General features: G+C 45.2%; 2 protein-coding genes across 3 annotated transcripts; one reads left to right on the forward strand and one right to left on the reverse strand.

Moving 5' to 3' along the window:
- The first annotated feature begins 16,806 nt into the window (after window positions 1-16,806).
- On the forward strand, window positions 16,807-58,292 carry PPP2R2D (protein phosphatase 2 regulatory subunit Bdelta). 2 transcript variants are annotated; one of them, XM_063101826.1, is made up of 9 exons: window positions 16,807-16,933; window positions 17,014-17,106; window positions 40,900-40,997; window positions 45,223-45,388; window positions 45,784-45,896; window positions 48,997-49,174; window positions 50,651-50,815; window positions 52,708-52,969; window positions 56,452-58,292. In XM_063101826.1, exons 1-9 carry the CDS (start codon window positions 16,927-16,929, stop codon window positions 56,729-56,731), a joined length of 1,362 nt encoding a protein of 453 aa, XP_062957896.1. In that variant the 5' UTR covers window positions 16,807-16,926; the 3' UTR covers window positions 56,732-58,292. The 2 variants fall into 2 exon arrangements, with proteins under 2 accessions (XP_062957896.1, XP_062957898.1); XM_063101828.1 differs by lacking the exons at window positions 16,807-16,933; window positions 17,014-17,106; window positions 40,900-40,997; window positions 45,223-45,388; window positions 45,784-45,896 and adding an exon at window positions 46,168-46,262.
- A 5,575-nt stretch (window positions 58,293-63,867) lies between these two features.
- Window positions 63,868-78,254, reverse strand: BNIP3 (BCL2 interacting protein 3). The gene is made up of 6 exons (XM_063102975.1): window positions 78,042-78,254; window positions 71,864-72,014; window positions 71,040-71,127; window positions 69,071-69,177; window positions 68,845-68,994; window positions 63,868-66,555 (listed from the first exon to the last, which is right to left on the reverse strand). Exons 1-6 carry the CDS (start codon window positions 78,085-78,087, stop codon window positions 66,510-66,512), a joined length of 588 nt encoding a protein of 195 aa, XP_062959045.1. The 5' UTR covers window positions 78,088-78,254; the 3' UTR covers window positions 63,868-66,509.
- Between the last annotated feature and the right edge of the window lie 65,925 nt (window positions 78,255-144,179).

Raw genomic sequence — 144,179 nt, forward strand, 5'->3', positions numbered from 1 at the left:
ACTCCCCCCCGCGTCGGTCCCCGCTCCCGCACACCGCCGCGTCGGTCCCCGCTCCCGCACACCCCCGCGTCGGACCCCGCTCCCGCACACCGCCGCGTCGGTCCCCGCTCCCGCACACCCCCCGCGTCGGACCCCGCTCCCGCACACCCCCGCGTCGGACCCCGCTCCCGCACACCCCCGCGTCGGACCCCGCTCCCGCACACCGCCGCGTCGGTCCCCGCTCCCGCACACCCCCGGGTCGGACCCCCGCTCCCGCACACCCCCCTGTCGGACCCCGCTCCCACACCGCCCCGTCGGACCCCGCTCCCGCACACCCCCGCGTCGGTCCCCGCTCCCGCACACCCCCCCCGTCGGACCCCGCTCCCGCACACCCCCGCGTCGGACCCGCTCCCGCACTCCCCCCCGCGTCGGTCCCCGCTCCCGCACTCCCCCCCGCGTCGGTCCCCGCTCCCGCACGCCCCCCCCCGTCGGACCCCGCTCCCGCACACCGCCGCGTCGGTCCCCGCTCCCGCACACCCCCCCCCCCGTCGGTCCCCGCTCCCGCACACCCCCGCGTCGGACCCCGCTCCCGCACACCCCCCCGTCGGACCCCGCTCCCGCGCACCCCCGCGTCGGACCCCCGCTCCCGCGCACCCCCGCGTCGGACCCGCTCCCGCACTCCCCCCCGCGTCGGTCCCCGCTCCCGCACGCCCCCCCCCGTCGGACCCCGCTCCCGCACACCGCCGCGTCGGTCCCCGCTCCCGCACACCCCCCCCCCCGTCGGTCCCCGCTCCCGCACACCCCCGCGTCGGACCCCGCTCCCGCGCACCCCCGCGTCGGACCCCCGCTCCCGCGCACCCCCGCGTCGGACCCCGCTCCCGCGCACCCCCGCGTCGGACCCCCGCTCCCGCACCCCCGCGTCGGACCCCGCTCCCGCGCACCCCCCCCGTCGGACCCCGCTCCCGCGCACCCCCCCGTCGGACCCCGCTCCCGCGCACCCCCGTCGGACCCCCGCTCCCGCACACCCCCCCGTCGGACCCCGCTCCCGCACACCCCCCCGTCGGACCCCGCTCCCACACCCCCCCGTCGGACCCCGCTCCCGCACACCCCCGCGTCGGACCCCGCTCCCGCGCACCCCCCCGTCGGACCCCGCTCCCGCGCACCCCCGCGTCGGACCCCGCTCCCGCGCACCCCCGCGTCGGACCCCCGCTCCCGCGCACCCCCCTGTCGGACCCCGCTCCCACACCGCCCCGTCGGACCCCGCTCCCGCACACCCCCGCGTCGGACCCCCGCTCCCGCGCACCCCCCCGTCGGACCCCGCTCCCGCACACACCCCCCCCGTCGGAGCCCCGCTCCCGCACTCCCCCCCCGTCGGACCCGCTCCCGCACACCCCCCCCGTCGGACCCCGCTCCCGCGCACCCCCGTCGGACCCCCGCTCCCGCACACCCCCCCGTCGGACCCCGCTCCCGCACACACACCCCCGTCGGAGCCCCGCTCCCGCACACACCCCCCCCGTCGGAGCCCCGCTCCCGCACTCCCCCCCCCGTCGGACCCGCTCCCGCACACCCCCCCCCGTCGGACCCCCGTTCCCGCGCACCCCCGCGTCGGACCCCGCTCCCGCACCCCCCCGTCGGACCCGCTCCCGCACCCCCGTGTCGGACCCCGCTCCCGCACACCCCCCCGTCGGACCCCGCTCCCGCACACCCCCCCGTCGGACCCCGCTCCCGCACACACCCCCGCGTCGGACCCCGCTCCCGCGCACCCCCCGTCGGACCCCGCTCCCGCACCCCATGTCGGACCCCCGCTGGGTCCTGGCGACGCGGAGGCTTCCCACGGCCCTCGCGGCCCGGTCCCCTTCCGACGGGCCAGCCCTCTGGGTCCAAGCGCACAGGCACGAGCGCGCAGGGACGCGGGCCGAGGGACCAGAGCCCGGCGACGCAGACACGCCCGCCCGTGGTGGCTGTCCTACCTCGGTGAGACGCAGCAGAGCCTCCCGGGAGCATTACAGGAAACAGATTCTCTCCGAAAAGAAAAAACCGAAAATACAAAGCACAGGCCCTGGAAGAAAAGAGCAGCGAGCCCTGCCTGGGGGGCTGCAGGACCACAGCAGCCTCCCGTCTGTCCTCGGGCGTCACCCCACAGGGGGGCCTGGCTCCCCGCCACCCGGGAGGGTGGGATCCGGGCAGCGACAGGAGCCGGGACCCCATATGCTCTCAGCAGGCTCTGCCCTAGGAGCCTGCCTGCAACTTGGGGTGAGTGGCTCCCGCAGGGAATTCAGTTCTCCCCCTAAATCAAGGGGCTCCTCCCAGCCACGTTGGAGGTCTGATACCTGCATCTTCTCACGAGGCACCGACCCTTCCTGGAGCCTCAGCATCCAGTCTGTGGGTCTCAGCTGAGCCTCACCACCCACGACGGCTCGCTCGGCAGGTGGAGAGAGGGCGCGGATTCCCTGGAGGGCACCTGTTGCCACAGGTTTCCGAAGTTTGGGGTTCGGGGTAGTCTGCATTATAAAAACAGCAGTGAAAAGAAGACAAGACCTATTGGCAGGAGAGCCCTTGCAGCCTGTTTTGTGTGGAGACATCAGCAGGGCCCTGTTCCTTAGGAGTGGCCCAGTTCCACACAACACAGGCATTAGTCACCCACTAAAGGTTACATTTCCATGTGATGGGAGGGTTACCTGAGTCACCCTGAGGCGGGAGGCATTTCTTTCCTTGTTCAGTTGTCAGTCGCTCTGAACCTCTGCCCATACATTTTATTTTGAGCATCTCAGAAGCGTGGACCTGTGCCCTTGTCTCCTTTCTATTTGAAACTGTCAGAGCCAGTCCAGCATTCGGTTCTATTCCCCAACGTGTCATGAACTGATAACATGTAGTGAGACTCACAACCGCCATGGGAACTGCATTATGACAGCCCATCTTAGAGATGAGAAAATCCAGGCTCTAAGAGGTGGAGCTCGCAGAGTTGGTGAGAATGGAGCCAGTGCCTGTCCGGCTGCTGAGTCTGTTCTCACAGTCACAGAGCTGTGTCTGAGCCAGGGCTCCATCCTGGGGAGGCTGTGCAGATGAACAAGGCCCCTGCTTTCGGCGTGCTTAGTGTCAGTGTCCTGGAGCCAGTGTGCACCTGCTCATGAGAACTGATTGCGGAAAGTGTCTCCCGTGTTTGGGACATCACATCAGTAGCTTGAACTTGGCCATGGTGTGAGTATTTATACTATGAGAATTGGTGAATACTAAAAATCTAGGTTTTTTGTTTCTCCTTGACTGTTGATTTTCCAGCATGTGTTGCTTATAATTAATTATTAAGGAAGCTGTTTACAAAATTATATCCATTCAATGTGTGTAGATAAAACCATATCATTGTGTACACACACACCCCCCTAGCAGTAGGAAGAAATCTTAATCACACCTCTCTAGCTAAATATTTAAAATATACTACTACCATTTAGCAGAAAGGAATACTGAGCAGCTCTGATGTTAGTCAGGATCCCTATGTCCCTCAGAGGTCTTGTTAAACTTGGCCTAGACCCCAGTTCTGCAGATGGTGACACCAATGTGGCCCCATAACTCCTTCCAAGGAGTTGGAACTCCCTCCTAAATTCTCCTGGCTGCCAATCCCCTGCACCTTCCCAAGCAGGCTGTTTCCCTGCCTCGGCCTCACAGGGTTTTTACAGGATGTTCATGAACTTTCCTGAAACCTTGAGGTATCATGGGGGGATCACCTGGCATGTTCTCCCACCTTTGCACGACCCGCCTCTCCCTCCCCCCATCTCATTCTATTCCAGAGGTCTACACATGCCTAGACCCCTGCAGCTCACCTACTGCCTTGTTATCTCCCCCAAAAACAAAGTTTCTTTCCTAAGAGGTGTCTGGTGTCGGCTGTTAGTGGAATGCATGTTCCCACCTTGTTTCAACTACATTGTTCCCCCTCTCAGTTTTCTCAATTCATAGTTTATAAAATAATTCACGGGGTGGGAGACCTCTTGGAGGAATGTACCTAAAGCTTATGTTCGGATCAAATCTGATATGCTCTGAGATTTTCCAAATCACGTTGGGGAGTTTTTGAAGGATCTCGGCCAGCGATGAAGACTGTGGCCACTGTGATGCCCGCCAGGCCCTGGGCAGCCGCTGTTTTGCAGACTGTTGGGTAGCTCACAGCACGGCTCTAACCCAGGAGACACCCAGCTGCCTGCGCCAAGCTGAGCAACGAGCTGAAATTAAACGTTCCTGATGCACAAGTGTGTTGCAGGAGCACGCTGACTCCAGGGTTTCTCCTCGAAGAGGGAGGTGCAGACAGAACTCAGGAGGGGCAGGAAGGATCCTGAGAAAGGAGAAGGGGTCAGGGAAGGTGGAAGGAAAAAGAAACAGCTGGAAAACTGCAAGTCATTGCCAAAAGGTGCAGGCAATGGAAACACTGGCAACACTAAAGAGAAGGGAAAACAGAGGGAGCTTCCAGTGGCTCCTACTCCTGGGAAAGCTGGTGAAAGGGAAGAATAAGTATCTGAAAATATTTTCATCATAGATGAGCCTGTAACGTTGAAATGCATTCATTCTTCTTTTAAAATGATGTGATAAAAACATGAATGACAATATAACTTTAAAATCTAAGAATTGCAAAGCCATGTGATGAGTTAGAAAATGTTTACCTTCCCAGAAGGACATGTCATTCTCCATTGTCACTGCATGTGGACCACCACACATACCCAACAGGATGCTGAGAAGCAGGGCTGGTCCCCAGGGAAGTCAGGCAGCTCACCCGAAAGCCCTCTAGCCAACGCGGAGGCCCCTCCCATCCTGTGTGTGTTTCATTCAGAGTTGGGTTTGTACAACCCACATGCTTCATTCCCAGCCTAGAAAGAAAGTTCAAGTTTACTGACCATGTGACATTAGCAACATGGTCAGGATGCAGGGTAAATATAATGGACTCAAAGTTCCTGCTTTTCTGGAACTTCAATCTATGTTCTTGACACATATTTGATAAAACACAGGTGCAGTTCTAATGTTCAGTCCACCCTCCCAAGCTCAGTGGGGGATCCATGGGAAAGACACATGTCAATGCAGGAGCTGATGCACCAGCATTCAAGGAAGACAAGGGAGGCCACTGCAGCCACACTGTGCCAATAAGGGTGCAGCTCCTGTGGGCCAGGGGTGACCACCAGGGCTAGGAAGTTCAACCCTCATGTGTTATCTGTGCTGAAATGCCTTGGTCAAGTCAGAGCCCCTGCCCTGCTCATAACCTAGTGTACATAACTTATGCAATCATGAAATAATAACCAGGGATGCATTGGGGGAGGGGGAGGGGCACATGCTCACAGACAAGTGAGAGCCGTTTGTGTGTGGTAAGAACACAGTAGTGGGTGGTGAGCAGGTGTGAGGTCTACGCTTCAGCACCAGTACCCAAGCAACACTTGATTTCCTTCCCACCTGTGAAATGGAGACAAAGCAAGGGAGTGAGTTAAGTGCATCCTGGCTGCCAATGGCCACAGGATTATATGGGGATCCTCCCTGAGCCAAGCTCAGCCATTCCCCACTCTCTCTTACTTGCCAGGTGGTGCTCATGGGAGGAACATCAGGATGGTGGGTGGGAATGGAGTTTGAATGGGCATGTCCATGACACCTATCATTTCAGTGATTCAAATTACAGAAAATGAAGCTCAACCAAATCTTGATATGTGAGAAAGAAATTAGGACATAGAAAATAATTACTTCAAACTTCTCTTCATGAACTATGCAAGCAAGATGAGAGTGGAGTGACATATTTAAAGGGTTAAAAGAAAAAAAAAACCAATCTATAATTTAGTATCTAGCAAAATTATGTTTCAAAAGTGAAGGATAAGTAATGACTTTCTGAGACAAACAAAACTAAGGGAATTCGTTACCAGCAGACCTCGCTTGCAAGAAATGTTAGAAGAAATTCTTCAGAGATAAGAAAAATGAAATAGGGCAAGAACTCGGATCTTAGAGAAAGGAATAGTATTAGAGAAGAACAAATGAATGCAAGATAAAATCCTTCATGTTTCTTATTCTTAAATTATCTAATGGAACTGTTTGTTCAAAGTAATAATATAAATAAGGTAATGGGAGATTATAATTTATGGAGAAGTGAAATGAATGACAAAAGTCATAAAGGATGGGAGGGAGAGATTGGGAATACTCTGTTATAAGACACTAGCACTGCCCAGGAAGTGCTATAGTGCTGTGCGAAAGAGGACTTTGGTTAATAGTAAGTGTATATGGAAAATTCTAGGGCAATCACTAAATAAAAAGTAGAAAAGAAGGATAATTGATATGCTAAGAAAGGAGAAAATAATGAAATAACGTAAAATGCTCAGTTAAAACCAGAGAGGCAGAAAAAGAGTGGGAGATGAAAAAGCAAAACCAAAAAACAAAGTCACAAATAGAAAACAGTAACAAATATGGTAGATATTAATCCAACTATATCAATAATCACTTTAAACATCAAGGGCTAAATAGACCAATTAAAAGACAGACTGACAGAGTGAATTAAAAAAAAAAAGACCTAACTATATGCTGCCTACAAGAAATCCACTTTAAATATAAAGACATAGATAAATTAATAGTAAAGAGATGGAGAAAAGTATACCATGCTAACACTAATCAAAAGAAAGTGACAGTAGCTATATTAATTTCAGGTGCAGCAGACTTCAAATCAAGGGAAATATTCAGGAATAAACAAGGTATTACATAATAATAAAGGGGTCAATTCTCCAAGAAGACATAGCAATCCTTTCTGTGTATGTGCCTAACAGAGCATCAAAATATGTGAGGCAAAAACTGAGAACTACAAGGAAAAATAGATAAATGCACTATTACAGTTGGAGACTTCTACCAGAAATGGACATATCTGGAAAGCAAAAAATCTGTAAAGATGTAGTAGAACTCAACAGCACTGTAGTGGATTGAATTATGTGCCCCCAAAACTTACTGAAACTTGAATCGTGTTCCCCAAGTTTTATGTATTAGAAACTTAGGCCCCACTGTAACTGTTAAGAAGGTGGGAAATCCTATTATGGTAATTGAAAGATGGAGCCTTGAACAAGCGATTACAATGTAGGACCATGCTGTAGTGAATGGATTAATAGTGGTGGTCGGGGCATGGTTCTGAGGGCTTTAAAAGAGAGTGAATGAGGAGGTTACACACCTCTCTCTCTCTCCCTCTCTCTCTCTCTCTCTCTCTCTCTCTCTCTCTCTCTCTCTCTCTCTCTCTCTGCTCTGCCACTTTCACAATGTGATACCCTGCCATTACTGAAGTCACCACCAAAGAAAGCCTTCACGCTTCACCAGATGTGTTCCCTGGACCTTGGACTTCCTAGTCTCTGAAACTGTAAGAAATAAATTTAACTTTCTTACAAAGTACCCAGTTCCATGTATTTTGTTATTAGGAACAGAAACAGACTAATAGAAGCACCATCCCTCAGTGAGATCTAATTGACATCTATAAAATAATTCATCCAATAAAATTAGAATGCACATTGTTTGCAACCTCACATGGAACTTTCGCCAAGACAGACCTCATTCTGGGCCATAAAACACACCTTAACAAATTTAAAAGTATGCACACTATGTATGCTCTTAGACCACAATGGAATTAATTAGAAATCAATAACAGAAAGATAACTGGAAAATTCCCAAATATTTAGAGATTGAACAACACACTTCTAAATAACCCATGAGTCAAAAAAGAAATCTCAAGATGAATTTCAAAGTATATTGAACCAAATTAAAATGAAAATACAACTTATCAAAATTTGTGAGATGCTGTGAAAGCAGTACTTAGAGGGAAATTTCTACCACTGAACGTACACATTAGAAAAGAAGAAAGATCTAAAACCAACAATCTACATGTTTGCTTCAGGAAACTAAAAAGAGAAGAGCCTAAAGCAAGCAGAATAAAAAAATAACAAAAATTAGAGCAGAAATTATGACATTGAAAATGAAAAAAACAATAGAAAAAATTCAACAAAACCAAAGGCTCATTGTTTTTTACAAGATCAATAAAATTGATAGTCAGTCTAACCAAGAAAACAAGAGAGAAGTCATAAATTACTAATATTAGAGATGGAAGAGGGACCTTATCACTGCTGATTACATGGACATTAAATGAATAATAAAGGAATATTACTGTATTAGTCAATCTCTGTTGCTTATAACAAAATACCTGAAATGTGGTAATTTGTAAAGAAACAATAGTCATTGCTTACAGATTTGGAGGCAGGGAAGTCCAAAGTCTAGGGAACACATTTGGTGAGGGCGCTGTTGGTGGGTGGTGACTCTACAGAGAGACACAGGGTTTCTCATGGTGAAAATGGCAAAAGGAAGAGAGACAACCTCTTCACTTGCTCTCCTTTTAAAGCAATCAGAACCACGCCCATTACCACCATTAAATCATCAATGGAGTAATCCATTCACCAGGGCATGGTCCTCACAACCTAATCACCTCTTCAAGGCCCCATCTTTGTAATAGAGTTTCCCACCCTCTTAACACTGTCACAGTGCAGATTAAGTTTCCAACATAAGCTCTGGGGGGTTAAATATATCCAAACTATATCAATTATGAACAACACTATGCCCACATATCTGATCATTTAGATGAAACAAATCAATTCTCTAAAAGGCACAATCTTCCAAAACTCACACAAGGAGAAATAGATAATGAAAACAGGCCCATATCGATTAAATAAATTAAATCCATAATTAATAGTCTTCTGAAACTGAAAGTATCAGGCCCGGATGTTTTCACTGGTAAATTCTACCAAACATTTAAGGAAGAAATGATACCAATTCTCTACAATCTGTTCCAGAAAACAGAAGCAGAGGGAACACTTCCTAAATCATTCTATAAGGCCAGCATTACCCTAATGCCAAAACCAAACAAAGAAATCACAAAAGACGAAAACTACAGACCAATATTTCTCATGAATATTGATGCAAAACTCCTCAATGAAATATTAGCAAATTGAATCCAACAATGCATAAAAAGAATTATACACCATAACCAAGTGAGATTTAGAAAAAACATACAAGTCTATTTCAACATTTGAAAATCAATCAATATAATCAATCATATAAACAGGTTGAAGAAGAAAAGTCATATGATCATATCAATAGATGCAGAAAAAAACATTTTACAAAATCCACACCCATTCATGACAAAAGCTCTCAGCAAACAAGTAATAGAGGAGAACTTCCTCAACTTGACAGAGAACATGTACAGAAAGCATACTTAATGATAACAATAGATGCTTTCCTCCCAAGATCAGGAACAAGGCAAAGATGTCACCTCTCACCACTCCTATTCAATATCATACCGGAAGTCCTAGCTAATGCAATAAGACAAGAAAAGGAAATAAAAGGTATACAGATTGGGAAGGAAGAAATAAAACTACCTTTGTTTGCAGATGACATGATTTTTTAACTTAGAAAATCTCAAAGAATGAACAAAAAACTTCCTGGAAGTCATAAGTAACTACAGTAAGGTTGCAGGATATAAGGTTAATATACAAAAGTCAATTGCTTTCCTATATACCAATAATGAAGAATTGGAATTTGAAATTAAAACACAATACCATTTACATTATCGCTAAAAAAAATCAAAGAGAGGTACTTAGGAATAAATGTAACAAAATATGTACCAGACCTCTATAAGAAAAACTACAAAACTCTAATGAAAGAAATCAAAGAACTAAATAAATGGAGAGCTATTTCATGTTTTTGGATAGAAAGACTCAATAATGTCAAGATGTCAGTTCTTCCTAACTTTGTCTATATATTCACTGCAGACTTGGTACTGAAAAAGGAGAGGGCTGACACTACCTAACTTCAAGTCTTACTATAAAGCTGCAGTAATCAAGACATTGTGGTACTGGTGAAAGAACAGACTAATAGATTGAAGGAGAAGAAGAGAGAGCCCAGAAATAATCTCACACAAACACTGTACAGTCAACTGATCTTCGACCAAGGAGCAAAGGAAACTCAACAGAGAAAGTCTTCTCAACAAATGGTGCTGGAATAAATGGATGCCCACATGCAAAAACCAAAAAATAAAATAAATAACCTAGACACTGGCTTTTCACAAAGATTAATTTAAAACAGATTATACAATTATATGTAAAATACAAAACTATAAAAGTCCTACAATACAACACAGAATATCTAGGTCACCTTGGGTTTGGAGATGAGTTTTTAATACAACACCAAAAGCATGATCCATAAGAGAAAAAACTGATAAGGTGGACATCATCAAAATTAAACACTTCTCTGTGAAAAGCACTGTTAAGAGAATGAAAAAGCTGGCCATACACTGGGAAGAAATATTTGCAAAATACATATTGATAAAGGACACGTATCTGAAATACACCAAAAAAAGGAAAAAAAACATAAAACTCAACAAGAAAACAAACAACCCAATTACAAAATTGGCAAAAGATCTGAACCTCACCAGAGAAAATACACAGATGGCAAAAACATGGAATGATGTTCAACATCATAAGTCATTAAGGCATCACACATTAAAAAATGAGATACTACTGCACGCCTAGTAGAATGGCCAAAATCCAAAAAATCTGACAGTTCCAAATGCTAGTAAAGATGAAGAGCAACAGGAATTTTCATTCATTACTGGTGGCAATGCAAAATGGTACAGCCATTCTGGAAGGCAGTTTGGCAATTTCTTACAAAGCTAAACATACTCTTACCATATGATCCAGCAATCGCAACTCAGGTATTTACCCAAATGAGTTGAAAACTTATGCTCATGCAAAAACCTGCACATGATTGTTTGTAGCAATTTTATCTATAATTGCCAAAATTGGAAGCAAAAATATGTCTTCCAAAAGGGTAATGGATAAACGTACTGTGGTACATCCACACAGTGGAACATGATTCAGCAATAAAGAGAAATGGGCTACAGGCCATGGAAAGACATGGAGGAACTTTAAATGCATATTGCTTAGTGAAAGCCAATGTGAAAAGGCTACATATTCCAACCACATGACATTCTGGAAAAGGAAAACAATGGAGACAGCAAAACGACCTGTGGTTGCCAGGGGATGGTGGGAGGGAAGGATGAATAGGTAAAGCACAGGGGACTTTTGGGGGCAGTGAAATGATTCTGTAGGATACTGTAATGGTGGACACATGACATTATGCATTTGTCAAAACCCATAAAACTATACAACACAAAGAGAGAACAAAACGTAACCTATGGACTTTAGTTCATAGTGACATATCAATATCGACTCATCAATTGTAATAAATGTTTCACACTAATACAAAATGCAAATAATAGCAGATTTTGTGTGTGTGAAGAGAGGGGGTATATGGGAACTCTCTGTACTATCAGCTCAATTTTCTGTCATTCTAAAGCTGCTCTAAAACATTAAGTCCATTAATTTAAACAATTAGGGAATAGTATCAGTTTAAAAAATTCACCAAACTCTACCCAAGATTCATACTACTGTATTCACAATTCCTCAAGCTCCATATGTGGTTTTCTCTGCCTACAGTAATTTGCCTCTGTCTACCTCGTAAAATCCCAGACATGATATAAGACTCCAGTCAACTCTTTCCTCTTGTGTAAAGCGTCATCTGTCCCAGAAGTGATCAGTCTTCTCCTCTGTTTGAAGCCAGATAAATACATCTCTAATGGTGGAATGATCATACTGCAGTGCTAACATATGCATGGAGGAATGCTGGTATATAGGTCTTCCCAATTCCTTCTGCCGGTCATCAGTGGTTATCACTGCACCCCTGCATCACTCCTGTGCTTCCCGTAAGGCACAGAACACTTGGAGAGGCCTTGGAGAGCAGACACTAAATGGCCTTTCCTACGGAACAAAGCAGGTGTTCATGTTACACATACCCAGTGGGTTTGCACTTCTGAATCTTCAAATATCAGGCAACAAAAACACTGCATTATCCTACAGCTCAATTCAGTGTTAATTTCAAGCCTGCACTCTCTACCAATTCTGCATAAACACACTTGGATCAGGATTTTCCCTGCCCCTATTTCTCTTGGGGTTGGCGTCTCATTGGAAAGGTGTCCTCACTGGCATCCCAGAGACACGCATCCTTCCTCCCAGCCCTCTGTCAACGCACCTCTTTGTCCCCTGCTGGTGGTCCCTCATGGTGTCCACAAGACATCTTCAGGACCCTCCACACTTACATACTGACATGTGCACACACAAAAAAACACACAGATACTGTTATGGTTTGAATGTGCTCCCCAAAGTTGATGTTTTGGAAACTTAATCCCCAATACAGTGTAAAGAAGTGAGACCTTTGAGAGGTGATGAGGTCCTGGACATCAATGTTGAGTGACTGAGCAAGTTACTCTATCTAAGCCTCATTTTGTCATCTGAACGATGGGAGGACATGTGGGATGATAGCTTAGTTGTTAGGGTTTCATGAGCATGAAACAACGTGCATGTGTGAAGTTCTCAGTGCTGTTCTGGACTCTCGGAGAGTGCTCACGGCTCTGAGAGCATGGGTCAACCCCTTTTTGTACCCATACCTGCTGGGTGCTTAGGAGGTGCACCAAACCTCTGCTGAATAAATACAGGTGAAACAAGTAGTCGACTGTTCACACACGGCTACAGCTTCAGCGTGTGCACGTCAATCAATGACTGAACAAAATGTCTAGACTGAGACACCAAAGAACAGCAAGACAAGTGAGTGCATGAAAGTCCATATATTTCTGCACATACACATCATGTTTTCTTTCACTGCTGTAACAAATTACCACAGTCTTAATGGCCTACCACAGCACCTATTTATTATCTCACAGTTCTGTAGGTCAGAATTCTGTGCACAGTTTGCTCAGCTGGTTCTCTGCTTAGCATTGCAGGATGAAATCAAGGCGTTGGCGAGGCTGCGCTCCTTTCTGGAGGCTCTCGGAATGAAGCTATTTTCAAGCTTTTTCAGGTTGTTGGCTAAATTCGGTGCCTTGTGGGGTAGGTCCCCATTTCATTTCTCACCCTCAGCTGGGGGCTGGTCTTTGCTCCTAGAAACTGCCCGCATTCTTTCCGTGCTTACATTTTGAATTCTCTTTGACTCCAGCTGAAGAAAGTTCTCTGCTTTTAAAGCTCATGTGATTAGATTGGGCCCACACGGATAATCCAGGATAATCTCCCTGTTAAATTCTGTAACCTTAATCCCATCTGCAGATATTCTTTTGCCATGTAAGGTGATATAGCCACAGGTCCTGGGGATTAGGGCATGGATGTTGGGGGGGGGGATTATTCTGCTGAGCACACCATAGATGTGTCTCTCTTATTCCCATAACTCTGATGCTCTCACCACCTCATTCAACTCAGCATGTAAAGACTTCTTTTAGGAATAGGGGTGGGGTGGGGGTGGGAGTGACAGGCAAATGTTCCAGGGTCAGAGGAAAAGGGCCCAGGAGACAGGAGCAGGACACCGTGGGGTTTTCCTTCTAAATTCAGCAAATCAGGTCTCATCACAGTCTTTCCCTCCCTACCTTCCTTCCACCCTTCCTTCCTTACTTCCCTCAGCATTTGAGAAATCTATTGGGAGCTAATCCTTTTTGGGAGGAGTAAAGAAAAATGATGAGATGAAGTTTAATGCCTTGCTGAGCTCCAGCAGGAGATAGCAGGGTGTAAAGTCAGGACGCAACACCACTATCTGCACTGTGTCCACCCAGCTGTGTGTGCCCATATCACACACGGCGGGGACGAATGGCCCGTGGGACGCAGGGCACTAGGGCTTCCTGTTGCTACTTCCTCCAGCCAGCCTGGCCAGCCCTACCAGCCCACAGGAAGAGTGGACCAGGAAGCCCCTTAGTCGAACAACTTTCTAAATCTGGTTTATTTTACATGGGAAGATTGCATGCTCTACCAATAGGGTACATTTCTGATCTCTCTGAGCTTGCTACTAAATCTGAACTTGAAAAATAACCCACATTTGATATTTGGGGGAAGAACCATTGATAGGGTCTGCCCTCTGTGATTTTGTTTTTTTTTTTTTTTTTTTAAACTTTTAAGATATAAAGTCCTTTTAGGCTTGGTGAAAAAATAGGTATATGGTAAGTTAGACCTTTTAAAATCCATTTTATTGAGGTATAATTCATGTGCAATAAAATGTACCCACTTTTAAGTGTCTGGTTCAATGACAACTGAATACACCTGTGGAACCACTGCTCCAGTCAGTGCACAGGGCATTTCCATCACCCCAGAAAGGCCTCTCCTGCTCTTTCCCAGTCAATGCCCTCCCCACCTCACACCATTTTTTTTATCACTATAGAGCAATTTAGCCTGTTTTAGAACTTCAGAGTTTTACAGAGAAACACAGCCAATAGGATATATGCATATATATTAAAAGATTTATTTGAAGGAATTCACTCACACGATTGTGAGGGCTAGCAAGTCCAAAATCAGTAGGGCAGGGCAGGACAGCAGCTTGGAAACTCAAGCAAGAGCTGACATTGCAGCCTCGAGGCAGAATTTCTTTTCCAGGAGCCCTTAGTACAGCATTTGTTCTCATGGCCTTCAACTGATCGGATAATGCCCACCCACACTATCGAGAGTGATCTCCTTTACCCAAAGGCAGCTGACTGTAGATGTTAACAACATCTACAAAATACCCTCACAGCAACAACTGGGTTACTGTTTGATTAAATAACTGGGTACTATACCCTCGTCAAGTTGACACGTAAGACTGATCATCATAAAATCAGTGGAATCATGCAGCGGGTACCCCTGTGTCTGGTTCCTTTCACTCAGCATACTACCTCTGAAATTCACTCGTGGTTTGTATCAGCAGTTCATTCCTTTCTACTGCCGAACAGTACTCCCCTGTCTGAATATATTAGGCTAGATTCTAATACACACCAGGCATCTCACAATTCAGCTAGGAGGTCTAAAAATTAATAGTAATAAAGAAAATTACTATGCAATACCCAGGGACTTGTAAACACCAATTAGAATCCAAACAGAGAACTCACTGAGATATTTAAACTTCTTTAGTATTATAAAATGAATAGTTACAAATCCCTTGCTGGTCAGCTGATGCACAGTGGGACACCAGGAAGGCAGGTCACTATTTGCAGCAATATGTTACTCTTCAGGGCTACTTCGAGTGGTTTTTGAACTTTAATATTAGCCCAGTTGGTAGAGCGTGGTGCTGACAACACCAGCGTCAAGAGTTCGGATCCCCATACTGGCCGGTCGCTCCCCGCAAAAAGAAAACAAAAATCAAAAAAATTATCTTGCCATTACTTCAAAAGACTTATCTTTAACACACATTAGAGTGATTTACATACAGGAGAGTCTGACAGTTAACTCAGGTTTTCCGCTGGATTCTTGGGCACACTGGTTAGGTCTACATTTTAGAAAGGAAGTTACAGCCCACTTCTCTGATCCTCTTCTCAGCCACTCTCCCTGGAACCCTCCCCAAGCTCGCTCGCGCCGTCCCCTCACCCACAGGTCGGTGGTGGCCACCTCAGCGCCGGTCGCGCAGCGTTGCGAGCCCACCAGCCCCTCGCTCCCTGCCTTCATTGGGCTCCGGCCGCCCCTCGCTCCTGGTTGTCCGAGAGGTCATCTCACAGGCTGCCCCTCCTCGGCCTCCTCACCCCTTCTGGGCTCTGTCCTTGGTCCTGTCCCCATCCGCCCTCCTGCCTGGGGTGATCTCACCCGTCTCCTGGCCTGAAACGGCGTCTAAGTGCCCCGGATGTTACACCTCTGTCCCCGACGTCCCTGTGTGCTCGGGACTTGCAGGTGCAACGGCTCCGCGAGCTGACGACCCACCTCTGCTCCGCCTGCGCCCGCGCCCACCCGGCTGTCCCTTCGGCTGCCGTCCTTCCGGGCGTTCGGACCGTTGGCGTGCAGGCGTCCCCAGGTCCCTCCCTTCTCTCATGCTGCACCTGCTCCACCGGCAGACTCTGCGAGCTCCGCCTCCGACCTCTGACTGCCCCGCGGGCCTCCGCACCGGCCCCTGACTGGTCCCCCGTCCCCCGCTGGACGGCCCCGCGGGCCTCCGCACCGGCCCCTCTCGCACCCCGGGACGCCCGCGGGCTCTCTCGGCACAGCGGCCACAGCGGCCCGCGGCACCCTCCCGGCTGGCCGCCTGCCCCGCGCTCCTGCCCGTCCCTCCCGCTGCAGGTGACGGGCGGGGCACGACCGTACAGAGCAGTGGGGCGACCGAGGTGTCCCTGAGAGCAGGTGCGGCTCCGGACACGTCAGAACGCTCAGTGAGGAAGCCCTCCGTGAGCCACAAAAGAAGCAGCGACCGGCCGCGGTCCCGAGGCTGCGCGCCGAGGGTTCAAAGAGCCGCCGCAGGAGCGCTCCGGCGGGCGACACCGACCTCCGGGCAGGGCCGCACGCTCCAGGCGGGGCGTGGCCGGACGCTCCGCCCGCCGGCCGCGGAGCGCGCCCTCATTGGCTGCCCCACGGACGGCCCGCGCTCCCATTGGCCGAGCGCGGGTTGGGGTCGGGATTGGCCCTGTGGCGCCCTCGGTGGAGGGTCCGGCGGGCCGCGGAGGCCGTCCTTGATCCCCCCGCGAGAAGCGGGCGGCCGGCGGCGGCTGGTCTTTAGGGGAGCGCCGGGCGCACATCCGGCCGCCAGTACAGGCCGAAAAGCCCGCCTTCGCCGCCGCCGCCCTGAGGAGCCCCTGACCGGACCCGTTGCGGTTCGCGCAGGCGCAGTCGGAGCACCCGGCCGCCCCGCCCCACCCGTGCGCGCGCGCGCGCAGCGCCCCCGGCAGCCCCCGCAGCCCGCCCACCCCCGCGGCTCGTCCGCGCAGGCGGAGGGGGATGACGTCATCGAGCGGGGCGACGGACATTGGGCGCCATTTTGAAAAGGGGAAGAAGTCCCTCCCCGGCGGCGGAGGCGGCCGGGGTAATCGCGGGGCGGCGGCAGCGCGGGGGCCGCCTCCTGGTCCGCCGCGGTCGGCGCGCCCGTCCCGCCGCCCGCGCCATGGCAGGTGAGCGGCGCGCCGGCCGGCGGGGGCGGCGGGAGTGGGCGGGGGCCGCGGCCGGCCTGACCGCCTCGTTGTGTTTGCAGGAGCTGGAGGCGGCGGCTGCCCCGCGGGCGGCAACGACTTCCAGTGGTGCTTCTCGCAGGTCAAGGGCGCCGTCGACGAGGACGTGGCCGAAGGTAGGCGGCCCCCGAGCGCGGCGTGGCGGGCGGGCCCTCGGCCTCGGTCCTCCGCTCTGAGGGGAGCCGGGCTCCGCGGTCCTAGGCCGCCTTCGGTGGCGCTGCATTCCTACCTGTGGTGTGAGTCCTTCCTGCCTTGTCACTGGTGCGTTTCCAGCCCCCACCGCAGACGGCCGTCCCGACCCTCGTGTGGCTCTACGCCGCTGCCTTCTCTGCTCACAGCCTCCAAGGGGCAGGGCGCGCGGCTTCAGGGCGGTGGGCGGGGAGCTGCGGGATCTGAAGCTTGGTGCTGAGTTAAAGTTAGAAGCCGGTGCGCGTGCACCTTCCCTCACGCACGGTTGACTCTGGCGCTGATGCCCAGAGACTGAGAAACTTCAGTAACGTTTCAGATTTGAGTCATAGTGACTTGGTTTGTTCATCCGCCTTACTGAACATTGTGCACCTTTAACCTTCTCTTCAATGTGAGTTGCCTTTGCACCAAATACGCCTTTCTTGTCCCAAGTCCCTAGCAGACTGTGGTCAGTTGTCAACTTCCTTCGCTTCGGCCCCTCCCGTGACCTTCTGCTCCCTCCTCCTTCACCCTGTACCGCTCCCTGGCAGTGTCTGGTTTGACGCATGACCCTCGAGGACATCTGGAGACCCTTGGCCCCATGGGACAGAAGGTGCCCAGGTTATTAAGCAAGCAAAACCGTGCTCTAAGAAATTTGTAAAGATGTCTATGGTTTGACATTGAAACTAGGTGATTTTTGTGGAACCTAAGTAGTTTCTTGATTCTGTTTCTTCTATATTGACTTACAATATATTCCTTTTTTTGTTTCATTTTGCATGTGCCGAGTGGGTCACGGTTCAGACTTACTCAAGTATGCGTTCTAGGAGTTAAGCAAAACTTGTTTGTTTGGGGGTAAGGAGGTCTTAATTAAATGTCTGTCTTAATTTGTTTTTTAACTTTTTTTGAGGTTTTTTTCTTTTTAGTTTAATGAATTAAAATTTAAATCTGAAGTATATTTTAACTGTGAATTTACACTTACGAAAATAACATTCTCTCCCTTAAAAACGTCTTGACAGAAATCCTTTGTCATCTGATAAACTTATTGGAACTTTGCAGTTTTAAACCCCTATTTTAAGTAAAATTTTGAATACATCTAAAAGTTTGGTTTTTCTAGTTGCCATTTTTTGGTAACATTGCTTTGGAGTAATCAGATATTTTTCAATTACTGTATTTATTCAGAGCTTTCTAGTTTAATCCACATACACTTTGGCAATAGAAATCCATCGGGACTAATTTATTTATAACTTCATCATTTTGTCAAATAGTTGTGATATTGTTAGTTTGAAGTGTATCACTCCACAGAGTCCATGATAAAAAGAGAAAATGTAATTGTTGGCAACTAGGGATTGTTAAGCAACAAGAATCAAGAAGCTGGTCGTGTCCAAACTAAACCTTGATGAAGAAATGTTGATGAGAGGTAATTAATAGGAGATCGGTAATTCAAGGAGGTTACTATTGTACACTGTTACTTGGACTGTAGAATTTAAGTCATGGTGAAATTTTGTCTGTTCAAATTTGTGGTTTATGAGGCATTTCGTTCTTGAAGGTATTGTTGTGGTCTAAGCTCTGCAGAGGTCCCCCATAACCTTGCATTTCAGACTGTCTTTCTGCCTTCCCTAAAATGGGTAGACAGAAAGTGTCTTAGAGATTGAAGCTGAGGTCCTCTGCTGACTTTGGTGGGGACAGTGCCTAGTGAGGAGGAGGTGTGCAGGGGGGAAGAGTAGGTATGCCTGACTTTGAATGTCATGGAATGAGTAAAATGGAAAACGGCTTTAGTTTTTATTTTGATTTTCTATTTCTTTTTAAAATTAATAGTTTTGGGGGACCTGAATTCTAATCCTGATGCAAGTATTGGACTCTCTAAAATTTGATGCTAAAGGAATTTGGTTTTGCTGTGGTTCAGGTCAGCCATCGTGCTGTCACAGTGCCGTGTGCTGTCACAGTGCCGTGTGCTGTCAGCGATTTCCCATCTCCCTGCAAGTAGTAGAGCTGAGCTCACAAGGAAACTAGTCAATGTCCCTGCAAGTGATCAGCTCCATCAGCAGCAATCAGTGTGACTTGCTTCTCTTGCCCCTGCCAGAAAGTGGACTAGGTGAGCAAGAGTCAAAATTATAAAACTGGGGGGCAGGAGAGGACTTCCAAAGGAAGTGAGAAGAAAAGCTGTCAGCTTCTGCCTCCAAAATGCTTAGGTTCCAAATGGTGATTACTTTTTGGAAGCTGTTGAACATTTTGTGCACATTTTTTATGCCTGGTGCTTAGTCACCTTCACCCAGCTCCTACTGCCTTTCCTTGAACATAGCTCCAGCAATAAACATCTTTTGCAGATATCGCACCGTATTATCATCATTCTCTGTCTTTGGTAGACTGTGAGCTCAAACTTGAGCTGGATGTCACCCTCCCCACCCCCAGCACCTGTAGAGGACCCAACAAAGAGGTAATGATAGTTAACAGCTGTCGAATGCTTACAGTGCCAGAGACTGCTCCATGTGCCCTACCTGTGTCAATTAATTTCATCTTAACACAACCGTGAGAGGGAGGAACTGTTGTTCTTCCTTCGCAGCTTCAGATGCAGAAACCAAGGCACAGAGAGCAATGAACTTGGTCACATAGCTACTGTATGGCAGAGCCAGGGTTTGAAGCCATGCCTACTGGCTCCTGAGCCCCTGTGTGTGCTACCTCAGTGACCACTGTGGGATGCGGCTGTCCAGTCTTGGGTTGGAGCTGTCCTTCTAAAACATAGTACAGATCTCACCACCAAGAATTGTAGGAAAAGGCCTCTGAAAGCAAATGAAAATGAGACACATTTGAAGGAAGTACGTATCAAAATGATAAGAGGTTCGTAGCAGGGATTCAAGAATGACATCATTGTCTGAGCAATTCTCAAAATACAGTATTTGAAGAACAGCTGTCACAGAGACAGTAAGTAACTGGAACACCTGCCTGTCAAATGAGCGCTATAGGACCTTTGCCATTGGAGTGACTGAACATTGCAGTCTGCTTACTTGCAGGAAAGCTTTGGATCTTGCTCCCTTTGCGTATTAATTCATTTTCCTGAGAAACAGTGGGGAGGGGCTGGAAGAGCGAGGGTCTTGTACTGAACCAGTTTTTATATAGCTTTGCATAGGTTGATAACAGCTGTTTTCTTTCATATCAAAATTTGTAATTTTAAGCATCTTGACAGGAATGGCACCCTGAACCTCGGTGGTATCAGCACCACACTGATAAGAGCAACTGAGTAACCGGCCAGCCCAGCATCTTGACTTTTTATTTGATGATTTTGTTTTAATCAGTTTCTTAATCCGTGATCTAATCTATTGCTTTGAATTAGGCGTTAACCTTTTTCAAAGTTTGTCTGCTTAACTCAAGCTTGAGTCTGGGGAGTTATATAAATAACATGGGTGTCTGAGTAACCTGGTAGGATAAACCTTTCTAAGGGAGTTTACATGGGTATTATGAAAAGAACATTTTAAGTTGGAGAGAGGGAACTTGGGAAGTTATTGTGTTTCATTAAATATATGATACATCTAATTTCAAAAATATTAAAACATGAGAAAATGTACATCTTAGAATCAATGAAATATGGTGTTGGTGAATACAAAACTTAAGTCATGGTCATTATTTCAGAGTATTGTGATTGATTTCTTCTGTGTATATAAAAAATGGGCATTCGGTATTTATTTATTTATTTACTTACTTACTTACTTACTTACTTACTTACTTACTTACTTACTTACTTACTTACTTTTTAAAGTCTCGATGGGACACGGTAACTGGTTATTTGAATTATTCCAAGTCTGACTTCTACATTCTGCTGTAGGATTCCTTTACTTAATATTTATTATACCTGTGCCATTGACAAAGGTCCTTAGGAAAGCATCCTCTGGGGAAGAGCATCAAACAAGCAGATGATTTAATATCAGTTTTACAGTTTGTCTTATAAGAGAGCTTCGTAGGGAGACTCTGCCTTTAGGAAATCAGACGTGTGCCTTTCGTAACATTAATGCAGTCATCGTACTTATTGAGCACAGCTGCATCTTAATGTCTTTGAAATCAGGCTGCATGTTCAAGAAGCTGGCCTAGCCATGCTTACATAGTCAGATATAAGTTTACAAGATTTATGGTAATATTAAACCATACTCCTTAATATTTTTTTTTATTATTAATTTTTAGAAGTGTGTTTTGATGGGAAGTTCTGTGTTCAGTTTGTGTGGGCCATTTATCAGCTCTGAAGGTCCTTTTCTAACTTAGCTTGTTTATCTAGAAATTAGGTAAGATTTTTGTTAAGATCAAACTGTACAGTGCTTTTGTAACCTGTAAAGTGCTGTTCAAGTGTTAGGACAACTGTTAATTAATTCTCATGTATTTGAAGGTGTTTGGGTTTGGTTTTAGCTATATTTAAACACAAAAATAGCAGTTTCTTTTTTCCTGATCTGTCTCCTCCTCTCTCCACCAACTCCAGACCCCTTCCTCTTAAATGGGCCTAGCCTCTTAATTTTCCCATTGTTATTCAGTAATGGTTCCCATCCCTTGATCTTTGCTCCTGTTTCTTTCCCAGCCTAGAATATTTTTTGCTTTCTGTCTACTCTCCACACCCTACTGAGTCTTCTAAATCCATCTCAGATTTCACTTTCTTTGTGAATCACTGTTCTAGCCGCTGTTAGCATTCAGTATTCTGTCTTAGACTCTGAACTTTCCTTTCACTTAGCATACCACGTTGTTTAGCAGTTGGCTATATCCTGCTTCTGGTTCCCTAGTTTTATCACATGGCTTAGGCTTGTCTCTTTCACTTGATGGTAATCAGGGTGTGGAAGGTCATAATAGATGGAAAGGTATCGTGCAGATGATTTTGGTACAAATCCTGTTCCTAATCTCTTACTAGCTTTGTGTTAATTTGGCAACTTACTTACCTTCTGTTTCGTCATTTGTAAAACAGGGGTACTGTTACCTGTGGCTATTACAGGGTTGCTGTGAAGTTTCCAGACGGTATATGGAAAGCTCTGGCACACAGGAACACAGTAACTGCTAACTGTTCAGATGTTGTCATCTTAAACCCTCTTGCATAGGAGAATAGCAGACTCTCTCTTGCTACAGGCAGCCAATTTAAGAAAAGTGAAGGTTTTTATAAGGGCTAGATTTCAGCTAAGTTCCCAACAATGTTGAAAAATAGAGAAATGCAGTTCCTACCTTCAGGAAGTCCTCTGCTTAGACAGAGACAGACAGACAGATGGGCCATAGCACTGTAGCGGGGTCTCCGGGGTATGCTGAAGGAGTGGGACAGAAGTGCATAGGCACAGACTTGGGAGTGGAGGAAGGAAGTCAAGGCATAAGAAAGAGCAAGGGAAGGGGGGAGGATTGTTCCAGGTGGAGAGGGCTTGGAGTGGAGATTGGAGCGAGCATGGTGCGTTCTGGGAAATCAGTGCTTGGCCCTGTCCTCTGGCAGAGGGGAAGTGGGAGGGACAAGGCACGAGGCTAGCAGGGGTCAGAAAGGGATGAGAAAGGGCCCTTGAAGAACGTGCTGAGGACTTTGAGTGGTGCTTTGATTGTTTGCGAGCCTTTAGGGGATCCTAAGCAGAGGAGTGACATCAACTTTATGTTTTTAGGAGGGTCACTGTGGCATTTGGAGAATGGGTGGTGATGGGGTAGAGTGGAGGCGGAGCTGCTGGTGAGGAAGTTCCTGCAGTCGTGGAGGCTGGGAGTGTGCTTTTCCGACATCAGGTCAGGCCAGCAAAATTTTGTAAAGGGCCAAACAGTAAATATTTCAGACTTTGTGGGCCAGACTGCCCCTGTTGAAATTACTGAACTCAACACTGCCTTTGTAGACCATGCAGAAGTGAGTGGGCAAGGCTCACTCTGAACTGTTGGTTCTCAAAGCCCTTTGGTTCCCCGACACTTTCATACTCTTTAATAATTATTGAGAATCGGAGAGCTTTTGTTTGTGCAGGTTATATCTATCAATATTTACTGTATTCGAGATTAAAACAGTAATTTATAATAATTATTATTTCACTTTAAAATAATAATAAATCTACCACATGTTAACATGTTTAATGAAAAACAACTTTTCCAAAACAAAAAAAAAGGATTTAGCGTGAAGAATGCCATTGTTTTACGCCTTTTGCAAATCCTTTAAAAATGTATGGTTTAATAGAAGAAAGCTGCAATCCCACATCTGATTCTTCATTTTGTCAGCTGCATTTGCTTTATGGAAATATATAAAGAACGTTTGGCCTCATACTCACGTAGTTAGAGAAGGGAGGAGTGATAATTATGGATGCTCTGGTACTGAAGCGCAACTCAGTAGGGGCAGTTTGTTCAAGTTTGGTTGCACTTTGGAATCAGTGAACTTTTTATATACCCTCTTACGTTAGAATCCGTAGTTCTCTCTTGTACTTGGAATGGATCTGTTGCCCATGTGTGTAATTTGGTAACATCACACCGGGATCATTTGGAAATATTTGTACATTGAGTTATTCAGATCTTCTGAATGTTGACATATTTCATTGTATAAGATCAAAGAAAATCATGTTTGTTAATACCACCCCCGCTCTCAACAGAAAAGTTGCAACGTGGGAAATTGTCAAATTAGCAGTAGATACCAATTTTCCAAAATTCCAACTTTCTCTCAAAGGCTTAGATTCTATCATTGGGAACAGACAGTGTCGGTCATTTTCTGTGAACTGAGAGACTAAATGACCAAAGTAGGGCAGCCATTCTTTCAAAGGAAATGGCTAACTCAGCTTGCAATGCAGACAGCCGCACGCGCTCTCCTTGAGGTGGTGCTGTATTTGGGGTGCAGCACAGGGGCTCTGTGTGTACTGCCTGTTTTGCCACAAAGAATTTTAAAAAGACACATGTGAAAGGGTTGGGGTTGAATAAAATTAATTATTTTAACTGTTTATCAACAACATTCCTAAGTAAAACTGACTCCCCTCCACCTGGCATGTGCATGGCATGAAGAATATGGTGACTGTACATTTTGGCACGCTGCTGTGATTTGTGCCAAGGCACCAGCAGCTTCACTCCCCGTTGCTTTTGCTCATCCATGCAAATGACAGCATGGTGAAGTGGCAGATAATACATGATATTATCACGAAAGTAGTTTTGACCTCACGGACCCTCCAAAAGGTTCTTGGGGACCCCCAGCGTTTCACAGACTGTGCGCTGAGAACTCCTGCTCTAAAACAAGCCATAAGAATAGCAATGACAAGGACAGGGCAGATTTCAAGATTAACTGCTCCTGCTCATCTTTACTAGATTTTATGGTTTTTGTCTCAAAGTACAATAATAAGAGTATTCATCATTAAAGAAAATAGAATGATGCAGATGTATTAGGAGTACAAAGTGAAAGTCCCTCTTCATTCCGCTGCTCTCCTGACATCCTTGTCCTCAGAGGTAACTACTGTTAAGTATATGTATCTTTTTAGACTATTTTCTATGTGTTTATCTCTTTATATTTTAAATTTTAGTTTGTGTACATAAGCAATAGTTTTTAATTCTTTACAAATGTGAAATTCTGTTCTAAATACTGTTTTGCAATTTGTTTTTTTGTTTGTTTGTTTGTTTTTTCTTTTTTTTTTTTTTTACTATGATTTGAGATCTTTCCTGTTGCTGTTGGCGGCTGGCGGGTATGGGTGTAATTCAAGATCTTAACAGTGAACCCAGCTTTCTGCTAAGCTGTGTGTACTTTAGCCAAACATTTGACCCCCACCACAGCCCCTTGAGATGTAAGTGCTGCTATGGTACCTTCATTTTACAAATGAGAAAATTGAATCTCAGGAAAATTAATTCACTTGCCGAAGGCCATAGAGCTAGTGGGTACTGCAGTCAGGATTTCAATCTAAGTAGTCCAGAGCCCATGCCTACATATTTTTAACTAGGTTGCCTTATGTAGCTCCATTTCATTCTTTTTGATGACTGTATAGTATTTCATGTACAGATCACCTCATTTATTTAACTAGTCCAGTGTTTGTTTTGTTAGCAGTGCTGCAGTAGAGTCTCGCCCACCTATCTGTCCACATGCAGGGTCCCTGGGTGATGGACGCCCAGCAGCAGGCACATGATGCCTGGCCATGCACACTAATATTTGCCAGACTGCTCTCAGTAAGATGGTGCCAACTTAAACTTTCACCAAAAGTTCTCTTTCCTCTCACTCTTGCTGAGAATATCAGTCTTTTTACTTGAGCTATTTTAATGGTAAATCTAATGTTATAATTTGCATTTCCTTACCAGTTGTGCAGTTGAGTTTTAAAAAAAAATTTTGACTGTTTCTATTCTGTGAATTGTTGCTCATATTTTTTGTCCATTTTTCTACTGAACTTTTAAAAAATCTATTTGTGAAAGCTCTTTATACATTATGAATGTTAATCTCTGCGTATTTTTTTGTTATCAACCTTGAATTTTAATTCTTCTGCCCCCATTCCACACTCTCCTCCCCAGAGTTCAGTTGAATCTACTATACAAGGGCATTTCAAAAAGTTTGTGGAAAAATAGAATTAAAGGATAATAAAAATCTTTCCATGAACTTTTTGAAGTGCCGTCATAAATGTGTCTTTTGCTAGTGGATTTTCTGTTCCTGTTGAAAATTTTAAAAAGAGCCAAAAAAGGAAAAGGTCCATGTTTGGGTCAGTAATGGTGTAGAAGAAGAGCACCGTGTGGGACAAAAAGAGGGATTCATGAATTGAGCAGAGCTCAGGGGCAGGGTTGCTGTGCGAACAGACAGCCCTGGAGAATTCACAAAAATCTTGGTGAGGATTTTAGACTACCTCAGAGCATAAAGAAGACCTGAGCTTGTTTTATCCAGATCTCCAGAGATGATAAAACCACAGCTAAAATAGGAATGCAGTTTTATGAAGACGTGGGTTTCTGTATCATGCAAAGTACCTAGCACAGCAGTGGCACAGAGGAAATTTTTTTAAAGATGATAAACTCTCAGTGAGCCAGCATTATCTGCACCAAAGGTAGCAAGTTCCCTGATAATTAGGAACAGGTGGGTGAAGAAAGCAAGATGCTATGTCCACTTCTGTAGGCTTATCATTAGTTTAGAAAAGGGAGTGAGTAAAAGAGTCAAGAAATATCAAAGAAATGGCATTAATAAGCAAAGACGTTTTAAATTAGGGCAGCGATGAGGCTCTGAAAAGAGTATCTCTACATTCATTTTTTGAAAGGCAATTAGACATTTATTTATCAAACTTTAAACAAGGGTTGGAACCTCATGATTCCACTTCTGGGAATCCTACAGGAATATGTCAGCAGATGTATTTGAAGTGTTGTGCATTGCTGCAATAAAACATGGAAAAACCTAAATGCCTAAAAGTAGCTACACAGCTAAATGCATTATGGTGCACCCACACTGTGGATTAAGGGGGTCCTGTGCCTGTTGGAAAGAAGTCTTTGACACATTGAGTGGAACTTGCATAGCAGTGGTCCCATGTAAAACCAAGTGATCCTGGGTCTGGAAGGCTGGCTCCCAAGGGTTAACATCCGTGGTACCTGTGGGAATGAGGGATTAGGTTTGTCCTGAAGAGGAACTTTTGCTTTTGTTCTACACACCTCTGTACTGTTTAACATTCCACTCCCAGGATGCGTTGTTTATGTAGTAATAAGGGGAAAAAGGCCAGGTAAGAAAAGGAACAGACTGGCTTTATAACGACTCGAACGAGGAGTTTTCCTTGTGAACACCTAAAGATGACTCAGTACAGATTTACCCTTCCACTTTTTGTTGTGCTCTGGTTTTCTTAAATGCAAACTGCTTTAGGCTCCCATTTCTTCAGGTCTGAAATACCTTAAACCTTTTTTCTTCCCCAGTTTATTCTGCTCTAGGTATCTAGAATGACAAAATAGATACCCATAAAAGTGTATTCATTACAAAATCTCTAGTACCATAAAGAGATTTAAAACAAAGCAAAACAAAACCCCAGCTAATAGCAATTATTGAAAAGGGGCTGTTACTGCCTTGTGTGCCTCAAGTGCATTTGTAAATGTCCAGAACTTTACTAAGCATCAGGGACTACTTCTCAGCTTTGTTTCGTTTGCTGTAGCCTGGGTGCGAGTGTCGATCATTTGCACCTCACGTTTTGATATACCCTGTACGTTGTATATTATTAGCACATAATGTAAATAATAAAAACACCCATATTCTCAGCACCTAATAAATGTTAACGTTTGGTCTTATCGGTTTTGGGTTTTTTTAAAGACATAAAAGCCACGATTAAAGTTGAAGTCCTCTGTCTCCCACCTTCCCAGTCCCATTGCTGCTCTTCTCCCTTGCCAGCAGCAACCTCCACTGTGAAATTCCCACATAACCTAGCCTGCGTTTGAATTTTCACTGAAATAGATGTGCAGGCTCCCTTTTAAGACTTCTTTCATCAAGCAAAGATTTATGTGGCATCCGCTTGATCGGCTGCTGCCGCTCTTGCCAGACCCTGACAATCTAGTTGAATGCCACAGCTCACATTTCTTAGATTTTGACTTTGTTTATGGTGCCAAAAAGGATGTGTCAACTGATTTGTTTGTTAAAGGCATCTGAAATATTAGATAATTCTTGAAGTAGTATTAACCAAAATTATCATAAACTTTCTTTGCCATAGAACCCTGAGTAAGCTCAGATATGTAATAGTGATCTTAATTTGAAACTGGGAGAATGAGAAGAATTTTACTTTAATCATTCTCAGTTTACTTATTGCTCATTAGAGAATACAGAATTCAGCACTGAAAGGAGTAATTGATTTGAATTATGAAATTATCTGCTTAGGGCTTTCTGCCGTACTCTTTAAAGGTACCGTTCAAGGTAAAATGTGTCACTAGGTAAAGTAGTTATATAAATTGTCATCTTAGAAATCCATTGCAAGTTTACTGCTGGGGTTATAAGAGAAAAAAAGTAATAAATGGAGCCCCTCTCCCCACCATCTGCTTTGCTCTGATGACTTCTATGTGCTGGCACAAGGCAGGCCTGTGAGGGGCAGTGCACAGCATGCCTCAGGGACTCAGCTCAAGTTCATATCTCTTCATTTCAATCACTTATGGTTGTTGGGGCTGCGTCTCACTTAACTACAGAGAGAAGCACAGCCCTCAGGTTGGCATAGGTTTGGGGTTTTTTGAGCTCCAGGAATACTTTTTTAATTGTGATAAAATATATGTGGCATAATATTTATCATTTTAACCATCTGTAAAAGTACAGTTCAGTGGTATTAAAAGCATTCATTCACAATGTTGTGTAACCGTTACCACTATCTATACCCAAAACCTTTTTATCATCCCCAACAAAACTCTGTACCCATTAAACTATAATTGCCCTTTTTCCCCTCCCCCCAGCCCTTGGTTGGCAATCATCATTCTACCTTCTGTCTCTGAATTTGCCTCTTCTATGGACCTCATATAAGTGAAACTATACAGTATTTGCCCATCTGTATCTGGCTTGTTTCACTATGTGTGAAGTTTTAAAGGTCCATCTGTGATGTTGTAGCATGTGTCAGAATTGTATTCTGTTTTATGCCAGAATTAGATGAGGATTTTTTGAAATAAGAGGTGATAGGTTTCTAACTTACTTTTTTCTTTTTTTTTTTTTTTTTTTTTTTTTTGCTTATATTGCTTTTAGTCACTGAATGTACTTTTTAAAATTTTACTCTCAAACAATAAGTGTATTCCTGAAAAGCTTTTTGGAAATTGAATTACTTACACGCATTGAAGGAACTTACCTAGTCGAAAGCAGCTTGTTATAATTTTTTTTAAAGTAAACTGTTATCACAACCTAAGAGTGGGTAATTATTGTTTGATAAAAGTTTGATAAAAGTTTATGTCATTTACTTGATAAATTTAGCACTTACTTGGTAATCTTAGTTATTTTAGAATTTTTTTAACATAAATATTTGTGAGTTCTTACATGTGTGTTTAAATATACATAACTGTTTAATATAAAAATGAATCTCAGGGTTGTGGGTGTTCCTAATTAATGCCAATAAAAGATGGAGATTAAGAAACAAGTTGTTGAGAAAAAAAATTAGCAACCTTGTTTGCTAATATGATGGACAAGGTTTGAAGATCATTTCCCTAATTTTGAGATGTATCTTCTGCTTTTGGTAACAGTTCTGAAAGTGATTTCTTTTTTACGTAGATGAGGGACATCCTTGTCACTTCTTGCTAGTTTGACTAAGTATGAAATAACTAAAGAATACTCGTGTTTGTTGTTATGTATCTAGAGAGATGGGGCTTTGCTGGCCAGTCGTGAGTGCCAGGGTAACAAGTGAGCCCTGCGCCTCCGGGCTCTGCAGGGGTTTGCTTGAGTAGGTGCAACAAGCAGGGGCACTGCTCCACAGCCACGGTCCTGAGACATCAGCAACTAACTAGGTAACATTATTGCCATTTTGATGAGGGCTCTGGAAGGAATCAAAACGCAGAGCTTAGATATGAAGGATGGATGGGCACGAACAGGGTTGGGGATGGGAGGAGCAGGCAAAGGGTACAGAATGTGGGAGGGCTTGGAATAGGAAGGAACACAGTCAGTTCACGAAACTGATTCAGGCCTGGATGACGGACTGTAGGAAGCAAAAGGGAGAGTAAAATGAGAATTTTGATTTTTAAGAGCAGTGAGAATTCAAAATCACATGATCAGATATGTGTTTAAAAACTAAAAGTTATTCTGGCTGCAGTGTGCAAAGGTGGGCTGGAATCAGTTTCAGAGAAGGTGTTGCTCAGTTGGAAAGTGTCTATTTAATTCTCCAGAGAGCCTAGTGAGTATGTTGGTGATTGTGTTATAAAGACACTGACCTGTTGTCCATAGTTATAAAGTGCTTTGATTTGCCTGTAAATCAGACACTGCCATGGCTCACACAGTTCTTACTTAGTAAAAGAATCTCTAAGCATGAAATTAAGCATTAAATTTCCTAGTTGTAATTCAAGTCATTTAATATGTTTGGGAGAAAGGGTAATATATTCAGCCAGGCAGCCTTTTGTATAAAGACTTTCTCTTTTTTCAGCATGGGGTAAGGGAGATTGCATGGAATATTTTCCATAAATCAGAGTTCCCTTGAAGAGTGGTTAAGTTTGTGATGGGCTTCAGTGGCAGGGTTAAGTCTGGTTTCCTGAGTTTTGAAGTCTATTAAAGTTGGTTAGACAAGACATCTAGTTATGGAACGATGGTAACACTAATGTTCCTAATAAAACAACAAGAGTCACCATCTCCCTCTGCTGCCATCACTTGTGCACATGCATGTAAGAAGTAGCCAAAAGGAAAACAAAGGCCCTTTAGGTTAAAGTAGGAAAGTGAATGTAAAATAGTATTTTGCTGAAAACAAATTTATAGCAAATTTTTGTTCGTTTAGAAAAAATTTGAAATAGTTTAGTCTACTTTTAGGAGATATTTGAGAAAAGTTTTAAGTTGTAAGAACCTTTTAATGACTTGATCCATTAATTTTTATGGTATATTTTTGTTTATGATAGCTTTATTGAAATGTAATTCACAAAGCATAAAACTCATCCTTTTAAAGTATATATTTGAGTGGTTTTTGAGTGTGTTCACGGACTTGTGCAACCATCAGCACCACCTAATTTTAGAACATTTTCATCACCCCCAAAAGAAACCCATTAGCCGTCACTCCCATTGTCTCCTCCCTGCACCTCCTGGCAGTCACCAATCTACTTGCTGTTTCTGTGGATTTGCCTATTATGGACATTTCATATAAGTGGAATCATTTAATATGTGATCTTTTATGTCTGGCTTCTTCCACTAAGCATAATGTTTTCAAAGTTCAGTACTTCATTTCTTTTTTGGGTGAATAATAATATTTCATTGTATGGATATATATACCACATTTTATTTATCCATTCATCAGTCGATGGGTTGTTTACACTTTGGGGCTCTTATGAATAATGCTGCTAGGAACATTCTTGTACAAGTTTTTGTGTAAACGTGTGTTTTCAAGTCTCTTGGGTATATACCTAGGCAGGGGATTTCTTGGTCATATGTGGTGACTCTACATTTAATGTGTTCAAAGAACTGCCAAACTGTTTTCCAAAGTGGCTGCATCATTCGCAATCCCACCATCAGTGTATGAGTGTTTCAATTTTTTCACATGCTCACCAACACTTGCTACTGTCTTTAATTTTAGCCATAGTAATTTTAAAGTGGTATTTCTGGTTTTGATTTGCATTTCCCTAGTTAATGATGTTGATAATTATTTTCTGTGCTTATTGGAATTTATTTGTCGTCTTTGGAGAAATGTCTAATCAAATCCTTTGCCCATTTTTAAAATTGGCTTATCTTTTTATTGCTGAGTTTTTAGAGTTCTTTATGTATTCTGAATACAAATCCCTTGTCAGACACATGATTTGCAAATATTCATTCCGTTCTGCGAGTTGTCTTTTCCACTCCTCCCATCCCATGATTTGTCTTTTCACTCTTTTGGTGGTATCCTTAGATGTACAAGAATTTTTTAAGTTTGATGATATCCGCTTTATCTGGTTTTTGTTGTTGTTGCTTGTGCTTTTGGTATGATACTGAAGAAACCATTGCCTGATCCAATATCTTAATGATTTATTCCTGTTTTCTTCTAAGAGTTTTATAGCTTTGGCTCCTACATTTAGGTCTTTGATGGGTGTGTGTGTGTGTGTGTGTGTGTGTGTAAGAGAGAGAGAGAGTGTGTGTGTGTCACTGGATGATGGTGCACACAGTAGTCAAGTCCTGGTATTCCCAGTACATTATAGGTGCCGCTGTGGGAGTCATGGTGCAGCCAGATGCCAAAGTTCTTCACCTACAGTGGGTACTTTTAAAATGCCTATCCACGGTAAAGACCTCCTCCTTCTTTAGCTGAGATACAAAGTACCAGAAGTGGGGCTTCGTGACCACATGATTAGGTACAAAGATTCGCATGCAGTAGACAAGCAGTGTATAGCATTTGGAGGTGGGTGTGCAGCACCCCACCACCTTGTACTCCTGCTTTGTGCTGGAGGTCTTCATGACGCTCTCTCCATGCAGGCCACCACCCACCAAAAAGATTTTTCTTTTGGTGGCTGGCCAGTACAAGGCCATTACCAAAACCTTGACCTTGAGGTTATCAACAATGCACTCCAACTAAGTGAGCTAACCAGCCAAATATAATTACATATAATTTATATATAATAAATTATGTTTATATATAATCTTTATTTGTGATGTAAGGGCCCAACTTCTTTATTTTGCATGTGGATATGTGGTTGTCCCAGCACCACTTGTTAAAATACTGTTCTTTTCCCATTGAATTGTCCTGGCACTCTTGTTGAACATAGATGTGAGGATGTCTTTCTTGACTCTAACTTCTGTTCCCTGGGTCTCCATGTTTTGTCTGTCCTTATGCCAGTGCCATACTGTCTTGACTACTGTGGCTTTAAAGTTAAGGATTTTTTTGTTTGTTTGTTTGTTTGTTTTGTTTTGTTTTTTTGACCAGTAACGGGATCACAACCCTCGGCACGGTGTGGTCCGCACCACGCTCAGCCAGTGAGCTCACCAGCCATCCTATATAGGATCCGAACCCGTGGCCTCGGCGCTACCAGGGCAGCACTCTCCCGAGTGAGCCACAGGGCCGGCCCTAAAGTTAAGTTTTGAAATCAGGAAGTATGAGTCCTCCAACTTTTTTCTTTTTTAAGATTGTTTTGGCTATTCTGGGTTCCTTGCATTTCTGTATGCATTTTAGGATTAGCCTGCCAATTTCTGTCACACACACAAAAGAAGGCAGCTGGGGTTTTGATAAGGATGCTACCTTGACTGTGTAGATGAATTTGGAGAGTATTGGCCATCTTAAGATTAGGTTTTCCAGGCTGCCTGGTTAGTTCAGTTGGTTAGAGTGAGGTATTATGACACCAAGGTCAAGGATTAAGATCGCTATACTCACCAGACACCAAAAAAGAAAAGATTACATCTTCCAGCCTGTGAACACAGGATGTCTTTCCTTTATTCAGGACTTTCATTTCTTCCTAAGTATTTTCCAGTTTTTAGTGTATAAATCTTGCAGTTCTTTGGTTAAATTTATTCCTAAATATTTTATTATTTTTTGTAAAAACCTTTAATGGTATTGTTTTCTTAATTTCATTTTTGGATTGTTCATTGCTGTTGTATAGAAACAAAACCGACTTTTATGTACTGATTTGATTCCTGCATCCTTGCTGAACTCGTTTATTAGCACTGATGGGGCTGGTTTGGTTTCTTTTTGGGGGGGGGGGGTTGGTGTATTCCTTAGGATTTTCTGTATACCAGATAATAATGTCATCTGTGAGTAGAGATAACTTTACTTTTTCCTTCTCAATCTGGATGCCATTTCTTTCCTTTCCTTGCCTAATTGCCCTGGCTGGAATCCCCAGTAGAATGTTAACTAGAAGTTGCCAGAGCGAGCATCCTTCTCTTGTTCCTGATTGTAGGAGAAAAGCATTGAGACTTTCACCATTAAGTGTTATGTTAGCTGTGGTTTTGTACGTACCCTTTATCAAGTTGAATTTCCTTCATATTTGTAGTTTATTGAGTGTTTTGTGACATGAAAAGGTGCTGGATTTGTCAAATGCTTTATCTGCATTTATTGAGACGACTGTGTTGTTTTTGTCCTTTAATTCTATTAATACGGGGTATTACTTTGATTTATTTTCAAATGTTAAACCAACCTTGCATTCCTAGAATATGGTGTACTTTTCTTTTTATCAAAATGATGTTTGTTCCTGTAGTAGAAAAATGAGTTTTAGTTGTCTCTTCTGACTTTTCCATTTTAGAATAATTGCAACAGACCTTTTTTTCAGTGGTTAACTGACTAAAAAATAATATTCATATTTTTCTGCTTTGTCACATGTTTTATCCAAGCTAGTAATAATTTGGAGATACTCAATTTGGGATATATATATTTTTTTAATTTAATTAATTTGGTTTTGGGTTTTTGTTTTTTGGTTTTTTTTTTTTGCTTTTTCTATTTGTTTGTTTTTGGCAGCTGGCCAGTATGGGGATCTGAACCTTTGACCTTGGTGTTATAGTAAATACCATGCCCTAACCAACTGAGCTAACTGGCCAACCTAATTTGGGGTGCTTTTAGATTACAGTATCTGTAATGTACAGACTTACTATTATCTTTTGCGTAGGTAGTTTTCCATTCCTTATATTTAGTGGAGGCTTATAAATGCATTTTTATTGGTTTGTGTCTGGTTTCTGAACAGAGAGGACTTTTGCCTTTGGGTAATGTGCTTTAAAACAACATAGTTAGAAATTGTGTGTGTATGTGTATGTCTGCTGGTAGAAATTTTTCCTCTTTTATGTAATTGTGTAATATTCGAGAGAGCGCTGTCATTGTACTCGCTAGAGTATCTGACTTACCTGACGTCCTCATCAAACTGTGTGCTTGGAAAGCAGGTAGTACTTATATGGATCTGTAGTAAGTTCATCTGACAGAATTTTTGTGTATGAGGGAAGTCGTGATTTTTAAAAATCCTTTTTTGCTGGATTTTTACAGAAGTTCCATGTCATTGTCTGTGTGCCATGTGCCTGTGGCTCTGATATGTGTGACAGAGCAGGAAGTAAATGGCCTCACCCTCAGGCCACCTCTTGAGTTCATAGAAGAGAGCCATGGCTGGTTTGGTAATGGCAGGAGGTGAGCTGGCAGCCACAGTGTGGGTGGATTGAAATAGCTGAACTTCCTGAGGGGCGGAAACAAAACACTCATTCAGTGAATTCAGGAAAGAGCGAGAGGAGAGGAAGTAGAGGCCAGGAGCCCAGGGAACTGGCGTCTTGCTCCAAAGGGGAGCAGAGACATGGCCAGAGACTGGGAGGGGGCACAGAGGTCCCAGCCTTCCTCTGTGTGTGTGTGTGTGTTTTGCCACGGTGTTTTTGGAGATGGGATGGTCTATTAGAGGGGACAGTGTGGACGGTGCCGCAGAGCGGGAGGTTGTAGGAGGGTCCTGGAGGGTCCCAGCAGCATAGGACCTCCCACTCTGGTCAGGCTTCAGGGGAGGAGTTGCTGTGCTGCAGCGGGTGTCCTTGACAGTAGCATATGGCGCTTCTCTTCTGGGTAACTCTGTCTTTCAGTGAGATGAGCAGAATTGGTAATGGAAAGTGAGGAGGGTGGTTGGGGTGCTGGAAGTTTGAGGAGAGAGGAGGAGGTGTGAAGTGCTTGGGTGCGTCCCCCTAAGGTGGGAGGGCGAGCAGTGGTCTGGGAGCATCCACTGGAACAGAAGAAACCTCCACTCGTAAGTGGGGTGTGGGGGACGCTTCTGTCGGGGAATGCCAGGTTCAGAGCAAGAGACGAGGAGCGTTCAGAGGATTAGGCAGCACTGGGGTGCAGGGGGCTAGGTGGGGAGTGCTAGTCAGACTGAGGGACGCATAGCCAAGTGGGGATAAGAATCCAGTGACTCGTGCTGACTGCCGGAGACAGGACATGTGTACAGAGGGCACAGACCTCACGTACGTATGTTCCCTCCTCCCTCCAAGGCGGTCCATGCCAGCTTCTCACATCACGCATTGGATTTCTGTTGCTGTAAGTACTCTTCAGTGCTCGTCTTTCTGTGACTGGTCCGTGCAGCTACATGCAGCAGCGATTTGTTCGTTTTCGTTGCTGGGTGGTGATCCACTGCATGACTCTACCATGACTTATGTGTATTTTATCTACTGCTGGTAGACGTTTGAGTTGTCTCTCCTGTGAACATGCTGTGAACTTTCTTGTAAGTGTTTTGGTGGTACCTGTAGCTAGTTCTGGTGGCAGTATGTGTATGTGGAGTAGAATTTCTGGGTCATTGGATATGCATGTTCAGCTTTAGTGGATATTACCAAACAGTTTTCGATGTGGCTATACCAATTTTCACTCCCCAGAGTAGTGTATGAGACTGCCTGTGAACACTCTGAGCAGTCAGTCATTTTAATTTCAGCCATTCTGGTGGGCATGTAGCGTTGTCTCAGTGCAGTTTCTACTTGCCTTTCCTTGATAACTAAGGAAGTTGAACACCATTTCACGTACTTATCAGCCTAGGGTCAGTTTTGATGATACCTTAAGGGGAAGTCAGTGATTGATTTTCGTTGTAACCACTCCTTGGGACTGCTTTTCTAGCTCCATTCCTAGCAGTAAGGTGGGGAGTGTTAGGGAAGGACACAGTGGTCTCACCAGGAACATGCAGAACTCAGGCTCCCACGAAGTCCTGTTGCTGTCTGTTTAGGTCAGTGGAGCTGCATGTTGTATCAGGAACTTCCTGTGGTCATGTGCCAAGAAGTGTGTTGAAATAACCCTCTTTGAACTAGCTAATGAGGGGAAGGAGAAAAATGAAACTTCTGGAAACTGTCTCATGTCTCATGTCTGTCATGGGTGCATTTTGTTTTGACAGCGACTTGGTAATTTTAGGTGATAAGTTTTGAGTACCGTATGTTACTTTTTTGGTAAATAGATTGTGGTAGTTGGTATTGATGAGGTTTTAAGCGGAGTGGCAATACTATCTTTATGCCTTTAAATAGATTCCACCAGCTGCTTTGTGGAGATTGGACTCTGAGGGGCAGGAGAGGAAGTGGGAACCACTAAGGAGGCTGTCACAGTGATGCAGCCAAAGGTGATGGTTTCTGTGGACATAGGCTGGTAGCAGTTAAGATTGAAAGAAATACAGGAAATGAAACATTCACATTTGCAGTGTGAATTTGTTTTGAAAAATTTAATAGTTTGGAAAAGTGCAAGAATAATACAGCAAACACCTGTACACTCACCCCAGAATTTGCCTGCCTTCATTTCTGTGGCTTCAGTATCTCTGTGAATGATGTGTCCAAGGTGGACTCTCCCTAAGGCTAGATGACTGTGCCACCTCGTCCTCGCTGACTATGCTGCCTCTGAACCCTTGGCTCCAGGCACCCTCCGGATTTCTCCTGCCGGTGCAGCCACCTCACTCAGCACTGCTCCTCTGCTCCAGCCCCTTCTAGTAGCACCTTCCACCCCATTGCCTCTCTCTGCCTGCTGCCGGCTCCCAGGATGGGGGTCACTCCCCTGCTGACTCTTAACTCCTGACTCCTCTCAGCCTCTGCTGTCATGCTCCTGGCCAGACCCCCAACCTGCTTCACCAGCTGTCTCTCTCCCAACCTGCCCCCGAGCCACTGAACAGGCTGGAAACACACCACCATGCGAACCATACTGAATGGTCTCAATTCACACGTACTGTTTCTGTGGTCCCAATTCACACTTACTGTTTCATTCACCCAAATATAAATCCTGCAAAGGCAGGGATTTCGTCTCACTCGTTGTGTCCCCGTGCAGTACCTAGGTGTTGCATTACAAGGACAAGCTGCTGGCCCCAGATCTCAAATGGGCACTGGTGGTGGGAGGCAGTCCTGCCTCCCTCTTCTGAGGCGACTTCTTCATGCATTCCCCCCAGATCTACCGTACCACTCCCCTTCGCTCTTAGCAGACAATTTTCTGTCGAGCCTCATGGAAAAAATACTGTCTGCCAAGCTGTCCTCTTCATGCTCCCCTTCTCTGCTGCACACGCCCAGCTCCTTCCAGGTGCAGCCTCCCCAAGTCTTTGGCTCCCTCCCTTTGGGCTGGTTGCTGACTCTGCTCTCTCTCCTGCACTGTCCATCTCTCCCTCCCAGGCATGGGGGCATGGCTTACTATTATCCATCTTTTAAAATTTCGATTGACTTCATTTGCACTTTGAGTCCCCTCCACCTGCCCTGTCCACATTTCCTTATTCCCGCTTCCTTATATCACAGTAATTTTATTTTAAATCCAGTGTCTCTTTCCTTATTCTCTGCTTCTTCTTGCCTGCCCCCTCCTGGCCATGAGATGTTCCCAGCAGCCCCTATTTCTAAATAATGTGCTTATATCTCTAACTATTGATTTCCTGATTTTGAACAGTCACTGCCGAATTTCTGTTATGGTAACTGATGATTTAGCTTTTTTACTAACTTCACCTTCAGCCCACATATACCCCCAAAAAACTTCCAAAAAAGGAAGTTGAGAGAATTATCTTGCATATTTTTGTTACATCAGAATTTGTTGACTATGTAAATATTGTTTATTACTGAAATAAAGTAGACTTATTTTTCATACAAGTTTTTGTTTTTCCTAGTGATAGTGAATTGCCTAATTTTTTCATGTGCTTAAGATGTCTGTCTTCAGTATTTTTTTTTTTTTTTTTTAGCAAACACTTCAATAGATCTGTCAAATACAAACACAGATAATCTTTCAGCTCTTCTTTCCCCAAAAGGTGACTTTTCATAGCCACAGTCTTTCTCCAGCCTGGACTGCTGCTCTCTAGGGCTGATGGCTGTGTGGCTCATATCCGAGACTTTCTTCACCAGTTTTTAGAAGTCAGATTCCTGATCTTCCTTTCTCTTTTTTTTTTCTCTCATTTTGCCAAATTGCATCTTCCAGCAGTTTCCTGAGAAAGGGTTTTGTTTTTTTTGGCTCTTTGCATGTTTGAAAACATTTTTACTCTTGCTAGGTATAGAATTCTAGGTTGATAGTCATTTTTTCTCAGAATTTTGAGGGTAGTTGGTATTCTCTCCACCATTTTCCTGCAACCTGTGTGGTACCCATCTGATTCCCTTTCTTTTGTATGTGACCTGTTTGTTTTCTTGGAAATACTTAGCATCTCCTTTTTACACTTGGTGCTTAGATTTTCTTGGCCTGTGTCTGTTCATCAAATATGCTGGGCACTCCTTGGGCCTTTCTGTCTGGAAACCCATTTGCTCCAGCTCGGGGAGACTCTTGTCTTAGCCCTTTGATACTTATTCCCTTCTGCCTTAGCCAGACGACCACCTTCCAGCACAGTGCCTCAGTAGGAGGTTTGTCCGCTGTGACGGAGCCTCTGTCTGGCTGAGAGCCGATGCTCCCGTGGGATGGCTGGGAGGTGCTCGGCTGTGCTGGCGGGGGCTCACTGCCCAGCGGAAGAGTGGAAGCAGAATTGAGTCATGTGAAACACCCGGCTCACTGGCCTCAGTCAGTACCGTAGATGTGCTTTTCATCAGTCTAACTTTGTAAAAGAACATTTATCAGATTAAATTGATGTTGATGGTTTAGATGTTGATTTTGAAATTTTGTTGGTATTTAGTGTGTGTATTTATTTCAGTTTTAGAGCTTGTCTAAGCTCTATGGAGAGTATTTCTAATTTTAGGTTCATACTTATGTAACTTAATGAAAATTGTTTCTCAGTACTGGCAGTCATGGGAGTTTCCCTTTTAAAAGACTCAGTCTGTTTTAATTAAGTTTGAAAATCACTAACAGAGCTAGAATACCATTAATTATATAATATCGTACAACCTCTGGGTATAAATGACATAGATTTAGTCCCTTTTAATCCAACACAGAATATTTTAGTTTCATTTAAGCCAATTAGTTTATTTTGGGTAACTTAAGAGTAGTGCTTGTAATAAGAAACAGCCTGATCTTTTCCCAAGTCTCACTGAAGATTTTTTAAAAAGAAAGAAATCCCAGACAGTGGAATTCAGATGTGAAGTTTTTGAACAGAGCCAGTGCAGAAAAAGCTTATTCTGCACATGCTGGCAGGAAATCATTTATTAACAACTGTGTGATTAGAATGTTTGTGCAGCTCTTTAAGAATTGCATTCAAGTATTCACTCTACTTAGGGGGCAGTTCTTCAAGTAGTTTCACCTTTTGGGTTCATTTCTTATTTGTAGATAAGCTGTTTACAATGGCCATTTAGTGGCTTATGTCTTTAAAAACTTCGACTTTAGTGATCCTGTGGGCCTGGACTGTGCAAGGCGGTCACTCTGCACACTCCTCGTGTGAGGTGACGCCCTGCAGTGGGGATAAGTTTGTAGGGATCCAGCCATTCCTGAGACTTTCCAGCACTACCAGCTAAGGTGAAGAGTCCAGTTGTGGTCATAGGACAGGCTCGGACCCACCTGAGGGAGGCTGCATCCATGCCATGTCCTCTTCCAGTTAGCTGCAGAGAACAAGCAGCTTCTGGAGTCCATTGTGGAACCTTTTCTGCAAGTCACAGACCTAGGATATTTTTCTTGATTTCATACTCTATGTCCTACATCCAGATCCTTTCCCTCTAAACTGAAGGGTTAGTCTCAGGGAACCTCAGGAGTTTCCCAGTGTTCATTTTCATGTGTGTACCTCATGGTCTTTACCTCTTGTGAGCTGATATTTATATTATGGTGTCAGAAATCTGAAGTCTCTTACTAACAATGGTCTCACTTGTAAATGACATCATTGCTATCAATGGGAGTAACTTTATCCAGACAGTGAAAGAGAGCTTGTATTGTCTGTAATGTTATTTGGTACAGAAGCCAACAAAAGGTATCGTACAGAATATGAAGACATTTTTACTATTATATAAGAATCAGATTTATTTTAAAAGTTAATCTTAGGCATGCATTATAAAATTAGGCAACATTCTTCTACGACCAATTTTTTTTCTTTTAAAAATTAATTTTCTAAGTTTCTGCCCTATATCCTTATATCTAGACAACCCAGTCTAGATAAATCCTGGTGCACCAAGGGACCAGGCACTGGATCAGTGGAGTAAAATTCAGAAATCTGCATATGCTGGTGGGCTCTCTGTGCAGAACCAAGAAGTGCCCACGTGGAAATTACAAGTTTGCCATGAAAATGTTGCCTTATTTGGAGAGAAAGTTTCATATATGTTTATCTTTCTTTTTGATCCTTTTTGTTGTTGTTGTTTTTTTTTTTTTTTTTTTCTTTTTTTCCTTCAGGTTGGAGAAACATTTTTTATTGCTTTTTAATATTCATTGTGACTCCTCCAAAAAAACAGCTGGTAAATTGCTTCTGTATTTTATTGACAGCTGACATCATTTCAACTGTTGAATTTAATTACTCTGGAGATCTTCTTGCAACAGGAGACAAGGGCGGCAGAGTTGTTATTTTTCAGCGGGAACAAGAGGTCAGTAATTTAAAATCCACAAACCCAGTGTAATAATTCAAACTTTCCCATATCACTTATGAGGAAGGAAGCAACATTATTTTCTGTGTGTGACTTCATTTAGATTCCATTATATCACATTAACCATATAGAATCGTTTTTGAGAAATTATCTTAAGGGTGAGAGAGAAGATCTGTATTTTAGTTCTCACCTTTCAGCTCTTTGAAATCTCACTGTTGAGCCCCGACTGAGTCTTCGGGGTTGGGAGGAGAACCCTTACCCTGGTGGTAGTAAGGACCAGAGGAAGGAGGGTGCAGGGGCTGGTGTTCTGAAGTTGCGCGCTTTTATCCAGTAGTTAAGTAAAGCAGCTGTCTGCGAAAACCCCTGTACAAGCCATGGAAGTGCAGCCCAGCCCTGATGTGCTGCAGTGAAGGAGGGGAGAGTCTCCAGTGCACTGAGCAGCTCCAGCAGCACTTCCTGCAGGGAAGTTTGGGGGTGGGGGTGTAAATGTTCTTCCCCTCAGTGAGACATGAGCCCAACTCATTCCTGCACGTCCCCCAGAAAGCTTCACCTGTCCTTAGGGGAAGGAGCCCACAGATGGATCTCACAAAGAAGCACTGGTTTTCAGGTCATTTCTCTTTCTGCGGGGAAAAGAGCACTTCTTTTCAGTCATGCCAATGAGAAATAGAACCAGGCCTTTCCACGCCCCCTGCTATTTCTGCTGAGCCTCATCAGAGTTCTTAATGAGTGATGAGGAAGGAAGCAAGCTCACTATCTGTTGTGCAAGGGTTCCAGGGAGGAACCGCGGGGCAGCAGCTGAGCCTGGGGTCTCTGTGAAATATTTGTCTTCCTTTTTCCCTAAGAGATTCAAAAATATGGTCCCTGTCCTTCCTGTCTCTAGGTTTTCTAACAGATTAATGGGAAGTTAGTTTTTCATCTCCAAATTCTAGTCTCTAAATTTTTGTGGTAAAACTTTGGTTTAGAGGTTAGTGGGCCCATTTCCCCTTCCATGTAGCTCTTCTGAGCACAGGACATAAGTGCTGGCCCTGCCACTGGAGAGGACAGCTTGTGGGGATCTGTGGGAGGGCGTTGCCTGGGCCACCAGGATTGCTTGATTAAATGGGAGGGGTTAATGGGGTGCTAACAGATCTCATTATCAAAATGTACCTGTTGCAGCTCTAATTTTGATTATGTCCATGTAATTAAAGATTTTTTTAAATCCTATTTTCTCTGATTTGAGATGACGAGAAATTCTTTTGTGCGTATTGTGTATATTATCATTAATCCCTCTAAATCTTCACAGCTAATTAGATAAATTTATATTTTGCATTCTTATCCCAGAGATAGAATATCACACAATGCTACTTAAGAACTATATACCGTACCTTTTTCAGACCGGTGGTGGTGTTTAAATATAACTTCCAGCAGAAGGATTATTTAACACAGTGCTGAGTCACAGCAGTCTTAAACTGAAGACTTCACTTCTATTTTTAGCTCCTTAGAAAAGTTTCCCACTGTAGTGATCTCCTTACGGAAGCTGCCTGGTCCCTTGCTCTAGCAGGTCTCAGAATGGAAAGTTAAATTTTTCTTGTTTTTATGGATCATTGCTTAAACCTAAAAAAAACACTAGCTTCAAATATAAAATGGACTGATGAAAGTCAAGCATGTTACTCTAAAAAATACTGGATATTACAGAGTTTTATTTAAGATGTGCTAAGTCATTATGTGAAATGACAGATTGTATAGGAAAAGGTCCCTAAAGTTGTTTGAATCTGATAAACCCCATCAACTGCAACTTGCTAAACCCCAATGTGGGGGGGGGGGGTTGTCTTTTTCTTTATATTTTGGTTAACGTAAGAAGAGCATTTATATTCCATCTGCTTTTTTAGTATTTTACTGGTTGCCATGTATGACACTCACTGTGGCCTTGCATTCTTCCAGAGTGGATAAAGGGTGTAAGCTTACATTTCCACCCATAACTAAGGAAGCCACTGATGGTATTGCAGCACTGCTGAGAAGATGAGACTGCTGCCGGTTACACTGCCGCAGGTCTCAGAAGCTGCGCCAAGGTTCAGAAGTGTCAAAATGTGAAGGAAAAAATGTGCATCTTAGAGGCGGTGAAGCATGGAGGATTGCTGGAGGATAGGGCCTGCTAGATTGTGGAAGGTGCAAGGAGTCAGGCCCATAGGGACCAATTGGAAGGTTCTGGCTGTACAGAAGACAGGAGGTAGGAAGCATAGTTAGTGTGATTTTTGAGCTTTTCTTATTTTTAGAGGCAGAACCTCTGTCCCCAGGGAAGTCCAGCATGTAAAACTAAGTCAAGTGGGGTTTGTGGATGTGGCCCTGCAGCCCCCTGCCCTCAGAGCTCGGCTCTGCATCTGTTGGCTTCCCGTGCATTGGGCCTCCCAAGATCTGCATCTCCCCTTCCACAGAATCAGATCTATTTGAATAGTTCATCTAGTTAAATCAGAAATCAGCATGTCCAAAAACAGAGAGAGCTTTCCACCTTCCTTTCCTAATTTTCCCTTTCCTAGTGCTGCAGCTCAGGCCTGCAATCTGTCCTCACTCCTGCTCCAGGCCCAGCGAGGCTTCCCACGGGATCCCTCCCTAGATGGGGTGGGCACCCCATGGAGATGTGGGACTGCTTTGGGCTCATGGGCATTGGAGAAGGCTATGAGGCGACGTGGGGATTGGGGTGGGGTTGGGGGCAGCTGGTGGTGGGTGTCACACCTGTGGCGTGAGGGCAGTGCTGGCAGCTCTTTGGTTGGGCCTTCCACTGATGGTTCATTGTGCTGTTATTTCTGGGTGGATGAATGTTTTGGCCATGAGAATACTTCATTCTACCAGTCTTTCTTTTTAAATAGTTCAACTTTATTTTTCTCCTTTGCAACTTAAAACTATCTGTTGGTATATTATGCTTTTTTGTATAGAGGGGTTGGGGGTGGTGAAGAGAGAGAGCAGTTTAAGTAGCATTAACCCCAACACAACACACTCATCGAAATCATGTAGTAGGGAAACTTCCAAGCTCCTGCCCACGAACACTTGATCTCAAGGACTGTATGAGTGCATTACATAAAAATTCAGGGCAGTGGAGAGATTCAGGTAGTCTTCTGGGATGTCTTCTCGTATTTGATCTTAATTCAGAAATACAGAGAAGCATCTGTCTAGACATAAAAATTCGTTTAGTTCAATTTCTTTGGCATACATAGGTGTTAAAAAATGTTAAATTTTACATATTGATTATAGAGCAAGAATTAAAATACTTGTGTCTCTGATTTTTAATTATGAAATGTTTATACTTCATATAAAATTTCATTTTAGACATACAGAAGATTTCAGAGATGAATATAAAAATATCTGTGAACCCACGAGCTATATTACTGTCTTTTATAAAAGGAAAGAAAACATTCAGGATACTGACAAAGCTCCCATCGTACCCTTCCCCGTTTTACTGTCACTTTCCTCCCCGACCTTATTTTCTTCTCCCTCTACCTTCTCAGAGTTGTTCGTTATTTTGAGATGGTGTATGTCTTCCCAGGCATGATTTTCTTCTTTTACGATAACATATAGAATTGTGTGTGTTAAAAATTTACCTAACCAGCACCTTACTGTGGGTGTCTTTGTGCAGCTGCTTGTATGCAGCATTGAAGGATTTGTCCATATTGGTTCATTCGTTTTAACTGCCGTACGGAACTTATCACCTGACCCTGCACGTGAGGTTTGCCCTTCTCCTGTGGCTGGCACATGCACGGGGCTTGGTCCGCTAGTATAGGTGGTGGTGCCGCCACATTGCTGTCTGGCTCCTCCTTGGCCTGCCTTGCCGGCTCTTCAGAGCAGGCTCAGCAGAGCTTTCTCTCCAGGGCCAGATTGCAAATGTTCTCTGCAGGCCATGCAGCTTCTTTCCCCACTACTCACCTCTGTCAAGGTAGCAGAAACAGTCCGAGACACTATTTGCACAGATATCCTGACTGTGTTTCAGGGATCTTTACTGACAAGGCAGCAGGTTAAATTCAGCAGATACTGCTCTAGAATAGATACCTATAAACAGAAGGGTTGGGAAATATTCCTTTTTTTGTTTTTCTCCAAGTAAATTACTTCTGAATTTCATCTGTTTGAGATATTTTTGAGCCAGGATTTTTTTAACTTTTAAAAATCTTTGTGATGATTTGAAATTCAAGTTGGTAGCACTAAAATTTTCTCTGCACTGTTCTTGATTCATTAAAACAGCCATCATGTTTCCTTGCAGAATAAAAGCCGCCCTCACTCTAGGGGAGAATATAATGTTTACAGTACCTTTCAAAGTCATGAACCAGAGTTTGACTATTTGAAAAGTCTAGAAATTGAGGAAAAAATTAATAAAATTAGGTGGTTACCACAACAGAATGCTGCTCATTTTCTGCTCTCTACAAATGGTAAGAATTTTTTTAAGTGGTTATTTAATATTTTTAATTCTTTGTGTGTGTGGCTTTATTTTTATTTTAACTCGTTCTAGAAGTTATTTCTGCTTTAAACTTTGGGGGTAGGGTAAATTAGCTAGGGCAGCAAGTAATAGGTTGAAAATTCAAAGTATGTGGAAAAACCACACCCACCCACCCAGTATTGTGTAACTCTACTCTGTGTATGTTTCTACATCCTTATTTATTGTACAAAATAAATGTTCATCTATAATTGGAAATATTCATGTTCAAAGACCCCCTAGCTTATAAACCAACATAGGGCCACAGAGTTTTCTAATGTAATACTCAAATGGTAGTGATGCATGTTCTGGTTTTTCTTTTAATATGGAGAATGAGGTTTTTATTTTCAGATAAAACTATAAAATTATGGAAAATAAGTGAACGGGATAAAAGAGCAGAAGGTTATAACTTGAAAGATGAAGATGGACGGCTTCGAGATCCATTTAGAATTACAGCACTACGGGTATACATCGCTTTTCTTTACATATCCACTACTTTTAGAAATTAATCAAATAATGCTTAAGTCAGCTGTTTAGAGAATATTGTTAAGTGAAATAACTCCAGGTTTTTCTTTTGTGTTTCACGAAAGCCATTTGTAGTAGTAGTAATCATTTTTATGTATACATGTTTAAAGTAGAGGATTCCTCATCTTTTCACAGAGGCAAAGTCATGCAGTTATCCTCTGAAAATACAGCAGTACTAAGGGGAAAACTCACATTTAATTCCATGACAGAAATCTTTCTGAATGTGTCAGCCACCTTTCACTCTGAAGGTTCAGAACAGCACCTGGGCAGGTTGAAGTTCAGACGGAATTCAGAGCACTTTCCAGGTGAATTAGCAGAGGTTGCAAATTGAGAGATAACTGTGGGCCACCAAGATCACTGCTGATGGTTCTCATGGAATTTCCTCTGAGTTACTTAAGCAACTTCTGATGTTTCGGAATGCTTCGCCTGTCAATCCATGAGAATCATTACTTTTTTTGTTAATTGTTAAATTCTTCATTCCCTTTTTAGTACCCCCAGGCGCAGTATGAAATGACCATATTTCATCAATTCTAATACCTAGATTTTTTCACATTTTAACATCTGTGAAATGGGGTAAAACTTAAAATCTCGGTGTCTTATAATTGGCCTGGTGGTGCACCGTGGAGGGTGTCTTAAATTAGATGAAATACGGTAAAGGGAGTTAAACACACTGGGCTTGCGCCCGCATATGTCTTGGTGAGACCCCAGAAATGCTGCCTGGGACAGGGCTGCCTCAGGAAAACCAGCTCCCCTGAGAGGTGTTCCTGCAAACTGCCCAGTCCCAAAGGAGTGTTGCTAGTGTATTCAGAAATGGTTGTTTGGTTGGTTGGTTTTTAATGAGTTTTAAATCTGTTATACTGTGGTGTTAGTGAGTACATTCCACGTTAGCTGTGGATGTCATGGAGGTGGACGCTGTGTTGCAGAAACCTCTCCCTGGCACACGCAACGGAGGTGGTGCTGGGCAAGCCTGCTGGGCCCAGTGTCTGGTCCACTCTGATATGTTTCTTGAGCACTCCCAAGCAGGATGCCATGTGGATGCTGGAAAGTCAGGTGACAGCCTGCAGCGAAGGTGGTTTCTACCAACAGTTAAATGGCAGGGGCAGCTGGGGTCAGCATGCCCGAGGAGCGGGGGAGTCCTCAGACCCTTTACATTGACGTTATCACCATATCTCCACTGGGTTCAGTGAGGCTGAAAAAAGCTATGTCATTTGCTCAAATCTAGTTTATAGTACCTAGTTTGAACCAAGATGTTTTGATCCAAAATGTTGGTGATTCCCAATACACCATGCTGCTGCTTTTCAGTTAGTGTAAATCACATTTAATGACAGTGACACTGGTTTTACAGTTCCAATCACATAAGCTACTGATGTAGAACTGAAGTGTCATGGGATGGATAAGGCCTCGGGAGCCTGTGGGTACATGCTGAGTCCTGCTCCAGGCTTGTGCATGCTCCCCTGCTGCCAACACCACCTCCTACCCAGGTGTGCACACACACCCCTTGCTTGGGACCCAGGTTCCTTCTAGGCAGACCACCTTCATCACCCCGTGAGCTTGCATGATTATTTTGGAAAAACTATAGGTCTTATTAGGCCCAATCTTGGTTTTATTCAAGGCTGCTTTTATAGATTAATCCTAAATAAAACTGGTCTAGTTGGTGGCCAAAGTGAAGGGTACAAGAAGTGTATTTTTTCTGTTAAACGTAGCGTGAGCTAAGAGGTCACAGGCAAGGTGATTGAAGTTCAAAATGGGCTATTAATTTGTTGGAACTTAAGAGTCAGAAATGTTGCTCTTCTGTAAAATTTTCTCTTAATTTAGTGCCAGAAAAGGGATTTAATTAAAAGAAGGAATCTTTCCATTATAAGTCATGTGTTTTGATTAGAGACCTATGAGAGGTTGTGGCAGAGTGTCTCTCTTTAATCCTACACATGGTAGAACTAACACTTCTTGCTCTAGAGAATCCATGGGTGTGGTCAGCACTAACCTGGGTTAAAATGAGGAAGGGGTCGCTCTGTGCACTCTCTTCCCAAGTTCATTTTCACAGAATTGTCTAGAGAAGACTCAGATGAGAGATTTTTTTCCTAGCTCTTGAGGTTTTCCCTTTCGGTTTCTAATTACAAAGTTAACAAAAAGAATTCTATCATTAATTTTTCATTTTGATTTTAGACCTTATGCTTTCCTTCCAGCTAGATGGCAGTGGGATGTGGGCCTTTTTCCTTTCTTCTTACATGTGGCCCTGTTCCTCCTGCCTGTGCTCTTGCCTTTGCATTGGGCTGTGGTGCCTTCTAGCCAGTGCTCCCTCCCCTCCATCTTTTCCATTTCAGCGTAGGCATCCTATTCCCTGGGAAGCCTCCCTGACCCCACCATTCAGCACAGGAATTGGGAGGGATGCCTTTTACTTCAATGAAGTACAGTATACATAATGAAGTACAATATACATAACCAAAAATGCATCTGCCATACAAGAATGACCAGCCCCATGAATGTTCACAGAACGAACACACCCATATAGCAAGCCCCAGATCAAGAAATGAAGCATCCTCAGCTCCCAGGGCCCTCCTGTGCACTCTGCGGTTCCTGCACCCTGGCAGTTGTGGGGTTTGCACCAAGAGGCACTGCTAGTGCAGTTAGAGCGGAGGTTCCTGCATCTGGCTACCAGGGCAATCAGGGTCTTGCCTTAGCCTCCTAGGAAGACTGCTGTCCGGTGTCTTGGTTGTGGCCATGTGGGGACACAGGAGTGAGAAGCCACATCAGGAGGCCTCTGTGCCCTGTAGGCGGTTTGTGTCTTCTCTTTTTCAACAAGAATGTGTCAACCTTGGTAATGGAAGCAGGGAGGGAAAACTTGGCATAGACGATTTTCCAATATTTGTTTTGTAGCCTGTTTTCACAGCTCTACTAATTGGTTGTTTGGGGGTATTACCTGTAGAAAATTGTTACTTAACTGTGAATATAGATTTGTCCCTTTTTGTTATCTTCTGTAAGTGTTCTAATTTTATGATGCTGTGATCTTTGTTTTGAATTGCTATTTCCTTCCATTTTTAGGTCCCAATACTGAAGCCCATGGACCTTATGGTAGAAGCAAGTCCACGACGGATTTTTGCAAATGCTCACACATATCATATAAATTCCATTTCAGTAAATAGTGATCATGAAACATATCTTTCTGCAGATGACCTGAGAATTAATCTATGGCATTTAGAAATCACAGATAGAAGTTTTAGTATCCTTCATCAGGTGGATATTTTGGCATTTTTCTTAGAATTGTTCTTTGGATAGTTATTTCACATGTGCATTTTTACTACTGTATCTCAGCATGTAATCTTTTAAATATAGTTTGCTACGTTGTAGCCTCATATATAAGTTCCCTGTGACGTAAAATGTTGGGCCCTAAAAGTGCAAACTTTTTCTACCTTTGGGAACGGTTCTCTGTATAATAGGGACAACCTGAAGTCCATTGCCTGCCTTGTTTTATCAGAGGCAATCTCAAGTAGGGTGTATTTGAAAAAAATCAACATTGAATGTTCTTTTTTCCCTAAATTTGCTAATAGATAATAGAATAGAAAATACCGGCCTAGATTAGAGTGGTGTTTAATTTCCCAGCCTCCGAAGTCACTGAGCTCATAGGAGTTGTGTGTCCTCCCGTGGCTCTGCAGAGTCTGGCTAGTCCTGGTCCTCTTCACTTGGGCTCCTTGCCAGCCTTCCCTTGGCCTCCTCTGACTGCCCACCTCGTTAACTGTCCAGATGCCACCCAGCTGGGCCATTGGGGTCTCTTGGGAGCTTCGGACATGGTTCTCCTATCCACTCAAGGTGCTTCTTTGCCCACCTCGGGGCGTTCGCTCACATGCACACTGTCTAGTCCTTCCGAGGCTATGAGGGCTTCTCTGGCACTCAGCCCTGTGAACTCGAGCAGCCTCAAGTGTCCCAGCCTGCCAGCTCTGTCTCCTCGACTCAGAGTCACTCGCTATGCCTGCCTGCTTCCTTCCCCACTGCAGCCTGCACACTCCCAACCAGCAAGCTGGGCAGCGGTGGGCTTGCTTTGTCTCTGGTTTCTCCCAGGTCGCTGCCCCTCATGTCTGGTGTCTGGCAACTTGAGGTGTGCTTCCACACAGTTCATCAGTTTTCCTAGTCATTCACCCTTGAGGGGTGAATCTGATCCCCATTGTTCCGAATTGACCCAAAGCCAGATTCTCCCCTTTCTTGTTTTTTCAACTAAATGGTTTTTGTGTTTAGCAACCTACTATGTTGGCATTGTTTTAATTACTTAGAACAAGTTCTCAATGTCAGATAAATAGAAAAGGGAAATCTTTTGGAACTTGGCAGTTTTCTTGTGTTTATGATTATGTATGGATGGGGCGTGGGGTCTTGCACAGGTGGTGCTTGCTTTTCTTGTCTCTGTCATTAAATGTATACTATCTTGCCATTAAAGACTTTTCGTAGGACATTCATAGTAGCGATAACCTGAAAGCCATCGGTGGCTCTGCCCCCCTCAGTCAGGCACGCCCCTTAGTCTGGTTAATGCATGCATCAGAATCCGCTGACAGGGCAGTCCTTTGCAATGTAGAATGTACAATCGGCCTCCTTTACATTTAATCTCTTAAACATCGCTGCATGGATGATTTCACATCATGCTTCATTTGATTGAATGTAGACTAATTAAAAAACAGCTGGGCACTGTGCCTTAACAATGCACCTCCAGACATTGTGGACATCAAGCCTGCTAACATGGAGGAGCTGACAGAGGTCATCACAGCAGCCGAGTTCCACCCACACCAGTGCAATGTGCTTGTCTACAGCAGCAGCAAAGGGACCATCCGCCTATGTGACATGCGCTCCTCGGCCCTGTGCGACAGGCACGCTAAGTGTAAGTGCCTCGCGTCTTTCAGAAATGTCTCCCTTACGTTACTTGGTTTTCAGACACTTCCCCCTCCCAGGACACAGGAGCTTCTTCCTGTTGTCCACACACTGTGTGTGCGTAAGGAGCCCTGTCTCTGTTGCACAAGTTTGGGCATGGTGCAGTGTGGCCCCCTCAGATGAGAGGCAGGGTGCGAGGCCAACTTCCTGTGGTCGCACACTGTGGGGTGGGTGCTTTTGGTGTCAGTGTGTTCACTCCTGAGCAGAGCCTTGGTGCCACCTCCGAGGGATTCCCATGCAGGACCAGCCGGGACCCATTTGTCGCCTCTACCTTTGTGCGGTAGGACTGGGGCTGAGGCCACCAGCACACCTGTCACCTGTGACCATTTTCCACTACCAGGATGAGCTCTGTTCATATGGAGCTTTGCTGGATCGGAAGCCAGTTCCCTGAGGTGAAATCTAGCATTTTAATCCACTGAGCCTTGAAATTCACTCTGGGTGAGGAAAGTTTGGGGTTTATTTTTATCCATAGAGAAGAGTCCCAACTCTGTAGAAAGCCAGAGTCTGTGTGTCGTGGTATCATGTGACATGCACCTCTGGAACTTTGCTGACCCTCCCCCTGTACTGACCCATGGAACCATGACCCAACCCTTCCTTTACAGGGACGCCACTGGTCAGTGCCTCTGGAGTGTCTAGCCATTGAAGTTCATCAGCAGTGCCTCAATTAAAATGTGCTTTGCTACCCATTTCTCAGTCTTTACTGATTCTCTTTCTTGAGGCTAAAATGTGTTTTTAAGAATTCTATACTCCTGTTAGAACTTCTGCAATGAAGAATAGTGTTTTATAACATTTAGCCCTTATCTTCAAGACGGCATTCTTGAGTAAACAGTTTTATATTCCAAAATTAGTTGCATTTGTCACCAAAGTAATTTTTTGAGTACATGCTTGGTGTTGGCACTAGGTGGCTTAAAGTTAATTTCAAATGTGGAGCCAAAAAACATACAGATGTCTACACTAAGAAAAAAGAGGACAAAAGCTAAAGTTTCTTAAGACAAAGGAAGCACATGTCGCCTGGCCTAAAGTTTACTCAGCTGAAGGCGTGACCATGCGTTCAGTGATCTGTGGACAAGTCAGGGTCCAGAGTGCCTTCCTCTGTGACAGGTACAGGTAGAGGGAACTTTCTGAGTTACTGCCAAGGAAGTGCCAGAATCTTCCTGGACATAGGCATCTGTTTGTGTCCCAGTAGAGCATGTCTCTTCAGCACTGAAGACAAAACGCCCTTTGCTGACTAGCTCTGGCTAGTGGGGCCTCTGTGTTTGTTACTCTGTGGACACTGCATGGCCATGTTGGGCAGTGCTCACTCCAGCAGACCCGTCAGAGAGCGGCCACTTCTTTCGAGGCCCTGGTGCGCCATGCCACATGCTCATGTAGTGCTATTTTATCTTCCTGTGATATACACAGGGCAGGGCAGGACCTTGTACACTTGGGCCTAGTGCCATGAGGACGTGCAGATGTCCCTGCAATAATGGTCTCCAGTTTTCCTGGCAGTCCTGAGCCTGGGCACACATCAGGACATCCTGTGGAGCTTCTGCAGATCATGGTCACTGGAGCCTTGTCCACAGACATTCTGGCTCAGGATCTGGGTGAGATGTGGTGACCGTGCTTCTGATGACTGTCCCTTGTTAGTAACTGATGCTGGAATGTCTTATCTGAAGCTCGTACACACAGAAGTTAAAGAAGATCAGAAAACTTACAGAAACCGGAAAGACGAGAAGACTTCACAGTATCGAGGCCGAGCCCCGCTCCAGAGTCTCAGTGAAGTGGCCAAGCCCTACTTGAACTTTAAAATGATTTGTTCTGATTTTTAAACATAAGCTGAAAACATTTTATTTTGTTTTTCAGTTTTTGAAGAACCTGAAGATCCCAGCAGTAGGTCTTTCTTCTCAGAAATAATTTCATCCATTTCCGATGTAAAATTTAGTCACAGTGGTCGGTACATGATGACCAGAGACTACCTGTCGGTGAAGGTGTGGGACCTCAACATGGAAAGTCGGCCTGTCGAGACCCACCAGGTCCATGAGTACCTGCGAAGCAAGCTTTGTTCTCTCTATGAAAACGACTGCATCTTTGACAAGTTTGAGTGCTGCTGGAATGGGTCGGACAGGTAAGGCCTGTGTCGTGACGAGCAGTCACCCTGAGCTCGCTGGTTTCCTCGGTGTCTCCCGCAGGGCCCGGGACTCGTGCCCAGAGTGGAAGGCCAGTGAGGGCCACCTTCAGAAAAGGAGGCGAGCTGTCGTCCGGAGCTGCGGAAGAGGAATGCGGATGGTTTGTTTCCAGGCCTTCTGCTTGTTTGTTAGATGGCAGTACCAAGGGGGGAAACAGGATGTCTCAGTAAACCTCTCACCTAGCTGTACCTCCTCCATCCGTACTTAAACGGCAAGCCTGGCACCGGGTACATGTTGGCTGTTTTTAAAGGACTGAGCGATTATTTGTTATCATGCCCCAGGAGAGTGAGGAGGGAGCGAGCGCTTTGCATCGCTACAGTGGCCACCTGCCACTTCGCCCTTCCTTCGGAGAGAAGTCCAGGAGAATGCCGTCAGGGCTGGCTGCCCGTCCCATGGGGACAGGAAGTGCACGTGGCTGGTCTGAAATATTTGTTCAATTTATAATGTGATCGTTCTGGTGCCTCGATAATTCGTTTTGTGCATATTCTTTAATGATGATAATATTATACTAGTGCTGTTGAGAGTTGGGTCTTTAATGTTATGCAGAAAATTATATTTCATACAATGGACAGAGATTATCTTGCCTCATCTTTTGTTCAGAATTGAAGTGAACAGAGAAGCTCTGTGAGTGGAGTAAGTGACTCACTAGATGTTCTGAAAGCCTGCAGTGCAAACCCCTTGAACCACTGGGTATGTTGCAGCTATCTCCTCACATGCATAGCTGAGCTCACAAATAAGCAAGAGAAATTTCACATGGGCCAGAAATGAAGAGGAAGTCAAAGCCAGAGTGGTGAACCTGGAAGCCTTAGGCTGGCTTGGGGGGCATCAGTTGATACTAGAACCTGCCGCCTCCGTTTTAACAGCTGAGTCATGGTATAGTTAAGGCCTTGGACCCACACAAGGTGCAGAGTTGACCCTCATCGGTTATGAGAAAACTGTCCATTTACCAACAAATGGAGTCCAGAGGAAAATTTGTCTGTCTGAGACCCGGGATTGGGAAGACTAAAAATGCCCTGAGATTATAACCATAGCCTGCCCTCACAAGAGTTTGAAAACCTCATGCTGAGGAGCTAAGTTCCTGCAAGTGGGCAGTGCGCTGGGCATCAGGAGGGACAAGCACATTTCTGGGTCTGGGTTTTTACTCTACCTATAGACTGATGTGCTGGCCTGTAGTGCTTCGTGGACGTTGGCTGGAGACGTGAGGTTTCGGGGTCAGGCACAGGACTTTATTCCTCATGGCACAGTGGGCAGCAGGAGCTTCATGTTGGCATGCATTCCCACAGGGGTGACGTGAGGGCCCCAGCAGGTCCCTTGCAAGCAGTGGGTGGTGCTGCAGCTGATGCATGCTAAGCCTGGAGAGTCCACTGCTTTCTTAGTGAGCAGTAAACGAGCCTGCGCTCTGATCAGAGATGTCGCCTCACTCCTTGAGGCTGCTTGCTGCCAGCTCAACCCCGAGAAGCGGCCCTGGGTAGAGAGCGCTCAGGCATGGCATTGTTGGCCAGCCAGGGAGAACGTGCAGGGGCTCCAAGTATCTCCCAGTACACCCAGGTCTCTCTGGACCTCCCTTAAAATCCATGAAACGTGAGCCCACAGATAAAAATTCCCAAGCACATGTAGGTAAAAGCCACCATGAGCAAGTCAGCAGGAAACCACATTAGAATTTAATCTCTGAGAATTGAGATGCTGAAAGCATAAGTTACAGAATATCAAGAATGCTTGAAATATTTACATACAGATTAAAGGAACCAAAAACCTGAACAAGGAACCACAGAGCAATTAAATTGACCTAGGAGATTTGGAAAAGAAGTAGAGCTTCTAGAAATGGCAAATACAATTGATGAAAATCATTGTGGTTTAGCAGCGGGTACAGTTTAGCTAAAGAGATCCTGAAGGTGGCGAACTGGAAGGAGAATCGAAAGAAACAATTTAAAAGTAATAAAAACATATAAAAGTAGGTTTGCTTTTTGTTATTAAACATGCATCAGCAGTTCCAATCAGTGTCAGTGATGAAGTACTTCTTCCTGAAAGAAACCTTCCATTGCTCTGTTGTAAGTAATTGTTGTAGTTGCTATTGACTTTGAATAACAGATGTGAGCTTCACATTAGCACATTTTATTACTTATCCTTTAATAAACATTATATTCTACATAAAGTTAATTTGGAGAACTCCCAGTTGTAGTTGGTCCTCACATGTAGACTCAGTCATGCACATTCATTTTGAGACTAAATTCGTAACAGCGTGGCGTCCCTGGAGTGCACTTAAGCGCAGTCTGCGTCCCCAGCCCCTATGGTGCTCCGTCTTCGTGTGCTTAAGCAGTCAACTTGAAATAAGGTAGCAGCGTGCAGTTTTTCTTCTTTTTTTCTGGTGTGAAGTTTTGATGAAGTATTTGCCAACAGCTGGGATCAGCCCTGAACCATGTAAATGAAACAGCAAGTTTCATGTGGTGACTTGAATTACACCTAGACGTTATAAGGAAGGCCACGCTGCAATGACAGGGCCTGAGGACGTGAGTGTCTGAGTAGGAGGAAGCAGAGGAGCCAGGAGGCATTGTGTACATTCTTCTTTCTCAGAACTGGACTCGTCACAGAGCCATGGCTTAGTTGTGGCAACACTTGCTGTCAGTCAGCTACATTTCTCTCGTTTTTATAGACAAAGTAAGATGGCAGAAGTTTTTAGCAGTGTACATAAAGTTGTATCGTGAGATATACGTTTCAGTGTAATTTTTTGACTGCAGGGACATTTGAAAGCCATTAGAATTGATCCTGAAGAAATGAGAACACGGACAGTATTGCAGGGTCTGGAATTTATTGTGAAATGGGCTTCTAGGTTTCTGCTCCAGTGATCCCAGTGTTTAAGACTTTCACTATTGGTGTATCTGTTGCGTCACGTGAAAGAAACTTTTTGAAATTAAATTAATAAAAAAGCATTGTTTGATCAACTGTGAGTGAAGATACAGCGATAGATGTGACGAGTGTCTACTGAACGTGAACACGTGGAGGTCAGTTTTGACTGTTACTGACAGAGCAGACAGGGCTTGAAAATAAATTATACTGTCATTCATGACTGAGACAAATAGGTGTACAGGGATCTTTTTCCTCACTGTTTTAAAAAATACACTAATGTAATTAAAATTATGAATCCATTAGATTTTTACTTCTTTCTGTCACACTTATTTTTACTGACATGATTATACATAAAAAGTAAGAAATCTTCGCTGCATTTCTCTTCAGATCCTTATTATTGTTCATTTCTTATTTCTGAAAATAACTGGATTCTGTGGAGGGAGTGGGTATAAAAATGACCCGTACTGCATGGCAGCGTGCTGGGCACAGCGTCGAGGGGAGAGGGATGGGTCTGAATCCTTTCTGCTTATGTTCCCCGTCCCTTAGAAGCGTTGCTCTTTTTTCTTGTTTTCCACAGTGCCATTATGACTGGGTCCTACAACAACTTCTTCAGGATGTTTGATAGAAACACACGGAGGGATGTTACACTGGAAGCGTCAAGAGAGAACAGCAAGCCTCGAGCCAGCTTAAAGCCTCGGAAAGTATGTACAGGTGGAAAGAGAAAGAAAGACGAGATCAGTGTGGACAGCCTGGACTTCAATAAGAAGATCCTCCACACGGCCTGGCACCCCATGGAGAACGTTATTGCTGTAGCTGCCACCAATAACTTGTATATATTCCAGGACAAAATCAACTAAGAAGTTAACTTGAGGACTAAGTCTTGTCTTGCATAGTGAAGCCGGTCATTTTCTGTCAGAGAAAAGGCATTGTTGTCCTCTCCATTAAGAACAGTGACACACCACTTCCCTTCCTGGACACAGGAGAGAAGCGGCCTCGGCTGGAGTCCCAGGGTGGTTCTGCCTTCAGCAAGGTGAGAAGTGGGTGCTGCTGCTCACGCGAGAAACCCACTTGAAGCAGAATCGACAGACATGGCTCAGGAAAGGCCATTACTCTAAATAAGTGTATTTATTTAAGTCTGAGCCTTCCTTTCCAGTTCATAGACCAAAAAATTAACATCCAAGAGAAAATCTGTCAGGTCTCTCTCCAGTTCTCTCCCTCTTTCTCCGCCATCATACTCGGGCCTTCACACGCGTGGGGTGTGGCGACTGTCCACACTCCTCCCCGGCCTTCACCTGAGTCCAGGCGGGCTTCCCGTTGGTGTGTGGATACAGCCCGAGCAGGCTCAGGCAGCTTTACTCCCCCACTGTACCTACCATCACCTTCTGGTGTGACCACTTAATAAAAACAACACACTATAAAAAGTGTTTTTAAACCCAAGCATAAGTATCGTCTTTTTATTTGCTTTAATTGCATATAGCGAAATTATGCAGAATTATTCTTTGGAACAATTTGAAAAATTTCTGTCCTCCTTTGGCAGAACGGTGGAGTATGTACAGTACTTCAGTCTCTGAATTTGCCTGTCCCCAAACTGCCATAACTTGGTTTTGTTTCTGTAGAAATAGTCCATCTGGTATACCAGGTAAGATCTGGGAAAAGCCATAATTGAGGCCACCTCTGAGAAAAAAAAAAAAACTGCAAGGAGAAGCAACAAAATTGCTGTTATTGTATTAAAAGTAGGCCTCAAATCCACTACAGTTGAAAACGTGCTTTCTTTTTAAACCTTTTTAGAAAGTACTCTGGCAGGGGAAATATACTTTTTAAATACTACTAAAATTATACGCATGCTAAATTTCACATTGCATTTCAAGCCAGCAAAATTAAACAATTATTATGTGATGCCTCCAGTACCTTGGTGGTCTATTTTGAAAGTAGGATATTTGATGTCAGAAGTCAAGATTTCCCAAGACAAAATATAGAGGTGAACCGATGCTAAATGATTGGAGCTTGCTTCCCTGAGATTTAACACACGAGCCTGATCGCAATAGCTCCAAGGAATGGAGAGCCAGGGGCCATGTGCCACTGCTGGAATTAGGGTGTATTCTGATAACTAATAATATAGATATGCAAGAACAAAACGTCTGTTATCACTCTGGATTAATGTTAACAGAATGCCACTTTAGTTTACATTAAATTAGAAATTGAGAATCTAAAATACCTTTATTTTAATTTAAAAATAATTCTTATGCTGTGTATTGGTGTTGACACAACTTACAGAGTCTGAGATGTGGAACCAAGTTGTTTAAACATTAGTCAATCCTGGTCCTTAAGAAAAAAAGCAGTTCTAGTAAAATGGGATTGTATATATCTGTTCAACTATTTTGACCAAAAAGTTTAATAAATTTTAAATGTTTAACTGGATTTGCACTGTGTGTTTGGACAACCTTTTCCATCTTTCTTTTAAAACATATTCCCCACTAAACAGAAAACCAAGCTTGCACTCCTCCAAGGGGACAGAGCAGAAGGTAAGAGTGTTCAGGCGGCTCCTCATGGTGCCCGTGCGTTGGTGGGCCGCGCTACTGCACAGGTCTACGTGTGCACGTTCAGCTGGCTCTGGACTCCCTGCAGGGGGAAGCTGGCCACCCTGTCACCATTTCTGTGGCTTCGCCCTAGTGTTGTGTTGATGTTCTCAGACTGTAGATAATAGTTACGTATGTTGGCAGAAAGCAGGATTCACTTCTGAGAAATGTGTACCCGTAGCAGGCATATGGGAAGTTTCTGCCTTGTTCATTCTCCTCTCACACTTCTGATTGCACTCATGCCTTTTTCCATCCCAGTGAGGTAAGAGTCAGACTTATTTTTTGTATGCATGTTTGTTTATAAAGTTTCTGTCATTTCTCCTCTAAAACTTTCTCCTTGCTTGCTTGAAGAATTTTTCTTTCTGAAAGTTAATTTGTGAATTTTATTGCTTAGAATTCTGTGCTTCTATAAACCAGTTTGTTGTGCCATTACAAGACAAGACTCAGTGTCTAGTTTTAGAGTACACGAGTCAGGGGCATCTGTGAGCCGAAAGTACAGCAAGAGCCAGTTTCTGTCCCTCCTGGGCGGAGCTAAGTAGCAATAGTTTTCAACACCAGGAGCCATCCCTGCAGTGGTGCCGCACCTGGTCAGTGTGCGTGTATCCGGTACCCTCCCACCCAGAGGGCTGTGCGCTACCTTGCTTCTTAGAAGGAACTGTTGTTCTTAAAGGGGGATGAGGAAGATGTCAGAATTGGCACTTAAACTTTTTTTCTTCAAGCGTGTGTCTGCACCCATGGACCGGCAGCACTGGCATCACCAGGGTAATGACAGGAAGCGAGGTCAAAGCCAGTGGCAGTCCAGACTGTGCAGGGCCATGGCGGTGGCAGCATCTTCCCAGCTGCTATAGGTGGAGGAACAGGAAGTGGCCGCTGTATGCAGGACACTCTTCTATGCTCAGAGCCCTGGTCTGACAGGGTTTTGCCCTAGGACCGGGCTGGGGGCATTGAGCAGGAATGGAACAGATATTTCCGTGATGAGCTGTCCCACAGGTGCTATTCCAGGGAAGTCTAGTGAGTCAGACACAAGTTCTTGGATGAGCCGGTGTGACAGTGGCATGACACCAGTCCTTGAGCATGCCAGGTGGAGACAGCACTGTGGGAAGGTGTGGAGCTGCAGAGGGCCCACAGACAGACACCAGCCTTAGTCATCTACCTGCAGGCTGGGGGCCGCTCACCTCACTTGAAAGGCCTCCTTGGCCAGGTTTGACTGCCCTTTCCTGGGGTCCCATCCTCACTGCAAAGGGACTTGCTCACACCCCCTGAAGCTGAGCTCAGCAGTAGCCCATGGTGGGCTTCTCTGTACAGGCGGTGCTGGGGGCCAAGCCTCAATGGGATGTAGACCAGATTGGGGTAAAAGGCACCTCCACCCTCCCCAGGCTATCAGAGGCTGAGCTGTAGGGAGTAGTGGCATTTGTTTGGTATGGAGCTCCCTTCTCCTGTGTGCTTGACGCATACAGGCACTAGGCTGAGGACTTTCCCTAAAACCAGTGTGGCCATGTGTTACAGACAAGCCGTGACACACAGCTGGTCACTGGGTTGGTGCTGGGCTCGGGTTGGAGCTCGGTGCACCCACGCTCAGCACAGTCCTCTGCAGAGTGCTGGGGACAGCACAGGGCTGCATGTGGGATGCAGAGGCCTCTCGCAGGCCATGAGGAAGTTACCCTAAGACTGCCCAGTCCGTTGCCATCTCTCTAATTCCGTCTCTGGACTCTGCCTCAAATCCCACACGCATTCCTGGACACACGCGCCTGTGCCACTCCAAGGCCTGGCAGAGGATGTTAGAAGAGAAGCAGCAGGTTGGAACTGTCCAGAGAGAGCCAGGGGCATGGAACTCTGCACCTTCAGTGGAACTGCACAATGATTTGGTATAAGTATCTTCAATTAGAATGTTTTTATGCTACTTTTAATATATGTAGTGGAAACTAGTCCCTTAAAATATAACAAAGATTGTGGCTGTCAAGTGGTTCATATTGAATAGTACAAAGTGGTTTTCCGTGACCAGAACCGCTTGATAGCAGAAAGATGTGTGTGAAATGAAAGTGTTACGATGGTGAAGAAACAGGTCTTGGGCTCAGGAGCATTATTCCAAGGAAGCTTTTAGCTTTTCAACTCCATGCTGTTTCAGGATATTGTGAATAAATGAAACCTGTGATTTCTTAATAGTCTACCTCTGAGTGTTTGAAGGCAGCATGTTCAATTCTCATTTTGCATTTGGTTGTTTGAAAATGCTTTTGATTGTGATAGTTTTCGATACTTCAAATCTCTTCACGTTAGGCTTTGTAGCTGTCTTTCTTTATATCCTTGAGACTTGTCATTGACGCTTCTAACAGAGGTTCTGCTCCCGGACCTGACACTCAAGCAGAGACTGGGTCCTTGCACACTGGCGGGGCCCAGGTGTGTGGACACAAGACAGTGGCGTCATTCAGCCATAACAAGCCATGGCACAAGCAGCAGGGCTGCTGGGGCAGCTGGAGGCCAGCCCACAGATGGCTGCGCCAAGGCCAGGCAAGCCACCCACCGCGCCACAGCCCCAACTTTAGCCACGAGAGCACAGCTGAGGCCGAGGTGGCAGCAGTTCCACAGATCAGAGGTTCAAATATAATTCCATCTAGCTGGAGTGGTCAATTCTGTGATATCAAATGTCTTAAGGTGGTATTTATTTTGGATTTATTATAGCTTTCAAGATGACCATGTGACCTCAGACAATTCACTTGTTTGCCTTGGCGTTGTTAGAAAATTATCTTTGGAAAGCTTGGAACTTTTTAAAAAATGTGTCTGTTCCATAAGGATGGAAAACATTATTATTCCCACAACTTTCAGAGGAAAATTTGTTCTCCAAAATCTAAATATCCCAACACAGTATAATTCTATGGTTCTCTTTTTTTTTTTTTTTTTTAATGAAGTTTTGAACTGGTAATACCTGTACAGATTTCAAAAATCTGAAAAAGGGGCCGAGCCCGTGGCACACTTGGTAGAGTGCTGCGCTGGCAGCGCGGCGACGCTCCCGCCGCGGGTTCGGATCCTATATAGGACTGACCGGTGCACTCACTGGCTGAGTGCCGGTCACGAAAAAACGACAAAAAAAAAAAAAAAAAAAATCTGAAAAGGATTATGGCAAAGTCCTGCTACCTCTGACCCTCATGGTGATTTTTACTTGCTTCTTGGGCATACTTCCAGGTTTTTTATACAAAACAAATATGACATATTTCTTTTCCCCATTCTTACGCAAAGGGCAGCATGCTCTGTACACTCATGCATCTTGTTCTTGTCGGCTACACGGCATGTCTTGGCCATCTCTCCACCAGCTTGAGAAGCTTCCCCATGGGCTGACAATGCAGCTTCTGACTCAGTGAAGCTGGCTGAGAATCTGCACTTCTAATGAGCCCAAGGTGATGCTCACTCATGACACTAGTCCAGGGACATAGTTTGAGTAAAAAGGTATTGTCTATTTACTTTACATCATCTTTAATGTTTTACTTTGAAATAATTTTAAAGGGGTTTCAAAAATCATATAGAGAGTTCCTGTGTACACTCCACCAGCTTCCCATCTTAGGTAACCTGGTAAAGCATCAAAAACTGGATTACCACTACTACTCTTAGCTAATCTCCACACCTTCTTTTGGGTTTTACTGGTTATTTTCCTAATGTCCTCTTTTATCTGGTCCAGTTGAGGACCACATTGCACTTAGTTGTCTCCTTGTCTTCCAATCTCTTCCTGTCTTTCATGACCTTGACATTTAAGAAGAGCAGTTATTTTGCAGAATCTCCACAAGTTGAGGTTTGCCCGATATTCCCTCATGATTAAACTGCGGTTATGCATTTTGGCAAGAATACATAGGAGATGCTGTGGCCTTATCCACACATCAAATCAGGTAGATGTCATCTACCGGGTTTCTTCATTGTAAAGTTGCTATTTTTCCTTTTGTAATTAGTATCTTATAAGAAGACAAATGAAAACATCCTCGTTTTCATCTTATTCACCCACTAACTTTAGTTTCCATTGGTGAATCAGCAGTTATTGTGTTTGCCTAATGGTGATTTTCTATTTCTATATTTCTTCTACATTAATTTGATTTCAATTAGGAAGAACTGTCCCCTCCCCCCTTTTAATTGGTTACCTGTGTCTATCAGTATTGACTCATGGACACCTGCTTTATTCTGTGACTAAAACATTACTCTCATGATTTTGTTACTATGATTGTCCCAGTTTGGGCCACGGGGAGTTCCTTCACGTTGGACAAGTTGGTCCCTGTGTCCTTTCAGTATACCTTCATTTCTCGAGCACTTCTTTACTTTCTGGTACCACGTGTGTTCCAGTCTCATCTTGCCCTGATCAACCACTTCTCCAGGGAGCCTCAGTTCCTTTTATTGGAGAATGATATCAGAAACCAGGATCTGGGTGTTGGCTGGGCTCACTGCTGGCGGAGGGCCGTTGTTTCTAGGTCCTCCTTTGAGCAGAGCTAGGAAACATAAATACACTCACGCACAGAGATGCTCCTCAGCTTGCAACGGGGTGATGTCCTGTAGAGCCCCCGTAAATCAAAAGTGCATTTAGTAGAGCTAACCTACTGACGTCATAGCTTACCTTAAATGTGCTCAAAACACATTAGCTACAGTTGGGCAAAATCATCTAACACAGAGCCTACTGGATAATAGTGTTGGATATCCTAGGTAATTTATGAATACCATACTGAAAGTGTGCTTGTGTGGGTGCTCAATATACGCTTCCTACTGAACACATCACTCTCGCATCATCATAAAGTCAAAAAATCCTGTCAAGCCATCGTTAAGTCGGGACCGTCTGTACATACACGCATCTACTTTTCAAACCATGAGTTATTACTAATACCTCCAGTTCAACTCCAAAACCACAGGCTTCATGCTAGCCTTCCACCACCCCCCTCCCTTGTGTAACTGTTTCGTCCAACAATGAGACATCAGGCAGTTATTATCTATACTTATTTGCTCGATATTAGCATATACAGTTTGAAAATTGCTGACACATACCCTAATGAAAAACAAATCTACTAACAAGAGTACGGTATTTGTGTTTTGTCTACTATAACTTCATGGTATCGGTATCCAGTCCAAATACTGTTTTCTAGTTATTCAGGTTAGTGCTTCTCTTCCCTACCTTTCAGTGTGGTTTCACTCATTTGTAATAATTAGGCTCCCTTATTGTTTGTATTGTTTGGGATTCCCCCCAGAAGTTGGTTTTATTGATTGATTTTGGCAGTATGTGAAGCATTACTATGATTCTGAGAGTCAGTTAAACAAAAAGGCACACTCACTCCTACCTCCTTCCCATTTTCCCACTCCACCTAGGCCACCCTCCCCTGTAGGCAACCAATCTCAATCATTTCTGGCTTATTCACCCCAGAATTTTTGCACAAATGAGCAGGTATTTGTATGTTTTCCTTAGCTCTTTCTTTGCATAAAAGATACATACAATAATCCTTTTTAAAACAATCCTGTATTTTTGTTCACCAGCCTGCAGTTCTGGCAGGTTTTACCAGACCCAGCTCACCTCTGCTCCAGATGATGTCAGCTGGGGTAGCCTCTCTTGGCACTGCAGGACATTCCAGATGGATCACCCACGTGGCTAGCAGGTTTAAGGGCCACTGGTCCTTTCCAGGTAGGCCTTTCCACTGGGCAGTAGGCTGGTTCCAAGAGCAAGCTCCCAAGAGACAGGAAGTAGCAGGTGCCAGTTTCTTAAGGCTGAATGGGCCTAGAAACGGGCAACGGATCACTTCTTCCTTGTCCTATTGGTCAAGTAGTCCAGAGTCAAAGAGGAAAGACACAGACCGTCTCTCTTTGAGGACTGTCAGAAAATTGGGGGGCTGTTTCTAAACTTTGTTTCAAAGATCTGTCACCAAATGTTATTTCGTTTTTGTTAGGGACACATATACTCTTTTGCACCTTCCCTTTTTTACTTAATATATCCTGGAAATCACTATCAGTTCATTAGCTCTTACACATTGTGTTTAACAACTGCATAGTACTCCAATTGTTGGCAGTACCAGATTACTGAACGGGCACTTCAGTTGTTCCAAATATTTTCATATGCTAATTTATAATATTTAGTTATATCCTTATGCATGTATTTCAAAATTTTTAGAGTTTATCTTCAGGGTAAATTCCTACAAGTGGGTTGTGAGTCACAATGAAAGTACAGATGTAATTTTTAAAGGTACTACACGGTTCCTCTCCAGAGAGCTGTAACCATTTGCATCCCTTCTAGCAATGTGTGTCATATTCTGCAGTCTCTACAAACTCAGACTCTATGGTTAGTGCCAATATCTGCATCAGAAAACTGCACCTGTAAGTAGCAGCCAAATGTTAATTTCTCTTGTCAAAATAATTTGGATTATGTTAAACGTTTTGTGAACTTGCTACTCAATGAATAAAATGAATAATGGTGTGGTAGGCAGTTATTTGTATTAACAGTAGAATGGATGAGGACTGTTTGTAAAAGCTATTCAGAAAGGCTCTATTACTATATTGCCATTATCCTGCCTGAAAGATAAAAACAAACCTATACACATGCAGATATATACATATACACATATATCAAACATGTTTCTTCATTTTAAATTGTCTACTGTAATGGTACCATCTGATGAAAAAAGCTTCTAGAAAACTTGAGTCTGTCTAAAGCACTTGAGGAACAACCAAACTAGTGCTTGCAGAGAGTTGCACTTAAGAGTCTAGTTGATGCAATCAGTGAAATACATGTGAGTGGCTTTGTCAGGGACCCCAACTGTCTGAGTGACAATTCCAGATGGTAAGTAGGAGATTCACTGAACTCTCTTTAAGGGTGCTAAAGGCCCCCTTTGTCAGGGCACTCCAGACAGAACAAGCTGACATTTCTGATCTAAAACAAGAGAACTCACTTGGCAAATATGATTCGATGTGACCTCACAAACTCTTTTTGAGGGTAAATTACACAAAGAATTCTTGCCATTCCACCAGCTTTCTCCAAATGAGAGGACTATATGCTACTGCATCCAAGGTAATAGTTTAAATATAAACAAACATTTTTAAAAATTAAGATGTTAGATTTATTTTAACACACCTGAATTAAATGTGGAAAAATGAAACATACATTATATCAAAGCAGCAGCCTTTTTAAAAATCATGCTGTAGAGAAGATAAAGAATGCATTAATAGGGAGTAAGCCTGGTTTAATCAAGAAGCTTTTATAAATACCATAGTCTCAGAAAGATTTGACAAATGACAAAGATTTTTTTTCCATGTCTAGTCTTTTAAAGCAGACAAAGATTTGCTTAGAATAAAGCTGCTTTAAAGAGCACACAAAAGTTGAACACAAAGGGTAAAATTAAATTCATCGATGCAGAGTGAAGAGTAAGAGATACTGGAGAGGTGCTTTCAACAGAAAACTCATCTTCCAAGGTAACTGACTACCTGACAGTCGGAGGCTAAAACTGTTACACTACAAAAGCAAAAACAGCTTAGTGCATGAACTATACAGTGGAGTTTGTAGCTGTACCCTTGGTTTCTATTTAAGAACAATTAGCACAGTTTAGTCTTTAGTAGACAACCTGCATCCACTTAAATTAAACACATTAATATTTTCTACAATAGTGTGAATATAAGGCCACAATATTTATTTTGGACAAACCCTTTAAAATGTAGTGATTTTAATATCAACATTTTTCTTTTGAAATATAAAGTGTTTTAAACTCAATCAAGGTTACAGATAATTTTTAAAATATTACATATCATGACTAGTATATTAAAATTATTTATACTTAGATATTTATACCTAATATCCAAAGAAAATTTACTACCAAATTATTAAAGTAGATACTAAGTCAGTCTGACATGCTTATTAACTGATCCTGTACGTATAATTATAGGTCAGCATGATTTCAGTGTCTATTCTTTCACTTTACTACACTAGGAACACAGCATTTACAGAACAAATAAACATAAGTGATACAGCCCCCCAAGGATCACAATAGCTCTTCAGTCAGCTGTGTTGCAAGCTCAGATATAAATCCCCACTATGTGAACAAAGTGGAGTTCCAATTCTTCATCAAAAGGTGCTGGTTGAGGTTGTCAGACGCCTTCCAATATAGATCCTTAATAGAAAAAGTAATTGGCAGTTAATGTATTCTCGTGATTCTCAGGTGATTTTGCACAGCTGAAACAGGGCAGCTCACTGAGGTTATAGTTTATGGAAGGGGACTGGCTTTTTTATACCTATTATAATAAACTTTTAAAAATTAGTGACGAATCTTTCCGCAATCTCTTATCAAGTGTTTTATTCAATACGTATTTTATATTCATTTAAGTCAGAAAACATTCAATTGTGTTCTAATAGTGCAGTGCACTAAGTACAAGTACAAAGTAGAATATTAACCAACCTGAAAAGCTATTACCACACAGAACAGCTCTTGTGTTCCCTTTACTGTTTTTAAATTGATCCAACACAGTGCTGGAGGACCCACCAGGGCAGGCTGTCATCACTGTAAGTCATCACCACCATCTCCACCAAGGCCAGTCACTAAATAATGAAGCCTCCACCCTCAAGCAGTCAAAGTTTGGTAGTGGGGAGAGGTGCCCAAACCTAAGAAGGCTTCCAGTGGGGAGGGCCTTCCTGGGGCTGACGCTTGAACAGCAGTAGGCATCGCTGGGGAGGCAGGTGGAGGGTGGGCATGCAGGAAAGGGGAATGGTAAGAAATGAGACTGCAGACTTGGGACAGCAGTGTTCTGGGATGGATTTTATCCTGACAAGGATGAGTAGCTGCTGAGGGGTTTGGGGTGGGGAATGGCACCCAAAGTCTGGGAAGAATGAGGGACAAGGACACTAGCTGGGAGCTAGCTGCAGAAATGTACCCTGAAACAAATGCCTAAACTGGGCGTTTAAAATGCAGATTACTAGGCCTCTTCCCCAGAGTCTCTGCTTGCTAGTTCTGGTAAGAGCTCCAGAAATCAGCATCTAGCAAACTCCCTGGTGAGACTGATGCACACTGTAAGTCTGACTCCAATAAGCACAGGCCAAAATAAAGATGCTAGAGCTGTATGTGACATCATGTATGAGCAATGGGAGAGAACCATGCACACAGGATGAGGCAAGGTGCAAACACAAGGAACACTGGGTTTCGGCCCAGGAAACTGAGTGGATAAGCTTCATTTTGTGACTTTGAGGAGCTTCTGGCCCACCCAGGAAGCCCTTCCCACAGGCAAGTGGAACTGTGGGACAGGCGTTCGGAAATGAGGTCAAGGGTTCGGTGTAAATTGCTGAGATCTAAAAGTTACAATGTGCTAAGACATAAAACAGACTGGGTCTGATCTGCCATATTAATGGATTCTGAGGGGAAAGGGTGACTGTGCTACAGGGAATTTTCTGTCCTGTTTCCTTCTGCCCCAGACATGAACCCTCTGGCCCACCTACACCAAAAGCCCACCAGCATTCCAGTCTGCACACCGGGCCCCATGAGACCACACCCACCTGGACAGTGACCAGGGACAAGCCTAAGCAAAGTACAGCTCTGGTTTCCCCTCAGTGTCCTGCTCTGGCTCTCCAGCACTTGTCAGCTAAAGGTCTTTAGAACCCATAGCTGCACTTGCCTGGTCTCCCTGTCTTCTGCATAGTTACTTAGTACAAGAAGCCAGAAAACTGGAAACCTCGTTTGTTCCATTATTGCTGAGAGTTAAATAGAACAATCCTGTTCTATAGGAAGTACAGGTGATCCTTGACCTACATATATTCACTTACATGCAGAATTTTCTCGACCAACCACAGATCAAAAATATACTACTTGTGGGATGGGGAACCCCACAAACTGTACACAGAGGGCCAACTTTTCATATACGCAGGTTCAAGTCTTGCAGGGCAGACTGCGAGACTTGAATATCCATAGATTTTGGTATGCAAGTGGGGAGGGGTGTCCCGGAGCCAATCCCCCACAGATATTGAGGGACAACTGTATAGCAAGTTCCTAAGACCATCTATCTGCAGCACAAAGGAACAGTTCAGTGCGTTCACACAACACTATGCTATACAGAAGTGACAGGGATCTAAACACCACACAATAATACAGATAAAGAAGTCTGACATAAGAGTCCCTGTTCTGACTCCATTTCTATAAAGTGAAACAACAGGCAAACTAATCTATGCTGAGCTATCAGGATGGGGTTGTCCCTGTGGCAGGGAGATGTCATGTCTGAAGGGGGCAGGTGGAGCCTTGTAGGGTTGCAGCTTGTTTGTTTCTTGACCTGGATAGTGACTGCATGGGTATGTTTGTGGAAATGCTGTGTAACTTATGACCTGTACTTCACTAAAAGTTTAAAAATAAATTACTGAGACCTAGGATCACCTCAAGGCACGCCAACCATGCCAGCAGTCATACAGTAATGTCACCTACCCCAATCCAATAGCCAGCAGATGAGATAGCAGCAGAGAGGGAAGAAAAACCTTGAGAAACTCTGCTGAGAAAATGCCCCCTTTCTTCATAACGCTCGTGTTTCTCATGCTGAGAGTAGCTGTGCGCTTCGGGTGTTTAAAGAGGAACTCCCTAGGGTAGGAAGAAATGTGTTAGTCGACGTGTCCTCTATCACAGGAAGTTCCCATGATATACTGAAAACACTCACTTGGGGGGGATATTTTCTGGCCGACTAGACCAATCCCATATCCAATCTGAGTTTTTCTTCAAGATGCTTTCAACTTCTCTCCTTCTCTCAATGTAATCTTCCTCAGACTAATATAAAATAAATGTTAAAAGCAGATTAACATATTGCATTCACACCAGAAAGCATACACCTTCCACCTGAGCATCAGATCAGCGAGCTAAAGCCCAGAGGCACAGGGCATCTCTTTGGATGGTGGCCCCAAGTTAGTCATGAGCAGGTGGGGTGGGGCTTCACCTGGGCCCCATGGCACACCGGCTGTGGACATGCTCCCTTCCTCTGTGGACAGACCACCTCTGTGGAAGTCCCACCCAGGGTATGAATGCATTTGGTTCAAGAGGTTCTCAGAACTAGACACTGTCCTAAGGAAGTAATATGGCATGAGAACAAAGATAGAGACTGTAGTACTGGTTATACTAGAAGAAAATGAAAATCTAAAATGGCACAAAATAGGGATGTGAGTAAGTAAATGCAGTACCATACAGCAAGCAAGTTTAAAAGATGTTTCCATGATAAACAGGAAAGAAAAAGCAGAAATATATAACCACAATTTCTGCTACATTTTAATAATTATATAAGTGTACAAAATAACAATTAAAAAGGATTTTTAAATGAGGGATTATAAGTGCTCTACTTTTTTCCATTTTCAGAATTCTATACCTGAGCATTTAATTCCTTTTAAAATTAGAGGAGAAATTGTTTAAAATAGTGGAAACCCAGGAGAATGCAGTACCAAAAATCTACCAAATATCTGGGTGTGCCAAAGCTGGCCACAGACCCCAAATGTCTAGGAGCAGCCTGCACACCCTGGGCGCATCCATGGCCAGAGCTCTCACTCTTGCTGGCTACACCAAAATCCAGCTGAGCTCTGGAAGTCTTATAAGTTGTGACTGGGGTTGGGAGGGTGTACCAAAGAAAGCCTGGGGTAGCAAGGACTCCTCGTTTCCTTGGTGAGGGGGACCTTGAGGGTAAACTAGCATGGGAGGAAGAGTGACTAACACTAACTGTAAGACCATGCTTCCTAAGACAGTTTTGGAGATAAATATAGAAAAAAAATTCAACTGTTTAGGTTCTAACCATTATTAAGTACCCAGAAAACATTATTTGTGCATCTGATATGCACAAGGTAAAGCACTACTAGATATATAACTGAGCAAGGTATTATTGATCACCTTAAAATCCAACACAGGACTGGAATGGGAAAGAATTATAGTGAACTAAGGCAATAATCCTAGGCATACTTTTTCCTAATAGACTTATGCCTTCAGAAGGTTTTGTGGCTCCACAACAATACTAAGTGCCTGATATGTAAGACCCATTAAATATTTGTCAGGTTAATGTTAGAAAAGTTATCTCACACTTAAGTTACCAGGCTCTTTAGCTACTAATGCTATACTATCCAAACACCAGTTAACACTGATGTTAGCCTGGGGCATAATTTCTGGCAAGCAACTGCAATGTCTAATGAGGAAGACACCCCAGAATCACAAGCACAATGGTGGAGTGACCCTGAATGGCTCTGTAGGTAACACCTGACTCCCAAACAGCTTACAGATATTAAAACCCACCTATTGTGCAACCTACAGGTGAGAAAGCAAGTGAGCAGGAGCACCCAGTGGCTGGCTCGGGGCCACCCATTCCCAACAGCCACTTACTCCCACTCCAAGCACAAGGGAATGCTATACCTCCCTCTTCTGTGTCCCTGGGGGGCAGGCAGGGCAGGAGGCTCACACTGCATGTCCCACTCTGCACCTCCCCTCGTCAGCTCAGTGAAGCCTATGTGTTGGAGATGTTTCCATCCAGAGTTTAAAAACAAAAAAAGGCAGAAGATACCCTAAAAGCCAAACTTTTCTCTGCTCAATTACATTTAAAACTGTTTACTAAACCAACAGACCACAAATGTTTACAACTGCACATCCTCCTTCCAGCTTACCTGAGAGCTGTTTTTTTCTCCAATGCTACTATGGGTATCTGTTTCGCAAGCTCTATTAATATCCTGTGGTGTCTGTGAGCGAGGTGGGCTTGGCAAGGATGTGAACAGAATGGGAAAAACAGAACATCATGTTAACATTCTATCATTAGAAGCAAAAACCCAAAGGCAGGGAACCATTTCAGTGAGAATGGGGCACCTCACCAGCATACATGTCTTCCCTTCCACCCAGCATGAGACCAGGGCTAAAGTGCTCCTCAGTCTTTTCAACTGAGCACAACAGAAGGAGTCAGCTAGCCAGTCTTCCAGGAAGGGAAGAGAAGAGGACAGCCACCAAGTGGCTGGCTTTGTCACCCACCAGCTTCATGGTCTATTAAATAGCCCTTGAAAGCATCTGACCTTTGATCACTGACTCTCAGCCAATCTGCCTTGGATTCAACTCATAAAGTGCTACTAACCAGGAATGTGCAGCAATCTGATGACAATAACCCTGCTGAGGTGTTATGAGTGGATTTTTCAGACTTGCCAACTTTATACATACAGCTAGCTGCTATGACCAGGCAGAAGTATGGGCCATTTTATTGTTATTTTACTGTATGCTCCCTAGCTTTGACATGGCCCCTCCAAAGACTGGGCCCCAGGTCATTTCCTCCCACCCGACAGACAGGTTTCTTTTGTGTAAGGAGGGCTGCAACAGGAGCCTCCCAAATTTGACCTGAACCCACAAGCCGACCACCCTCCTTCAAGGACGTACAGGCACTCACAATTGTGACGGCTCATCCACTTAGGACGTTAGCACTGTAATATAGACACTTATTTACACCTACCTGTCACAGTGAGAACTCTTGGAGCTACTCCGTCCAGATTCATGCTGGGCATCAAGGAGTATTTTTTCCATGTCACCATTATAAATAGAAACTGAGGCTGGGACACTATTCCCATTTCCATTATTGCTAAAGTGCAATTCTACCCAGGAGCCTAATGGGAACAAAAAAGGACATAGTTGGAATTTTCTACCCACTTTGGAATTTGGTCCTCACACATAACCAGCCCATCCTTCCATTTCTAAGAAGTACCACAGGACACATGATGAATCATCTCTTGGAACCCTACTTGAACACACCCCTCATGCCCACTTCAGGCACCTGCATTACATTAACCTGTCTAGATACAGGAGACAAGTCTGTGTCTCTTATTCTTCCTTTATGCCAACAGATGTTCTACAAATCTGCTAAGTCATCAGAATACAATTAGTCATAATACTTTTGAGGAAATTCTATATTCCAAACACAAGCCTTTCTTCATTTAAACAGGTTGCAAATAACTTTCACTCTCACAGTGTCTTCTGATGAACAGAAGTTCCTGATTTTAATTCAGTCAAATTTTAATTCAGTCAAATTTATCCATCTCTTAAGCAAAGGAGATATTCTATTATGTTATTTTCAAACTGCTCTATTGTTTCAACTGTCACATTTAGATTAAAAACCCACTGGATTTAATTTTTAGGTATGATCTGAAACAGGAGGCACCATTTATTGAGTTTTGCCTCTGCCTTCCCCTCTGCTCTGTGGTACTTCATTTGTCAGAAATAAAGTATGTATACATGCATAGGTCTCTTTCTGGGCCCAGAATAATTTCTCTGTTTTGTGCCATAGGTCTGTTTATCTATAGCAAATCTCTTTGTAAAAAGATAATTCTGGTAGTATATGGATGATGGGTAGCAGTAGAGAGAGGGTGAAGGCAGATTACAAAAGACCAAAAACTTCTGTACTAAAAAAACTGAATGAACTAATTTTGTAGTCACTGTTATTTTATTATTAAGTAATAATCACCGCGAGCTGCTATGTGTCCTTAAACAACATGGCACTATATAACACCATGCAATTAGGGGGGAAGATGGAACAGCCTATTAATCAATCCATTATGTTTGCTGAAAGCAAAGGCAGGCTGCACAGCCTTCCAACAAACAAGGCATCTCTTCTGAAAGAGTCCTGACCTAAGCCTCAGTAAGCCACTTGCAAAGTATATGTCATATTCATCAGAAAAAAGCAAATCAAAGGCCCAGGAATGAAAAGTGGATTTGCAGCGTACACCATCAGCAGCCTCCCAGTAAGCTAACAAAATAACTACACAAATTTTCAACCAAATTTTCAAGAGATTTTTCTCTTTAACCTCTCCTGTTCCTTCATGTTTTCTTGACCTAAATGAAGCATGTCACTAGTAATACACTTAAAGGCAGGATCTGTCTTGGAGCCCAGAGCTTACAGGACGAGAAAAGCCCAGGTGTCTCTGCCATGTAGCACAGGCTACTAGACCTTCAGAGATTTATACACACCATTCCTGAAACCACTCATCTGACTACACATCAGCATTCCAAGTACTCTGCAAGCTCAGATGTGAATTATCTGCAGCAAAAAACTTTGGGTCCAAAAGCTGTATGCCAAGGAATGATTTACTAAGGGACAAGAGTTTTATTATTAACCTGAAACAACTGGGTAGGAAAGTATACTTCCTGGAAAATGAAGAAAATGTATTCTATTAATCTTACTTTTATCTTGCAATTATTCATTAGGATTACTCATATTTTTTAAGCAAAAAAGATGGGCATTAAGGTGTTTAACCTCAGAAAACTTCCTCATAATCACAAGTAATTTACTTGAAATAACTTTAGTATAATTTGTCCCTAGAAAGATATAGGTGGTGATATTGCTGATTCAAGGCAAGCTCTCATTCCTAATTTCATTTTAGGTCCCTCATTTCCTACCTCCCCCCACTTATAATTTACATTGCTAAACAATCTTAACTCCCCTCTGAACAAAATAGATGATTAACAGGCTACAAATATTTAAATCATATTACAAAAAGAAAACTGATAGGTCAGGTGTGCCTTAGAGATAAATATAATCCAACACTTGAATTCTTAATCCACTTCTTACTTTCCATTTTTTCTCTCACTTCGTTTTTAAAAAATAAAATTTCATCTGACCTACAGCTTTTCTAGGTGCCCAAAGCACTTACTACCTCTATTGTGAAAGATTCCAGAAAATCCCCTAACTTCACTGCCCTCTATATATCCCAAGGCAAACATTGCAGATTCCGGTCCTCAACACTGAGTAAATGACTACAGCCTGCCACAGCCCCAAATGGAGAGTAAACACAGGGCACCAAGTTCTCAAAGCTACCTTATACCCTAGTGTGGGCCGGCAGGTCTCAACCCTGGCTATGATGAGACAATCACCTACAGTGCTTTTTAACTGTTCTCCAGAAGCCCAGCCCCACACCACTCTGAAAATGCTGATCTGGAATGCTGGGATGGAACCCAGGCAAATATACTGAAAAAGCTCTAATGGTGATGATGTGCCGCCAGGGTTGAAACAACTGCCCAGGGGAAAGACAGGCATCCTGCAAATAGCCTACAAAATGGGTATAAATGTCAGAACAGAGGGATGCTGCAGGCAGAAGAAAGCCCAAGGCAAAGGAGCTGCTAAGCCTGGAGAGAACTAGCACCCCCGAATCACCCAGAGGGCTTCTTGACCCAGGAGAGATGGGCTTTAAGAAATTGCTGTGTTTACATTTAGAAGCTTCTAAGGTTAGTTGAGAGAGGAACAAATGAGACTTAACTGGCAAACGATTTTGAGCATAAAGTCAAGGAGATAATTCAAGTTACTTGCTTCCAAAAGGAGCTAGTTTACCTCACCATTCCTTTTGTCAGGCTGTGCTACAGAATTCTGACCTGTCTGATGCATTCTCAGTCATGTAGGTTCCCAGAAAAAAGCCTGGCACTTAATGGAGAGCCCCTGATTTTATCTTAACAGTTGTTGCCGACCTTATTTTTCACTTAACCTCTGAACTCATTATGACCATCTGTAAAATTAATGTGTTGGGCTACAATCTAGATTCTAAAACTGCATGATGCTACAATTCCTCTCCAAAAGAAATACAAATTTCTTTTCTCCTCATGCAACTTTGCCCATGGTGGGTTGCCTATGACCAGCTGCAGACACAGCAGTAAGTGAGGAGACAGGGGCAATCGCTGCGGTTTCAGAGTAAATGGGTGAGGATGCATTCATGAGCTGAAGACAGTAGGTCCTTTGGGGAAGAAGTCATGCACAACCCCACCCACCTGCAACTGTCACACAGTATCATCACAAAACTCTATCTCCCTCCTGAATTTTAGTGGTAACATATCTAAGGAGAAAGGAAAAGCAAATACAAGCATCCTGCTAGTCAACAGTTTTAACTAGAATGGATCAGGGGGCACAAAGTGAGCAGGATCAATTTTGCTGTTAACTCCCCAGGAAAAACATTTGGTCCCACACTGTACAAACAAAGGGAGAATGTTTACAGTTCCATCTGTGGGTCTGGCTACCAAGGAGTCGTTCTCAGTTCAGAGGTAAACAAGAGGCAATCAAATCAGAACAGAGCAGAGAGGATAAGTGCTCCCTTGGTCACAAATCCAAGCCTGGATTCACATTTCATAGGGCAGCTGCGCGGCCCCATGTGACTCAAGTAACCCCTCCTACACTGGGCTCAATAGTGGGCAAGTGCCCTGCTGCACGTACACTCAGAATGGCTCAAAGAACCTTTAACATGAGTTTCCACTCTGCATGTAACCATCTTTTTATAGAATAAGCAAAACATAAAAACAAAAACCTCTTAACTCTCAAGCTAACATTTTTCATTATCAGTGACTCAGCAGTTAGGGATAAAGTCAAGGAATGAGGAGATAACTAAGCCCCCCTCAGAAGTACTCAAAACTCCTCAGAGACAAAATCTTAACCAGTAAGTAAATATTAGGAATAAAGTAGACTGACAACTAGAAAAAGGGTGATTTTACAGCAGAGAGTTTATAAAACATCCCTTAGATCTTATGAGACAAAAAAAACCTCCCTGGTCTATAAGGGGATCTTAAGCCTTGACTTGGTGCTGCTATCAGCACCACGCTCTCCCAAGTGAGCTAACCGGCCATCCCTATACAGGGATCGGAACTCGTGGCCTTCGTGTTATCAGCACCGCACTCTCCCAAGTGAGCCACTGGCCAGCCCTTGCCTGATCTACGTAAAAGGAACAATTAGTCAATGTTTAAATTTAAACAGAAAAACCTGAATTACAGGGGTTTTTTTTTCCAAATGTGGTTGTAGTTTTTAAATGCGTATTTATACAGTGCATCAGACCTATTAAGTCCTCCCTAGTAAAATTTTGCTTTGAGTTAATAAAATAAGCAGCTCACTAAATTCATCTGAATATAAGGTTTTAAAAAGTTTAATAAAGATTAAAAATTCACTTTCAAAGGTTTAAACAGCCTTCTCCAAAGCTTATTTCCATGCTCATTCTGCTTTGTGAACTCTCGCTTCAGAGAATACAAAGGTCAACAGCCACGGAGTTCCTCCAACTCCTGGGCCCTCTGGGATCTCCAGATCCAGGCCTGTGTCGGCTTTATCGTGGCAGGGGCGTGCCTGGGCTTTGGCTCGGACCACTGGGTCATCGGACCACTGCCACCTACTCAGCTACGTGAGGGAGCAAGTTACTGCACCCCTCTGGGCCTGGGTTTCTGATATGGAAAAGGGTCGTCTTGCGGATCTAGATCCAGCAAGGCCGAGGCAGAAACCAAGCATTTAATTGGGGCCGTCACCGAGTCTGCAATGACTGGGCAGTGTCCTTCTACTTGTATTTTTTTAACTCACAAGTCAACTTAAAGCTTTGGAACGATTTTCTAGTATTATTGGAACATGAACATTTCATACCACATTTTTTAAAAGCTGTTCTCTCCTACACTGAGGGCAGCCACTGGACTCGTGCCTTCTATCAGGTTACCCCCTCCATCCCTTCCTTCTCCTTTAGAAACCATAAAAGTCACGGCGAATACAAATACCAACGACTTAATATTAGAGCATACAAAATTCACCTTGCAGCCCCTTTAGTTTTGGCTAAAACCAACACTGGCCTCAGCTATAAACTATGGGAGCAAAACACGGACTAGCCGGACTCAACTGTCACCTGCCCATTTCACTGAGACGGGATTTTAGGGTGCCCGCAGCCTGACTTAAGTTCAGACTCATCGGCCAGACCCGCTCAGAGTCCGAGACCGGCCAAAGCCCGCTCGCCTGCCGCCCCCCCACCCACCCCCGGCCACCCCTCAAACAGCCGACGACCCCCGCGGTGGCGCTCCAGGAAAGCGCTGAGGCTGCCCGCGCCCCGAGCCGGGACCCGCGCGGCCCTCGGCCCCCGGCCTCCGCTCAGCGCCCCCTCGGCCCCCGGCCTCCGCTCAGCGCCCCCTCGGCCCCCGGCCTCCGCTCAGCGCCCCCTCGGTCCCCGGCCTCCCCTCAGCGCCCCCTCGGCCCCCGGCCTCCGCTCAGCGCCCCCTCGGCCCCCGGCCTCCGCTCAGCGCCCCCTCGGCCCCCGGCCTCCCCTCAGCGCCCCCTCGGCCCCCGGCCTCCGCTCAGCGCCCCCTCGGTCCCCGGCCTCCCCTCAGCGCCCCCTCGGCCCCCGGCCTCCCCTCAGCGCCCCCTCGGCCCCCGGCCTCCGCTCAGCGCCCCCTCGGCCCCCGGCCTCCGCTCAGCGCCCCCTCGGTCCCCGGCCTCCCCTCAGCGCCCCCTCGGCCCCCGGCCTCCGCTCAGCGCCCCCTCGGCCCCCGGCCTCCGCTCAGCGCCCCCTCGGCCCCCGGCCTCCGCTCAGCGCCCCCTCGGTCCCCGGCCTCCCCTCAGCGCCCCCTCGGCCCCCGGCCTCCGCTCAGCGCCCCCTCGGCCCCCGGCCTCCGCTCAGCGCCCCCTCGGCCCCCGGCCTCCCCTCAGCGCCCCCTCGGCCCCCGGCCTCCCCTCAGCGCCCCCTCGGCCCCCGGCCTCCCCTCAGCGCCCCCTCGGCCCCCGGCCTCCCCTCAGCGCCCCCTCGGCCCCCGGCCTCCCCTCAGCGCCCCCTCGGCCCCCGGCCTCCGCTCAGCGCCCCCTCGGCCCCCGGCCTCCGCTCAGCGCCCCGGGCCTCGCCGCAGTGCCGCCCTCGCGGCCTCACCTTGCAGGCTTTCCTCCTGCAGACCGGGGGCTCCGCTTTGCGACATGGCGCCGAGGGAGGCGGCGGCGACGGCAGCGGCCGAAGTCCGCGCCGGGCTGCTGCAGCGAGCGCTGTACAGTGCGGCTCGCGCTCGGCGGCCGGAGATACGCTCACCTAATGGGCCGAGGCCGCGCCTCCCGGCCGCACGCACTCACGCACGGAGCGGGGCGAAGCGGGGCGGGCGCGGCGACAGCTCCGCGACGGCCGTTCCCATTGGCCGCAGGGCGGGGCCTGCGCCTGCGCGGGGAGCGGGGAGCGTGCGGCACGTGTGGCGCGTGCGCCGGGTGGGGCGCAGGGCGGGCCTCGGGGTGCGTGACCGGTTCACGGAGTGGTTGCCGCAGGGGCGTCCGTCGTTCCCATGCGTTCCTGTCCGTCCTTCACGCCCACCTTGAGGATGCCACTCACCCCGTGTCTCCGTCTCCTCACCCGCGGGACGTGAGAGCTGGTCCCGGCGCGCGGAGTGGCGGCGTCGCCCGTGGCAGCGCGCGCCTTAGCACGAAGACCCCGGCCCCCCGGGTTCTCGGCCCCGTGCACCGGGCCAGGTGCGGCCGAGGGGACGTGGCTCTCAGCTTTCTGCCCGCGCCGCCCACGCCCGGGCCCTACGCCGCACTCGCCCGCAGACCCTCAGGGAGGCCGAGGCCCGGTGGCTGCGCCCGGGCGCCTCAGCGGAGCCCCGGTCCTGCGGGGTCACGCCGGCCTGGAGCCCTCCCGCCCTCTCCGTCCAGCAAGGAGCAACCCTGTGCCTCGTTTTACAGGCTCTTTGCTTCAGTGGAGTCATCTCTCTGTCCTTAATTGTAGGATTCACTCACCCGTTCTCACCACGTCCACTGGCCCGCCTGCAGACTTTTTTAAAGGAAAACCTCAGGTTTATTTTATGGCAGCAACAGTGGAGAGCAGGCCCATCATGGTGGCAGGACAGCAGAGGGCAGGGAGGTGGTGAAGAACCCCCTCTACGAGCAGGAGTGGACTGCGGGAGGGTGCTGGGCTCGGCCCCTGTAAGTGGCCCAATGTTTCCACATTGTCAACGACGTTTGGAGGCAGAGAGTCCCCAGAGGTGCCCGTCTTCTTGGAGGTTCGGATTGCCTCCTGGTTTGGCTGTGGGATAGGGAAATGGGGTGTAGGAACCAGACAAAGAGCTTATTTGGAGAGCGTCCGCTATTTGTCAGCAGTGTGGAGGGCAGGTGCAGCCAGAGGAGGCAGGAAGTTGCTTCCAGTCTAGACTACGTGCTAGGGTAGCTCGGCCCAGGCCTGCACACCAGCAGGTGCTCCCTGCCCAGGACAATCATCAACGGAGCCGCTGCTGCAGGTCTGCAGGGGCATCACGCATGTGCCTGGATTCTGGCCCTTTCTGAGAAAAACTAGATGAAGCAAAATGAAACAGATAGGTAAGAAGAGACACAGACTAGCAGAAGGATGCCCAGTCCCTGAAAGGCGCAAAATAAGAAAGAACCGAGCAGAAAGAAACGCATGTGCCCTACTGACAGGTTGAAGAAGGGGAAGCGAGGCGGCCCCAGGATTCTCCACCAGACCAGACGGTCTACTCAGAGAAAATGGGAACTTAGGGCTGGCCGGTTAGCTCTGCTGGTTAGAGCCTTTTTATAACACCAAGGTCAGGGATCTTCATACTGGCCAGCCGCCAAAAGAAAAAGAAAGAAAATGTGAACTGGAAGGAGAGTTAGAAATGTTACTAGATTAAGTGATTTATTTGCATTTCAAGTGAAAAAACGAAAGGGTCCCCACAACCTTTCAACTTCAAACCCTTAAGTAAAAAAGAATTCCTAGAGTAACTTAAAGCCTCCTGAGGAAAGAGGATACTGCCCCTGCACCTCCTTGCATACCCTAACATGCCCTCCTAAACACGTTGTCCGCTGTCTCCCACTCCCCAACCCCTCCCATCATAGTTAAGTACAAAATAATTGTTGCTAATATTGCTGAGAAGCCTAAGGCAATTACTAGTAAATTATGCTTAAGAAAGTAGAATAAAATAAAAAATCATGACCTTGCACTAAAATTTCAGAGGGTTTCAATTAGACATTGGGTGAGAGACAATGAACTTATGTATTACAGGACTTATTCAGGAAGGGAAGGTTATAGATATGTATAAAATGTGTTGATAGAAAAAATATAACTTTAACTATATTTCTTCAAATGCAGGGATAATCACTAAAAGACTAGATATAGGCCCTTAGCTTTCAAACAACTTGAGGAAAAAAAAGAAACTAACAAGAAGAAAGGGAAAAATAGCAAGGATATGAAAGATTGGAATAGCACATTGAACATGATTCCATATGTTTGTATGAACTTTGATAGCAACACACAGGAAATACACACTTAAACACCCTTGGATCTTTTTTTAAAAATCAGCCATGTGTTGGATCACTTAAAGCAAAACAAAAAATTCAACAAATCCTCAAAAGTTGAAATTACACATACTGCATTCTGAATACAATATAATTCTAGACATTGCCTACAAAAAGAAAATCTCCCCCCCAAAATCACTCCTATTGCAAATTACAAAGCCCTTCTAAGTTACACTTTTGTATATTAAAAAATCAAAAGAAATTACAGTCAATTTAGAAAGACCAGACCGGTGCCAAAATATACATATACATATATATATGTATGTATGTATGTATGTATATGTCACTGTGTAGCTAGTTCGTAAATGAGGGGAAGTTTCTCATTATAGAAGTTTTCCAGTTAATAAATGAAAAAGGAGTGAGAAAATATCTGTTGGGTATTTTTCATAATAATAAATGAAGAAGGTAAAAAACATCAATATGTATCAAAACCCTGGTGAGAAAGATGGCATATGGGGCACATTTTTTTAGCCTTGCTTTCCTCTCAAGATCTCTTTGAAATATGAAAGAGAATAAACCTGCAACAGAGAGAACCGGAGCTGGTTGGTCAGTGGACCAGAGTTCATAGCATTCTGGAAGACCAAGTGGCAGAAACACATTGACAATAAAAGAAAACAAAGATGAAGCAGTCCCAAAGCAGAGGCAGATTCAGGCATTGTGAGGCCTTAGAAACACACAATTTTTGAAAAGCTTTATTTGTAACAGCTGTTTGATAATGAATGTACAAAATCCTGTGCAGGTTTAAAGTGCATAATCTGATGTGTTTTAACATGTATACAGCCATGAAACCATCAAGATAAGGAACATGCCCATGGCTTCTTTCATTCAGCATAATTATTTAAGATTATGCTGGCTTCTTTAATTCAGCATAATTATTTTGAGATTCACCAATGTCACATGCATCAACAGTGTGTTCCTCTTTCTTGCTGAGCAGTATTCCATTGTTTGGATATACCACAGTTTGTTTATCCATTCACCTGTTGATGGACATTGGAATGTTTTCAGTTTTTGCCTGTAACAAATAAAGCTGCTATGAATATGCATGTGCAAGTCCCTATATGTACATGTCTTTCATTTCACAGGAATAAATACCTAGGAATAAAGTGGCTGGATCATATGGTAGATGTATGTTTGCTTTTTGAAAGACTGCCATAATGTTTTCCGAAGTGCTTGTACCATTTTACAAACCCACCAGCAGTGCATGAGCCCCTATTCCTCTACATCTTCAACACTTGGTCTGACCCGTCCTTAATTTTAGCCACTCTAGTGAGTGTGTACTGTTATCTCACTGTGATTTTAATTTTCATTTCCCTATTGTTGACATCTTTTCATAGACTTATTTGCCATCAGTAAACAGGCAAGGATAATCACTAAAAGACTAGATATAGGCCCTTATAAGACCTGTGAAGTGTCCAAATCCTTTGCCTATTTTTTAATTGGATTGTTTTGTCTCATTTAGTTCTAAGAGTTATTTTATTCTAGATACAAGTCCTTTGTAAGGTATCTCTTCGCAAATATTCATTCCAGTCTATGGTTTGTCTTTTATCTTTCATACAGTGTCTTTGGAAGAACCAAGTTTTCCATTTTTACAAAGTTCAATTTATTTTTTTTATAGTTCCTTCTTGTGTCCTAGTATATTCGTTTCCTGTAGCTGCTGCAACAAATTACCATAGACTTATTTGGCTTCAAATGGCAGAAATTTATTTTCTTATAGTTCTGGAGGCCAGAAGTTCAACATCAGTTTCACTAAGCCAAAATCAAGGTGCCAGCAGGCTGCACGCCCTCCAAAGGCTCCAGGGAGAATTGACATTTTACCAGTACCTAATCTTCCAATGCATGAACACACTGTGTTTCTCCATTATGTAAGGTCTCCTTTAAATTTCTCTCAGCAGAGATTTTTAATTTTTATTTATTTATTTTTGTGGGGTGTCTGGCTGGTACAGGGATCTGAACTTGTGATCTTGGGGTAATAAGGCTGCACTCTAACCAACTGAGCTAACTGGCCAACCCCAATTTGTGGTTTTTAGTGCACAGGTCTTGCACATCTTTTGTCAGATGTCTCCCTAAATATTCATATCTTTATGTTATCGTAAACACTATTGTTAAACTTCAGTACTTTTGTTTATTATTATTATATAGAAATATAATTGATTTTTATGTATTGTTGCTTTCTGCAACCTGCTAAGCTCATTGAAACATTAAGGTATCTATAGGCAATTACCCAGAAATGATTAAATGCAAATGTTTCTTGGGGTGGACTGGTTAACTCAACTGGTTAGAGCACGGTGTTGTACCACCAAGGTCAGAGTTTCGGATCCCCATACCAGCCAGCCACCAAAAAAAAATTAAAAATAAGTAAATAAATGCAAGTGTTTCTTATTGCAACCTGGTTTTCTCTCTCCATTTGGAACCTCCGTAACTCCCAGCAACTTCCGTCACTGTGAGGCCTCCACACAAGCAAGGGACCTGAAGCGTAGAATTCAAGCAGCTTCACTGTAAACCTGTCCGCCTTTGTGCCCAGGTGAAGTTTATAGCAGAGGTAGGGGTTCACCCTCCTGGGGAAGCCCAGAGGAGCCCCAAGTCAGAGTCGGGGAACCAATGAAAACGGAAGAAGTGGGAAAACCAGTCGGAGATCTGCCCTGGTTGAATCACTCAGTCTCACTTTCCCTACCTTGGAAAAATTGTTGGGTTTTAAGCACTGGTCATCAAATTTTTTTTTGCTCCTGTATCCCCTGAAAGAATTTTGAAAAATTCTCCTTCCGTATTTCAAGTAGACATCCAAGTGTTTCATCATAAATGTAAATAGTTGCAAGGAGTGTGACTCCTGGCATATTGTAATTATTAACATTTTAATCAAACTTTTCATAACTTTTTTTTTTTTTTTTTTGGCAATTGGCGTGTGTGGGGCTTGGAACCCTTGACCTTGGTGTTATCACCACCACACTCTACCAACTGAGCTAACCAGCCAGCCCTTTATAACACTTTTAAAGGTATACAATGGCTACTAAGTACCAAAGCAATTTATTTCCATCATCCATTAAAATTACATTAAAATATACATTAAAAATTTTCCTTTTTTAACAGAAAATTTTACATCTTACATTTTCCTTCTTGAACCCATATTTCAATTTTACTTTCTCCATATAAATTTATCATCATGTAATATCTTTTTATTTTAGAAAGTCTTTTATTGATCATTCTATCATATATCTCTATCAAACACCTATAGATAAATATTTAAATGCAATAAAAATATTTCTTGGGACACTAAGGCTCTTTAAAAATTCTTTTTTGATAGGCTTTTTCTGATAATTAGCATTTCACAATTAAGTAGAATAACAAATATTTAAAATTGGGGAAGTAATTATCAAGAATGAGACAAGGTACAGCGTCATCCTTTACAGTTTTCCTTTACATATAGTTTTGTGTATATAGTTATATGTCTACAGTTGTCCTTTTTTACAGATGCAAATCCTGAGAAACTGTTCACATAAATAAACAAATGAGAATGGAAGGAGTTATGTGATTGTGTGTTTTGGCAGCTATGACAATTCCCTGAACCCCCAAATTATAGGCCAAAATCACATGGTAATCTTTCACAAAAAATGCTGTTGATAAACCAGCTGACAACGAATAGGTCTCTTTTCAGGTTTGTCGAAGCCTGAAGAACGTCCCTGACTTGCAGGACTTGTTACCGGTTGCTACAGACGTTCACATTCTTGGCTCAGACGCCACCTTTCACACCGTGCGTCAGGAGCTTCTGGAAGTTTGCACACTCAGGACGAGAGACTGCAGGATCTCAATGGATGAGAGGGACTTTCTTTTGTAGAGTGGGAGAAGGTGATTGTGAAAAGGGAGATGGAGAAGAAGAACCTATTCTCAGGCAGGTCAATTTTAGGAAAGAAATCGCTCTGCAAATTGTCCTAGCCCCTTTCCTCCCTTGGAAATGTCTTCATCTACACCCGGGTGCACCCAGGTTGTGACCACTGTGCTGAGGCTACAGCTCCTTCATCGGGCATTGGTGGAGGGGGGGATGGAAGAGGTGGGCACGCCTCCCCCGTGCCCCACACCCACTGCGGAGGGTGGGAGACCAGGGCGAGGAGAAGGGGTGGTGGGAAACGTCGAGGCAGTTTTCTCATTGATGAGAGCTGCACCAAGAGATGCTAAGTTTATAGAATGAGAAACAGATACTTATGTGTACAGTATTATTTTTTAAAGGAAATTTTAAAATACTATAATAAATAATTTTAAAATAACAATAATAAAATAATTAACATTTTAATTTGAATATCAAAAATAAGGATAAGTGAATAGGGAAATGAACTCATCCTTTGTGTTTTGCATTAGGGAGACAGTAGACATTGTCTAAATTTGGAAAAGTAAAGTTATTAGCATCTGTTTCTTTAAAGTTATGGTGGTCACTACCTAAAGAACTTAAACCAGAAATGGCTAAAAATGGCTGCCTCTTGGGAGTGAATTAACAGATCTTCATTTTCCATTCTGTGACCTATATTATTTGGATTTTTTATCATGTGCATATATTTTTTGATTCAAAAATATGGACTAAGCCCATAATGACAGGGGTATGTCAGAAGGACCCGGAACCGATGGAGAGAGCTCTCGATGGGAAAGCTGGGATGACGTGAGCAACCAATAACTTAGCTTTGGACCCAAAGTATAAAGTACATTTCCGTGACTCTGCACTAATATAAATACATGATTGAGTAAGTAAGTGGGGGAAAAGAGACAAATCTCCCATATGGAAAAATTCCAAATAATTTACATAGACACCCTGTCCTCGAGGCGGGGGAGCAAAACTGTTCTGTAAGTGGGGGCTGCACACAGTTTTTTCTTCCAGAGGGTATAGTATGGGAATGGGTAAAAGGGTGACTCCACAGTGCAGACCCCTGACAAACACACCTCAGCCAAGGTGAGCACGGTCAACCTCGTCAGGGATGAGTCGTGCTGATGGTGTGGACCCTCGGTAGGACGTCATGAGAGTGGCACTTCCTCTGTGGCCTTCCTCCCACCGACCTATAACCCTGGTCTAATCCTGAGAAAAACACCGGACAGATCCCAGCTAGGGGCATCCTGCAAAGTACTTGAGCAGCACTCCTTGAAACTGTCGAGGTCATAAAAACAAGGAAAGCCTAAGACACCGGCACAACCAAGAGGAGCCTAAGGAGACATGAGACTAGATGTCACTTGGGATCCTGGATGCAGTCCAAGGACAGAAAAGGGGCATTAGGGAAGAACTATGGAAATTTGAGTAAAAGATGGGCTTTACTTAATAATGTATCGATATTGTTTATTAATTATAACAAATGTACCCAAGAAATGTACGATGTTAATAAAAGGGCAAACTGTACTATCTTCATAATTTTCCTGTAAATCTGAAACAGTTCTGAAATAAAGTATTAAGAATAATGTACTAAATGCTACTCATGAAGATGTATAGCATTAAATTAATTTCAAGAAAAAGGTATAAAATAAATGAACTCTGTACTTAAGTTAAAAGAAACTAGAAAAAAGGACTGGATGGTTTGCTCAGTTGGTCAGAGCTTGTTGTTGATAAAACCAAGATCAAGGGTTCGGATCCCTGTACTGGCCAGCAGCCAAAAAAAAAAAGCCTAGAAAAAAAATCTTAAATAAAAGAAATTAATAAATTAATAATATTCTTATAAAATTAATAAAAATTAAAGCAAAATGAGTGATTTGGAAAACAAAAGATTTGTCTTTATTAAAATCAAAAGTTATTTTATTGATAAGTGACATAACCACAAATTCAGAGGGAATTTTAAAATTTGATACAAATATTTTGTACAGCTTAATACTAATAAAAAGTAAATAAAATGATTTTCCAGGAAAATACAAATTACCAAAACTGATTCATGAGGAGGTAGAAAATCTGACGAGGTTTATTCTCCCCAAAGATGTCAGGCTCAGACAGTTTTATGAATGAGTTCTAGCACACCTTCAGAGTATCATTAACAAATTCACTGAAAAAGAAATTTGGGGACAAAGGAGACTATTTGGCAAGCAGTTTGCAAATCGGGAAGACACAGCCTTGGACACAAAATGAAGGGCGCTGTGGCAGAACACACAGAGACTGCCTCACAGAGCAGGAGGAGCAGGAGTTCCAGCAGCTCCCCTGGTCCTCCTATGCAAATGAGGGATTTGGCTTGCTGAGTTCTGGCTGGTTAAAACTGGACAGGTTACAGTCCACTGGTTAAGTTCAGTCAGCAGCAGTTGTCCTCCTGCCTCAACAGGGACAGGTAGCTTGTGGAAGTCCCAAACAGGGAATGAATGTGTGTTACCTCTAGTCAGCAAATGGCTACTTGGCTCCAGTCTGAATTTAGACCCAGTGACCCACTTCAGGATCCGTTTTCAAGGACTGGCTCTTTCAGGGTTCACAGTATGGATAATTTCTTTGTTATTTTAAGGATATAGTCAAATATGGAGATTTTACCAATTCATTCCATGAGGCTGGTATGACTCTATGTTAGTCCATTTCTGTTGCTTATAACAGAATACCTGGAACTGGGTAATACATAAGAAAACAAAATTTATTTCTTACAGTTTGGAGGCTGGGAAGTCCAGTCCAGAGGTGCATCTGGTGAGGGCCTTTTTACAGGTGGTGGCTCTCCACAGAAATGCAGCGTGAGCAGGGGAGAGCTCACCTCCTCCCTGGCTCTCCTTTTAAAGCCATCAGAACAATGCCCGTTAACACCCATTAAACCATCAGTGGATTAATCCACTCACAAGGGTACAGTCCTCACAATCTAATCACCTCTTAAAGTCCCCACCTTTCGATTATCATAAGAGGATTTTCTACCTTCTTAACACTGTTACCATGTAGATTAGGTGTCCAATACATGAACCAATTCCTTGTACTGGAATACGTCCATCCAATACATGAACACATGCAACCCACAGCAGACCTTGATCCTAAAATCAGACAATGATATTGCTATGGGTCAAATCTGTCCTCCAAAAGGTCCTATGTTGGAAACTTGACCCCTATTGTAACAGTATTAGGAGGGTGGGAAATCCACTTATGGTATTTGAAAGGTGGCACCTTTAAGAGATGATAAGCACTATGCCCTCATAAATAGATTAATCTATTCATGGAGTAATGAATGGATGGTTTAATGGGTTATCGGGGAGTGGTTCTGATTGCTTTATAAGGAGAGCAAGTGAGCACATTCACTGTCTTGCTCAGGCCACTCTTACCATGTGGTGCCGTGGTTGTGGCAGGACTTTGTAGAGAGTTCCCACCAGAAGAAGGCCTCACCAGATGGCACCTCCTGGACCATGGACTTCCCAGTGTCCAAAGCTGTAAGAAATAGATTTCATTTAATTATGAACAGCCCAGTTTCATGTATTCTGTTCAAGCAACAGAAGACAAACTAGTACAGAAATCTTAATAAGAAATAAAACATTAGACCATTTTCACTTAAGAATATACACATGAAAATACTAAATAAAATTTTAGCAAGTTGAATTCTAAAGAAGATTAATATACCACAACCAAGTAAAGTGTATTCTGGGAATGCAAGGAAAGTTTAATAATATATTTAATAAAAGATTAGAGAAGAAAAAATATTCTGATCACTGTATTAGTCTATTTCTGTTACGTTTAATAATACCTGAAACTGAGTAATTTATAAAGAAATAAAATTTATTTCTTATACTTTCAGACTGGAAAGTCTGAAGTCCAGGGACCACATCTGGTGAGGGCCTTTTTGAATGGTTTGAGCAAGAGAGAGCTAACCTGCTCACTTGCTCCCTTATAAAGCCATGAGAACCAAGCCCAAGACAACCCATTAAACCATCAACCCATTACTCCACGAATGAGTTAATCCATTCATAAGGGCACGGTCTTCAGGATCTAATCACCTCTCAAAAGGCCCACCTTTCAATGACCATAATAGAATTTCCCACCCTCAACACTGTTGCAGTGGGGATTAATACATGAACTTTTGGGGGACACAATTCAACCCATAGCAATCACCTTAAGAAATACCTAGCAGATCAAAGATTAAGAATAACCATGATTCTAGAAGCAAAAATGATTCAATACCCATTCGTGATGTAAATCACACACGCACATTAAAAACAAATTTAGTAAGCTAGAAAGAGGGGAAAGAAAGTTTTCAGTTCATTAATCGATATGTAGAGACTATTTACTAATTTTTTGTTGCTGCTCCACACCTGAACCCCTGCCCAGTTCCAAAATTCCCTACCTTTTCAATCTGCAGGAACTCAAAATGCCACAGCTTAAGCAGCCTCACTTCCAGCTGGTGGTTAAGGAGCAACACTCTGCTTCCATTAGGAGCAGGACCAGCAGCAAAATCCAGTGTGGATGCCAGCGTGGTGGTGGTACACGTGCTTACATTTCATGTCCTGTGACAAAAGAAGCAGGTTTACTCACTGGACTAGTTCTGCAGTCTCATTTTAGAAGCCTCGTACTCCAGCCTTTCCAGCAGTTCTGTGAGCCCTCCAACATTCTTTCAGCAAATTTCTTTTCCACTTAACTCAGCCAGAGCTGGTTTCTATTATTCGTAACAAAGAAGCCATCCTGATAGAGAGTATTGACCAGAGATCTCTAGTAAACATCGTACTAAGTGCTTAATATCGGTGGCGTTCCCGTTTAAGCCGGCAGCAAAACTTTAAACATACCAAAAAAGAGGAGACAAAACTGTCTCTATCACCCACCCTCGTCTCTACACCATGCAAGTTCCATGAGGACAGGAGTTTTCGTCGTTAGGCTCACTGACGTATGTTGGGCATCTAGACCCAGGCCTGGCATGTAGTAGCTGTTCAGTTAATATTTGTTGAATGTAAATTAATGAAAAATAATAAAACTGTTTACCTAGAATATTCAAAACAATCAATTTCTGAAAAACTATTTGAACAAATTAGAATTCAATAAAATGTGTGTTATCTGGTAAGCACGTAAGGATTAATGATTTTCTTATATACCAGCAGTGACCAGTTTGAAAATGGACAAGACCTCACTCACAAGAACAACAGAAAATATCTGAGGATAAACTTGATGAGGAATGTTCAAGACACATACAAAGAAAATGATGCAATTTTACAGGAAGAGGTAAAAGGCATTATTAGTGATTATAAAGACATATCGTGTTCTTAAAGTAAAAGGCTGTTAATAATGGTGATCATGAGGAGCATTCACACCTGTGTAGCCTTATCTGGGCCCCCCCTTGACATTTAATGACACCATTTAACCCTCATGACGGCCCATCCAGGTGGGTACCATTACTCTTCTCTCTTTGCTGAAGTAAAGTGAATTTTGTACATTCACGCAGCGACTCAGACCAGAAGCTATCTGCAACCCACACAGCAGGCAAAGGGTTAGTATGCAGAGTGTGGAAATGGATCTACAAATCACCATAAAGGTATAAACAGCCCAATCCGATACAGTAGACGAAGAACTGGTACCTTAAAACAAGCACAACTGGGCCGACCCCGTGGCTCACTCAGGAGAGTGTGGCTCTGGGAGTGCAGCGGCGCTCCCGTCGCAGGTTCGGATCCTATATAGGGATGGCCGGTGCGCTCACTGGCTGAGCGCAGTGCGGCCGGTCACAAAAAAAAAAAAAAAAAAAAAAAAAAAACAAGCAAAACTGAAATGGCCAAGGAACATATGAGAAGGTGCTCAGCCTTACTGGTCACCAGGGAATTCCACTGAGACGACAGGAGACCATTTCCCACCAGCAGTGGTGATTACTGCTGCAACTGGCCAGCTCAGCAGTCTGTGTCTCCAGCGTCCTGTGGCTCGTTCTTTCCAGTCTGTGCATGCTCCACTACCTGACACTGCCTTTGGATCCTCTCTGCTTTCTTCATCTACCTTCCATCGTCTGATCATTTTCCCTTGCATGTACCCTCAACCCCTTGTGCCCTCTCTCCACCTGGACCACCTAACAAGCCCCAGCTGGACACCACACCTGCACCCAAGTGGCCAGAAGTGGGAAGAGAAAAGACACAATCGTGCTGGTGGGTTTTACTTTAACTCAAGTGGACACTGGGTGCCTGGAACGCCACTACCTTTAGTCTGATCCACCGCGAACTTTTCTCCATGTCATGCCACACAAGGAGGGAAGAGCTGGGGCCACAGCACCTGCCCTGGGGTGTCAGCCGTGAGCACGCTCCCATCGCCAGCAGCTCCAAGGTGCATGTTTCTGTGGCCCAGATGGGCTCTGTGTGGTGCAGAGCGGGCCTGGGGTGTCTTGATCTGCCTGAAAGGGTGACCCAGGAGGCAAAACAGAGGAGGCTGGAGGTATTCATCTGAAGGCAGAGGAGCCTTCAAGGATCCCATAAAATTGGCCTGAAAAGGATAGCCAGCTTTGACTGCCTCCCAAGCCCATGCAGTGCATGGGCAACAAAGACCCTCCTATGCTCTTACGCCTTCCCCTGCTCTGACCCTGGGAAGTCAGAAGCTGGCGTGAGGGAGCAAGTGGGAAGAGGCAGCAGAGGAAAGACAGAGAAGCTGCCGCATTCTCTGGTTCATGCGGTTTTCCTGGGTGCAGGAGACCGAGCAGGAGGAGGGCAGACGTTTCAACACGGACTAAAGTTGGGAGTTTTGATGGTGACACTGGCCAGGACTCAATAATCACTCCACTGAGACCTGAAAAGAGGACATTTTGTTGTCTTTTGCTTATAACAGAATAAAAATAATAATAAAAGCAGAGAGGGCATTTTATACGGTCTGAAAGTCGCAGAAGTCACGGGGTGTGATTTTCACCCCAGAGCAGGGCAAGGTCACAGGGCACTGGGGGAAGGAGTAGTAAATGTAATTTGCTTCTCTGGTAACCTGCAAAGCTGTAAAAGTGAGTGGGGGAGCTTATTCAGATGAGTGTAACCTCTGGTTACCGTCAGACAGATGCCAGCACTAAACGTGAATGGTGGAGTAACCTCAGGACCTGGTCTCAGAGGAGCAGCGTTCGGGCGACCGCTCTTCCAGCTTTCCAGCACAGCCACTCTGTGCTCATGGAGATGCCCATGGAGATCCCGGTAAACAGAGCAGCTGTACCGATCGCACTGTGCTGTCTGCCTCCCTGTTCCAGGAGATCATTCCCTTTTCTGTGAATTCACAGTGATGTTTGTACTATGCCAGGGCTATTTTCAGGAGATGTGATGAAACATTCAGAATTGTAAACAATGTGCACACGTTTTATGTCCCAAATTTGGACTTGCTCAATGTTCTTGTTGGTTACAGAACATGATCCTTTGGAATGGAAAGAGTGTTCTTTGATAAGAGTCTGGACCGTGCTTGCCAGAAAATGTTCAAAACAGGAAGTGGCTACTGGAGTCAAGTGGCATTCCTGCCTGAGGCTGGACAGCGATCCCCAGGGCGGGAAGCCCAGGCACTGTGGCCAGTGTTGTTACTTATTTGCCCTTAGATATACAAGCAATAGCTCGGCCGCTCCCCTGTGAGCAGACTGCAGAATGCTGTGCACGGAATAACTAGTGGGAGGGGTGCAAAAGGCAGAACTACCACAGACTGTTTAAAGATGCTAATCAGCTTTTATTTGCAATTTTAGGACCAGGCAACACCTCCTTCTATGCACTAGAGCGCAGGTTCTGATGAGCTGAGCAGAGGTCGGCTCTATAGGCAGAACAAGGCTGAGAAAACCAGGAACAGAACAAAAGTGGATGGAACAGTTCAAAGTTAAAGGTTAAAGCAGAGGGACTTCCTTATCATGCCGGCTAAAACCAGCTTGTCTGGGGACTTGGCTAGTCTCCCTCTCTCTCTCCCGATGTCTCCGAAGGTCAGATAAACAGTGCACTTTTGGCTTGGTGACGTGGAACTGCAGCACGTGTGACTCCCCCCTTTGGTCTGGTCTGTTGTGCCCAGTGCAGGAACTCAGTCCAAACAGATGGCCTCCTGTAGAAGTTATTCAACAGCAGTGTGGGACCAATGCCAAGCAAACACTCGTCTGTCATGTGGCCCCTGTCTCTTTCAAAGCACAAGCCCACAGTTTTGCCAACATGCAGTGGTAACTGGGGGAATGCTGGCAGGGAGCAGAGAAGTGGACCAAAGCTCCCCCGCTGTGTGAGGTGGTAGAAGAGGGTCTGCAGCAATCTGGGGGAAAGGCAGCTGCTAGGACTTGAGTCTGGGCTCTGTCACTAGCTGGCTGTGTGACTTGGGGAAGCTACATCACCTTGCTGTGCTTCGAGGTCCCATCTGTGAAACGAGGGCAATGGCGATGGCACCCACCCTCCAGTGGTGTTGTGATGATTCTGGGTGAATGATGGTAGATGTTTAGAACAGCGTCTGGCCAGTTACACTGCTGGGTGGATGCCGCTCCTGCCCGAAGCTTCTTTGCACATGGTTATCTCTAGTCCTCATAACAACCAGCGAGGTGGGCCTGGCTGTCCTTATTTTACACAGGAGGGGACAGAGGCTCAAGAGCTCATAGCCACATGAGCTGAGATTTGAAAACAGGCCTTCCTGGCTCCAAGGCCTGGCCTTACCTCACATCACCTCTCCAGTGATTAATTAGCTCAAGCGGCCGGGGCAGAACCAAGATGACCCAGACTGGGCTAGCTTGAAAAGCCTGGGGGCCCCTGGCTGGGAAAGGGGTGGCTTCATCAGTCACTCCAGGGGCTGGTGCCAAAGAGGTACAGAGAGCCAGACTGTAGCCTGGGCCAGCTGGACGGAGCCCTTGTCTCAGCAAGAGCCCAGCTGTGGTGCAGTGGCTTTGCCCCTTGACAGAAGCCCCGGCTGCACCAGGTAGTGGAGCTCTTACCCAGAGCAGGGAGACATTGTCCCCAAGAGCCTCGCCTATGCTTAGCCAAGCCTTTCCCTGGATCAAAGAAGAATGGTGCAGCTCTTTTTAGGGTACACTGGAGAGGGCCCAGGTCAGGCTTTGCTGTCAACTGAGGAACAGGGAGAAGCCACCGTACTGCAGGGGTGGCCCGCGGTTGGCCGAGTTATGGAATACATACAGGAAAAGGAGGCGACTCAGCAGGAGGCAGGAAGGGAGGCAGGGAGACTGAGCTTGAGGCTCATTTTGCCTGAGGAGACCGTGGAATAAACTGGCCCGGACATAGACTCAGTGTCAGGCGCGCGTTCATCACAGGGCAGGTGAGAGCCTCTGGCTCGGGGCATCTGTCCCCAGCGCAGCTCGGCCACAGGCTCTCCTCTGCCTGCACCTGCATCCAGGAACACCCCCCCACTGAGGCTGTGGCAGCAGCAGGATTCACACCCCCACCTCCCCGCTCCCCACCCCCCACGGGCGGGGAGGCCAGGAGAACCGCCGGGTGCCGTTCGCTCCTGTTCTTGCGCCATTTTTGTGCATTAACATTAGTACCTCAAAAGAGAAACAAAGAGCTTGTGGGAAGCTTCCTCTCTGGCTTTGAAAAGGCACTTGGTAATTTCTATCCACTCTTCCCAGTGAAATCTTTCCCGATAGCCCCGCCCCCTATTGTCACCTTCCCTCTACAGGGACTTTGCATTCTTGCCCAGTCCCCTCGCCATGCTGCCTGGTGCTCACTTGCAGAACACGTCCCTCTGTTGTCTGTGACAACTTGATCTGTCTCTGAGCCACCTTTGCACTCAGCTGGTGGGAAGAAAGGTGGCCTCAGTCCTCCCAGAGAATTCCTCCCTGGGGTCTGCCACGGGCTCTGGGCTTCCCTGGGGAGGGAGCTGGCGTGAGCCTACAGAGCTTTCTGGCAGATATCCTTTGTCCCCACCCAGGGTCCCCTGGGCCCTGCTGAGGATGCAGGGAATAGAGCCCTCCTTTGCAGGCTGCTCTGGCCTCCAGGTCTCCCCATCCCTGGTCCACATCTGAGGTGGCGGTGACAGCCTTGCTCCCAGGGCCACTCTGCACTAAGCCATCCTTGCCTCTCCCTGAGCCTGGGGCATTTGGAATAAGCCTGTGGGTGGGTGCGGGGGTCGGGGGGGGGGAATCCGCAGGCTAGTTTATGGTCGCCTCCCTCCTGCTCTGTCCCTCCTGTGGGACAAAGTGCAAGGAGTTGAATCCTGCCTGAACTGGGTACAGGAAGGAGGGAAATAGAGAGAGAGCAGCATTTCTCGAATCACCCCACTGTGCCTCATTTTCTCCACCTGTAAAATGGAGATAATAATGATGATGATAATAATAATAATAATAATAATAATAATGACACCTACTCCATAGAGTTTGGTGAGGATGAGGGAAAGTGACATGTGTAAAGTGCCAGGGACATACTAAATGACAGTGATGACCACAATGAAGAGGAACAGAGACCCCGGCGCAGTCATCTCTGTATTCCCTGCAGATCGGCCCATCTGGGGTCACTAGATCCTGACTGCCAGTGTCTGGGATGAGCGCCCGCCCATCCCCCTTGGCTGGCGTCCGCTACCCGTGCACTGCTCTGAGCCCCGGGAGGAAGGCTCCTCTGGCCCATGCCTTCTTTGTGTAGTTGCAGGCCTAAGATGGGTGTCTGACAGGCGCCCCACATACGTGAGATCTGCACAAGCAGCTTCCTGTGGACCTCTCGTCTACTAAGCTTCCTTAGGCACAGCCCTGGCATTTGGGATGCCTGTCACTCACATTACAACCCCGATGCATCTATGATGTACTACCAGGGGACTGGTTGCCTGTGACTTTCACCCCAACAGCCTTTACTGTCCCAATATCCACTGCCACACACACTCCATGTGCCCCAAGATGACTGTTCTTCCCCCCTGGAGAGTCGCCTTCCCCCCAGCAGCAGTTCCAGGCCCTCCTGCCTGCCCCACAGCCCCACCTGCTGGCAGCTGCAGCCTCCATCTGGCAGCCGCCCTGGGATGGCTGCTGCACACTGGGACAGCCCAGGGAGCCCCTGGCAGCGTGTGGGATCGGGATTGCGGAGAGGGCCGGCGCGCCGTGCCTCAGCTTTCAGTTTACACTTCCACTTCCCAAGCATGGCATCTACAAGAGGAAGACGGCAGAAGCCCGATGGGGGAAGCAGCACTCCTCATCTGCTCCCTGTGCCATCTAGATTCCTTGTCACTCAGGACCTTACTCACCTGCACCCCAACATGCACCAGGTACCCAGACCAGCAGCTTCCAAACCTGGCTGCATGACACCATTGCCTGGTATGCATCTTCAGATGGCGAATTCCCAGGTCCCAACCAAGCCTACTGAGTGCTGGGGATGGGGAGGACTCTGCATTGTAAACAAGGTCTCCAGTGATTCTGGAAACCACCCTGAGAAACAATGCTCCACTCTCTTGCTGTCAAAGCAGCCTGTGTGGTCTTCTTGCTTCCAGCTCAGCTCTCAGCGTGTCCAGGTGACACTGCTCACAGGGGCTTCAGCAGATGACACTGGGGAGTGGCACAGGCACACCGGACATAACACCCCAAACGAGACCAACGCGAGAAACATGGTGGTTATAAGAACACTAAGGGGCAGTACGCTGCCCAGACAATTAATGTCCAAGGACTTCACTCGCAGAGCACAACGGGAAAAACATGCCAGGGTCTGTGCGTGACAGTGCCAGGGGGCAACATCCTGGATGGAGGGATGGAGGGATAGATGGAGGGAGGGATGGAGAGCCTGTGCCCTCATGAATTTTACAGTTTTGTGGGAGAGACACTTAACACACAAGTGCTCAAGGGAACAAATGACACTTCAGATGTTAATATATATAATGGGGAAAAATAAAGCTGAATCAGAAGGGACACAGACAGGGGAATGGGGTGGGGTGGGGTCCACCATGTCACCCAGGCTGTGCAGGGAAGGCTGTCTGAAAGGAGACATCCTCATACAGACCGTGAGGCTGTGCGGGAGGAAGTCACGCAGCTGCATGGGAAGCGTCCCAGCCCGGGGTACTCAGCGACCAGCAAGAGCCCAGCGTGGCTGGCACAGGTGCAGAGGGCAGACTGTGCAGGACTTTGGGGGCCCACAGGGGTGGCTTGGGCAGAGGAGTGCCATGAACTAGCCCACACATTAGGGGATCCTCTGGCTGCTCAGAGTACGCTGTCAGGTGATGGTAGGAGCGAGGGGACCTCCTAGGGGACTGCAAGAATCCAGGTTGGTGGCCTGGTCCTGGAGGGGATCGAGGGGTGGGAACCGTCCAGATCTGAAGGTGAGATGACTTTAAGACAGAGCCAACAGGATTTGTTGATGGATTTGGGTCGGTAAGACTGAAAGTTCACTGGGGCAGGAAAGACTGCAGAGGGCTGGGCTGGGAGAAAGAGAAGTGTGGAGATCAGTGCTGGACACGTGAAGCTGGAGGTCTGTGGTGTCCACAGGATGGTTGAGGGGCTTGCAGACAGGGACGCAGAGCTGGTGGCTGGAAGGGATGCTGCAGTGTGCTGGGAAGCAGGGAAGGAAGAGGTCACGACAGCAGGCACAGGCAGCTCTGGCAGGCCAGGCTGGGAGCTCCCAGGCCACCTTGCAGGTGAGGAGAGAGACACCTAGAACAGGCAAATAGCTTGCAACGAAGAGCGGGAGAGCTGGGCCCAACCCACACCGTGCTGCTTCCGGCTCATCCCCGTGAGGCTGTGCTGTGCAGCTTATCACAGCCCTAGAGGTGGTCCTGGGACGCTCTCGACTTCTGCCCTGCCCCCCGCGTGCCTGGGCCATGCCGGAGTGTGCTGCTGGATGGGGTGGCTATGCCTTTGTCGCGATGCACACACAGCCCACTCTCACGTGGCCTTTGTGTTTGCTATTCCCTCTGCTTGCAGCGCTTGCACGCCTGCACGGCTCCCTCCTTTCTTCTCTCTCAAGTGTCACCTTATCGGGTCACCTCATACATGAAACAGAAAGCCCCTTCCACTGCCATTGCTTGCATTTCCAACCCCCTTTACCCTGCATTTATTTTTCTCTGAAGCACTAAAAATCATCTTGTCTGTCTCCCCACCAGAACATAAGCTCCGCAAAGACAGGGCTTGGTTTTGTCTGGTCTCTAGTGAATGCTCCCCACGTATCTGTGGGATGTTTGGACAGCCATGGGGGGATGGGGGGTTCTCCAGTGCAGCTGAGGGTGGGGCTGCTAAAGCTGCCCAAGGGGCTGGTTCATTTGACTCTTATCTGAGTTAATTAAAGTGAATTACGCTGAAAAAATGGATCCTCCAGAGCCACTGACATTTGGTTTTGGAACAGACACAAGAGCATGTGGGCATCTCTTCGTGCGCATTTATCCCTGCGTGGACATCTGTCATCTCAGCCTGCCCAGCATTCTCCCTTCTTTTCGGTGGCCCCATCCCAATTCTCCTTTGGAAACGCTCCCTGCTCTCAGCCTGAGGGTGCAGGTCTGGGTGGCAGGTGATGTTGACGTCTGTTGGAACCCATGGGAATAGGAGCCATCTTTGAGCAGTGGGGTGTCCATGAAGCCACCATGGCGATCATTCCCAATGCCTAGAAAGAGCCTACCTGGAAACGAAGCCACAGAGGACAGTGAAGCCTGGGGGAGGGGGCAATGCGGGGCAAGGGACGAGGCAGGCAGCGCGTCATGGGGTTGTCTGAGTGCTTGGGGTCAGCTGCCGTCTATCTTGCTTTTTGGCACGTGAGCCACTACTTTTGCTTTTTAATCAGAACACAGCGGAAGCTTCCGACCAGCTCGGCCCCTTTGTCCAGCTACTGTGTTCCCGGACCCAGGAGCCCTGGGCAGGACGGGAACAGAAGGTTGGGATGATCTCCAGATTAGCGAGAGCCAGCCGCCTCTCACGCCCTCCACTCTGGCAGCACGACCACCGTCACTTCCCAAACCAAGGATTTCTCATCCCAGATGCTGCCTTGTGTTCTATATTCTCCCTTCTGCTGCGGTTCTTATTTTTGAAGATGCTGGCAGCTCATCACTAATGGATTTCGCAAGTCAATTCTTCATAGTAACGAACCAGTTCACGCAGTCCTGAAAGAGCCCTTGCCTGGGACTCAGGTGAGTGGAGTCCTGCTGCTGACAGCGCCGCGGCTGCACTCATGGCATGAGGCGCGTCACGTGGGTGCAGGGCCTCGGTTTCAGCATCTGGAAAGTGAGGGGGGGCCTGTCTGTACGGGTCCCTCTACTCTCGTGACTCTCTGCTGATGGGGAAGGTTCCTGGTTTCTCGTCAGCATTCTTAAACATTGAGATATTTAATGTAATATGGAAGAGTCTATAAAATATTTTACCTCAGTACAGTTTAAAGAATAATTCTAAAGTAAATACCCATGTGGCCTCCACCCATACCAGGAAGTAGAACGTGCTGGGCACCCTGAGCCCTCTGGGTGCTACTCCCTGACCCCCACTGCTTCCTCCCCCAGGAGGCAACCACGGTCTTACTGTAAACTTTTCCTTGCTTTCCTTACAGTTTTATCACCCTCCCTATGCAAACTTTGTTTAATTTTGCACATCTTTGAATTTTATATAATGTATTATAAAAGGCAAAAGATTTGCACAATCTAAAGAGAAACCATAGTGTATATATAATATATTGTGAAAATGAAATAATATAATATGTCTTGGTTTGTGTCTTGCTTTTAAAATGTTTTACTGAGGTGTAATTCACAAACAGGGAAATGCATGGATCTGAAGTGTGCAGTTTGACCAGTTTTGACTGGGATTCACGGAGCCCACACTCCTACCAAGATACACAACGTTTCCGTCACCTCAGAAACTCTCCCCTCCCGCACCCACCAGGAAGGAACTGTTGTTCTGATTTGTCTCGCCACACAGTTCAGCTCCTTCTAGACTTCACAAGAATGACTCCAGCGCACTTTAGTGTCTGGCTTGTTCACGCAGCCGACTGCATTTGAGATTCATCCCTGTCGTTGCCTGGATCAGTAGTTCATTCCTTTTCTTTGCCCAGTAGTGCTCCATGTGTGGCAATGACCCACGGTTTGTTCATCGCCCTCCTATGGACGGACACCAGGGCTGCGTGCGGTCTTCAGCTGTTATGAATAAAGCTGATGTGAACACTCTTGAGACCATACTGGAATTGCTGGGTCACAGAGTAGACGGACATCTACCTTTCTAAAAAACTGCCAGTTTTCCTAAGCGGTGGTAACATTTGGCACTCCCAGCAGCATTTTTTTGAGAGTTCCGGTTGCTCTACATCATCACCAGAATGTGGAGTTACCCAATATCTTTCATTTTAGACAGTCTAGTATGTATTGTCGTCTGATTGATATGAATTGAATGGTGTCCCCCAAATTCTCATGTATTAGAAGCCTAACCCCCAACTGTGACAGTGTTAAGAAGGTGGAAATCCTTATATGGTATTTGAAAGATGGGGCCTCAAAGTATTGTAATGGCTAGATTTCTTGTCCTCCCCATGTGTAAATCCTTGTTTTTGTTTTTGTTTTAATTTTGTTAGCTAATATATGCCTTCCTGGAAAAGAATATAGAGTTATATTAAGAGTTAACAACTGAATGCAGTTTCTGAGTTCTGTGACTGCAGTTTGCCAGCCTATCAATTCTTCCTGTGACAGACTGTGCTGAACCTCAGCTGTCAACATTTCTTGTGTAAATGAGAGATTGTGTTTTGCTCTCTAGCTCTTTGCAGAGAGCATCTTAACCACAGTAACCTAGTTTTTGCACCCAGCTCTAGTGAAGCCCCTTACCCACCTTTAACTCTGCCTGAATACAGACCAAGCCAATAGAAATGCTGGCTGCTTACCTACCCCAGAAGAGTATTTAAGCCAGTTCTTCCTACATTTTGTACTCAGGATTTGGAACACAAGTTCCCCTGAAGCCTGCCAGCAATAAATAATCTGACTTCTCCTTCTCTCTGAGTGACTGTGTCTCATTGGCGGCTCCTTCCCGTAACAAAAGAGGTGATTAGATTGTGAGGATCTTGCCCTGGTGAATGGATTTGATACCTGAGGAGAGAGTCCGGGGCAGCCCTGATGGCCAGCCTCAGCCCACCCCATCCTCTACCAGGTTCTTGACTCCACCACAGGAAAATGAAAACAGGTTTATATAAGAAACATAGACTTCACGGGGAAAGTGCAGCCTGGCTGCAGACACTGAGCAGTGGCCACACCAGGCTTAATACAAAAGTAAGAAATACACACTTTACAGATAAAGTGCAGACTGGTTCCAGAGTGAACAGCAGCCTGCAAAAGGCAAGTTTAACACGAAAAGTGACATATACACACCTCAAAGGGGAAGTGTGGGCTGGCTCCAGAGAGAGTGACCAGCAGCCCTGCCTTCTTCCTGGATTCAACTTTTGTATTTGGCTATGTATACATATTCATACTATCTAATGAATATTTAACTAAGGAGGTGGTTCCCAGTTGGTCTCTTTTAGAGCATGCTCATTGGTCAAATTCTACCACATGCACTGAATACACTTAGAATATTCTAGATGTTCTCTGGCACCTCCAGTGGGAGGTCATTCAAGGGATAAACTCCTTTTCAGTGAGCACGCTCAGCCGGTGAGATTACATAAATCCACCACCTGTGGACTCCATCTCTGTGTACTGGTGCCAAAAATAGGTGCTGTAGGCCACTGTAGCTCAGGACTCAGGAGCAGAGCTTGAGTCCTAGGAGAGTGGTTTGAGACCCAGGGGAGTGGTCTGAAAACCAATCCCAGGGGGACCGAGCACCTCCTATTTCAGATTGATCCAATCATGGAATAATAGGAGTGGTTCTGATGGCTTTAAAAGGAGAGCGAATGAAGACGTTAGCTCTCTCTTGCCAAGACATTGTTATCATGTGACACCCTGCATTTCTGTAGAGTTACTACCGACAAGAACAAAGCCCTCACCAAATATGTTCCCTGGACTTTAGACTTCCCAGCCTCCCAAACTGCAAGTAATAACTATTGTTTCTTTACAAATTACCCAGGTTCACGTATTTTGTTAAAAGCAACAGAAGCAGGCTAATACACTGATGGTAGCTGTAATCTGCAATTCTCTAACGTTTTATTTATTGAGCATTTTTCCATGTACTTATTGGCTATTCAGATCTCTTTTGGGGAAGTGTCTATTCAAATCTTTTGCCCACATTTTTATTGGGTTGTGCCTCCTTTTATTATTGAGTTGTGCCATTTCTTTGTCTAAAATGTATACGAACTCTTTGTAAGATATATGAGTACATGTTGCAAGTATTTTCTCCTAGTCTGTCTTGCTTAATTATTTTCTTGGTGTCTTTTGATGGGCAGAAGTTTTTAATTTGATGATGTCTGCTAGAAGTTTATCAATGTTATTAAGTTTTCTGAATATGCAGCTTTTGGTATTCTTTATTTTTCTCCATTGTTTTCTGCTCTACTGATTTCTGTTGGTATCTTGATTATTTCCCTCCTTCTACTTCCTTTGGGTTTAATTTGCTCTTCTTTTTCTAGCTTCTTAAGGTGGATGCATAGATTCATCTTTTTTTCTAATATGAGCATTTCAAGCTATAAATTTTCCCCTAAGGAGGGCTCTGGTCATATTCACAAACTTTGCTATATGTTGGTTTTATTATCACTCAGTTAAAAATATTTTCTGATTTCTGTCATGATTTCTTTTCTGACCCATGCATTATTTAGAATTATGTTGTTTGATTTCCAACTATTTGGGATTTTTTAGATATCTTACTATTATTGATAGAAATCCATGTGTCTATCAACTTAATACCATGCAGCCAGAGAACATACTCTGTATGATTTCAATTCTTTGAAATTTCTTGAGGTTTGTTTTATGGCCCAGTGTATGTGGAGTCTTGAAGAATGATCTATGTTCACATAGAAGATTGTGTACAGAATTCTGCTGCTCTTGAGGGTAGTGTTCCAAAAAACATCAAAGAGGGTACAGTGGTTTATAGGGCAATTCAGATCTTCTCTATCCTTACAGATAGTTATGCCTACTTATTCTATAAATTACTAAGATGGGGTATTAAAGTCTTTGGCTATGACTGTAATATTTCTGTTTCCCTTTGTTTCTGCCAATTTTTGCTTAATGTATTAGGGTGATTGCTTTACTATTAGGTGTATATACATTCAAGATTGTTATGTCTTCATAACTGACCCTTTTATTGTTATAAAATTCCCCTCTTTATCTATGATAATACACTTTATCTTAAAGTCTACTTTGTTTGAAATTAATATGAACACACCAGCTTAGAGATCATTTCGTTTTTATTTTTTCATCCTTTTACTGTCAACCTATTTGTGTCTTTATGGTTAATGTGTGTTTCTTGAAAATAACATGTAGTTTGATCTCACTTTTTTTTTTTTCATTCTAATGATCTCTGTCCTTTAGCTTGGATATTTAGTGCATTTACATTTATTTCAATGGTGATATGTTTGTATTCAAATCTACAATCTCCATATTTGGTTTTTATATATCTCATCTGCTTTTTTCCTTTGTTCCTCTTTTTTTTTCTTTCCTACCTGCTTTATGCCTATGTGTGATTTTTAGGAGTTGATGTAGAGAATAGTATGCATCTTTAATTTGTCCAAAATATTATATTACTTAACAGCAACAACAACAAAGATGTAAGAAGCTTAGGACAGTATACTTTCAATTTCTACTCTCCCAACCTTTATGCTGTCATCATCATATCTTTTACTTCTATAAATGGCATAAACCTCACAGTACATTATTGTTTTAAACAGTCAGTTGTCTTTAATAAGATGTAATGCTGTATATTATAGCTATAGTTTTAAAGGTCCTTTATTTTTAGCAGCATACTTAACATATTTACTATTTCTGGTGTTCTGTATTTCTTCCTGTGGAATGAAGATTCTATGTGGTATCATCATGTCTTATTCCTGTGAAACTTCTTTAGCATTATTCTGTAGTGTGGGCCTGCTGAGGACATATTCTTTCAACACTTGTCTGTCTAGAAATGGCTATGTCACCCTACTTTTGAAGAACGCTTTTCTTGGATATAGAATTCTAAGTCATCAGTACTTTCCCCCCAGCATTTTAAAGCTGTTGCTCCATTGTCCTCAGTCTTCCATGGCTTCTGATGAAAACTCAGGCATGGTATGTTTTTATTTTCCCTCTCTGTGTATTGTACTTGTTGTTTTCAATTTTTTTTCTTTATCCTTAATTTTCACCAGTTTTATTATGATGGGTTTTTTTTTGTATGTTTTATACTTGGAGTTATCTGAGCTTCTTGAATCTGTGACTAATATCCTTCACTGATTTGGAATATTCTTAGCCATTATCTCTTCAAATATTTATTCTGTCCTGTTTCCTATTTGTTGTTTTCTTTCTCTGAGTCTCCCAGTGCATATATTGTAGACTCTGTCGGATATTTTCCTGCAGATCTCGGGTGCCCTTTTCCATTTTCTTTTCATTTTTTTTCTCTTTGTGTTTCCATGTGAATAATTTCTATTGATATGTCTTCAACCTTATTAATTTTCCTCTCTGTTCAGTCTGTAGATAGGCCCATAAAACAATTAATTTTTTTTCTAGCAATCACTATTTTTGTTTCTCAATGTTGCCTCCCAGTCTTTGCCCATATCCACATGCATGAATATTTTATGTAGTCTAATGATAGTACCCATGCTGTTTTAAAATCTGTTTTTACACATGTAACATACGAATAATGCTATATATGCTTCACATCTATATAGGTCTAAATAAGATTTCATAGAGTGGCTTTGCAAAAATGTATGTTATGGTTGAAGAGTTGGGCAGTTTGCAATTTTGAGTTACATAGGTAATACTGTGATAAACGTCAGCCTTCTTGATATCAGCCTGCACAATAACTCATATCACCCTAGTCACTAGTTTAAGCCTCTGACTGTCCTCATAGGTTGGAAACTCCTGGAGGGATGATATTATGCCTTTTTCATTATTGCATCCTTTGAGGCTAGTACATATTTTGTATTCAATAAGTTTTTGTTTAATTCTTTTCCCTTTTCATCATTTATTTAGGATATATTTCATAGGATAAAAAGAAGATAAGAATTAAGGGTCAGTACTGAATCAAAGGGAATGATATATTTATGGTTAAAGACATCTTTCAAAAATGTGGCAATTTGCATTACTCCCATTCACTCAATAACAGCTTTGTGTTTGGATATGAGACCAAAGATTAAAAACATAATTCTTGATCTCAGAGATCCCATTTTCTCCTCATGGCAAGGAAATGGATTCTCCCATAGAGCCTCAGAAAGGAACCTAATCCCCTCCCAGGGTCCCACCTTCTACTACCATTACCTTGTGGGTTAGGATTTGAACACAGGAATTTTGAGGGGACACAAACATTCAGTCCATAGCTCATGCCATTCTGAAGTGGCTCCCAATGATCCCTCCTCCTGGTCTTTATGCAGCCCTCGTGGAATCCTCCCCTTGAATGTGGGCTGCACCTGGTGATTTGGTTCTAATGACTAGGATACAGAAGAAGTGATGGAGTGTTACTTCTGAGGTTAGGCTCTAAAAGACTCTGACTTCCATTTTGCTTGCACTTTCTCTCTCTGGCTCTTCTCAGGTGTTTGCTCTGATGAAGCAAACTGCCATGTTGTGAGCCACCTGATTTGACTGAGATGAGATCCTCAGTCCAGCAGTCTCAGAGGAACTGAATCCTGCTAATAAGAAGGGAATGAGTTCAGACGTGGGTCTTTCCCCACTTGAGTCTTCAGATGAGACCACAGCCTCAGTCAGCACCTTGATTGCAGCCTTGTGAGAGAACCTGAAAAGAGGCCCCAGCTAAGATGTTCCCAATTTCCCAATCACAGAAATTATGAGATAACAATGTATATTTTTAGCATCTAAGTTTTGGGGTAAATTGTTATGCAGCAATAAATAAAGATGCACATGCTATTGAAATTTTTATTAGAATTGTGTTAAATTTACAGATCACTTTGGGAAGAATTGACTTCTCCACCATAGTTGAGTTTTCCAGGCAAAGAGCATGGTATAAGTCTACATTATTTAGGTTTTCTTGAACAACTCTCAACAAATTTTTTAAAATAATTTTATCTATAGAGATCTTGCTTATTATAGTAATTTTTATGCTACTTTAAATTGTTGCCTTTTTCTTTTCTAAATTAATTCAGTAGTAGATTTTAATCCAGCAATATAGCTAAACTCCTTTATTAATTGTAATAAGTTATCTATTAAATCTTTTAGATTTCCTAGATATACAATTATACCATCTTCAAGTAGTTTTTCTTTCTTTTTCAATCCTTTATTATTATTATTATTATTATTAATTATTATTATTATTGCATTACTATGATGTATAGGACTTCAGTACAAAGTACAATAGAAATTTTAACTGTGGGTCATGCTTGTCTTATTTCTGGTCTTAAAGACACTTTTACCATTTTCTTATGATGATCTCTCCCTTCACTACAACGATTTTTGTGTCCTTCCTTCCTTCCTTCCTTCCTTCCTTCCTTCCTTCCTTTTTTTCACACCCTTCACCAGGTTCAAGTTCCTTTCTCTTCCAAGTTTGCTTTAAAGTTTTTAAAATCATGAATCAATGTTGGATTTTATCTAATTATTTTTTCTGCATTTATTTTCCCATTCATGTCTATTAATATGAGTAACATTGGCCCATGACTTTCCTTTATCACAATATTCTTATCAGGTTTTGGTATCTAGATTATGCTATTCTCATGAAATGAATTGGGGTTGTTACCTCTCTTCATATTATCTGGAAGAGTTTGTTATAAGATTTAAATCTTTTGTTTTGGCACATTTAGTAGAAATTGCCAATGAAGCTATCTGCACTTGGAGTTTTATTTGGGGGAAGATTTTTTCACTACTAATTCATTGCCTTTAAAAATCTATTTTTTTCTAAATTAATTTTGTTACATTACATTCCCAGGAATTTATCATTTTATCTTAAATTTTTAAATTTATTGGCACAAAATTTACATAATCTTCTCTTTTTAAATCTCTGAAGCATTTTAATAAATTTGCCAGTGGTTTGTAAATTTTATGGGTATTTTCCAAGAATCACTTTTGGCTTATTTTATATTTATTGTATCTAAATTGATATATTGCATATCAATTTGTGCTTTGTATTTATTAGTTCCTCCTTTTGTTTCATTTGGGTTCTGTCGGCTATTTTTTTAAGTTCCTGAGATAGATGATTAGCATCTTACCTGCTTGGCTCCTTACTCACCTCCAGCTGTCTCCCCTGTTGTGTACATTTAGGGACATAAAACACTAAGTGTAGCTTTAGCTGCATCCCCAACAAGTGATGTTTACTATTTTCATCATAGCTTATTCAAAAACATTTTCTAACTTTCATTATGATGTATTCTTTGACCACAATGGGTCATTTAAAAGTGTGTTTGTTAATTTTCAAACATATGGCTATTTCTACTTATATTTTTGTTATTGATTTCTAGCTTAACTGCATATGGTCAGAGAATATGCTCTATATAATTTTAATTCTTTGAAATTTTTTGAGACTTGTCTAGAATATGATTGATATTTATAAGAATTCTGCTTGGGTTTGAAAAGATTGTGTGTTATTGAAAGCAGCCTTCTGTATATGTCTATTAGATCAAGTTTGTTAATGCAGTTGTTCAGAACTTACATATGCTTATGGTTTACTTATCTGTTTATTGTAGTAATTATTGAGGTAGGGGTGGTCCCATGATGATTATGGATTTTTCTATTTTTTCTGTATACTTCTGTTAAATTTTGCTCTGTGTGTGTGTGTGTGTGTGTGTGTGTGTGTGTGTGTGTGTGTGCGTGTGTGTGTGTGTATACAAATTTTTTTGGTGGCTGGCTGGCATGGGGAACTGAACCCTTTACCTTGGTGTTATCAACACTGTGTTCTAACCAACTGAGCTAACCGGCCAGCCCTTACTTTGTATATTTTGATTTATGTTATTATGTGCATACACATTTAAATTCATATATCTTTCTAATGAATTGAACCCTTTGTTATAAGTGACCATCTTTATTTCTAGTAATGCATTTGCTATCAAGCCTATTTTTTCAGATACTAACATAGCTACACCAGCTTTGGGGATGGGGGGTTGGGATATGCACTGTGTTCTTTTTCCTACTTATCCACTTTCAAGCTATCTCTGTTCTTAAGTTTTAGGAGGTGTCTTTGTTCTTAAATAAATTTTCCACAGTCTAGATTCCGCTGATTGCTTCCTTGTGGTGCTTTTCGTGTACGGCAAGTCAGCTGTCAACAAATTCTATTAGTTTTTCTTCTGAGAATGTTTTATTTCACTTTCATTCTTGAAGGGTATTTTCTGTGGATATAGAATTCTGACAGTTCCTTTCCTTCAGCAATTTGAAAATGTTATTCTACTTTTTTTTATCCTTCACGTTTTCTGCAGTAATTAAATTTGTTGGTACCCGACACTCATACATAATGCATCATTTTTCTCTGGCTTCTTCCAAGATTTTTCTTTGCCTTTTTTTCCAGATTAGGCAAGTTTTACACCATTATTTCTTCAAACATTTTTTCTTAACCACATTCTTCTCTTTTCCTAAGACTTTGATCCCACAAGTGTTAGGCCTTTTGATATTGTCTCACAGGTTCCCGTGTCTGTGTTCATTTGTTTTTCAAGCACTTTTCCCCACTCTGTTGTACATATTGGATCATTTCTATGGGTCCCTCTTCAAGTTCATGGTCTCTCCTCTGTCCTCTCTGTTCTGCTGTTGGGCCCATCTTGTGAGGTTTTTAACTTTGGTTATTATATTTTTTAATTGTAAATTTCCATTAGATTCTTCTTTATATTTTTTATTTCTTTGCTGAAATTGTCTGTTTTTCTAATTTTTAAAGAGTGATTGCTCTTATTGATTGGAGCATTTTAATAACAGTTGCTTGGTCAGTGACAGTCTCTGTCAAGTAACCTCAGTATCGCTGCCATCTCCGCACTGGTGGCTGTTGATGACCACATTCTTCCTGAGATTTTCTTGGTTCTCGGTTTGCTGAATAAATACTTTCTTGGTTCTTGGTTTGGATTATGTCCTGGACATTTTGAAGATTGTGTATGAGACTCTGTGTCCTGTTTGAGTCCTATGGGGAATGTTGATTAGCAGGCATTCAAGCCTGCTGGGCTCAGGCTGCAAGTTCCATCCAACATTTGCTGTGCTATTTAGAACTGTCCTTTGCATGCACCACCAGTGGGGCCTGGGCAATGGTCTAGCCCATCGTTCAGTTTTCAAAGTGTATGGTATGATGTTTAGGTTTCGATACATGCCAGTGCAAGTCAGGGTTGATCCCAGAAGTCCATAAATCACTTTACTAGGTTGTTTTTCTTAGCTCCTCCCTTTCTGTAATCTTCCCAGTACTCTTAGCTTTCTGGAGCTCCCCTTTTTGATTATTTTGCTAGAAAGCTGGGATTTATTTACCCTGACTTATTATACACTATTGGTTATTCTGGTTGCTGTACTTGGATCCTGGGTTACATGGGAGGAGGAGGAGGAGATTGAGCCCGAGAGCAACAGGGGTCTGAGGGGTTTGCCTGATCTTCCTAGGAGCGTGGCTCCTCCAATCAGACAGGAAGTTTCCCCTCCCTTAGAGTTTTAGCTGCTGTAGGCCCCTGCTCTGCAGCCAGCTCCACTGGATTGTGTGAGGACTGGGGCAGGAGAGATGAAGAAAAGATAAAAAGGTTGGGGGGGGCGTTGTGCTCCAGTCTCTCTGGGCATTAGGACACCCCTTCCCTACTCCTCAGGCTGGAACCAGAAGGCTGCTCCCAGAATCACCTCTGTCTGCACCGATGCCCATTTCCAGGTTGTGGGCTGGATTTAGTCCAGCCAGGGGAATATAAAAGTAAAAGAAAAACAAGGTAAAGTCGCCACCATTGGTGAGTACTTTAAGTTCTGGCCTTCTTCCTCATCTACCTGCTGTGATGTGCTCTCAGTCCTCAGACAGCACCTGCACGCCGTCTGTCCAGGTTTCATGGTTGTGGCTGGGGGCAGAAGCGCGGAGGAGCATGCTTACCCCCTTTACCCAGAGCAGGACTGCTCGGGAGTGTTCCTCCTCTGACTGTCTAGCTAGCCTCACTGCTTTATGAGTAGATGTGGACAAGATTAAGAACAATGCAATGCTGCCGTCGAGATCCTCCCAGATCAGAAGTCTGCTGTCTTATTTTGTGCTTCCTTCCTGCCCCTGTTCTGTTGGTTTCTTGTTCCCTTCTTTATTGCCTTCTTTTTTAGAGCGATTTTTTCAAGACCTTGAGAATCACTTTTTAACAATTGCTAAAGATTTGTAATTGTTTTTTCAATTAAAAGATACAGAGAATAAACAAGAAAATTAATGCTAAATCAACTTCTTCATGAGTGAAGTGTCTGCCCTTGGTGTGTCCTCAGATGAAGCACGTGTGCCCCCTCCCAAGGGGCAGCGGGGAGGGGGCTGCTCTGCCTGCTCGTCTGGGCAGCTTGTCGAAGAGGATTACTTACAATTGAGTATTTTTTAACATTCATTTTTTTCCTCCACTTGCTTGGAAATTGCACACTGTGTTTCTGTTCTACCCTAGAAATGACAAACTGCATAATAAACTTAGCAAAGTTGAACCTAACCAATGCCTTTCCCCCTTTTCTGAACAAGAAAAGGACATTAGAACAAACACAGTAACTCTTTAACCCTCTCCTGACTTACATGTTATTTGTGTCATGTATTTTAATTATACCTTTTTTAACCTCACAAGGTGTTATTATTACTGTTTTACAAAATGTTTTTGTTTATCTTTACCCAGATTTAAACCACTTTCTGTGCTTTTCATTATTTTTTGCATCTCACACCTTCTATCAGCCATAACTTTCTTTTCATCTGAAAGAGTTTCCTTTACTTCCAGGTCTCTGATGGCCACTCTCTTAGTTTTCTCTTGTCTGAAATGTAAATATTTTCCCTTTATTCTGGAAAACTGTTTTTACTGAGCCTGGAATTCTTGTGTAGCAGTTAATTTTTCTTACTGAAAAAAACCATTCTAGAGTTTTCTGGCTTCCATTGTACCTATTAGAAGTTAGCTATCATTCTAATTACCAACCCTTAGAAAAGGCTGCTTTAAAGTCTTTTACTGTGATGTGGCTGACTTTTTCATTTTTATCTGTTTGAAATTTATTGGGCTTCTTGAACATTTGGATTTGTTTCTTTTACCAGTAACATAAAAGCCTCAACTGTTCTCTTCAAATATTGCCTCTGACCTATTTTCTGTCTTATCTCTTCTGGAACAATAATTAAACATATGTTAGACCTTTTTTTCCACTCTGTTCTTCATATCTCTTAACCTCTTTTTCTAATTTTTAATTTCTTTGTATCTCTGGGCTGCTTTCTAGATAATTTCTTCTACCTGTTTTATAGTTTACTAATTTCCTCTTTAGCTGTGGCTAATCTACCATTAGATCCTTCAGTCTGGTTTTTTAATTTGGATTATTATATTTTTTTCATTTCCAGATATTCTCTTCAGTTGCTTTTCAAATGTGCCAGTCTACTTTACACAGTTTCCTGTTCCCTCCAGAAAGCCGTCATCTTGTTTTTTATTTCTTTAACCATAGCATGAATAGTTTTACTGTTTTGTCTGATAATTTGAATGTCTGAAGTCATCGTAGGTCTGTTTTGCTGTTTTCTCCTTTCCACCATTTTCTCCCCCTCCTGTTTTTTCTTTTTCTTTTTTTCTTATTCATACCCATATACCTTATTTTCTGTGTCATGGTTGTTTTCAATTGTGAAATGGTCATTGTCCTTGAAAATTATTGGCAGGAGTTCTGTGAGCTTTCCACGAAGGTGTGCTCCTCCAAAGAGGTCTACGTTTGCTTCTTCCAGGCACTTTGGGGCACCTGCTTTGGGCCTTTTCATTTCTGGAAATTACATGTTCCAGCGATCACGCTGTCTCTGGTGTCAGCATGAGGGTGAGCTCTTGTTCGTTTATTCCACATCTCGATCCTTCTGTGATGACCTCGGCTCCTCTACCATTTCCCGTCTTCTCTCCCCACCCCCCAACCAAGGGTGGTAGTCATCAGGGACCACTTTAAATTAAAGGCTCGAAATGTTTTAGGTCACCCGTGTGATGCAGATTTGGACATGGCTGGCTCATATTTTCATCTTCCTCCTGTCCCTGCTCTGCTCAGTCCCTGGGAAACTTTTCCTACCATCCCCTTGGTAGTGTGGGGTTGGGGGCGTTACTCCTTATTCACCCTTACTCTGAGGTTAGAGCCTTTGGGGGCTCAGTTTTACGGGGAGAGGGCTTCCTATTACACTCCCCACTTGCTTGGTCTTTGATGTTTGTGTCTCTTGCCCCCAAAAACCTTTAAAAATCATGCTGGAGTAAATGGGGACAGGCAAATGCTCCTGTATGAAAAGCAGCTCCTGTTTTCAACCTACTTGTCTTGTTCCCACTTTCGTTTAGATTCTTGGTTTGGTAAATCCTTCCTAACATCATGTCTTCGATGAGTTTGAGGAGATTAAAAAGAAGTACCAGCGTTTTTATTGTTCTCAGTGAAAGAGTTAGTTCAAATCATCTAAAAATATAAGACCAATGTTTCCTTTTATAACCACCTCTGTTAACTGTGCCGCTGCCCACATCGTGACTCATAGGTCTTTGTTGGAGGTCTAGGCTTCTTCAGTTAACAAGTAAGTCACACCTCCCAATCTAATGCTGACATGCGTGGTGTGTGCCACATTTCATAGAGTGCTCCTTTGCATAACACAACAGCATTTGAAGCTTTAGAGGCAGCCTTAGAAAGAGGTGAGAAAGAAGTGAGGTGGGAGGGGAGGTGGAAGGAAGAGGGGGGACTTTCTCAGTGGGGGAGAGCCCAGGGGTCCTCCTAGGAGCAAAGCTATCTGGTCCTCAGCAGTTTCCTGACTCCTACGAAAACCTGGCATCGGGGGTTGGAAATTATAGAGAAGCTGAGGTTGCCACACAAGGTGCAGAAGAAATGACACAACAGCACACCCTGACACAGACACCCAGAGGCAGCGTGATCACTAGAATATGTGATTTCTGGAAACTGAAAAGACTTGAAGCATGCTTTGCTCTTCCACAGGACGTTTGATTGGGAATTCGAGGTGTCCTTTTGCAAATCTCAAGGGGCAAGAAGGTTCCATTGTGCACTTGGATCACATGAGTATTTACTAAGCATTTCTTCCATCACTCAGCTCTTTCATAACTCCTAATCCTTGTCCCCACTACCACCTAGGGAGGTAGGAAGGGACAGGAATCATTTTTCACATTTTACAAATGGTGATCATACTGAAAAGTAGACAGATGGAGAGAAATTTCAGGGAGAGCCCCACCAATCACTGCTCTTGTTAATGCTGTACATTATACCATACATCAAATACCACCCATGAAAATCAGAGGCCAGGACAAAGACATGAGACGAGGAGCAGGTGGCTGGCGAGAGTGCTCTGGTCACCAGCAGTGCTGCCCTCCACACTGCAGTGCTAACACACGAACACCTCAGAATTGTTTAAGGGGATGAAGCACCAATATGAGGAAGGAAAACCGTGGGGGAAATGCCTATAATTACAGCACCCTAACACAATTATGTGCATTTATGGACATTTTTTCCATTTCCCATTTACGTGCAAATATTACGATTTAGTCATTTAATGAACACTCCCTTGAATTCTGCTTTTTAAAATCAGTATCTGTAGTGGTCACATGGTTGACCACCCAGCATTCATTCCAGCTAAGCCAAACATGGAAATGCCACTTCTCTTGTTAATCACGGTTTAGGAGAGGGCATGTAGCTTGAGGGAAAGTCTCCTGCAGCGATTTCAGCAAAAGAGACTAAGGAGGAGCCTGTTCATCCTTTCTTCTGGGCTTGTCATTACTGGGTGGGATGTGTGGAACTGCTGCAGCCTTCTCAGCACCATGTGGCTAAACATCCTCAGGATGAACTTAGTTCTGAGGACAGAAGGTAAGAGATGAAAGGAACCTGCATCAAGGTGATGTTGAGACATTTAATCAACCAACCCTAGTGTCTGTCCTGTCTCTGGATTTCTTATTATGCAAGTCGATGTACATATTTATTTATTTATTTTTGATATCTCATGTTATCTAAGACATACTTATTTTTTGTTTAAGTATGTTTGCGGGTTTTTTGTTTGGTTTGTTTTTGGTCATTTGCTGCTGAAGACACTGAACTGATATAATTTTATGTCATAATTATTTTTTCACTTTTTTATATAAGCCTCAAGATTTATTATTTAAAATTTTTAATTCTGAAATAATTTCAAATTTATAGAAGAGTTGTAACAATAGTGACTTTATTCATATTGACCCTCATCCAGGATCACCCTCTTTGCCTTCTCCGTCTTGCAAAACTCCTGCTCATTTGTTGGAGCATTAATTGAAATCTTTCTGACCACGTACTCCTCGTCAGAACGAGTGGTTTTCTCCTCTGCACTCTTGCAGTGTTTCCTTACCCTTCTCTTTGGAACTTATTTTGTTCTGCCCGTGGGTTGGATATGGTAGGTCATCTTGCTCATCATGTGTTTTGACTTCTTTCTGGCACCTTCCTGTACAGAAGGGACTGAAAAGTTAAACATTACATTTCTCTGGCTCCCTTGCAGCTAGGGTTCCAGATGTTACTTAGTTTCCACTAATCAAACGGATTTGAGCAAGATGCGTGTTCAGGATTGAGTTAAGTGGGAAGACAGGCATTGCTGTGAGTCACCCATTTTACTGCTGTGGATCTAGCAGCATGGCACAATTCTGGGGCCAAAAGCTGTGGTGGCTTCCTGATCCCTGGCATAGGTGCCGATGGGGTGGTCTGCTCGCAGAGCCAATGTGGGAACAGTGGGTTTTTGTTTCCCCAGCTTCCTGATTTTGTCAAATAGCCACTCCCTTGCTGGACCCATTCTGTGGTGTCATTCTGGGGATAACATCCAGAGTCCCAGCCTAGAACCCTTTCTTCCAGTCCCTCAATGATTTTGTAAGCACTGAATTTCTTGTATTAAATTCATTTCTGCTGAAAAATAGAGTTGCTTCTGTATGTGCACTTGACCTATAACAGTATATTTCCGTAAGTGGTTGTAAACAATAGATCCTCAAGAATGGGAATCTGAGACTTATGTGACTGGTTGAGTTTGAAGACAGCGAAGATTATCGTATCTGGTTATCATCGGTGTTTGGGTTACCAGTAGTCTACAGCACCTAGAGGAGAGGTCCTGGAATGAAGTATCAGTTGAAGGCATGGTTTTGGCAGATCCTGTGGTACCTACCACAGCACACAATGTTATAGGCACAAGGAATATGGGGATTGTGAATTGGAATGATTTGCTTTGGGGGGATTTGGATAACTCTGAATACCCTGAGCCCCCACACCCCAGAGTCTCCTGTAAGTCTATGGCCTGAAGAAACTGGTCCTGCTTTGCTTGAGGACTCTCTGCAACTCACCTGCGGTAGTCACAGTGAGAAGCTGGCAATTTATCCTCAATACTTTCTCTCTGATTCTGGGCAATGAGTACAGTCATGGACATGCTGCAGGGACCAATTACGAAGTCAAGCCTGGGGAGAGAAGTTTACACATCAAAAGTATTGCAGGATTTGCTAATTTGTCATGGCAAAATTGTAAGGAATATATGTGGAAATAAATTATGAGGGTGCTGGATCAAGAGGAAGCAATAGAACTTAAAAAAATTTTAGTTTGACATAATTTTAGACTTTAAGAGGATTGAAAGAAAAGCACAAAGAATTATTTTTACATATCCTTCATGTAGGTTCCCCAATTATTATTATTTTACCATGTTTGCTTTATCACTCTCTATTTATTTAGGCATATGTGTACACATGTGTGTATAACTATACATATACATACATACACGTGTATACACACATACACACAAATTTTTTTGGAACCATTTGAGAGGAAATTGTAAACATGAAGCCCTAAAACAATGACATGTTCTTACATAACCACAACATAGCTACCAAAACCAGGAAATTAACATTGATAAAATATTATTTGCTAATCAAATTTTCCCACACCCTAATAACATTTTTTGTAGGAAAACAAACTTCTGTATCACAAGCTGCTGTCATTTGTCATGTCTTTAGTTTCCTTTAATACAGAGCAGGTCCTCAGCCTTTGTTTTCTACTATTTTGATATTTTATGAGTACAGAGTCACAGTTACTTCTTAGAAATGTCCCTCAATTTGGGTTTGTCAGATGTTGGCTCATGACTAAGTTCAGGTATGGATTTGGAAAGGAATACTTCAAACATGAAGTTGTGTTTTTCTCAGTTCTCATATTTTGAGGTACGTGATATTGATTTGTCCTGGGAGGGAGGTCGACTTTAATCTCTAGGTTAAATGGGTGTCTGCTAGGTTTCCCACTATAAACATACCATGTCCCTTTTGTTGTTGTCCTGGGAAGAGGTTATGTATCTTACATATCCTATTTCTCAATAGATGTTCACCTACTAGTCTTTCATTTCTTTTTTTTCTTTCTTTCTCTTTTTCTTTCTTTCTTTATTGGGCTTATTTTGTCAACATGGTTTGCTTACCTACGAGTAAGTAGAGACTCTGGACTCAGTGTGCTAGCTTGAGCAATCTGTAGTCGTTCTAACTGTCCAGTCATTGGGTTAACTGAAACGAACACAGTGGTAACCTGAGTACAAGGAATTTGAAATGCAAGCAATTCCTTTATGTACAAGAAGGGCTCAAAGGCATAGGGAGACAGGCACATTGGGGTGGATTTATCCCCCTACTCCCAGACTATGTCCCCCAGGCAGGCACAGAGTTACTCCCCTCCCCAAGACATGAAGACGTCCACTGGTATGGCAAGTGCTCAAATCCTTGGAGAGGGTTGTGGTGTCTGTCCTTGGCTGGTGAGGGACAAAGGGGCTGCCAGGAAATGGGCTTCCTGATTTCAATGGAGAGTTTGGATCCTGCAGAGGCAGAGGTCAAGTAGCAGCTGGTAACTGCCAGCAGCAAAGTGGGTGTAGTTACCTCAATTGTTGGAAGAACTGGTGGCAGTCAAAATGGCTTGACCCACAGGAATTTTTCATGACAGTAAATTGCCATGTGAAGCCCACTGAGGGCCAGACCTGAGTCACTGTGGTAGAAGTCACAGCCCCTCATTTAGTGCTCAGAACAGTCAGTTTGCAGAACCAGAGTCCTTTTAATAAAGGAAAGGTTGGGTATCCCTAGAGAAGAATCTTATGGTAGCACCACACGAACTTTTTAAAAAGTTTTCTCCTAGCCTTTCTGAAAGGGTCTGTAGCCACTTCCATAGACTGTGGACTGGGGAAAGAAATGTTTTCAGGCCTGTAGGGGATGATTGGACACTAACTCAGAGCCAACAGGAACTCTCGGGAAACAGAACTCCACTGCAATCTATCAGTCAGAGTGAAGGGTTATAATCAGCCAAGTGAAAAGCGGAATTTTGTGCAAGTCCACCTCTCGGGGGCCCAGTCTGTGAACCTACCCTGTGGTTGTTCCCTTAGCTTTGGAGAATATAGTTAGAATAAACAGAGTATTTAGTGACTGGTAGAATTCCCAGATTGGCTCCCTGATTCATGGAATGAAGGCTGTTAGGTAGAAAGTGCCAGGGAAATACCATAGAACCCCTCCCACACCACGACAGTAAGCCCCCAAAACAATATCACATACCTGGAGAGAATCACATACGGTAGTGCCACATCAAAATCTTAAAAAAATTGGGGGATGGTGATTTGTTTCATTCACCCACTGGCCTATGCAGAAAACAGATGTGTCACGGAGCAGGATGGTAGGTTGCCCCTAAGCTTCGTAAGTGCTGATTTCAATTGCGATGGCTGTTGCAGGTGTGGGCTGTCTATGGAACAACGGAGCAAATCAGTTCACCTGCTGCATGTTGCATGTGGCTGTAGAACTGGCAAATGCATTTTCTTTCTGTACCACAATCATGAAATACCAGAATGAGTTTGCGTCACACTATAGGGTCATTGGGACATCTTCACAGCCCTCATTCGACAGTATACCAACTCTGTTTTGAGTCAGGACTTAGTCCAGAGGAAACTTCGTTGTCTATACCGCATTCTGCTGATCAGATGTGTAGAAAATATCACATTTACAGGACTTGACAAGCAGGAAGTAGCAGAGACCCTGGATGCCTGCCTAAAGATGCGTGAGTGCAGGAGGATAGGAGAGAATATCCATAAAATGTCAAAAGCCTGACACCTGGGTGTGGTTTCTGAGGGTTCAGAGGACAGTGAACGGGAGGCAGTATGTCATAGCTTGTACCTTTCACCATTAAAACATAAATGGTGGGCTCCTTGGATTTGGAGGCAGTATATACAAAACGTGGGTGTGCTTTCCTGTCACTTTCCAAGTCACTTCGGGTGAGGCTCGGAGCATGAGAAGTGCTTTCCTGCTAATTAGGCTGCAAGACAAGCGTGTCTCTCCTTGTCCTGAAGACCCAGGGAATCCGGGGATGCACCAAAAGTGTGGAATGTATGAGTGTGCTATGGGGCCTGTGGCAAACCTTGATGGGATAACCACCGTTGAGGTTACTGATGAGTGTTGTTGAGGGATCTCTTCATCAACAAATAACCATTCCCTTTTGAGAGACAGCTTCGGACTTGCTCGTGGATTCCCAATAGACATGTATATCTCACTGCAGTTCAGTGAGAGCCCGTGCACCATAAGCTGTATGTCATCACCTGGTGTTATCTGGTCCGCCGAGCCACAGGGATGGGCATGTCCAACAAAACTCTATCACAAAAATGGATACAGTACATATGGTGATTGGTATGGACTGAGTCATGTCCCTCCAAAATTCATATGTTGAAGCCCTATCCGCCAATGTGACTGTTTTTGGAGATAGGGCTTTTAAGGAGGTAATTAAGGTTAAATGAGGTCATAAGGGTGGGGTCCTAATCCAATAGGACTTGTGTCCTTATAAGGAAAGAAAAGACACCAGGGATGCATGCACATGAAGGCAAGGCCACGTGAGGACAGAGAGAAGGCTGCTGTCTCGGGAGAAACTAGCTCTGCCGTCACCTTGATCTGGGATTTCCAGCCTCCAGAGCAGTGAGAAAATAAATTCTGTTTAAGCCACCCAGTCAGTGGTATTTTGTTATGGCAGCCATAACAGACTGATACGAGGTTGTTCTCAAGTGCATCCTAATCATCCAATAAGTCGTCTGAGCAGGCAGCTCCCCTTTGGAATGCACCTACTCCTACTGCACTCCCTGTCCCTCCACCTGCATTTCTGGTTTTATGGGGAGTTCCTTAAAACAAGTTGATGAGGAATAAAAAAATAGAGCCCGGCATACAGATGACTGTGCATGCTAGGCTGACACTGGCTACAAAAGGACAGGCAGACTCAAATTGGCCCTAGTGGACAGAGAGCTGGCTGAGGTATTGGTATACACTGCTGATCAGGGACTTAAAAAGAATGGGTTTGGAGGACTAGGGCCAAGGAGGTCTGGAACATAAGCACTGGATGGACAGACCTTTTGAAATGGGCCTGGATGTGAGAATATTTGCGTTCCGTGTGCAGGCTCACCAAATGCTCCTGCTGCACTGGAGGCACTGGAGATGGGCGGACGAGATGACCTGTTCTGTGGGTGTCAGCCAGCTCTTCACCAGCCATCCCAGTCCATCACAAAAAGCTCATGAAATAAGAGGCCATGGTGGCATGGACAGAGGTTATGCACAAGCTTAACACCTTGATCTCCCCCTACCAAGGCTGATCTGGCTACTGTCACTGCTGAGTTCTCAGTTTGAGCAACCCAGACCAACGTGGAGCCATGAGGTGGCACCACCACACCCTGGGGGACCGCCAGCCATCTGGTGGTAGATTCATTCTATCAGACCCTTCCTCCATGGAGCAGCAGTGGCTTGTCATCACTGGAACAGATGCTTATTCTGGGTATGTTTTTTTTTTTCTTTCCCGTCCACAAGATTCCAGTAACATCATCTGCAAACTTACTGAGTGTCGATTCACTTTTACACTATCACATCCATGATTGCTTGACCAAGGAACCAAAGAAGTGAGGCATGGGCTGACACCCATGAGATTTACAAGTATCACCAGGTATCATCATGGAGAAGTGACAGAATGTTGGAGTGGCCTATTTGGAGGCTCGAGAGGGCACCAACCCGGAGAACAGCCCCTTGTAAGGCTGAGGTTCTGTGCTATCAGATGTACATATCAGCAATCAATAAATGCCACTGGTTTTCCTGTGGCCAGAACGCACAGGTCCAGGAATACAAGGGACAGGCAGCTCGTGGCATCTCTCACCATTACACCTAACGCTCCACTTGTGAGATCATTTCCTTTCTGTGCCCAGAACTGTGGGCTCTGCTGACTAGTAGGTCTCGGTATCCTAGGAAGGAATGCGTCCCACTAAGGAGCACTTCACCCACTACACAGCTTTTCCTAAACGATCTTTATCCTCCTAGCCTGCGACATTCACTCGGTCATTTAACTCCTCCAGCAACTCTAAGAACAGGGAAGCGACATCCTCCCCCTCGACAGGTGAAGACCGGGCAGAGAGCACTCGGGAGCGGGGGGCTGGGATCCTCATGCGCCAGAGCCACGGCTTGACGATGCAGTTGCGGATCTGAATCCCGAGAAACGGTACTGTTTTCAATGCGAGGCTGCAGAGAGCCCTTCTCTCCCGGCAGGGCCGCGGAAGGCGGCGTCTGGAGATGGGCAGCCACGAGCTGACGGTTACCGCACACGCGTGCACCTGCCGCGCGCTGCTCATGGCCGCGAACGTGCAGCACGACATGCGGGTGAGTCATCCTGGCCGTCAGGAAGTCGCCCTAACCCGCGGCCCTGGGTGGCGCACGGTGCCGCGTGGAGCCGGGCGGGCTCTGCCCTCCCCGCCGCCTCCGCAGGCCCCTCTGCCGGGGGATTTCGGCAACATCGTTTGCATGTCTGGGCGGCCTGCAGACCTGCTCCTAACGGGCGACGGGGGAGGGGAGGGCGGGTTTCGGGGTGACGCGCGCCCCCCGCGCCGCAGCGCCACTGCAATGGCCGCCCGGAGCCCGCCCGCCCGCGGGGAGCCTCGGGGAGCACCGGCCCCGCGCCCCGCGCGCCCCGCAGCTCGGCCGGCAGGGGGCCTGGGCGCTCCGGGCCGCGGCCTCCGCACTGCGCGTCCCCGGGCTGGCGGGGCCGGCGGGGCCGGCGGGGCCCGGGGCGGCGGGCGCGGCAGGGGACGTCCCGCGGGCCGGGGCCCTGCGGCGGGGGGTCCTCTCCGCCTGTCCAGGCCACCCCGCGGGCCTCGGGCCGCTCGTCTCCGCCGCGCCCCTGTCCCGCCGCCGGGTGGCCGCGCAGGTGCAGGCTCAGGGGACGCGGCTCCGGCGTCTCGGCACCTGCGACTGAGCCTCCGCCGGGCGGGCGCGGCCGGTGGGTTGGGCGTTGCTCTTGTTGGGTGTTTTGGTGTCTAGTTTTTACGTTTCACGTGTTCCCGTTTCCGGGGACGGTCGGCATCGCTGCCCGACGTTGGCGGGATCGGAAGCCGCAGAATAAAGGGTTGGACTGGGGGTCCAGGGTCAGTGGGGAGGCGCCGGCCTGGACGGCCTTCCTAGGCAGTCGTCCGCATGTGCATGTGACCTTGCCCCCTGAGGACACGCTGGGGTCCCCAGCAGTCCCCTCCCGCTTGGCCTCTTAGGTTTCGGTGCCGCGTTTTCTCCTTTCTGGGATGGAACGCGGCTGCGCTCTGCAAAAGTGACACACAGGGCGGTGACGGGTAGAGCCGGGCACACACCTGCAGGACAGTGCGAAGCCAGGAGTGCTTGCCCTGGCTCGGCTGTCACCGAGGGAGCCATGGGGCTGGAGGAAGCCTTCCTTCCACCTTCGGAGGGGTGGGCCACAGGGGGTGGAACCACGTGCTGTGTCCGCCGGGCTCAGGATGAACCGCAGGGACACGAGACCTTCCCGGCCCTTCTCCGCCTCTCCGAGGGCTGGTTTGCGGCTGTGAAGGGACACTCCTGCGGCCACTGGGTGCTGTATTTCCTCCCCGTAGTATTCGTGGCGGGCGGAGCTCTGCTTACCTCCTTGTAAACTCAAGTATTGAAGAGTATTGTTTCCCTTTTAGAGTGTTTCCAGGACAGGTCAGTAGCAGCCATCAGGCAGCCAGGTGCTTTCAGGAAGAACAGCCATGGCCAAGCGCAGGTCCCACTTTGGTGTCAGAGCCTGGGACCTGCAGTGCACGCCTCCCGGGGCTGCCTGGGCGCGGCTGCCTGGGCGCGGCTGCTCCTTGGCTGAAGAGAGCCGTGGCAGCAGCCGGCGCTGAGCTGGCTGGGGTCCTTGTCCCTGATGTGGGAGAGAGTGAACAGCCCAGCACCCCACTCCTTCCCTGAACTCGTCAGCTTTCTACAAAGGAGAATATGGCTGGAAAGAGGAACTTCCATAATAATGAATCTACGTGGGAATTGATTGAAAACATGATTTCAAGCAAACTGATGGTTCAGTGTATATATAAGCTTACTGTTTCAGGACATTATTTGTATTTAAAATATTTACACAGACATGATTCTGGCATTAGATGCTTAAGTCCAGATTTAGAAAGGGAAAGATTAAGAGGACTGGTGGTGGGTTCAGTTCAGATGCCCAGAAGAACTTGTCATAAGCATGTCTCTGCAGTTTCTAGTGCCCCAAGGGCACCAGCATACAGGATCTGCCTTTCTCAGTGGCAGTTGGTGGCAGTTCACAGTCAACAAATTCCAGGTTTTGGAGTTTTAGTACCACAAGTTTGTATCCATGATACTTGCAATGTCTAGGAGATTGTAAAATATGGCATAACAATTAAAAACTGTTATTATAAAAAAGACAGAGATAAGAAAGAGGAAATAATGATAAAAATAGTCATCCATCATACAGCACTTGCTCTGTGCCAGGCCGAGCTTGAGACCTGGAGAGGGGAAGAGGGCCTTGTCCCAAGTTACAAAATCAGCATTAGGACCCGTGTCTCTTAGTTGTGGTCCAGGAGCATAAGAAAGTCACCTCAACTTGCACCAGGATCTCATACCAGGCCTGTGTACACTCTGCCCTCTTCTCCCTGCCCCCCCCCCCCCACACACACAGCAGAGCAGCCTCAGCCACGACATTCACTGCCCTACCTGATGAGGCCACCTGCTGGGACCCTTTCTACTGTGGCTCCAGGATGGCATGTTGCCAGCCATGATGCTTTGTATGGTCCTGTGCACAGCTGTGAGGCCTGGTCCTCCTCGCCTGCCAGGACGTCCTGCTAGTGTTACCTGCCTGTGGCTGAGTGGCTTGCCTTGGAAGAGGCCTCTTAAGAGGTGGCCCTTGGGCTGTCTCCCTAGTGCTGGGCTGTGAGGCTGGCCAGGTCAGGAAATTTGGCTGCCTGCCCCTCCCCCCACTCCACCCCCAGCAACATCCAGCAAACATCCCAAAGACGTGGGGCCCTTCGTTTCTGGCTTCCTCCCTCAGCTTGTGTCTGGGGCCATGGAGGAACATCTGGCAGCGAGGAATGCGCTGCACCCTCTTGGCAGGATCTCTGGGATGCTCGTGTCCCTAGCCCAAATGCTGGGGGTCCTCTGTGTAGGTGTCACTTCTTGCCAAGTCTTTGCCATCACACTAAGTGAGTACTTGGGCTCCTTTACAAAAACCTTTCTTTTTTATCCTGATTATAAAGGAAATTCTAAAATTTCAGAAAAGTGCAATCAAGACAGTCAATACACCCATCATTAATACCTGCCCAGGTAACTCTTATAAATCGTCAGGTGCTGCTGTGGACTGAATCGTGTCTCTCACCCCCAAATCCACATACTGAAGCCCTAACTCCTGATGTGATGATATTTGGAGGTGGGGCCCTTGGAAGGTGATTAGGTTAGATGAGGTCACAAGGGTGAGTCCCTCATGATGGGATTAGTGCCCCTGTAAGAAGAGACACCAGAGCTCTCTGCCACATGAGGACATAGCACAAAGGCACTGTCTTCAGGCAACCAGGAGGGCTCTCACCAGAACCTGGCCATGCTGGCACCCTGACCTCATCCTTCCGCCTCCAGAACTGTGAGAAATAAATGTCTGTTGTTCAAGCCACCCAGGGTACAGTATTTTGTCATGGCAGTCGGAGCTGACACAGGCACCTTTCTTTTCTCTGCATATGGATACATGTGCCTGTGGCCCACCAAACTCCCAACCATTGATGGGTTTGAAAAAATCTCCCTGCCACACACACAGTTTGGATCACAGTATAATCATTGTACATTCTGCTTTTTCAAAATGTCATGTTCACGAGCACTTTCAAAAAATCATCAAAAAGATGGTTCCTGTCTGTGTACTGTTCAATTCTTTCCTTAATCAGTTCTTTAGAAGACTTTTAGGTTGACTCTAATCCTTCACCATTGTGAATAGCCCCTGATGAACTTCTTTATTTATTATTTTAAAAATTTTGTTGTGGTAGGTAAGAACACTTAACATGAGATCTATCCTCTTAACAAATTTTAAGTGTACAGTACTTATAGTGTCAATTATAGTCGATGATGGTTGACTACAGGCACAGCGTTGCACAGCAGATCTCTAAAGCTAATGCATCTTACTTAATTTAAATTTTATGCGTGTTAATCAGTAACTCCCCTCTTCCCCCTCCTGGTGGCCACCATTCCAGTTTTCATTAATTTTATGATTTGACTGCCTTAGATATCTCATTTAAGTGGAATCAGGCAGAATCAGTCTTTCAGTGCCTGGCTTATTTTACTTAGCATAAGGTCCTCGAAGGCATTCATGTTGTTGTAAATGGCAGGACTTCCTTCTTTTTCAGGGATGAATAGTACTCCACCACATGTAGGCACCATACTTTACCCATTCCTGATGGGCTTTCTTAACCCATTCTATTTTAAGGGCTTTCCTGTGAATGAGACAAAATGGCACAGGAGGTGGGCTGGGATGGAGGCGGGGCTGGCATGGGGTGTGTGGGTGTCATTGGAAGGGACGGGAAGCCTGGCCTGTGAGAAGGTAGTGGGGGGAAGGGCCTGGCCTGCCCCGTGCAAAACTGCGAGTGGGATCCATGTGCAGGGGTGTGGATGACACCGAGGATTGTGTTCTGGGAGCTGCTGGCCCTGCTCAGGGACAGGCGGTCGTAGACCTGGAGCTGGGTGCGGCCCTTCTGCCATGGCCACACGCCTCCTCTGGGTGTTGAGAATGTGGGAGATTTGGCTGGGGTGAAGCCTGGGCCGGGCCAGCAGGGCCCACAGCACCCACTCCATCTCCACACCCCTTGTGGGCAGCATTCGGTGGTGGCATTTAGGAATAGATGGAAATATACCAGGAGGCACAGTGTTGCCTGGGCGGGACGGATGGCATGGTGAGCTGCGGAACTGAGCTTGGTTGTCCGCCCGTTGCAGCAGGCGGAGTGCACCTGCAGGATGGCCTGGCCGTGCAGGCACGAGGGGCCGGGTGTGTTTTCCTTCTTCACTCCCCTTTGTGGCGAGGCCAGGCTGGGTCCCCTGCAGCCTCCACCCTCGCCATTCCGACCTAGGAACTGAGCGCAGGCCTCAGGACCAGGACTGCAAAAGGGCCAACGCTGCGGGCAGGGAGAGGGTGGGCGACTGCCCGAGCAGACCATCCGGAGCCGTCTGCTTGCTTCCCTTTGCTTTTGTAGGTCCTCTGCAGCCGTGGTTCACAGTGGATCTTTACAGTGTTAGAAACAGTTAACAAAACCAAGAACCTGAAGAGCCTCTTTGAGTCGGCTGAACTTGGCTGGTCCCGTACAAGGCTGTTCCTCCTGTGGAAGCTTTATAATGGTTTATGTATCCGTGCGGCTGCGTTCTCTCCCTCTGCTGACCAGTGTCATGAGCTTACGAGCTTTCTGTATATTTCTTTTGTTTTTGTATGATCTTATACAAATCTTTTCCCATTGTATTATAAATGGGGGACTTTGCTGGCTCCAGGTTTCTACTCCAAGCTTTTCCACATTGGGGTCTTGGGGTCTTTGGTGCAAAACCACAGAGATAAGCCAATGGAGGAAAACAGGGCTGGGATTTTGTTGCCCCAAAGCACTTTGATGAGGATCCGCAGGTGCATAGTCTTTACCACATCCGGGGGGTCTGCAGCCCTGCGAGCAGGGAGCCTGTGCAGCTCCGCAAGTTCAAAGTGAAATGGGTTTTAACTGGACAGGGAGAGTGACTTGGAAGGTTCAAAGGAAACTGGGGGGGTGTCTCCCTTCCAGCTCTGGCTCTTTGTACGGAGCAGGAGAATTCTTCAGAGCCAGAGCTTTGAAATCCTGTGCACACCCAGCCTCTCGCCCGCCCTGGACTTCAGAGTGGCAGCCTAAGTGATCTCCAGGGTTTTCTTTAACATTTGAATTAAAATCCTAAGAGGAGAATAAAGAACTGGAAGTGAGCCAGGAAGTAAACTCAAGCTGAATGTTTTTTTCTTTTGGGGATGAGCTTCAAGACCTTTTCTTTACCCTGTCATGCCTTCTGCTGATCTCACCGTGGGCCCTAAGTCTGCCCAAGAGGGCAGGAAGCGCAGAGGCCTCCTGGACCCTTTAGGCTCTCGGGACAATTCAGGTAATGTGTGCGCTGTGGTCAGTGGTGGCCTGCCTGGGGACACAGGAAGCTGCAGCTGTGTGCTGCTCCTTGTGACCAGCCCAGTTCCTGGAGTGTCTTGCCAGGGCCCCCTGCAGCTGTTAGTGCCTCCCTTCCTGGTCACACCTGGTGGCTCGCCAGGGCTCATACTTGCATTCTATTAGCAAACATATCTTGGTGACCTCTTCTGGGCCAGGCACTGTGGACCTCCCTGGGAGGTCAACAAAGACAGACACAGTCTCTGCCCTCTAGGACTGGTCAGTGGCTGAGACAGACACAACTTAAACTAACGTACAAACACGTGAAGTCTCAGCTATGACACATGCCACCAAGGGGTTTTCACAATTCTGCAAGAGCCCATGGTGGGGGACCTCACCTAGGTGGAGAGGTCAGAAAACAGCCACCAGAGGGGAGGAGGGAGGGAAGGCTTTCAGTTTTGAGCGTGCTCTGTGGGTACAGGCTGGGGTGCCAGTGTGGGCTCTGTCCTCAGAGCCGTGGGACACCATTAACATGCTGTACTTGGAGAGGATGGAGATCAGCTTTGTAGGTTTTTTGTTTGTTTGTTTTAATTGTGGTAAAATACAGATAACGTAAAGTTTACTGTCGTAACTGTTTTAAGTGTGCAGTATTAAGTACATCCACACTGTTGTGCACACATCACCTCCGGAGCTCTTCATCCTGCAAAACTGAAACTCTGTCCCATGAAACAACAGCTCCCCATACCCTCAGCTGGCCCTGGCACCCACCAATCGAGACTTCACATTTTTACCAGCAGGGTTCCAATTTCTCCACATCTTCAAAACACTTATTTTCTGCTTTGGGTTTTTCTTTTTTTGACACTAGCCATCCAGCGAGTGAGAAAGTCCCCTGTGGTGGGTTTGGTCCGCTTTTCCCTCATGACTAGTGGTGCTGCACACCTTCTCCTGTGCTGCTGGCCATCTGTACAGCAGCTCCTCCCCTCCTCCTGACACCTATCGGGCACGTATGTGTCTCCTCCAGAGGACTTTAAGATCCTCTGAAGAGCAGTTCCACATCTGACTTATGAGCACGCCGCCCTCCTGCCCACATCTGGCACAGGTTGGTGCTCAGGAAGTCTTACCTGAGGACACACACAGCTGCGGTCCAGGCCCTCCGCGTCTTTCAGCCCTCAGGGAGAACCTGGAGGGAAGCGTAGCGGGGTCTGAAACGCACTTCGAAATGAATAAAAAATTAAAATATTTGTTTACAGTTTTTTAAAAAATATGCTTTATACTCAGGTTTTGTTTTTTGCTTTTGTTTTTGTTTTTTTGAGTAGAATTACATCCAATAAAATGCATGGATCTTAAGTGCACCTCCAGGTAGGTTTTGACAAATGCACACACCTGTGTAACCCAAACCCTGTCAGATGTTACAGAACATTGCCATCAGCCCAGAAAGTTCCCTCATGCCCCTCCCCAGCCCCCCTGCTCCTGGAGGCAAGCACTGTCCACACCTGCTTCCCCCGCAGGTGAGTTCGGCTGGCTCTCCAGCCTCACGTGAATGGAACCACGGGACGGACTCCTTGTCTGGCTGCTTTCTCTCAGCACCGTGTTTCTGGGATTAGCCCATTTTGCGTGCATTAATAGCTCATTCCTTCTTATTGCCGAGTGTGTGCACCGTGCAGACCAGCCACGTTTGTGTAGCCATTCTCCTATGGAGGGACACGTGGGCTGTTTCTAGTTTTAGGCTCCATAAATAAAGCGGTTACGAACATTCTTTTTTAATAAGAGTTTTATTTTTACCTAATTTTCGACTTATGGAAAAGTTGCAAAAATAGAGAGTTCTGTGTGCCCTTTACTGAGGTTCTCCAAGGCCATCTCATGTCACCACAGTGCTTTTATTGAAACCAGGACATTGCTGTTGCTACAACACTGTTAACCCAACTAGCGACCTTGTTCAAATTTCAGTAGCTTCCTACTAACAGCCTTTTCTTCTGCGCCAGGATCCCATCCAGGACCCTGCGTGGCATTAGTTGTGTCTCCTTAGGCTCCTCCAATCTGTGACACGTCCCCAGTCTTCCCTTGTCCTGATGGCCTTGATACTTTCAGAGACTACGGTAACTTATTTTGTGAAGTGTCCCGCAATGCGCATTCATCCGATGTTTTCTCACGATTGGATGAGGTTCTGCATTTTTGGCGAGAACATCACAGACCACAGTGTACGTCATCAAGCAGTCCATGGCGTCGACAGGTCTGAGCAGTGGGGTTAACCAGATCACTTCGGGTTGTTAAGGTTAAGGGGTGTCTGCTGGGTTTCTCCACTGTAAAGTGACTTCCTTTTGTGAAGCGTCTGTTTCAATCTTTCCATTTGTAGTTAATAAATTTGTTGGAGAGATAGCTCGAGACTGTGCGAATCCTGTTTGTTAAATTTTCGCTCATTAGGTTTGGCATCGGTTGTACATCTTGTGTCTAACAGGTGTCATTGTGGTGTCATTGTGGTCTCTGCCTGTCGGTCCTCAACGGTCTTCTTTCCTTTTACATCTACTAATTGGAACTCTACTGTGAGTAAAGCCTCCTCCTCCCACTTATTTATGTGATTATTTATTTATATTGGTAGGCACACGTGGATAATTACTTTACTCCATGGGTTAAAATCCAGTAACATTTATTTTGTTAAACGAATTGTTGCAGCGTTGGCTCCAGGAGCCGCTTGGGGCTGGCTCCTGTGTGTCCACCGCATGGTTTCTGCTGCTGTTGGACTTTCTAGAACCAGGCTTGACTGTTCTTAAAATCCTTGGTTCATGCTTTCTTTCACTGAGGAGTTTTTTGTTTTGTTTTATTTTATTTATCTTGCTTCATGGTTTCCTTGCTTCAGGTCTGATGCTAGTCTAATGTTTTGACTTTGTAAGTTAATTTATCTTTCTACCTAGAGGCCTGGAGGATTTTAGATTTTGCTTTGAAATCTAATAGTTTTACTAGGTATGTTTCAAAGTGGATTGGTCTGGGCTTATTTTTCTAGGTATTCAGTGAACCCTTTGAAATGTGTGGATTCAGGTTTTTTTTCTATATATGGAAAGTTTTCCTGGATTATAGCTTTAAATATTAGCTCTGTTCCATTGTTTTGTTTTTCTCCTTTGGGAACGCTGAACATATGGATGTCACCCGTCCCCTGCCCCCTTCCTCTCTGCTTCCTTCAATCTGATGCGTTACTTTCTTCTTTGTGTCATTTCATTTTCTTTTTTTTTTTTTTTTTTCTCTTGCCTATTCTTCAACACCTCTTATTAAATTTTCCTTTGACTTTATTCTTCCTTGGGCATCTTATGATTTATTTTGAACTCAATAAACTTTTTTTCATTTCTCCAGTTTTTGTCCATTTTAGTTTTTGAATTTCTAATTGAAGGTGGATTTTTATATCCTCAAATTCTTGCTTGAATATGCCTGGTTCTGTTTGGACTTACAGGTTTCTTCTGCTTTGCGGCTGTTTTTCAAAGGGCGAGTTCTAATCAGGTTTTCTGTGTGAAATTTTGTTTCCTGATTTTCTCCAGTAGTGTTCTGTCGACTTTTCTTTTGTTCACATTTGTGATATTGGGGGTATTTTTCTAGCTTCACAGCATCCTTTTCTGTCTGGCAAAGTCCAGACATTTTAGTGAGTATTATGTTTGTTTTGGTGACGGGGTTTGTGAATATTCCAATCTTAGGACTGTCTTTGTGTCTCGCAGGACCCTCAGATTCTCCCCTTCTCTCCTCTATTTGACTGCCAAAGGGAATCTCACCTTTTTTCCTCCATGTTTGCAAGACTGACCTTTTAAATCATGCAGTTCTTTTCCATCATTCTTGTCTCTTTAAATTAGTTTGTGTCTTTAAATAGCTCACCTGGCCCCTTACTTGTCTCTTTAAATCACCTGCCTGTCCTTTAAATGGGGTCTGGCCTGTTAAGTTCTTTGAGATCCCATTTCTGCAGTCAGTGCTATCAGCTGCCCGGCTACCTTTCCAGCTTTCTGCATGCACAGTGGCCTCGTCTTTCTGGCCGCTGGCCTGCCGGCCTCGGGCTGTCCTCCCTGTGGCTTCCCAGCCATCTTTGCCTTCCTGAAAGCCTGGGAGCTGGTGGGGCGGGAGCAGGAGGGGGGTGATGCTAGGATTCCTTGCTTTTTCTCTTTTTACTCACAGTTACTTTGCAGTTTTGGTTTTCTCTGTCTTCAAGAAATGCCAAGGGTGTAGTTTTGTGAAGATTTCTTAAGGTTGTGAAGTTACTTTGTATAGTTTAGGGAGGAGATTTGGGGGAGCTGGTGACTGTGACACAGCCTGCATTGTCTTCTGTGACCGACTTCTGTGGGCGTGTGTTTCCATTCCTTGTGGGGAAGTTCCGAGGAGGGGAACCACTGGGCCACAGGGCAGGTGCATGCTTTGTTTGGTAAGAAACTGCAGGACTTTCCCCACAACGGTTGCACCATTTTGAATGAAAGTTCCGTTGTCCCGCATCCTTGCTTACATTTGGTATGTTTAACATTTGGTAATTTTAGCCATTCCGGTGAGTGTACACAGTTGGCCCTCCATATCCAAGGGTTCTGCATTCACCAATTCAAACAACTACAGATCAAAAATATTTGAAAAACAAAGAAAACCAACAAAAATAATACAGTAAAAATGAAAATAAAAAACAATGTAGTATACAAGTATTTACATAGCATTTACATTGTATTAGGTATTATAAGTAATCTAGAGATGGTTTAAAGTATACAAGAGGATACGCATAGGTTAAGCAATGCTAAACCATTGAGACTTGAGCATCGGCAGATTTCTGTATCTGCAGAAGGTCCTGGAACCAGTCCCCAGCGGATACTGATGGACGACTGTACGTTATCATCTCATGGTTACTAATGATGTCGATCACCTTTTCATGTTTGTGGCGCATTTGTGTTATCTCTCCTTTTGTGAAGTATCTGTTCAAATCTTTTGACTTTCTTTATTGTCTTTTTATTACCGAGCTGTAAGTGTTCTTTAGATATCCCAGGTCCCGGTTCTTTGTCAATTATATGTTTTGTGAACGCCTTCTCTCCATCTGTGTCTTGCTTGTCCATTTTTCTAAATGTGCCTTTTGATGAGCAGAAGTTTTTTAATTTTGATAAAATATAATTTATCAGTTATTTTATAATTATTGCTTCTTGTATCTTGTCAAAAAAAAACCCTTGCCTACCTCCGAGTCACAATGATGTTCTCCTGTGTTTGCTTCCTGTGTTCTTTTGACAGAGCCCGACAGTCTTTGACAGCTGCCTTGTTTTCTGGTTTGGCGTGATGTTCCGACCGTACCTTACACCTGTCCTGTGCAGCCCGGAATCAGCCACTCCCCATCGGAGCTCCAATTCCTTTTAGTGGGAATGTTGTTTTAAGCCCCACAAAGCCAAGGTCTGGAGTTGCTCATTGCTACGGACGTGGCCATGACCTCCAAGATCTTCATAAAACAAAACTAGAAAATTTTTTGAAATATCATGATTTTATATTGACGTTTTCAATTCAAATTTAAGACTACGGGATAGTTATTTTTTTGGTTTTATATTTCTATCTTTTTTCTCTTAGGCTGAAATTTTTGGTTCCTAATGTTATTAGTATGATTATTTTGCTTTATTCTACTATATACATATTACTTTCAAAATAATACTACCAATGTGTTACAATAATGTGGCTAGTGAGGAGAGTTTAAACTTTTTGCATTTCCTTTTATCTTTAGGATATACTCACTTGTTCATTTGTTTCACTGTGCTTTAGATTTTTAGGGATTGCTTTGTTTTTCTTTCATTTTGATTTACTTTTGTGTTATTTCTAGGTTAAAACATATATAAATCTATAAATCAAAGTACCTTTAGAAAAGACTAGCTCCGTCTTTGTCTTTTTTAACCTTGTTTTTTCTCCCTTACTGGTAACATTTTTTTTTTAATGTAGTTTTTGATTTATATTTCCATTTAAAAATAATGTGAGGAAATGTGTGGGTACATCCATATCTTCTCCCTGCCTTAGGTAAAAGGTAGCCTACTCCAGTTCTGTTCTACTATTTTTTTTCACTTAATGCTGTGTCTTAGCTCTCACCCTGTGTCACTACGTAGAGATCTTTTTCACTCCTTATCCACAGCTGCGTAGTACTCTACTGTGTGGCTGTATCTTAGCTTAGGCAACCTGTACTCTAGCAACAAACATCTGGGTTGTTTCCAGTCTTTTGCTATTTATGAATAGCCTTGTGTACACATGATTTCATATATTTTCATATACATGAGTTCATATATTTTACATAAAAATATCTTTGAATAGGTTCTTAGAAGTAGGGTTTCTAAATCAAATACATAAACAAATACATAACTTTTTCTCTCATAAGTTTATTTTTTATTGAAACGTAATTGATTACACATATTCGTGGGATTCAGAGTTGAATATCAATATAATTTTGTTGTACTGCCAAAATCCCCTCCACAGGAGTTGAACTGGATTTGGCATTCTTACCAGCAGTGTATGAGTGTTTCCCACAGCCTTGCCAACAGACAATGTTGTCAATCTTTTTTGGATATTTGTCAGGTAGAGGAAAACTGGTCATTTCTGTGTACTTTTAATTTGCCTTTCTCTTAAGATGAGTGGGATTGAGCATCTTTTCATGTTTTTAGAGGCTATTTGCATTTCATTTTATGTGAATAGTCTATTCCTAATTCTAGCCCATTTTTCCCATTTAGCTTTGGAGTCGTCTGGGTTTTTTCCTCTCAATTTTTAGAAGTCCCTTACGTAGGAAGGATACTAGCCCCTTACCTATGGTGTAAGTTGAACATTTTTTTTCCTATTTTGTCTCTCATCATTTAACTTCTTATAGCGAGAATTGTGACTGTGGTAGATTTCAGGTGGCTGAAAATCCCCTGCTATGCCTTCCATTGAGAGGTGGAGTCTCATGTCCCTCCTCTTGAATCTGGGATGTGTTGTTGTGGGGTTTCGTGGTGATGTCATGAGACTCCCGAGTGAAGAAACCTTGCAGCCTCTGCAAAGACCCCTTGGGACACTTGCCCTTGGGATGTGCGCCCTGGGAACACAGTCCCATGAGAGACCACGTGTGGCTACTTCGGTTGGTGGCTCAGCTGAACTCCAGCTGGCTGACAGCCACATCAACTGGTGGCATCCTTCCCCAAGTCCCCAAATATGGGAGTGCAGAAGCCACATAGGAAGTGGGTCCTCCAAGCCCCACAGCTGCAACTGACAACACATGGATCAGAAATGAACCTCTCAGCTAAGCTTTTCCCAGATTCCTGACCCATATGGTCCTGAGCAGAACAACATGGTTGTTTTAAGCCAGCAAGTTTTGGGGTAGTTTGTTAACACAAAAGTAAGGAATTGGAAGAATGATAGTGTTTGTCACCTTGTTTTGTGGAAGATTTTTTAAAAATTTGTTGTTTTGTTTTGCGGTGCTGGTTGCTCTGTTTTGTGTCAAGAGGAAACTTGGGAGGTTCACGAATTATAAAATCACCACTACTATTTTGTCTTCACCTCCGAAGTGTACTTCTTAATTTCATTTAATGGTTCCACTGATGTATTTGTGTTTAAATCTGTTTTTTGTGTGTGTGCTTTCTGTTTGTTGTACCTATTTTTCTCCTTTCTTGCCTTCTTTTACATTGACTGAGGTTTTTCTTTCTTTTACTTAAACATTGTATGTTCTTTTTTTCTATTATTTTCATGATTACCATAAAAAATAGCAGGCAAAATTAACTTGGCAAAAGTTAAGGTTAATCAAAATTCTCCTCCCAGGTAATAAAACGAACTTGGAATACTTTATTTCAGTTTATTCCTCTCCTAACTTTTATGTTTTTGCTGTTTGGCATTTATTTCTACCTTGTTTATTAGACAACACCATTAGAAATTTATTATCACAGTTTTTTTAATACCAGTTTTTTTTTTTTTTTAGATTTCAATATGTATTTGGCACTTTTGTTGCCTTCTATTTCTATGTGTCTCTCAGCCCTTCCACTCGGAATCATTCTCCTTTTGCCTGAGGTTGGGTGGGGGGTCAGGGGTATATGAGAATTCTGCGTCCTTTCTGCAATATTTTGCTGTGAACCTAAAACTGCTCTTAAAAATAGTCCAGTTTTAAGGACAGAAAGTATTGTTTTGTGTTCTGTATTTGTTAATTCTAGTGTCTGAAGTTGGGGTGGGTCTTTAAAATATTTTTCTCACCTGGTTCTGACTCATTTGCCTTGTCCCCTGGTTGCCCTAGTTATTATCAGCTGCATGGCAGTCATTGTCCTTGAACACTGTTTGTGGGGTTTCCCTGCAGCCTGGGATGAATATGTCCATCTCCACAATGTCCACGGTGGGTCACGTCTGCTCCCACCACGCAGCTGGAAGCACTCAAACTGGGAACCATGTTGCAGCAGCTTTCAGGTCATCTGGGGGCCTGTCTATCGTCACCACTCCTTAGGACTGGGCTATCCCTTTCACTTTCTTTTCTTCTCCTGCTGCCTACTGAGGCAGCCTCCTCTACAGTCCCATGGAATTGAGGGGGAGAGGGAGCATGCTGTGCATAGCATAGTTCTGGCTCCTCTTACCCTAGGGGTTAGCTCTTTGGTCCCAGCTTAACAGGGGAGAGTGTGCCATAAAGCCCCACACTGGAGCAGGCACCAAGCTTTGTCCCCTGTCTCCCTCACCCCCACAAGAGGCCGTGGAACAAAGGTCCAAGTCTAGGCTGCTGCCAATCCCCTGAGGCAATGGCTAATTTGTTTCTTCAGTAGTCTGCCTATTTCTCTGAGTTCAGGCTTTCCCGCAGAATTTGGCCTCTCAGCATTTTTGTTGCTTTAGGTGGGAGGTGAGTTCTGACCTAACTTTTCCTGCCATTACCTGAAAAAATGTTCTTACTTCTTCATTTCCATGGAGTATTGAAGAGGATTTGGAGATTCTGAGTGGAGCAGAGGAGCCGTGAGAGCAAAAACCTGGCCACTTAAAGTAGCACCAGAGCTTGTGGCCACGTTGTTGTGGTTTGCAGTTCATTTTGGAATGACCAAGGCTAGGCCAGGGAACTTTGTAAACTTGGAAGAGGACATCGGATGAGGTCTCCACATCATAAGACAACTCCTAATGGCAGTGCCTAGTGCCAGTGTAGACTATGGTGTGGAGAAACCAGCATACTTGGGGAAGGTTCTATCAGTGCAAGGGACATACCTGGGAAAGGTATGGATACCCTTCTTTTCCACCCCAATAGTTTATTCACCAGGAATTTAGAAATAGTTGTGGATATGTAAACCACCAAGTAGTGCCCTCTGTGTACAAGCTTGGAATAACTTCTGGGTTAATGCTTCTGAGCCACTTGCCTGCAGGGGTGCAGACCAACATGGGAGGCTATGCCAGAGGTTATGGGCTAGGTTGGCAGATATAGAAGCAGAGGAGTCATCAGGCAGACTGGAGCAGACGGGGCACGGTGCAGGTAGGGCATATATGAGTCTAGACCAGAGCCACCACTGCCACCAAATGGACCAGTCTTGGCCAGGACTGATGACCAAAGCTAGGTCAAGGGTCAAGTAGAGGCAGGATTAGTTCATAGCATAGATTACGGTGGGATCACCACTAGGTTCCAGACCAGGCTAACAGATGAGATCAAGGCGTGGTCAGTGAGCTGGAGCCATGAACAGAGTTAAGATGGGGCAGCACCACGGACAGTGCCCAGAAGGCTGTTCTCATGGGAATGGGGGCAGCGCCCAGGTTTTCACAGGGGCAACTCCAGCCTTCCTGAAGCCATTCTCCCAGGCTCTGAGGGCCCTGGGGATGCATAGGGTCCTGTACTCATATCTACACTTGAGGACCTTCTGGGTGTATTTGGAGGGTGTTGGCTGCTTTGGGGGCTCAATGGGGTCAGATTTCTCAGGGCTGCTGGGGTGGTTTGTTTTGTTCTCTTTATTTCTCCAGGAGCCAGAGCAGCTATTCTGAAAGTTGGACTCTTAATTGGGGGCGGAGGGGGCAGCAAATCCTTGTTTCAACAGGAGCAAAGAAATCGCTATCCAAAGAACTCTTTAGACTTCCCAGGATCTTTCCAAATAAACCTCAGAAAGGCTGAAGCAGACTTCAGGTGGATTGTCCAGATATCAGTGATAAAATGTTGTACAATGACATGCAGCGTATGCACACACAGGCAGTTTTTGGCCTCTGGTGTATGTTGGCACGTTGCATGGAGAACAATGGCTAAGAGCGAGTGGCGTGAGAAATGGCGGGAGTGAATTAAAGTGCACGTCTTTTTTTCATCAGACTTTGGAAGGAAATGAAAGCAGAGCAGGCTTTGCCAAGAAGCCCGCAGGCCACGATGAAATCAGATTTGGAAGGTAAAGGAAGCCAAAGGGCGGACGTGTTTGGCAAGCCTGTGAGCCAGTGTGTGCGGTCTGAGCCATGTGAACCACCGTGTGCCTAGGTCGCAGTTAGTGCCAGCTCTCGCTTGCTGTCTTTTCTTCCTTGTTTTCTTTTTTTGACATCTTCTGATTCTATCTGAACTTGGGAACTTGGTCAGAGGGAGACTAATGAGCTGCCTTTGGTGTCCTGGTTCTGACCACTCCCTCATCCTTCTCTTCCACTGGGTCTGTGTCCCACAGTGCCATCAGGCAACGTTGGGGTACGGGGGACCCAGTATTTAGCCTTCTGCACATGGGGGGCCTGGGCCTCTGATCCCTTGTTCAAATATTCTGAGAAGGAATTTCCACTGCTTTTTTCCCTAGAACTCCCCAGTGCACGCACATCATCCAAAGTGAGTTTTCTTCTAAGTGCTGTCGGCTCCAGTCCACCTGGGGACAGGTGCAGTGGCCCTGTCTGCCTGTCCTCAGCCAGTGCTGCCTGCTGTGTGTCCTATTAGTGCTCATCTCTTCACAAGTTTAGCTCCAAGGTCAGAAAATCTGGGTCCCGTCTCGCCTTGTCCCTGGTGAGTGCCTCATCCTGCCTCTCCGAGTCCCTGCTTCTCCTCCCGGCTCGTCTCCACTGGGCTGTGAGGCTGGGACAGGGAAGAGTCATGGGCCTGGGGAGCCTGGCCTGCAGAGTGACAAATGCAGCTCATTCCCAGCACTTCTGCCACTCGCTGTTGTCAGCACTAAATTTGTTTAATCACAAGCTATGGGCATGTTCTCTTCCCCTATTTTCCATACAGAGAAACCCTTTGAAACTCAAATGCCCAGTAACCTTACCACCCCTGGGAAAGGTCCCAAAAGGTAGACCTCACAATCTGAAAAGGGGACCTGTTCCTGGTGTGCAGGACAGCTCTTTAGGAGGAGCTGGGAAGGTGCTATCTTCCTGCCCATATTAGTCCATTTCTGTTGCTTATAACAGAATACCTGAAACTGGGTAATTTATAAAGAAAATTAAATTTATTTCTTACAGTTTTGGAGGCTGGTTCAGGGGACATATCTAGTGAGGGCCTTCTTCTTGGTGGCTATTCTCTACAGCAACTCAGGGTATCACATGGTAAGATAAATGGTAGGAGCAAGAGAGAGCTAAAGCCATCAGAACCACGCCCATGACAGCCCATGAAACCATCAACCCATCACTCCATGAATGGGTCAATCCATTCACAAGGCCATGGTCATCACGATCCAATCACCTCTTAAAGGCCCCACCTTCCACCACCATATTGGGGGCTAAGTTCCAACATGAGCTTGGGGGGACATTCAAACCAGAGCCCTGTCCCTGGAGCCATTGTGTGTTTAAGTGATTCCTTAGGACACCCTCAGGCTCATTTGCGAGTGGAGCTGCATAGAATCTGCTCGGCTTTGCATTGATGGCCCTCTCTTTCTCTACAATAACAGAGAGGTGGCTGTATACAAAGCCTTGAAAGGACAGAAGAACTCTTCTTTAAAAACACCACATAAAGCCAAGTATGAATTCTGTTGACTGCTGCGCTGTGAGCAATGTCTGGACTCGCCGCATTTCTCTCTGGCAGCCACGTGGCTCGTCCGAGCCCGTTCAAGGGTACTTTGAGGCTGGTCACCAGTGCTTGCGATATGAGAGCGGGTGCTTTAGATTGCTGCCCTGAAAGCCAGCTGACTGTCCAGGGCTTTGCAGAAGCATCTGTCTGTTCCTGTAGGTCTCTGACATGGGGAGAAACCCCTGTGCCTACATCGTGCATTGTGTGTCTGGTGCTCAGCAGGACTGTGGAGGTTGGAGAGACATGTCAGACCTAGGCCTTGTCCTCAGGGAGCCAGGGGCCCTGCTGGGCAGTTGAGCCGCCCTGGCCAGTGTGCAGTCAGGGGCTATATTGGGAGGGGCAGACCCGAGGACATGCGTGCACTCTCCTTGGGGTAGATGGATGTAGGTTGGAGGCCCTGTGTGGTTGGTGGAAGAGGAGAGATAGGACAAGCCTCAGGGGATGTAGAGGGTGGGGAACTGGTGAAGGGGAGAGGGAATGTGTTCCACAGGACAGGCCCAGGGTCTAGTGACCTATTTCCATTCTACACTTCCTCCAGTTTTGCACCTAACTCTGTGTGAAAGCAATCAAGTGTCATGAGTGCAGCCTGCAGACAGTAGGTTTTCTCCCACGAGAGACATAAGCAACAGAGGACACTTTTCAATGGCTGCTGAGCTCCTTTGGCAGGATGGGGACCTGGTGTTTTGTGGTTGCAGGACGTAGGACCTCTTATCTGTTGCATGGGCCTACGACGGACTTGGCAGTATGCCCTGTCATCCTCTCTGTGCAAGGCCACTGAAGCTGTTCACACAACACGTCTGTGGTCCTCCCAGCCATGTGGACTGCTGGAGTCCACTGAGCCCTGCCTGGTGACGGCTTATCCACTTTCACATCCCACCCTGGGGCTGCTCTGCACAGCCACTCCTGGCAGGGATCTCTCCAGTTAGTTCCCACCAGAGCTCACCCCCAAGCAGACCTGATGCAAGGGCTGGCATGGAGGGGCTGTATTTTAGGAAGGGACCCTAGGGAACAGGAATGGGGACTGGGAAGAGTGAACCAGGGAGGGAGGAAGGCCACCCCAAGGGGCAGCGCTCCTGGACGCCATCCCACCCGCACCCTCTGAAGAGGCCTTAGAGTGACTCGCAGTGGGGGAGGGGCCCTGAATCGTGCCCCCAGAGGTTTGGCGCCCTGCACACGTGAGCGCGAGCAGGTCCCTGGGGCCTCGGGCCGGCGGTCTCAGCAAAGCCCAGAGCCAGGGAGGGAAGGAGCGGGCAGCTGAGAGCCCCGCTGCAGGGTCACCATCCCCGCAGAGGCGGCTGCGTGGCAGGATGCGAGCTCCTCGCGGTCGCGGTCGGTGTCCGGCCTGAGGGCTGCGCGGCGCACCGCAGAGGCGCCGGGGGAGGCTGGCCACGTCCCCAGCCGTCCGACGAGCACCGCAGACGTGCTGGCTTCAACTCCGCCTGCCGCGTCCGGGGCGGGGCCCCTTTCCCCTCCAGTGCGCCAGGTGCACCAGGTGCGCCGGCCCCTGGGGCCCGCTCGCGGGTGGAACGCCGGCGCCGCGGCAAGCCCAGGAAAGGGGCGCGCCCTCCGCTCCGGCCCGGGACAGCCTCCCCCCTCGCCGACCCGGCGTGAATGCAGCGTATTCTTTGCTGTGGTTCTGGACTGAGCGCGCTGACCAGCGACGCACACAATGGAGCTGTGTTCATACGCACGCTGGCGCGTGCAAGGCGGCGAGAGGGCCCCCGTGCCACCCCGACAAGGGGACTGCGGTCGAGCCTGCCCTCTCCCCTCCCCGCGTGCACCCCGCGGTGGGTCGGCGCGGGGGTTAGCCGGGGTCCGGGCGCTCGCGGTGGTGCTGAGTGAGGGCCTCGGGCCAGGGCGCGGGCCGACTCGGTGCTGCAGGTTTGCTAATGACTTTGGAGCGAGGTTGCTTTCGCCTGGTGAGCTATGGCTTAGCCTCCGTGGGTGGAAATACAAAAGGCGGGCGGAGGAGCCCGCGTCCGATGCTGTGGTTAAAGAGGCTGTAGCCGCCGTCGGTGCCGCTGGCTGGGTCAGCCCCGCGCAGCAGGCGCAGGTGTGTCCGGGCCCCAGGTGCGGGGGGCGTGGCCTCAGGAGCCAAGCGGGGCGAGGCTGGTGGCGGCGGAGACCCCGGCCCGGCACCCGCGTCTTCAGCGCGGGAGGCTGGCAGCGGTGCCCCCGAGCGCGCCTGCCACGCGCTCCTGCCCGCATCCTGGCCTCCACGTGGATGTGCGTGCGTGCAAAGGCTCGCGAAACCAGCCACGCAGAGCGGCGGGGGCGCTGGGGACCGGCTTGGGGCCATGGCTGTCTGTGCTCCCCGTGCTGGGCGTCCCACTCGCCAGAGGAACGGAGCGGCCCGATGACCGGCTCGGCTCTGTCTGTCTCACTCTGCACAGCTGTCCACACCCGCGACAGACGGGACCCTGGACTCTGTCTCCTGCACGTTCGGCTGCAGCGTCCCTTGCAGAACACTCTGGCTTTTGCTAAACCCACGGCAGGTGGAGAGGAGAGGCCTTTCTTTCCCAGCGAGCTTTCCTCGGGGGGCCTCTGGTGCCGTCCCCACCTGCTGCCGGTGCCCAGCGGGCAGAGCTGTCAGCTTTCCCAGGAGGCACGGGGTAGGGCATCGCGATGAAGCGCCTTTGGCAGCATGGACTCTGCCTGCCCGGAGCCATCCGTGCTCCGGCCGTAGGAGTGTGCGTCTTAAGTCTTTGATCTGGGCCATGTTTGCCATTTTAGAGGATTGAGATGCAGGAGGTTGACTTCCCCAAGTCGGGGAGACTGAAAACGCCAACATTTACATATTCCCAAGTAAACAGTGTTTAACACGGTGACTACAGCCACAGCGAGGACTGTCAGGCCGCTCCTTGCAGGAGCTTGGCCCTGCTGCCCATCCCTTCCGGCGGCCCCTGATGCCGGCCCACGTGGAAGCCAGCTGGTCTTCAAAGAGCCGTGAACACAGCTCAGGAGGAGTGACAGTGCAGGTCCCACCTCGGGGCAGTGTGGCGGGGCAGCAGCCACCGGCCGCATCTCAGAGCGACAGGAGGCTGCGGCTGCCGTGTCCAGGCCCCACCCTGTCTCTCTGCTCTTACTGGCCGTGTGATTCACAGGTGTTCAGATTTCCAGGGAAAAAAGCTGACTTTACCTTGAAGAACCACAGGAGAATCGGGAAGTTGAGTTTTTTTAAACCTTTTTGTGCCAGGATAGAACTGTTTAAAGAGTAAATGCAATGGCTGGCAAGATGGCCAGCGAAGAGAAGGGGAGCAGCGTTCCCCTCCATGAAGTCCCTGGGATGCTGGATGGAATGCAGCCAGCGTTCTCTCCAGCTCCACTTTGTCGGAGGGAGAGGAAGAGAGAGGAGGAGGAGGGGGAGGAAGGGAGGGAGAGAGGCATCGATCCGCAGCAGAGAGAAGCCTGAGATCGGGGAGGGCGAGCGGGGCACAGGGACCCCGTCGGAGTCCTGCGAGTCCTGCAGCAGAGGCGGCACCTGACAGTGGACGGCGAGAAGCCATTCTCTTCAGGCCAGAAATAAGAGGAAGATGCTGATTATTACCCCTTCTCCTTAATGTGAAGGAAGTCCCACCCAGCACGATGACATGGGATTGGAAAGGGAGAAACAAAACTGTCATCAACAAATCATGTGATTATCTGCACAGAAAATACAAGAGAGTATAGAAGCAGGTATTAGAACCAATAAGAGATTTTAGCAAGTTGCTAGTTCAAGATCAGTATAAAAAAGCCAGTAGTGTTTCTATACACCACCCTTTTGCTAATATGGAAAGTGTATTAGTCCATCTCTGTTGCTTGTAACAGAATAGAACTGGGTATATAAAGAAAATAAAATTTGGTTCTTACAATTTGGGGGCGGGGGAATCCCAATTGCAGGGAAGACAGCTGCTGAGGCCTTCTTCCGGGTGATGACTCTTCACGGCAATGCAGGGCATCACATGGCAAGAATGGGCTGAGCAGCAGAGAGTTAACCTCACTGCTGTCCTTATTAAGCCCTCAGAACCACGCCCTCGACTCTGTCAATCAAGGGCATAGTCCTCACAATCCAATTGCCTCTTAAAGGCCCCACCTTCAAATACCATAACCAGAAGTCCCACCCTCTTACCACTGTCACAGTAGGGATTACATTTCCAGTAGATGAACTTTTGGGGAACACATTTGACCCATGTAGTAAGGAAAAGTAACAACAGCACACACAAAAATACCTTCATTAAGATAGCACGAAGGATATGTAAAGTACGACACCATTTATGTTGTTTTTCAAAACACGTAAGCAATAACGTACTGATTATGAATACTGCTTGTGTTGTGATGATGAAATCCATGCTGTGGGCAGTGAGTGTGACCAAGGATAGGGGTCCTGGCAGGAGTGGAGGTGGGGTCCCACTGACAGCTGGGTGGAGGGGCCAGAAGTGTGGGCCTGTCTGGGAGGGGAGCAGGCAGGGGTGACAGCAGGGTTTCTCTGGGAAAACTGATGATGGTGGGATTGGGACCTGAAAGAGAAGGAAGATTGGACTTTGGGGGAAGGCGTAGGTTATTTTTGCAGGTGTTGGGTCTGAGAGGTCCCTGAGAAATCGTGATATGGATGCCAGGCCAGCAGGAGGATATGTAGTTTGGGGAATCAAGAGTGATGGGGTGGCAGAACCGTGGGCTTGGAATCATCACTGCAGTTGCCAAGCTGTCCCCAGGAAAGAAGGTGACAACAGCCCATGGGAGGGAAAGAGAAGCCAGGCAGGGCTGCCAGAGACCTAGCCTGGGGCCTTGTGGTGGCCTGGGGAGTAGTCGTGTGGACAGAATGGGGACTCTCTGGAGGTTACAGTTTTTTCAGACTCTATGACACAGATGAGCCCTGCTGTTTACACCTCCTTTCCGCAGAGTACACATGCATCGTTCTGTTATTCTGTGAGATCCACTGTGGTTGTTCTGTCCTGAATGCTGAGCCTGGGTTTCTGAGATCCTGAAGGATTAGGGTAGAAGCTGGCCATGTGGCCTGCTCAAAATTCACCCTCTCCAGGAGGACTATATAGGACTGTTGTTTTCTTACTTATATATTCCTTTATTTTCCAAATCATCTACAATGAGCATATTTGACATTTATAATTAGAAAAACAGGTGCTATTTAAGTGGATGAGCTGCTTTTCCAGTTCTATAAATCAGCACGGGCTCCCAGTGCTCACCTCCTCCCATTCTCGGCCAGCAGGGGTCTTCAGAAGGGGAAGGCCCCTCTCCCTCTGAGCTCTGTGAGGACAGTCTGCAAGGAGCATGTTTGCTGCAGTGATAAAAAGCATTTAGGTAAGTTAGTGCATGTGCATAAGTGTGAAAATGAAAATAGATTTTTTCGATTCTAAAAATAAATGCAAATTCATTGTTTAAAAAATAGATACTATTCAGAAAGATATAAAGCAAAGTCAAATCACCTGATCTCCTATCACGTAGAGGTAAAACCACTTTATATTTTGGTATATACAATTCTGACTTTTTATTTTCCTACAAATGCCACACACACACACAAGCACACTTATTTAAAAACAGAAATGTGATCATACTATACACACTTTTCTATAATTGGCTTTTTAAAAAGCTAAACAATAAATTGTCTACATCTTTCCATGTCAGTAAATATAGACATGACATTTTCAAATGGTGCCATTGTATTCCGGACCATGTGCTTTCTATCCTTTATGTAAATTATCTCTCTGTTGCTGGATATTTAGGATGCTTCCAATTTTTCAGCATTATTTTATGGACAACATTGCCATAATCATCTTCAAATGAGTTGTATTTAAAGTTCTTAGAACAGTGCCTGGCACAGGGTAGGTGCTATAAGAGTATCTGTCAAATAAAATTAAATCTGTGTACACACAGATTATTGTGTCTTCTCCTTAGGACCACCTCCAAGAGTAAAATGGCATGTTAAAGGGTACACATGTTCAAAGGGTGGCCACCTGCTGCCTGCGCCTGACTTGGACAGCAGCACCCTCTGAGCTGGGTGCTGGGCCTGAGCAGCCCCGCAGTGTCAACGCTCTTGCCTCGGGGCCCATCTTGTGCCTCTCAGCCATGGGGAGCAGTTTGCCTCTTGGACTCAGAGCCAGCCCTGGGATTGAATCCCAGCTCTAGCACCTGACAATTGTGTGATTGTGGGCAAATTACACAACCTCTTGGTACTTTAATTTCCTCACCTGTAAAATAGAGGCAGTAATAATTAATAACAATTAACGAGTGGGGTTATCATGACTATTAAATGAGCAGCACATGTAAAGAGCTTTGAACACTGTTAAGGACTAGCATGGTATGACTGTCACCATGAATATTCTCTCAAAGGTGCAGCAGTAGTTTCTTTTTGTTTTTGTTTTTGTTTTTTTTATGGGGATCTTAACCCTTGGCTTGGTGTTGTCAGCCCTACGCTCTCCCAAGTGAGCTAACTGGCCATCCCTATACGGGATCCGAACCTGTGGCCTTGGTGTTATCAGCATCACACTCTCCCAAGTGAGCCACAGACCGGCCCCGCAGCAGTAGTTTTAACCAGAACAAATTAGTCATTTGTTCTGATTTATTAGAGTGGACCAGATCCAGACAAACAGCAAATATA

Source organism: Cynocephalus volans, chromosome 7, assembly GCF_027409185.1.
Source record: "Cynocephalus volans isolate mCynVol1 chromosome 7, mCynVol1.pri, whole genome shotgun sequence".
Lineage (NCBI taxonomy): Eukaryota > Metazoa > Chordata > Mammalia > Dermoptera > Cynocephalidae > Cynocephalus > Cynocephalus volans.

Excerpts from the sequence above, each read along its gene's own strand:
- PPP2R2D (XM_063101826.1), top strand. Across the intron at positions 49,175-50,650 it reads AATCACAGATAGAAGTTTTA|ACATTGTGGACATCAAGCCT; the intron begins GTATCCTTCATC and ends ATGCACCTCCAG. Across the intron at positions 50,816-52,707 it reads GTGCGACAGGCACGCTAAGT|TTTTTGAAGAACCTGAAGAT; the intron begins GTAAGTGCCTCG and ends TTTGTTTTTCAG.
- BNIP3 (XM_063102975.1), bottom strand. The coding sequence starts at position 78,087 with ATGTCGCAAAGCGGAGCCCCCGGTCTGCAGGAGGAAAGCCTGCAAG. Across the intron at positions 71,128-71,863 it reads AAGAGTTCTCACTGTGACAG|CCCACCTCGCTCACAGACAC; the intron begins GTAGGTGTAAAT and ends ATCCTTGCCAAG. Across the intron at positions 68,995-69,070 it reads CCAGAAAATATCCCCCCCAA|GGAGTTCCTCTTTAAACACC; the intron begins GTGAGTGTTTTC and ends TTCCTACCCTAG.